We start from the raw sequence: 144,179 nt of genomic DNA, 5'->3' as shown, positions 1-144,179 counted from the left end.
TAAATGGCCAACAAAATAATTAGATACTATTCTGTACAAAGTATTTAACATAAAAGAAGCAATTCAGACAATTCATTTCTGGAGCAAGGTACCTTACTCAGCTGTATGTCTTGAAGCAAAGGTGGCTGATGGGAAAACCTACCAAAAGTAATAAAAAAAAACAGAAACAGTAATTTTAATTATTAAAAACATGTATTGAAAATTAAATAAATCAAACTACTGTATTTGTATTCGCTAGTACTAAGTCCTTCGTTATAACCTGCGCCTCTCTCCTTTCACTCTCGTCAGTGTTTGCATCTGAGGACATCAATGTGAGATGGCACACATCAGGTGATTGCTAAAACAGGCAAAAGGGAAGCATGTCGCCATCGGCTATTATTTTGTGTTCCATGCTGGCAAGCTGAAGAAATGGAAGAATATGATTGGCTAGTACGTGCAAAGGAGGTCAAACGTACAGCGGTGACTGAGTGGAGAATTTGGATTGTGTATCTGCCTCAGCGTAAAATAAATGTGTTGCATATTACATGTAAATAAATAAACAAAAACGTATCTATTTTAAAATAGTCAGTGCCTCCTCGCCTCCTTGGTTGTTTTCCATTCTATTAGACAGTACAACACGCATAGAGACTTTACTACTATAAAGGAATTATGAAGTGTGTCTGATAACATTATACTTAATGTTACAGAACAATAAGCCTGACTTCTATTATATGTAAACTTATGGAAACTATAATAAGATCTAAAATGGAAAATTACCTATATGGTAACAACATCCTGGGAGACAGTCAGCATGGTTTTAGGAAAGGGAGATCGTGTCTAACTAACCTGCTTGACTTTTTTGAGGATGCAACATTGACAATGGATAATTGCAAAGCATACGACATGGTTTATTTAGATTTCCAGAAAGCTTTTGACAAGTCCTGCATAAAAGATTAATCCTCAAACTGAACGCAGTAGGGATTCAAGGAAATGCATGCACATGGTTTAGGGAGTGGTTAACATGTAGAAAACAGAAAGTACTGATTAGAGGAGAAACCTCAAAATGGAGCGAGGTAACCAGTGGTGTACCACAGGGATCAGTATTAGGTTCTCTGCTATTCCTAATCTACTGTAACGCATCAGGGAGGGGGTTAGTATCCTCCCTGAAGAAAACATGTGCGTATGCACATTTTGTTTAATTGTTTTATTATTTTGGCAATTTGTTTAGTGTTTAATTATCACCCGCACCTGATTTATATTGTAAATTAATGTCAGGTGCAGGGTATTTGAGACGTGCAGCTTGTCTGCACAGTGCTGCTGAGTAGAAGGAAGCAAAAGAGAGGTGCTCTGCTTCCGAGCAGTCAAAGGGTTGAATTAAACTGTGGTTTCCAGTATTTTTATGACAGGTAAACGGCTTAGCCGTCCTGCGAGCTAGTCAGGGACCTGCATGAAATGTTTAGTTAGTGCTCAAAACGGAGCTAGGTGTTTTGTTTCGTTTTGTTCATTTATTTTTGTGTGTATTAAAATTAGCGCGTAAGCGCTTGAAAATCCATTTCTTGTGTCCTGGGTCCTGCTTTTAAAGGGGCAACGAACGACCGTGAGTGCGGGCCGGTTACATATGGGGCAGAGAGTGTGGGCGCCCCTACGACCCAAAAAGAAATGGAAAGCATTGAGGAGTTGATCGCAAGGATCAACCGGAACACCGCTGCTCAGTTAGAGCAGACTGAGAGATGGGAGAGAGAGTTCAGGTTGACTCCTCTGGAAAGCAAGGAGCGGGAGCCAACAGAATTGGAGCTGCTGCTCCAAAAATGGGAGCAGGCAGAGGCGTTGTCGGCAGTGCCGGCGAGAGAAGCCCCGGAATCGCCTGCACCAGAGGAGCTGCTGCAGGAGGAAGAGACCGTCCCGGAGCCAGAGGAGGTGAGCACCGCACCTCCACCACAGCTCCAGCCCACAACCCCGGAAGAGGATCCGGCGCTAGTCAGTGCGGTCCCTTGCCCCTTGCTCCTGGACACCCTGCCGGTCTTCCTAGACCTCCCTGCGCTTGGCCTGGAGCCCAGGAGTCTGCACCATCGGCCACAGCTCTGCCCCTGGTTCCCTACTCCGCTCTCCCCAAGCACCCAGACGTCACTGGGCTGCTGCCAGACGTCGCTGGTGCTCCCCCTGTTCGCTGCTAAGCTCCCCCTGGGTGATCGGACATCGCTGCGCCGGTCCCCAGGTGAAGACCTCTGCCCGCTGCTGCAGCCGCCTGTTCCCTGGCCGTCGCTTCGGTCGCCCCTGTCATCCCGGTGGGGTCCCATGTCGCCTGTTCAAGGTCCCTTCTTGGAAGCGCCGGAGGAACCGACCCACCCTCAAGCCCGCCCGTGCAAGAGGGCGAAAATTGACATTTGTGGACTCGAGGGTGGGTGGTTGTGTTTAGGGGAGGGGGTGGCCTTGGAATGGCCGATCAGTGTTGCACACTTGAGGGGGAGGATGTGTAACACATCAGGGAGGGGGTTAGTATCCTCCCTGAAGAAAACATTTGCGTATGCACATTTTGTTTAATTGTTTTATTATTTTGGTAATTTGTTTAGTGTTTAATTATCACCCGCACCTGATTTATATTGTAAATTAATGTCAGGTGCAGGGTATTTGAGACGTGCAGCTTGTCTGCACAGTGCTGCTGAGTAGAAGGAAGCAGAAGAGAAGTGCTCTGCTTCCGAGCAGTCAAAGGGTTGAATTAAACTGTGGTTTCCAGTATTTTTATGACAGGTAAACGGCTTAGCCGTCCTGCGAGCTAATCAGGGACCTGCATGAAATGTTTAGTTAGTGCTCAAAACGGAGCTAGGTGTTTTGTTTCGTTTTGTTCATTTATTTTTGTGTGTTAAAATTAGCGCGTAAGCGCTTGAAAATCCATTTCTTGTGTCCTGGGTCCTGCTTTTAAAGGGGCAACGAACGACCGTGAGTGCCGGCCGGTTACACTACATTAATGATTTAGATTCTGGTATAGTAAGCAAACTTGTTAAATTTGCAGACGACACAAAAATAGGAGGAGTGGCAAACACTATCATATGGGAGATACTGAAATTGAAAAAGGGAACTATGAAAAAGACCTAGGAGTTTATGTTGACTCAGAAATGTCTTCATCTAGACAATGTGGGGAAGCTATAAAAAAGGCCAACAAGATGCTCGGATATATTGTGAGAAGTGTTTTAAATCAAGGGAAATAATGTTAAAACTTTACAATGCATTAGTAAGACCTCACCTAGAATATTGTATTCAGTTCTGGTCACCTCGTTACAAAAAGGATATTGCTGCTCTAGAAAGAGTGCAAAGAAGAGCAACCAGAATTATCCCGGGTTTAAAAGGCATGTCGTATGCAGACAGGCTAAAAGAATTGAATCTATTCAGTCTTGAACAAAGAAGACTACGCGGCGGTCTGATTCAAACATTCAAAATCCTAAAAGGTATACACAACGTCGACCCAGGGGACTTTTTTGACCAGAAAAAAGAAACAAGGACCAGGGGTCACAAATGGAGATTAGATAAAGGGGCATTCAGAACAGAAAATAGGAGGCACTTTTTTACACAGAGAATTGTGAGGGCCTGGAACCAACTCCCCAGTAATATTGTTGAAGCTGAAACCCTGGGATCCTTCAAGAAGCTGCTTGTTGAGATTCTGGGATCAATAAGCTACTAACAACCAAACAAGCAAGATGAGCTGAATGACCTCCTTTAGTTTGTAAACTTTCTTATGTTCTTCTTATATTGTACAGGATTATTGTGGTGGTTTGTATATAAGACAACCTGCTGGAATATCTTTGCAAACTCAAATTTGGGACACAATACGTTGCAACAGAACTGTATTGACGGTGGCTCGGGGTTGGTGTCACGGAATCCCAAAAGAACCTGTATAGAGAGTGGAAAAATGGGAGTTTTAACTTTTGTACACATTGTTAACAGTGTTACTTGGTTTATTGTCACCTGGTCTGCTCTCTACCAGTTTGGTGTGTTAAAGCATGTGACATATGCAGCAACTTTGATGTGGCTCGTGTTAAAAGTAATATCAAGTTCCACATTAAAGAAAGATTCTAGGAATAATAAAACTTGTTCTTATGTCCAAACATGTGTTTTAAACTAGGGCAGTTTGGTTTTTATTTTATTTTCAAGGGGACTTAAAAAGAATTTCAATAAATATATATTGACACAGATTTAAACAGTTAGTAAAACTAAGTACTTAATAAAAGATTGTATGGACTGCTGTCAATTTTGCTTATGAAGCTTTGTACATGATACGCCAGAACAGAGCTCTTTGAAAAGCTCTTTATATTTCAGAGTTCAGATAACTGCCACCTCATCAGTTTATCTCAAAGCCAATAAGCTTAAGACCTTGACCCCACTAGGAGGATCTTGTTTGTCAAAGGAAAAGGGTTTCTGATGGGTGTCGACTACCTTTAACTTGACCTGCTAATGTCAGGTATGTGTTTCACAATAATTATTAAAACCATATTGATATGATTAACATTTCAAGTCACTGTGCATCTCTAAAATTAGAATAATTCTGTAAACCACTGGAGCACTTTTTAATAACCACACTACAGAAGTTTTAAGCCCATCAGTTTCCTCCCACATCTTGCTAGGATTAAAAGTGGAGTTAACGGTGAGCTGACCTTGTTGACCTTTAAATACATACCATGCTTTTGCTCTGTTCACACTTTCTATTACTTGTTAGTCTTGGGGGAGGATTCTGGCTGATTCGTTTGTTCTTTCTTTTATTCAGGGCGTGTTAATATCTTCTCTATAAATAGCTTAAGTACTGCACATACAATGGCAAGTGTGTGTAGCAGTATTCTTAGTTTTAATGCATTAATATTTTAAAAATGTATCCCAGCTCAAATTAAGTGCAAATACAATTATGCCATTTATATCACTTTAAGTCCAGGGTTGTTCAGCTACATAATTTAGTACCATAACAATTGCACATTTCCATTCAGGGCTGCTGGGCAATCTAGACAAAGACTTACTAAAAAAGTGACATATGCTTAAGCAGGATTTCTAATTATTTCCATTACAGATCCATTACAGATCAGAATTTTGTCACTGAAAGATCTCTGAAATCGTTAAACAGTACAGTTGAAAATATATTGGACTTGAGTGCATGGAGTCATGGATGTAACTATTTAGTGTGAATATAAACGGTTGGGATTTATTAAATATCTGAAGCAGTAACGCTGCTATCCCAATATTTAAAGAACATTGTGTTATTCACTAGTTTACACATGAAACACATCCTAATGTAAAACTTGAAATGTAAGTAACTTTAGTTCATTTTTCAATTAATTACACATTTCGTTTAATTTTTTTTATCGTTTCACAGGTGATGTATTATATCATGTTATATACATGTATCTTATTTTATCACTTTTTTCCCCCTTTCAAACAACTTTATTCTGCAGCGGGTCGAGTGTTTTCAGGTCAAATATTCCATTAAGGAAGGTTGCTGAGGTTGCCTCCTTTGTAATGTTATACGTTGTTTGGAGGTATTATGGTTCTGCAAATAAAAGAAACAATTTTTTAAGCGCAATGATTGTTATTTAAGTTTTGGTCAGCAGGCCGGTGTAGAGTGTTTTTGGTATAGGGCAGTGAGCTAACGAATGTGGGTTTGTAATCGTTCATGTTTTTTCTGAAAGCAGAGATATGTATTTTATTTAGTTTTTTGTATGTGACAAAATCAAGCAGTTTCATTTAAGCGTAGTATATTGTGATATGATTTGCTTTATATTAATGCAGCAGGTAAACGTTCTATGGGCCTATTCATGCATTTACTGCTGTTTTTCTGCGTTGCATGAACTCGAGTACTGTATATTAAACTAGTGCAGCAGGGAATTAATTATGGTGTGTTGAGAGGGTCGATAGAGGGCAATTAACACAAAAAAAAATGAATTCATGTAGAAAAAAACAAAAATGAGCGCGTTAATCGAGAACTGCGATTAAATGGCAGCCCTAAACAGAACATTAACAGAATATAAACAACCAATCACAGAACACTCACACACACAGACAAACAGAACACGCAGTCCAATAGCCACACCCCCCGCCACAGTTCTAACTGAGAGCTCTCAGGTATCAGTCTCACGCGCAGCAAAACAACACAGACGCTCACCGGTAAAATATCTTGTCTTTAACCCAGGATTTGCATATCACAGGAGAGTAGAAGCGAGAAAACTCTGTATCCCTTATATGAGAAGTGGATAAACGCTGTATTGCCCAAATTAAAAGCGGGTAAACGCTGTTTATCTGTGTATACCCTTGACTACACCACTGGTCGGCATTAAACTAAGTAATGTGAGAAAATACTGAATATATTTTACTATTTTTGGTGAGTTTTGTCCAGTTCGGCTTGGATTTTGGAGTCTGACCAAATTTCTTTCAGCTTCAGTTTCTCGCACTGCCAATGTAGTTTAGGGTTACCAGATGTCCAGAGTGAAAACCTGGGACTTCAATTCACTGGCACTGTAGCACATCTGAAGCTGTTCAAATAACAGTGTATAATAGCACAAAAATAGTTTACAAATTACAAATCTAGTCAAAGCATGTTAAATGTACAAAAAGCCACATTAAAAAAAAATAGATCAGCTATTACCATTTAAACATGTGATATACACATAATCAGAATGATTAAACACATAACGCATAGGATTGTTTATTTTATTTTTGAAAGGCAGCGTGCAGTCCAAAGGCAGTTAAAACCACCGTTTGTTAGCTCTTAGGCGAAAATGGATAGTTCAGACAGGACACCACTGGACAGAGAGCCCGAATCAGAACACACACCTCCCTTTATACTCCCACCCTGGGCACCTTGGTATCACACACATTTGCATGCTGTGAGTCCAATCACTGACACACTCACTGACGGACCGAGCACGCTACGAAGGGCTGGTGGGAGAGCAGGAGCGAGAAGCACACTAAGAAAGAGAGAGAGGAAACACAAGGGTGGTGGCCAGGCGCGCTCGCTCATACCACATGCACACACACACACAGAGACACAACACAGGACTGCGAATCATCAATAAAACACAGTGTAACACAACTGTTTACAGTGAATACTTCCCCAGTTCATGACACAGCCCGTTTTGGTGTCGATCCATGGTATTGTGGCTGCCCCACCGCTACAGTACAACAGCAAAACCGGGACGATTGAACAATTTTACTGTTTACGGGCCCAGCTTAACTCTTCATCTTAAATGAGGTCTCGGAGTACAGACAACAACAACAAACAAAAAAATCCCCAGTTTTGCAAATTGTATGACTATTCCGTTTTTCAACTAGCGTACAGGGAGGCGGCTCTCCCACCAGCGAGCAGCAGCCAAATGGAAATAAAAAAAATAATGGAAATATCTATTTTGTGTGTAATTTGTAAACTTCATTTGAAATGTACATTTATTTAGAATACTTCACATATGAAATTCTGATTTACGATTATCTGGCGTGTGGGTAAAAATCAGAAAGCACAAATAAAAAAAAAAAAAAAAAATTATCATTTAACCTCATTCTGGGGGATATTTTGTCACAGCTTACTATATACAACTCTTTTAATGTGCATTTTGCTATCTTTTTTTGGTTAAAAAGAAAAAAATGCTTATGTTGGCTTGGTTGGACGTTTATATGTATTTTAGTATGTATTATTGTTATTTATTTATTAGCAGACACCCTTATCCAGGGCAACTTACAATTGTTACAAGATATCACATTATTTTTACATACAATTACATTATTTTTTACACATTATTTGTACATACAATTACCCATTTATACATTTGTGTTTGTAGTTGTTTTTTACAGTTTTTTACTGGAGCAATTAATCACTGATTTCAGCAATACAACAAATGTTCCGTAAGGTTACAAATGGTTGAAACAAGTAAATAAATCTCATTCATAACCACAAGTATAAAAAAGACAAACATATTTTCCTAACTACAAATTTTGAATTATCTAGGTAGTAGATACTATGCCATCTGGTGTATTGGGTCTCTGAAATTATTAAACACAGTGGATTGTGTCAAAATGTAAGAGTCATGACAGGAGCCAGGGAAATTTGCACATACATTCCAGATGTTATATGATACATCACAAATCACCTGCATGTTTAGTGAATGGAACCCCTTCCTGCTCACATATGTATATGCATGGTGCTGCAGGGATTTGAGTGCAACGTGTGCAATTGATGGCTCCCATTACTCCAGCAATGTCATAAAACTCCCTTTAAATATTTTGCAGCTGCTCCTGATGAAGTGGGATATTGATATAATCATTAACTCTCTTTATCATGTCACCTGTGACCCTTTGAAATGACCCAGAGACATCGAAGAACAATGCTGCCGACACCTTCATAAGCGGGGATACGGCACGGCCACTTTTCATAGGCAATTCCTCCCACAGAAGTCGACAAAATGCCCTATACAGAAGCAATCAAGTTTTTAGATCGTCATCTTATAAATTTACGAAATTAACCCCCGTTCCTGTACACCTGCAGCCGGGGTCTGTCAATCTCAGGCTCGCACTCAAGCTCTAAAATTAAATTTGCTGCTCTGCTGCCACTCCCAGCAAAGCCATACTGTAGTTTGTTTATTTATTTATTTTTAACACCAAAGAACTTAAATACTGTTAACTTTCGTTAATTAAAACCCTATTTTCCAAGTGCAACACACCTTTTAAATTCCCACACAGACAAAAGAAAATCACAAGAAACACAGCTTTTTAAGATATCAACATTATTTAGTAAATCAACATAATTTCGGAAATCACATTAGCACGAAATAGGCATAAAGACCGCTTGTTCCTGCCCACTAGCTCGTGTGCAGCAGACACCGGGGCCCTGAATATCAAAAGTGCTTTCCAATAGTCTGAAACCCGCTGTCTCTGTCTGTTTTAACCCGACTCTTATCCGGAAAGTTGTTTCCATCATGAAATGAAACCCTTTTCTGCTGTTTTCCGACAGATGGAATGGGTGCAATTAATGGGTGTATTTAAATGAGAAACCTATATGTTAACGATACACATTTTTACATCATTTGAGAATTTCAATCAATGGACATGTGGGATTGAAAGGTAGTAAAGGAGGAGAAAAACAAAACAGGCATGTGTTTCAGGAGATAGAGAAATAAGAGAAGATACATTTAATAGAACACAATAATAAAACAAGTAAATCAAGACAAAGAGTAAAAAAGTAAAGTTAGAGAGATCCTGTTTTAATGTAGTCTAATTTTGTATTATTTATGTCTTAGCAGACGCCGTTATCCAGGGCGACTTACAGTTGTTCAAAATATCAAATTACAGATAAGAGCAGTTATAAAATACAATAGTCAGTAGTAATTAAGTGCAAAATCAAATAAGAGAAAATACAGTAAATAATTTTGTTTGAGATTGATTTTGACTAAGGCCCTGTCCACACTACATAACCGATCTCAAGAACCGTACTCGAAACTGCTCTAATTAATCCAGCTCAAAGCGTCCACACTGAAGTACCGTTTCATGTTTAGTCAGGCTTAATGCATCCACACACCATTAGAATAGTTCAGTTACAATTCCCAGCAGCGCAACGAACCGTGGAAATTAATAAGATAGTATCCCACCATGCACTGTATTTTATTTTCAAATAATGTGTTATGCCCCATATTAACAGAGGTCCATATTGCATAAATGAAATATAACAAGTATTGCGGAAAAAGTAAATCCAAACACAACACACACACAAGTATGGCGTGAAGTTTTTAATCAGGTGAATCCCTTTAAACAAATTGAGCTGATTCTGTTTTATAATTAAACTCAGAAAAAGCTGTTAATTACAAAACAATATGTGTTTTTACCTTCATATCTTGCCTGAGCCTAATTCTGGTCCTCTTAATTTTATTTCAGACAGAGCTGACAAATTATGAAATTTGTTCATCCCCGATCCTTCTTTTAACTCGCATTTCATTTTTGCAGTCGCCTAATTTAACGTTGTGTTTTTGTTATTTTCCCCACTAGTTTAACAGAGATGTCCTGACAGATTTTTTGAAGCATAAAAATGAATACCTAGTGCGGAGTGTACACTGATAGCAAGTCCTTTAGGCGCCTGCTCTGAGTATTTCGCCAAACATACCACAAAGCATTTGGGGATATTGGAGGATACACAAAAAAATGTAGTTTGGTATTACAGCATCCACACTTCTGATAAACCGCACTACCTGATGCGATCTAATTAGAACCGGACTCGAGACTACCTCCTGAGGTGGTCTCGAGTCCGGTTCTCGAGTACGGTATTAAATGCTGCGTAGTGTGGACGCAAACCGTATTTACCACTTTTAAGCCAGCTTAAATGCAACTAATACAGTTTAAAGGCATAGTGTGGACAGGGCCTAAAAGCAGTTAAAAGAGTAAATTCCATTAAGAGCAAGTAGTAAGTACAATAAATGGATGAGAACGCATGCTGTATGTAAATTATAGTTTCAGTTATGGAGGATATTTTATGCCAACCCCCCCCCCAAAAAAAATACATAAATAAATATATAAATAAATAAATAAATGTTGAAATAAATAAATATATTCATATTTATTTATTTATTTATTTCTATATTTATGTATGTATGTATGTATGTATGTATGTATGTATGTATGCATGTATTTATTTTTCATTTTGGCATAGCAGCTACATTATCCCTTTCATCCTCTAAAATCGCAGCAATCTCTAGCAGCACATTGGGCTCCATCGCCAAAGACTATAGTCAGGTCCTTTTTTAGACGGAGCCTGTTTGAAATAGGTTCCCATCTGCATTAGGACTTTTTGAAACAGGCGGAACCACCTTAGACGGAAAATACTCAATCTGACCACATCAACCCTTTTGATTTTTGCACGGGGATTATGTTAATTAGGTACCCACTTAATTTGCATAACATTCCTCATACTGTCGGAATTGGGGTTTTGCGACTGTTCTTATCCTTCCTGGCCGAGTGTTCTCTTGGATAGGTTAGAAGACAATCACTGTATTTTCCTCATGGCATAACAGATATGTAAAACTGGCATGCTTTTAGACTCATGCTCTTTTAAAGTAAATACAGTATTTATTGCATCCAATTGTATTCTCTTACTGTCTGGAATATTTCACCCGCAAATGCGAAAGGAGTAATTTGAGTCATGTTTCAGGATTTGCGACTTAATTATCTCGATTTATCATGAAGAAAAATATGCACATATATGCCCTTTACATTATATAGTAGGCTACGTCATACAACAGTTCATAGCTCCTGAAGACTAACTCGCAAGAGAAAGCTATTTTACCCCATGACAGTCTTCATGATAAGGAGTACATTGAGTCATGTGTGTCTCAGTGATTTCCAAATTATTATTGGGACTAACACATTGATGATCGAGCCCGATCCTGCTTTTATTCTCAGAAAGCAGGTGCAACAGCAACGCAAAAGAAGAGAAAATCAAATGAGGCTACCACAATCTCTTTCACAAGTTAGTATTAAGCACTAACTTGTGCTCCTGAGATACTATCTGGTGCACATGACTTACTGCGCACAAAATACCAACCTTATTTCTTTAAATTCACACCAAATTTCCAAGCATAAATATCGGAATTTTCTTCCTATGCATTGGGATGCGGGATATTTGCTAGGCATGTATGGACAACAGAAAGAATACAACGAGTTATGATCTGCAATAAATACACCCAATGTTTAATTTTAAAATTATGGTTGTGTTATTATATACTGTATATCTGTGAATTGAAGAAAAAGGACTGTATTTGCCCCGTAGAAGAAAATCTTTTGATTTATTTTTTAAATTGTATTAAGTTACCGTGATGCATTGTTTGTATATGGTAAATACAGTAGACTTGAGTTCTGGGGGGAGAACGTACATAATTGAAAGTCACAGATGTTTCTTTTTAGCTATTAAACAAATTAGTTTCGCTTTTGTTGAATAGGAGTTATTGTTTACATTGACATATAAGAAGAGTTTTCAGACTAATGTGTGAATGTATAAAATAACACCTTTCTTTAAAAGTTCCGATATACAAGATTTCAATGCTTCGCTCCATTTTGACGGCAAAATGTAATCTTAATTGGCACTGAAGTAGAGACACACAAGTGACACAAATGACAGGCTTGTTGATTTAAACACTTCCTCTGTGTTTTGGGAAGGGGAAATGTCTTCACACAAGGGGTGGCCAATATGACGTCATCCGGCACGCACTACAGTTCAGGGACTATGCGCGCGCATATACTGGGCCAAAGCTGGCTCAGGTCTGTGCTCATGTAAACGGGTGGCTCAAATGATAAGGTCTGTTGTAAGTGTAAACACATTACGTGTGACCAAGGGGCCCGTGAGAATTGAGTGGATTTTTGCAAGGAGCCAGCTCATGCCACAACTGGCTCCTGATTGGACTCTGGAATCCTTGCTCGCTCTGAACCCATCTTGTATATAGGTTGTAAATATTATAAATAAAGATGTTTGTGGTTTGGACTATAAATTCTCTGGTCTTTTCATTTTCTGGAACCTGTACCACCAGCCTCAAATTAGAGGTCGCACTAGCCTTTAAAAATGTGTGTTTTTTTAAAGCATGTTTTCAACCATACTACCTGCATAATACGATGTTAACATGCAAAACTGTACACAGTGTAAATAATAGTAGTAGAAATAGATGTAAAGACAAGCTTACTATGAAAGTTTTCCTTTAAAAAATGTTGCTGTTTAAATGTTCATAAGGTGGGGGCCCGCATACCACTCCTTCCCCAAGGGCCGATGAAGGCTCTTGGAAGCCCTGGTCAGAGCCAATGGGGGCATACCTGGGGATGCTGCACAGAGCTCAAAAAGCAGCTGCGTGCCAGCTCGGGGCGATTGCAATGCCATTAACACACTGACGGGCGCTGGTGTTTGTTGACATCAAGGAGGGGATTGTCCACACTGCAGGAGCTACTATCACGGAATCCTTTAACTGCAATGTGCCTGTGAAGGCGATTGCCCAGCCAGAGACCGTCGAAACGACCTGGAGTCGCTGGGAGGCCAGGACTTTGGAAGTAAAAGAACAGAAGTAGGTCAGCTTAGGGGATGTGTTAATTAAACCTGCACACCTGAGCGGCGTATCAACACCAATGCTCTGTGTCTGTGTCAGTAACTCCAGTGACTACCCACACACGTAACACATCCCCTGTTACAGTTAAACTATCAGAAATTGTGTATTTTGGTCATTGTTGTATTAATTAGTGGCAAATGCTCACTAAATGCTTGTATTTAACATGTGTTTTTGAATGATCTTATATTAAGTGTCGGGTGCCAATACTTTTGTCTGCGAGAGTAAATATGTCTGTGGTAGGCAACTTGAACTGAAGAGCAGCTCCTGTACTCATAGCCGCCTTACGTTAACGCACAATATTCATTATTGCAAAAAGAACCACTCAGAATAGTAGAAAATATCAATAAAAAAAAGAAAAACTTACCTTGATAGAATTGGTTGGAAAAGCTTCCCTACAGTTGTAAATGTTCTCCTTATTTTAAATGGGGGCAAAAATACAGGTAGATATCTAAAGAAATCAGTCATGTGAAAATAATGAGTATATGTGTCAACCACCGCTCTCTTTGACTTTCACCCATTAACGTTTTTCAGGCCAGATGGCAATAAAACTCACCAACAAACATGCTGTTGTTCTCGTTTTGTCTGTATTTGAAAAGTATAGTAATGTCATAAGGAAAATTGGCCAGACCTTAGATAGCCTCAAGTTTTATATATTTTGTCTGTTAAAACAGTTGTTTCCCATAGCGGAAGTTGTGGATTTGCCTAGCTGAAGCTTGGCTTAAGCTAAACAAGTCTCCTATACAGCCTTATACAGCATGAAATAATTTACCTGAATTAAATAACCTTTGTATATCAAGCTTTAATTTGTGCCTTGGCTTCATGTTTGTTTACCAACCACATATACAAAACTGCAGTACCTGTCTGTTGCTACAGGAATATACGTTAGTGGCCCAAAGCAATTATTTCATGCAATTTTGCATCTATTTCTGTAAATATGGAATCTACTTACCTTTCCTTACAGTACAACTTAAAAACATCTGGTGCTGTTCCATTAATAAATGCAGAACATTTGTAACTTGTTTTACCCCATTAATACCCCTTGCTTACCAAATATCTTGGTATCTACGTCTTCTTAAAATACATATGCAAAGGTTTTAATGAGCAAGTCGTCAAGCGGTAATGATTGCAGAAAGACTGTGGGTTTTATTCAACCATACCCCTGCAGACTAAATATACTGATTTCTTCATATAAATATCAAAGATTGATTTGTGGATAATTAAGTTCTTCCTTTAACTATCAACAAATGGGTTGATGCAATGGTGATTGCCAAGACTAGTAATGGGTTTCATTTAGGATACCACTTTTTCAGCAGATTGCTCATTAAAATTGTTTGAATTTATTTGAATATGGCAGAAACCCACGTCCAGGGTAAAATGAAAAAACAAATAGTGTAGTGCAATTCTATAAAGGGGAGTTCACTAGAAATGTTTGTTTACTGAAAACATGTGGCTATGCCTTTTTAATTGGTCAAAAATTCATCAAAACACTACAACCATAAACCTATATTTTATGAAGAATATGTGAAATACTTAGTTTATAGTTAAAGGGAGCCCTCTGGTGGAATATTGTAACCATGAACCTTATACATCCCAATACACTTCAATGTATTTTACTTAATTACCATTTAAAAAAAATTGTACCATTTGTAACATTTGTACCATGAAGGAATTCTACTGTTAATGCTAAGCCCAAAAAATAATGTTAAATCTCTTATAATCATGCTGATAAGCCTGTAGGAAAGGGTTCTGGTTATAGCAGGAGTAGAATTATTTCAAAGAAATGTTGGAATTCCCTAAACCCTTTTTAACATTAATTATTTGATTTCATATCACTTGAAATACAGATTCAAGAGTTTGCATTAAATATGTGTCTTTCTTTTTCAATTTTTTTTGTAAATGTCACAACAAATGAAACCACTGTACAATTCAAGGATACCAACCATAAGCTCTTAACATAGTTAGGATTCCTGAATAAAATGTTTCAGATACCTGTATTCCTAGCGGAACATGTTAGAGATGACAATTAGGCAGGAGACGACTGATAGGCAAATGTAGCACAAATGCATGAAAGCTGTCAAGACTGTTCTTATAATGAGATTGATACAGCTAGACAGGGGGAGGCAGGTAAGCATGCAAAGCACTTGCCGTTTCCAATTGAAATTCCTTGAAGTTAAGCACTTAAAACATCTCCTCCTTTATTTAACTGATATGGTCACTGACACTATTTTCTGATTGGCTAACAGAGCATTATAGTAGAAATAACTTCAACAATTGGACTAAAGAGGTGAAGTAGAAAAGCCATTTTAGGGCCATTTTCCTATTACTCACCAAATTGGTTCAAAAGTATAGGTTCTCTATTCCTGCGTCACGTCTTGTTGCTTACAAATTCACATCAATCCATGAAGACAGGACTGTGTTATTTATCTTGTACGGTATTGGGAAATGCAACAATGTGCCAAAGCATTACATTAAATTAAATATTGATTGCTAGAAACTTTGGCAACCACAAGGAAGCTCTGGCATGCTTACTTAAAGGGTGGGACTTGTATTCTAGTGCATGTGATTTATACTATAATCTACATTCTACGCTGTGGTGTAGAGTACAACCTACAATGAGATTTATGTTGTAGGGTCTATTATCATGGTGAACAACTCAGCAGACTTTTTGGAAATTAAAAAAGGGAATGTTATGACATTAGACGAAACATTACTACTATGCTAAACCTGATGTCATAGCAAATCATCCACTACAAAGCATATATCCATTAGATGGGGCGCTGTTTAAGAGGTTTTTTTTTTTTTGTTTTTTTTAATATATTTGTCCTCCAAAGATAACTAATAGTGAATTATAAACATATTTACTGGGGAAACTTTGGGGGATGTGTTATTTATTAATGAAACCCACATATACTCTGGTACTTATTATTCAACACTCTCTAAAATGGAAATTAGGCCTTGGGATTTTGGTCCAGTGCAAAGGAGGCATTTCTTTTTTTTCTATTTTCAATAAATTGGTTTTGGCAAATTGGCCCAGCGCCTTTTTTTAATTATTTACTGGTATAGGCACTGCACCATTGAATGAAATGGGTCTGACTTGCATTACAACTTGTGCCATTTTAACAATTCCTGTATTGTTGATTCCGCGCTTAGTTTAACAAACTGTTGCTTGTATTTCAGCTTTAAAATTACTGTTGATGTAATCTCTAACTGAAACCGTGTCTTAAATCCAGCTTCTACAGCAGACCACCGAGATTTACTTGTGTGGTTTTGACTGTGTAAATAATTAAAAAAAAAAAAAAAACTACAATAACTCCCTTAGGCTATTATCCCCAGGAGCTCTGAGAGTCAACTGGCTGCAACTGCCCCACCCAGGGGGATTGAAGCTTAACAAGGTTGGACTGGTCATTAATTGAATTACCTCTTTGGAATGCCAGCTGTATTGTAGCTCAGCAATGTTGATGGCTTGCTCAGTGTTTGGGGGCACTGCAGTATATGCTGTCTTTCCAAAAGAAAAAGAGCAAGTGTGCTGGCATATGTGTTAAAATAAATCTAGTTAATGTTAAAGTTCTGCAGCATGGCAGATGTAATTCTAAAATCCAAGGAAGTGAGATTTTGCATGTCAGTGAATTATTCCTGTATATGTATTTTCAAGTGTATCTGGCTATAGGTGCATTTGGTATTAGCTGTCAGTCATACTGTTTTACAATGTGTGCATCTAGGGTTCACAGTAGGATAAATGAACACCTCTATCGAGCGACGCACTCTTTCGTTCAGATAAACAACAGTGCTGTCAGACCGTCACTTCTTTTAAATCACTGACTTCACACAAATAAAGGTTGCACAAACAACTGCAGCATGCTTGTTTTTTTTTTTTATCCTAGCAAAGTGCAGGCTTGTTTCATATCCATACAGTAACTAACCCAATTTACTGTAATGGGTCTTTTCATTTAAGGTTTATTAGACCCATCAAATTGAAGGGGTGCAAACTGTGGATCACTTTCTTTGAATGTCTTTGTCCTCTTTCCTCTGGGAAAATATATTTCACATTTCAAAGGCATTGAAACAAAATGGCACAAGTGCTAAGGTAAAGAAAACAATGCAGCATACTGCAGTGCACAAAACAATATTGACCCTCAGCAATGTTCTCCAGTTTTCTCAAAGTTTTCTGTAAGATTAAACATATGCTTAATAACAGTTTGATTGTTGCCCACAAATAGAGAGATATTTTAAGACATTGTGACACTTAGCTAAACACACAAAGCACTTTTTTAAGTTATGTGCTTTGTTTGAGGTTTTCTGCTGCATAGTTCCCCCCCAGTCTATTGGTTTTCCTATTAAGGTCTTCAGACCTGTTCTTCATTATGACAAAGTTGATCCAAAATTCTAAGGGATGAAACCCCTAGGTCAGAATTATCCTGTAGCTATTTGTCTATTAGTCTCTGTGTGGGCATTTGAAATTAAAGATTTGACTCCTTAATGGATTGTATACCAGAAATAACACCCAACACAATCATAGGTAAGGCTCATAGAGCGTTTCTTTAATATTTCTCCACTTGTTACCTAAAATGTGTTTTATTTCTATTCTTTCATTTTCTATTTTTTGATGACCACAATAAAAGAATATTAGCTGCATTTTTAAGCAGGTAAACAGTCTGGCAAAACACATTCTATGAATATGTAGTTTTGAGTTTCACTGACAGCCACTGCCAGACAGATTGCTCAGGGAATTTGTAAATCACCCTATAATGGGTACTCTCAAGCCAATGTGCCTTCAGGGAGCTTTTTGCTATCCATTGTGTGTTTGTGACTCCTGTAATAAATTGAAAAAAAAAAAACCAGTTGATACGTTTTAAATTCCCAGCATACGATAATCTTACAGAAAACCACACCATTTTAAAGTTAAAGAACGCATGAGATTACATTTGGTAAAAGTTCATTTTTTCTTATCTAGTGTTGTGTAATAAAGACATTAATGTGGAAAGAATCATAATAAAAGTGTGGTACATAGCATATAATATGTTCTCTGATTGAAAAGAAAAAAGAAAACAGGACAAATATCAAAGTGCATGTCATTCCACTGTCTCCCATTTCAACAGTACTGAACAAACTTTTCTTTCTTTAGTGTCATGGAATCTGCACAAGGCACAATTGTTAAGGTCCAGGAGACTCCTGAATCCAAATTTTTAACAATATTCCTGTGATAAGTATGTTCCCTTGAGTCTGGAGCAAATAACATGCATGCTCATCCTTACCAGTCTCTATCTCATGACCTGCTGGTTGGTTGACAAATAAATAAATACATGGTAAACCATTAACTCACATGTAACATGATTTCTGTATGAGCTACTCCAAAATGTAGATGTAGTAATATCATAGAGATGAAATGTATATGATTTGTATTTATTTTTTTGGAAACAGGGAGAGGCAAAGGCAATGAATGAGTGAAACTTTCAAACTCAAAGCAGGGAAGATTATTAAATATCAATATGAAATAAAAAATATATATGCTTTGATTTTGTTTTGTTTTTTATTCTAGTAAACTGTAGGTCATTGATAGTAATATTTGGCAGTATAACTGGCTCTTCTGCAAGATCTTTTTTTTTTTACATTGGAAATTGCAAAGGGCAAAATGAAATCAATGAAGGTATTGTAGCGTGCACAGGGGTAGGGGTCAGGGCTGGTAGGTGACACAATCGAATATGAAGACATAAGCCTGATAGCCGGCTCTTTTGTACAGCGGTATCAGTGCTGGAGGTCCCGGGTTGGCGTCCCACCTCCACCTGTGAGAAACCCCTGCCTGCGGGAACCGAGGTTCAGTATCAGCCAATTTGGGCATGTTTTTGGAGATTTTTTTTTTTCAAGCAAAATCACAAGGCAAATAATGTTCCCATTTTTTTATTTAAGGAGATGGCTAGTGGAATAACATAGCAAGAACCCCCACAATAACCAACCACTGTCTAAACTTGTGACCCTAAAGCTATAGAAACAAAACTAGTCTAACCGATATCTTGGAGGTATGTAAGGTACTACTGGGGCAGCAGTGTGGAGTCGTAGTTAGAGCTCTGGGCTCTTGACCGCAGCATAGCAGATGGGGGACACTGCTGTTGTATCCTTGAGCAAGGTACTTTACCTAGATTGCTCCAGTAAAAACCCAACTGCATAAATGGGTAATTGCATGTAAAAAAATAATATGATATCTGTATAATGTGATATCTTGTAACAATTGTAAGTCGCCCTGGATAAGGGTGTCTGCTAAGAAATAAATAATAATAATACTAAGAAATTAGACATAGCCACAGGTACTCTGGATGTATTAACCATGAACACTGCAGAAATCTAAAGTAGTATAGTATTCTGCTGCTTGAAACAAATCTTACAAGAACTTACATGATAGGCATCACTTTGCTGCAAAGGTCTTCATATAAATTCTTCCATTTAAATACTTCAGCTTGGAGTTCTTCCAACAGACTGGCATCCACAGAAGGGATTCTGCAAAAAACAAGGGAAAATCCAAGCTGTTTAAGTAAATGGAACATCAACCAGGAATACTGACACCTTTTTTCTCTTCTCTTCACTGTAAAGCCACTGATTTCATAATCATCCCACACAGACCATTTAAAGAGTAAATAGCTTCAAAGCTCTTTTCAAAATGAGATCTGTCCTCTAAATCACTACAGGAAGAGCTCTGGCTTTTCTGTTCTGTACCACATCATGGATCGTTATTGCTGTGTTACCTTTGACAATGTAGGCAATAATGCTTACACTATCAGTGCACTAGAGCATACATTTTGAAAAGAGCTTTGAAAAACAGTTTAAAGTTATAAGTGTAAAAAGTTGTCAGGGTGTTAACAATGAAAAGAAAAATTACAAGAAAGTTATTTAAATAGTTGTAGCAACACGTGGGGACGTGTAACGCAATATGTTTCGGAACCTTGCTACTTACTCTTTAATAAAGCTATGGCCAAACGTTTTGTATCACTTAGAATTTTAGGATTGAGAAATCATTAAAAATATATATTTAACATCATGTAATCAAAGAAACTACAAAATGAAATTGCAGAAGTCTACTGGAAGCCATAATAGTAGTACAGTATTTCATGTTAGATTTCGAAATGTCACATTTTTCGAGTTTTGTCAGTTTTTCATTAAGTATATGGACAACTGCAAAGTGGTATGTAATTCAATATCTTAACATAACATTATTCAGCAGGTTTCATTCAACTTTATTCTATAGGGTGATGCAAAACATTTGGCCATAGCTGTAGGAATAGGTACTGTTCAGGGTAACAGTACCTGCTGTCCAATTTCCTTTCAACAGTTCCTACATAGGGAGGACAAACTTATCCCGTTCCTTTTGTGGCCAAACAACATAATCATTTTCAAGATAATGGGCAGTCATACCAACCCACACTAAAAGTACAATTAAATGTCAAATCCCTGTAAGGGTCCACCCCCAGAGTTCTGGAGGCAACCCCACCCCACATACACACACTCACCAGTATTTTTCTATTTTGCTTAAAACATTTTAACTGTTAGAGATGAACATTAAATCCAGTTACTGTACATGTTCGGTTTGCAACAATATTCGTAGACCGATGTGGGAGGCCTACTTAATAAAAACCACCTACAGTTCAATGTATTTTAATTAATTTAAAAACCCTCGTTATACACATAAACATGCTGTATGTGGTTTCTGATAAACATTTGCTGACGGTAAAAACGGAAGGAAAGATCCAAACCAAACAAAACCAGCTGTGCTATAAAATAGACTGTATCAATACACTCACTTACTAAGGTCCTAGCTGTAGCTCGAAAACATTTTTTATTGAAAAAAAAAACCCATTCACTTCTGTACAAACAGCTAATTACGTAAGTATGTACACATTACCTTGAAATATAAACTCTGCACATACTGTAATTTGTTTGTTTATTTATTCCACAAGAGATATTCTATGTAAGTTAGCAATCTTTAGACCTGGTACCTTTGATGTGTTCTGGGTTTCTTTTGATGATGAAAGTGTCATAAGGGTGGCACAGCAGACTGACCAAAACTCTAATACATTACCTGCCACAGTGTTTGCTGACCTTGCCGCTTGAAGCAATACTATATGTTTGATGCTGTTGTGCTTCCTGTCTGGAATGTGTCAATTCATCCTCCATTGTCATAATCTTTCTAAGTAAGGCTTTCTTGTCTTCTGTCATGCATGTTTTACATCTAAAAGAGCAGTGGAAAATTGATATTAGGGTGTGGTAACAAACTAGGGGAGAGGGGGACAAATTCTGGAAGCTGGGAAAGGGGTAGGAATGCGATGATAATAGTAGTCCTTTATACAGATCAGCATCTATACCTAAGTAGTAATAGTATGAATGGTCTATGACCCCAACAGGCTAGACAGGTTGCAAAAGCCAGTGGTATTCAGAGTGAAGGAACTCACTTCTAATACTTCGTAGCCTTTTAAAAAAACTAAACAGCTGGCATAAAAGGACAATGCAGTCAATCCCGCAGAAGTAAAAAAATAGGGAAATTAGTTAGGCAGTTCAAAATGTCATTAAATACCTACATTTCTTTAGCGAGTATTTTTTTTACCCTAACAAATACCTAAACCAACCCTTCTGAGAATACTAAATCAGGAGTAAATTAACCCATTGGAAATATTAGAACTGCTTTTGGCCTATATAAAATACAGCTCAGCTAAAAGTATTAAGCTCTCCTTACATGTCATGCTCCACAAACATTCCTATACCTTTGTATACAGCAAATCCAGTTCTGCTGCTGCTGACAGAACCACTCAAATTGAGAAGCAGTTTCTCGGAGCTTCTTCAGCTTCCCTGATTCTCTTTCCTTTGCTCGCTGATAGCATGTTCGTGAAGCCTTTGGCTTTCCTGGAGCTCATGTGTTTTTCTGTGAATGAGATTTTAGAAACTATCCTTTATTATGTACAGGAGTGTTATTGGATTTCATAACTCTCACACCCCACCACACTTCATTTACAAATGCTTTATTTTTCAAACATAACTAAACAGAAAAAAACCAGACAAAATGTTGATCAGCGTAACTTTTTTTAAAAAAGTGCAGGGTCTAATTTTCAGCTTTGACCGAATAACCCCACACAATGTGAAGTACTTGTTGATGTTTCTTTCTAAAAGGTGAGGCACCTTTAAACTTTTTTTAAGAAGAATCTCTCTTCTTTCATATTAGACATCAATGTCCAGATAAGTCCAGATAAAGGCATTTAACTAATGGGAAAATAAAACCTTCTTGTTGGTAAGAATATTAGCCTTAGGATGTACATGTATGCAAAATCTATCACAATAAGGGGCTCCCGAGTGGCTGCATGGTGAGTCCGCAATGTGAAAAAAAGCGGTCAGCTGACGGCACACGCTTCGGAGGACAGCGTGTGTTCATCTTCGCCCTCCCGAGTCAGCGCAGGGGTGGTAGCGGTGAGCTGAGCCTAAAAATAATTGGCCATTCCAAATTGGGGAGTAAATAATACAAAAGATAATTGGCAATGACTAAATTAAAATAGATAAATAAATAAAAAAATCTATCACAATAAATGGGTTTCATATTCATATTTCCCAAACTGTACCTCTCTAGTTCTGCCTGCAGATAATTTACATGCTTGGTCTTGACTTTATTCTCTTGTTGAAGTTTCTCTACCAGGTTTTTCAGATGGGATTCAGTCCCCTGCAGCTGCTCAAGGTCAAGGAAAATATTCTCCAGATCCTGTCCCAACACGCTGTTATTCTGAGCACTGTCTTCTACCAGCATCTTCACTTGCTGCTGCAGAATGTCAACCAGCTCCTGGTTGAGTAAACATGTTTAAAGCAAAATTAACAAAGCAACTGGATTACGTTGGTAAAACTACCATACAGATAATTTATGAAATGTAATTCCAATATGTGCAGTGGGTGTATGTTAGGGTCATACTTGTTTAATGTGTCAAAACATTCTTTTTTATATATATAATTTAAAGATTTGTGAATAAGGCCAAAAAGCATATACCATTTTAAACATTTTAAACATTTTATGGGGAAAAAAAGCCAAAAACAATATGGTCAGAGGTATACTGAACTTTCTTTACAATTGTGGAAGAGCAAACCAGAAAAACTGAAACTGCAAGACCCATTTGGTTAGCTCATGTGGCTGGCTTTTGTTTTATGTCAGCAGGAATATTGAAATTGAATCAAACCATATTACGTGGTTGTGGTTACCAACAGAAGGCATCACACATGTTAGAAATGATTACCAGAGAAGGTAGGTATTAGTAATAGAACGCTCATAGTCTACTCCGTGGTTTTATTGATCTGCAGTAAATGTTTTTCTATAAAGTCACCTAAGGTAGCCAGGAGATTGTATAGCCATCTTGGGTATAAGTGTTGGGAGTAGATACAGGATGAAAATGATTTTGATAAATCACATTTACTTGCCTGCTCCAAGTTAAAGATGATAATAACGTATTTTCAGGTATGGTGACTATGGTGAAACACAAAGGAGACCTACTGTACTGGTGAGAATGAAACAAACCCTTTTATGCTGAACTTCATTGGTAAGCTGCTCAAGTGTTCCTCGTAGCTCACGGTTAACTTTCTCTTGCAGATAAAGCTGATGAGACAGCACATTCAGGTCATTTCTTAGACCCCTTTCTCTTTCTCTGGCCTCAAAGCATTCTCTATCCAATTTTTCTGGAAAACAGCAACCAAAATATTGACAAATGGGTAGCCAAAACATTAAACAGATGTTGAAAATATTTTACATTTTCCTCATACAACCTAAGAGCTTCTAGGACCACCTACACTACAAAGGGTGGTTTCCCTCACCTTAAAAGAGGGGTTTATTAAAACCAAGTTACAACCCTGGGGGTGTTCTGATATGTTTTATTTAATTAAATAACCACAATTACAATACACTTCAAACAGGACATTTCTTACGTTTGCTTAAGACATGTGATACAACCAAATGGCTTCCAACAGCATTCTGTCCACACAAATCATGTTTAAAAAGTAACAAGTCATTATTTTTAGAGTGAAACTTTTATCCTGGTTGATAAATAAAACACAAAACAGGACAGTTGGTATTTATACTATTACTGTAACACAAAAACTACAGCTATCTTTGGAGCTATACTTACTTTATGTACTTATTAATATAATCAATTATTTTATCAGGAGCATTGCCGTATTTTACCAGGGGTCAAGGAAAATATATATTTGATAAATAAAAAAAATTATATATATATATATATATATATATATATATATATATATATATATATATATATATATATATATATATATATATATATATATAAACTCCAAAGTAAATAATTTACTTCCTGATTCAAATATTCTACTTGAAATGTAATATTGAGCTTTATTTTTGGCCATAAAGTAGAATAAAACCTGCTGAATAATGTTACGTTAACATATTGAATAAAATACTGCTTTGTAGTTTTCCATATACAGTACTTAATGAAGAACTGACAAAATATATATATATAAATATATATGTTATTCCTACTTCTGGCTACTCAGCATATGGTATCAATATAAGTGGAACCTCATCCATAAAATTGTGTAAAAAAAACCTAAGCATCTTCCCGAAATCTGTCTTGAAACTTTTCTATGTAGTCCATGAAACCACTGATGTCTATTAAAATTAGGTTACATACCTTTCTCCCACACAAGAAGATTACATTTTCCAGTTAAGAGTTTCATTTATTCAGAGTCTTCTTGAGGCGTCAGAAACGTCTTCATTGCTTCTTCATTCATTAACCTGAGTAGTTCCTGAGCGTGTTGGTATTGCTGCGGAAACAGATAGAATTTCATCTTTTCAATAACCAGGTTGAACGGTATTTATAAATTGCTGCCTAAAAACTAAGTTCCACACCCTTGACCCTTCATAAAGAGGCGTTTTGCTGTCTGATAACAGCTGTCAACTTTCCAAAATATTTATTGCCTGTGACCAGTGGTATGCAAACTAAAACTATTTAAACCATCAACTAAACTGTAAAACATTCAATTGTAACACATGCTGAAGAAAATGTTCAATTCCTTTGAAGTTTATTTTATTATTTCTTAAAGCCTTCAACTAAAACTGTAAAGGTATTGTAAATGCATGGTGTACAAATCATGTCATCTTTGTTGTTCTGGTTTAAAATACTCATTTGTCTCTCATTATTTTCAGTTATTCTGCATTTTTTCTTTAGTTTCCTTTATTTTGTTTACTTTTTCTTTTAAGGCTATAAATAGTAATAAACATTTTTAAATAAAGATATGATGTTGTAATCATGCATTCCTTGTGGTACCCTATAAAAACTCTTCAGCTTTATTATTGTTATTATTTATTATTGGGGTGAACTGTACATGTTTTTTAATCAAAGAAATGGCCCAGGATATGTGTATTCCTGTTTATTTGAAGTTTGCATTTAAATTTGAAAGCATTTTATACGACAATTTGTGTGTCAATACATGCATTATAAACGATGCACAAACACTGCTAAATGGATTCCAATGAAGTCCAAGCAAGCAATCCAGGTCATGTAACCAGGCAGACCTGGTTGTTGTTGAACCAGATCTCCATCACATTGTGGCTGGTATTAGCTGGAAGCAACACATTTTACACGCAAGGTACAGCATGGGCAGATCCAAGGGGGGGGGGGGGGGGGGGGGGGTCCGGACCCCCTCCCTTTCTTTAAAAATGTCAAAATATTGTTCCAAACAACCAACCCTGGGAATACATTTTATTAATGGCACTGATGTCCTCATGGTGGCTTAAAAAAGTTCCAAACAGCAAATAGAGCCAACACTGCATAGCACTGCATAAAAATAATTAATGGTCTGATCAGCACTGTCAAGTTGTTTGATTCTCAGTTTTGGTTGAGTTTTTCATTTATTTTTAAATAGCAGTTAATTAAAGACTGTAGTACACATTTTTAAACTTTTAAAAAGGTGCCCCATTGCTAACAGCGTGTTCTATATTAGAAAATAAGACATATGCCATTTAGGACTGCTCATACCGTCAATTGATTGTGGTATGCCCAGGAGTGCTGTGACAAGCCCCAGGAGTCATGCCCCTGACAGAAATAATTATTACTTAAGAATGTACGAACATTGCGGTTCGGGTTTGAATTGAAAACTTTATATAGTACTCTTGTGTTATACTGGCAATTACAGGAAAGGGGAACAAACTAGCTGTCAGTAATGTCATGCTCATAATGGATTCATTCCTGTAATTGAGGTCATCATTAAATTGGTTTACTTGCATCTGAATGCAATAGGACATTAAACCCCTATTTAGCAGGTGTTCTAAGAACTGGTTAATGTGTGATGATTATCAGTTAATTTAATGCTGTAATTCTAAGCAAATTCCATGCCCCAATTCTGAATACTAAACTCATTTTAGGTTTCAGAAAACTGTATTTTGAAGGAATAATGCAGGTCTGCAAGTCAACCAGTAGAGGGTGATGTTTACCTAATTTAATGACAGTTCCCCTAATGCCAAGGTTAACTGAGTTTATTGTAAATGGAGATCATACAGACAGCTAATAAACTGGTTCCCCATTCAAAACTGATTATTTCAATGTGGAGTGTACAATAACAAAAAAAAACATTTCAATAAATGACTAATGCAATACTAATACTGATAATTACAACACAAAGTATACTTCTTATCTGATAATAATAAGTAACAGGAAGGAAAAGTAAAGAATGTTGTGCTACTAACCTGTGTTCATACTTCTCTAACAGATTCCCAGTTATTGAGCCTGTGTAACATTTCTTTTGTATAAGTTACAGACGAGGTGTTCTCTTACGTTACTGAATCAGCATCTCTGTTATTTACTGGCCTTTCAGTTGCTCCAATCCTGTCACTACTTTTTTGTTAGCAGTTTTTTTTCCTTTTTGGCTCAACAACTATATCTCTGAAAATGTTTCATCAGCTCCACATCCTCTGCACAGCCCTCTCAATTCTTCAGCACAGAACCATCTCTTTCATTCCCCTGCTTTTAATCAGCTTAGCCTGGTATCCCTAAATCAATTATCTTCAATTGGCATTCTCACACGCTCTACTGACTCTAGCTGTACAAGGACTTGTAAGAATGCCAGGAATGACTGATGGTTTAACTGAAATGGGGCTATCTGTTTATGCCATCAGGCAATCTGACCTTGATAAAGTTGTGTAACCATGACAGTGTCATGTGGTCAGTCCTCAAAGTGAGTTCCCTGCCAGCAGTTGTGTTTTAACATTAGCGTAGGTTTCCTATTGTGTGGCTCGTCTCGCAAAGGCATTTACAAATTCATTTTCATGTTATTCATGTAACAGTACAGCCCTAAAAAAACGTGTTGCTTCTTCTGTGTCAGAATGAACTGTAACTTACGGTAGGGGGAAGTAAAGGACTGTTGCTAAGATTGGCCTTTGCATGAGATGACCTACTGACCCACTCCAGCTAAAATCCACCTCCTCTTCTGAAAGACAGGGGCCAGACAGAAGTGGCAAAATCAACCACAGACCGTTGGTTATAAGAAACAAGAACCAGTAAGCATCTTACTTCAGTGGGGTTTCAATTTTCTCCTGCCTCCTATCTGTCCGACTCCACCACAATCTTTTTGTCCTTGCCCTAGGCCTCAGAAGTTTTTTTTCACTCGCTTTACAATGCATTCTGGTACTCTTGAAGTAGTTCTCAATACCTTAAAGAAAATAGACAGATATGCACAGGGATGCGACCTAAATAACTGAACTGCCCCAAACGCCCCTATGATCTTGGAGCCTTATTGATCCATTAACCTCCATGTGCTGAACTTCATCCTGTTGCATCTCACCTATGGATTAAAACATTCATAAATCAACTGTTTCTGTTTACCATTTAGACTGTTCATGTATTCTCTATTGCAGCACACTTTTATTTTCGGTGTCCTTTTAAATAAAAAAAATGTATTTTATGAACATAATAACCAAGCTGAGTTTGACACCGGTGTCTTCACAAATTTCATATGTAGAGTAGACTACTTTTGTCACCTTGTCAAATCGCTTACACGGTTAGAAAATGCCATTGCTCTAGGCTAAAGGAAGGTAAAGTATTCCCAGAGAGTATCCAGGGAGTACCACGTGCAAAAATGGAAAGTGGAACATTTGCTGTAAAATTGTCATGGGAAGAAAATTATAGTGAAACTGAAAAAAATAGTGCTTAAAGGATGCTGCTTTCCTAATTTATTTCAGTTTCCCTTGGAGAAAGTGTTTAATTGGCTGCCGGAAGCCAATCTTATTTCTATAAATGCAGCACTGACCTCAAATATAATGCAGCAAGGTTAGGTGATTTATTTAATATTTTACACACATGCGTTTTTACCTGTACTGATAGTATTGCATAACCTCTAAACTACTATTAACAAATATTTGTCACTTCACATTTTATTATACTTTAAACTCAATGAACAATATGTTAAACTCAGATGCTTACAGGATACCTTTGAGGCTCACTGTACTTCATTCTATGAAGTATAGAAATATTCAGGTACTGTGAAGCCTGTTCTGTTTTAGTTCAATTATATAGGTTTGTCAGGTCTGTCAACAGGATTTTAATTGTCTTAATCAACCTAAATAAATTACCATTTCCAAGAGCTGATTGTGTTCATTTAAAATAAATACTTGCCTAATTTTATTTAATTATTTTCATAACTATTAAACACTCAATAATGCTAAATGTAGAAATGAGAATGTCAAAACTATGCCATTGAACTTTTTTTATCGTTTATTTTAGTAGCTCTACACTAGTTTAATTTAGGTCGCCTTTCCTTACATAATCCACTGTTCAGATGTATACCAGATATCATCAAGCTGCTTATTTTCAGCTTCAATCCTGTCCTGTTAAAATTACAGACCCTTCATGTCATATGTCTACATTATATAAGGCAAATGTATTTTAACTGCACCATGCTAAATCGAATTTAGTCCAACCTGCATAAAAGGGAACCAGTCTATGGAGACTGCCTCAATTTCCTGACACAACTATTCCGTAAAGAAATTCAGGTAATTGTGAATGAATATAATATAATTGGTTTTACAAATAACCCAGCACAGAGTTTGTTTGTAAAACATAGACATACAGACAGGCAGTCATCAACGAACACAATCATTTTTATTCTTTAAATTTGCAAAACTATCTAGCATTCGTAGTAAAGGCTACATAACACTGTATAACTATGTGAATAATCATTCATAATCACTTTTAAAACCGAAATTTTAACGGATGTGTCATAAAATGTGTAACTATAATGATGCAATAATGATATTTAGTATAGTTCGATAAGCAAAAGTGTTAATGTCTATGAATCTCAGAACTGCAGTTTGAAATTCTTAATTCTCAATAATAGTATTGGTTTGTACAAAATATTATGTCCTTGTGTTAGGAATACGTACATGCATGTTTTTATAGTGATTCTGAAGGTTAATGCACAGTCATGCAGTGTTATGTAGCCTTCACTATGAATGTTGTACGGGACAAAAGATTCGAACTTGAAAATCATACCATGAAGTCGTTTTTAGACCTTGACGGCATCATGACTAAACAATCGTGCAGCTGTGCCTTTTTTTTTACAATGACTACATCTCATAAAACTACTGTACCGAATTCTAGGAAAGTCCCATCTTTAATAGAGAGATCACATGAATAGAAGGAGCACCTCTGCAGTGGTTGTGACCTCTCCAATGAATCTATAGTACAGGGGTAGCGTATTAAGTCATGCTTACACAAATTGTATAATTTTCATAATTACAGGCTCATATAGTGTTTTGTCAATATTGTCATTTATTTATTATTTTTAGCATTACACTTGAACATTTCGTATTACCTCATGTGACCTTAATCAAAAAATAATTAACAGGATGACAGAAAATGTTGTTGTAAGGAACGGTGGTAGCGTTTCAATTGTCTACCTTTTTAATGCACTTTATTATTCGTACGGACGCTACGTGGAGTACTAATGTTATTTGAAACACCCCACCATCCCCCACCTACGTGTACCTTCGGCGGCACCCGCATCTGCTCGTCGGCTTGTGTTGGAGGCGGATCAAGTGTAACATCCTCTCCCGGCAGTTCTGTGATTGATGGTCTGATATGTGAAGAGTTATGTTTCAACAGAAGGTGTCACCCGACACAGAGGACAGTACGAAAGTACACTGTGCAAGTCAGAGGTATGTGTGTGTGTGTATGCAGTCAGTATAGGTTTAGCCTGCTGTATTATATTCATTTTAACTCCAATGACTGTGGGCAAAAGCGTTGTAGCTTCATAAATATTTAGCTGATGTTAGTCATGTTATTATTGACACTTTACCGTACAGTTCTATATTTTGGGCGGATAATACCGTTAAGTTTAACTTATTATGTTGTGGCGTTTGTGACTTAATAAAGTATTTCAACTGCATTGCTGCCAAACTAAAATGTGAATGATTACTGTAGGCTATTTAAGTAGAAACACCTGTGTTACGATCATTGTATGTTTTATATACAGGGCACTATTATTTGTTTCGCTTGCTTTTTAATTGCGTTTATTATTATTATTATTTCGTAGTATTAAGAGTAAATGATGCTGTTCATGAAGTCTTGAGCACTAGTCTTCGAAGAAGCTTGTGAGAAATGGTTCCAGCGCCTCGTCCCCCTTCGTTTATTCCACCAGGACAGCACGATCATTCTAATGGGAAAGGACACATTTACAAACCTCTAACTAATAACAATAAATTGGATATATTCCAGGCTGCTAAATCGGGGTAAGTAACTTCATGCTGTTGTAGGCTTATTCTTACAATTTGACTTTACCTCAGTATATATGTACTTGCTGTTGACCCTTTGTAAGCATATTTTAAATCCTGTAATTACAATACCACACATATAAAATGCTATCTTTCTTTATGCAGCTTTTAAATGTTAAGTAATATTACTGTATAAAGTGAGAACGTGTAATAAGAATAATGTAAGAGTGTGTATATAATGATATGCACAGTTTAAGTAGGTATTGTATATAAATACGTTTATTTTTTGTTTACATTTACATTTAGTGTCCAAATATATGTTAAACTTCCTTGACACATTCCTTAATTTTCCACACAGTCTATTGGTATGCATACTGTACTTTAAAATATAAACACAGCAACTTAAGTCCCATGTCTATGTGGTTTCTGCAAGTTTTAACTTGGTCTTCCGCTTTGATGTGGAAAGAGAAAGCACTGTAAAGACAACAGCTGCTTTTCTGAGCTGAGAAAGCACTGTAAAGACAACAGCTGCTTTTCTGAGCTGACAGAATGCAATCTCAAATAGTATCAGTAATATACAGCACATGAATGGGTTGGAGGTTTTATTTTTTTATCTCATTACAGTATAATATATATTTTAATTTTCTTTTTTACTTAGAAATGTAAAAGAAGCTAAAAGAATAATTGAGTCAGGAGGCGTTGGAGTCTTGGGTAGGCTTGATGTCAGAGGGCACACCCCTGTGCACTGGGCAGCTCTGACAGGATCTGCAGAACTTATCCACTATTTTATAGACTGCAGGGGAGCTGTGAATCTCCACAGTGAAGATGAACTGTCACAGAGACCCATCCACTGGGCAGCAGTGAATGGGCACATTGCTGTCATTGACTTGTTGTTTGAGGCGGGGGTTTCACTAGATGTAGCAGACCAGAGAGGATGCACTCCTTTGATTCTGGCTGCGCAATATGGACACACATCACTTTGCTGTTACCTAATGGGAAAAGGAGCCAAGCCAAACGTTTGTGACAGTGAAGGAGATAATGCTTTGCACTGGGCAGCATTTAAAGGTAAACAAAAAGCTACTGTGTTTTGTAATTCCAGCATTAGTGTTAGTGGCTTAAATGGTTATCACACAATTACAGTTAAACTTTAGCATTGCTCCTGTACTGCAGTGAAATGATCTGTCTTGAGGAAACTCTAGTGCTTACAATAGTATTTAGCATTATGCAGTTAATATCTACCATGATACAGTCAAAAGAATGTATACTGGTATTTACTGGTATTTGTCCTAGAATACGCCTCAAGCTTTTAGTACAGGCATTTATAGTGTACTGTATAGTACACAGCACTATAATATTTGAAAATAACACAGAAGAGAAGCAAAGTTATTAACAATAAACTTCACTTTTCGTGTGTGTTGTTAGGCTAAACTAATAAAAAGAGGACTATGAAAAAAATATTTCAACCCAATTTATCTTTATTAATAGACTACAAGATTCAGCCTAAGGGCCCAACTTGTAACTTGGATAAAGCTTTTTAGGAAAAACTTAGTTCATGCATTAAACAGAAAGAACATGTAGAATGTATTGTTTTCATTAAATTAACACATCATGTATAAAGCCTGACAACAACTACATTAACTGTTTATTTTATTATTATTTCGATTTTCATCAAATGCATCTTTGCAGCCAACAGTAATTGAATAAGTAGAAATATCTTAACATTCCAGGAATGTGTACATTTAAAATGTCTGCAAGAGACAGAAGAAAGTGTTGGGGACATAGCTGAAGCCTGGGGCCACTGCATTTTAAAAGAGAGGACATTTGGACATAACTTTAAATAACAAATCAATAGGGATTCTGTTTGCAGGAAATATCTGTGCATTTAGATTATAATATCATTTTCCATTAGGGTGTTACTCCAGTCTTTGTTGCGAATGTACTACAGTATACATCTGACACCTGACTTGTAACCCATTATCCTTCAGTAGAGATCTGATGATTATCAGAGATTGACTGGTGCTTGGGTGTAATATTCAAACATATTGTAAAAATGGGTGCATAGTAGGTTTTGTTTCTGTGAAGCTCATTTATAAATCCATTTACAGATTGACCTTGTACATTTGAACACAGTTCGGGTGCAGGGAAGCTTACATCGTGCAAAGCAGAAAAGGTATCTAAGAAATTAATAGATGTATGTCTTCAGGTCAGAACAGAGGCACGTGCAACATATAGGCTATAGCTAATTGTAGAACGTCTAAAATATCCACTTCCAGCGCCTTGTGGAGTCTATGCCACGTTGTTTAACAGTGTGAACATGAGAACTCAATATTAGGTGCAACATTAAACATACCCGCTTTTGGAAAATGTGAGAAATTTCAACAGAAATATATATATTTTTTGTTTGGAAAATAATGCGTCCATTAATGTTCCTCTGTCTATACAAACTGTTTATGGGGAATTTGTTCTGCAAGTGTTCCAAGGTCAAAGTTTGAGTGTGTGTACAAATACAGGATTCTCCTTGCTCCACGTGCTCAGTGTGGGCCAGTATGTACAGTTGCAATATCCTAATACAAAATACTTTGCAGCAAACCCTAGACACCATGGTTAAATTTGTACCCAACAGGACATACAGTACCAACTGGCATTGGGCCACTAAACTATTAGATTTGGGGTCTGAACATCAATGCTTGATAACATATGTTAAATATCTCTTCCATATAAATCAATAACGAATTAAATTAAGCTTTGCATCAATGTACTTATTTGTGGCTTAACTAAGGAAAACAAGCCCTAATTTAATAAATATTTGTAATACATATGCCTACCCAGGTCATAGCAGAAAATAGGTATTAATGATGTGCACATTATCTGAAATCACAGTCAAAGTACAGCTAGGTTAAAATAAAGTTATCATTTTAAATTTAAAACAGCATGAATTTATTTTTTAAAAAAACATAAAATATGTTTGTATATTAGAGTTTGTATACCATATATATTTTTTGTTTTCCTGTTTTACCCAAACAGGGCACTTTGAATTAACTCGTCTGCTGGTCTACTCAGGTTTCAACCCACAACTGGCAGACAGCGCTGGTCAGGTAAGCTCGTTTTTCAAGAGACAGCATTGTGTTTCCTCAGATAAATCACGTTAATATCAGGGTCAGCTAAATATTATGATTGCATTGCCCTCTATGGTAAAATTCAGATATATGCTTATCAGGGTCTACTATATACTGGGCATAATTCTCAGAAGGTCTTTATGCCAACAGCAGTTGTAATATTTCAAATTGGTTCATTTACTCCTGATTTGGTATTCTCAGGAGGTTTTTATAGAGATATTCATGAGATAAAAAGAATACTTAGTTTATCACTAAACAATTTTAATTACACTATGTAACACAATTTTTGTTCCTGGGTAGTAATGTTATTTCCTAATTGCTTATGCCTCAAAAGTATAGAAAATGGCTATTATTCCCCACAAACTTTGCTTTTGTGACCAGACAGTGATATTTTGAAATTTACCTATTTCCAATGAGAAAACAGGCAAATTTGTGTCTTTTCGTTCACATAAAGTCAGAAAAAAAACAACATGTGAATCCAAATTAACATGTATTTATACTAAAGTAATACAAAAATGACTACAAAAGATTTAGAAGTGAGTAGTTTTTCGAGATTTACGATTATACTGTAAATCACTTTCACGAATCAGCCCCCAAATGTAGTCTTCCATCATGTTCTCGTTATACTGTCCTTGGTAGCGGCGTTCAAAGTCCAGTATATCCTGGTGGAAGCGCTCGCCTTGCTCCTCCGAGTACGCTCCCATGTTCTCCTTGAATTTATCAAGATGAGCATCAAGGATATGGACTTTGAGGGACGTCCTACAGCCCATTGTGCCATAGTTCTTCACCAGAGTCTCAACCAGCTCCACATAGTTTTCGGCCTTGTGATTGCCCAGGAAGCCCCGAACCACTGCGACAAAGCTGTTCCAAGCCGCTTTCTCCTTACTAGTGAGCTTCTTGGGGAATTCATTGCAGTCCAGGATCTTCTTTATCTGTGGTCCAACGAAGACACCGGCTTTGACCTTTGCCTCAGACAGCTTAGGGAAGAAGTCTTGAAGGTACTTGAAGGCTGCCGACTCCTTATCTAGAGCTCTGACAAATTGTTTCATAAGGCCCAATTTGATGTGCAGTGGTGGCATCAGCACCTTCTGGGGGTCCACCAGTGGCTCCCACTTGACGTTGTTCCTCCCCACAGAGAACTCGGTCCGCTGTGGCCAGTCCCGCCTGTGGTAGTGCGCCTTGGTGTCCCTGCTGTCCCAAAGGCAAAGATAGCAGGGAAATTTGGTAAAACCGCCTAGGAGACCCATCAGGAATGCCACCATTTTGAAGTCTCCTATGACCTCCCAGCCGTACTCATCATACTTCAAGGCGTTCAGCAAGGTTTTGACGCTGTTGTAATCCTCTTTGAGGTGCACCGAGTGAGCCAGGGGAAGAGATGGGTACTTGTTACCATTATGGAGCAGCACGGCTTTGAGGCTCCTGGATGAGCTGTCAATGAAGAGGCGCCACTCATTCTGGTTACAGGCGATTCCGATTGCCTCGAACAGACTGGTCACATTGTGGCAGAAGCAGAGCCCATCTTGACGGGTGAAGAAGCTGGAAAAAGGTTGGTGACGCTTCCTCTGATCTGCGACTTGCACACTTTCATCCAACAAGTTCCACTGCTTCTCTCTCCGGAGGAGTGGGTACGGGGAGCTCATGGCAGTGTGGTACCGGGGCGATGGATGAAGGAAGGTCCGGATACGTGACAGCAAGTGCATTCTTGCCAGTCCGACGTTTGGAAGGGTCCACCATGCAGAAGTAGCAGTTGCTTGAGTGGTCAGTGGGTTCCCACCAAATTCTTGGGATAGCGAACTTCATGGCTCTCTTTTCACCTCTGTACCATCCTACAAAAATACATTTATTTCACCCAGCACTGAATCTATCTGGAATGTTCTGGAAAATAGGTAAATTCCAAAATATCACTGTCCTGGTCACAAAAGCAAAGTTTGTGGGGAATAATAGCCATTTTCTATACTTTTGAGGCATAAGCAATTAGGAAATAACACTTACTACCCAGGAACCAAAAAAAAAAAAAAATTGTTACACTGTGTTATTTTATTAACATTTTGAACTGCCCAATGAGTAGACCAAATGCATCAGATGAAGGGCTTATTGGCATAATTATCCAGCTGTTCTCGGAAGTCCAATGTTATAGTTTACAGCCTACTTAAAAAATCTTTGGTTAAATAACGCAAGGAAAAGGCATATTTAAAAAAAACAAATGCCTGTTCTGTATAAATGTGTCTAAGAAGCCACGTTGTTTATAGATTTGCCAGATGTACTTACATCCCAGTTTGTCTAGAAAGGTGTATATTTTGGATTTCAATGGGATTGACAGCATTATCCTTTTATGCCAGGTTTTTTTTGTTTTTTAAGAGGCTACAAGGTATTAGGAAGTGAGTTGCTTCACTTTAAAATCCACTGTTTTGCAATATTTCAAACGCGTTGGGGGACATTGGTGTAGTGAAGAAATTAAGCTGACAAATGGTTTTTGATTCAAAAACACTTTATGTACAAGAAAGGTATACCTCCAATACAATCATATAAGCATGAGATTTAAACTGACTTTAGACAAGGCCTCAGTACAGCTCAGTGCATATGTTTGTAGTAGAAAGCACGGATATCCATGGAGTCAATTCGAAAGAGATGAAAAGACTGACAAAACTTTACAATGTTTGGCATTTATACCTTTGTAAACACTTGTTGACTCCACTCCCATTTGTCTTACTTCTGTCCAATGATAGGGGTTTCCACTCTATCATTGCACATTCCCGCTGCGGGGGAGAAGGGGGGGTTGAATACCACATTGTACCTAGCAGGGTGCATCCATCTTGTCTTTCAGTCCCCCTCCCCCATCTCACACTATCTCTGCTAATATCCTGCCTTTTGGCGTTTAGCTCCGACATTTATCTTTGACTTCCAGTCGTGTTAGGCTATGTCAAACTGCATGTAGCTGGTTTTGCCGACTGGAAATGAAAGAACTCGAAACTTACACAATACAGCATATTAAAACAAGAAACAAAACACATGCACACACAATTTAAACATAATGATTAAAAACAACCTAACTATAAAAGAAAAACACACACATAATGTATTCATAACATAATTAATACCTCATGCAGAAAGCCATCACTACATTGGCAATTCATATTTGGGTGCAGATGCTGATCTTTATGAAGAAGGAACTAATATTATCATTGGCACTAATAACCAGAGATTATTTGTCATAATTACAGTAATTACTGTAATCCGTTTTTAATTTACTTTTTTTTTTTGTATTTAAAAATTGCAAATCCAAACACAAAGTATATATTATAGCCTGTATTTTGTAAAAATTAAAAATGTTATATCCCCTGTAATATTTTTATACATTTTCACATAGCGATTAACCAAAGTATGTAATTAGTGCTGCCTGAATCCATAGGCCTATGTGTTTTTGTTATTGATAAGCTGAGTCGTCTTTTGTACACTGGTACCCATGTCAAGCTCTGACATTTTCCGCTTACAGCTTTGAACTTGGACAAGCAAAGACATGTCAGGCATTTAAGTATGAGAATTCATCAGGAAAAAGGATAAGTAGACACTCCCTCCATTTAAGTATGCAAATAGCAATACTAGAATCACTCAAGTAAATCTCATAATTATTAACGGGATCCGTTGTTTACCTGAAAAGTTTAGATATTCGTTCTGTCAATATCCATTTCTTACAAAAAATCCAATTCACTGTTTTCTGAGAATCTTGCCCATTATATTTTAAATAATTCAAAAGGAAAATGTCGATTTATACAGCATGTTTGCAATCCTAATTTCTATCCCTTTTTATCTACAATTGAACTTTTACTATAAATAATATTTCTGTCTACTTTTTATAAACTAGTAAAATTATCCTCTATCTAACAACCAGCACTTTAAATGAATGAACAGTTACAAGTCTGTCTAGTTGGCTCAGCTGAGAGTCGGAAATGACAAGGGAACAGTATCTATGCTAAATAAAGAACAAGTTGTATTTTTGTCCTTGGTCTCTTCTTACAGCAGTGTTGGCAGTAGTTTTGCCTGCGTCAGCTGACTCCGATTACTGGCCGCCTCAAGGACTTCTTTGTGACCATATATTCCTCTAGACAGTTCAGTAGTGATTTGCATGGCTTTGTTTGCATATGCTTAGTGACCATTTATTAATTTTTTTTCTATCACAATGAGAGTTCCTGTTTGAATAAATCGTATACAACATCTTACACAGACTTTGACATAGATTTAGAAACAAATGGTCCTATTTAAAAAGCTTTAACTCATGAGTTTGCATCCGCACTCTGGAAATCCCAGTGAGTTTTACATACATCTATAGAATCGCTTATCCAGTTGTGATAAAACTTGCTTTGGATGAGTTAACTATTACAATGTGAGTGTCAGAGTCAGGGGATGTATCATACAGTAAATGGTAATATACAGATTGCTGTTGTTTTATATTTAAGAAGCCTATAACAGCTCAACTTGTGTATCACACTTTCAATAACAAAACATTATTTAAAAACTTAAATTTAGCAATTTTTCAAGATGGCTAATGACCAAGTAAGTGTCATGTAACTTAAGTTGTGACGATCATAGTTATAGATCTGCAGTTTAAGTTCTTCCTCTACAGTACATCAAATGTGGCCGTTTGCAGTTCATGTTTAGATGAGCCATAAAACTGCGGACAGTTATTTCAAAGGCACAGTGTAAATTACTCAAAAAGATAAAAATAGGTGCTATAAAAAACAAACAAAAAAAAAACATATCAGCTGCATTATATAATTGAAGGCCTTTTATTTAGAGTATAACACTTTGAAACTGAACCCACTTTTTGCATATTTCGTAAAATCTGCTTGAAACGTTTTTCCATTAGTATCAATGTAGTTAGAAGCAGATGGAAAAACAAAAGGCAGTTCGGGGGAAGAAAGTTCTCCCTGCTGTCCATATTATTTCCAAACAACACCTACAGTATAGAGAGGATTATCAACATGTGCTGATCGCAGTGTGCAGCACAGAAATCTTATAATCTCCACAGGGAATGCATATCCCCAGCGATAGGGATATAGTTGAGCCTGTGGTTTGTACGTATGCCACATTGTAATATCTACATAGAGAACCCTTTCACCATTTGTGGTGTAACCTAGTAATTCTAGATGTAAGGATGTGCTTATCCTTCTTACTTTGCGTACATACAAACGTATGTTACGTTTACATTTTTATAGATAGTAAATCTAGAGAACCTCTTTGTGAAGAAACATGGTAGAACAATCTTTAGCACAAGTCATTAAGAAAAAGGTGGTGTCTATCAGTCTTTACATTCATGCACTTACATGTAATTTATTTTGACCTAATAAAGTTATAGCTGAATTCAGTTTGACGGATTTCCATGTAGGTCATTTTGTTATATGCACAATAGATACATAAGTAATTGTGCGATTCCATCATTGAGAACTGAAACATTCTTACTTTCCACAGACTCCTCTGCATCTGGCCGTTCTTAGCGGGGACCTCCTCACTGTCCAGCTGTTATGTGAACAGGTGAGAGAAGCTTTCAGAATGCACTACAAGGAACAAGGCAAAAGCAAAATCGCTTCAAACACAACTCAGCCAAGCGTCTTGGTTTTGGGTAACGTTTACAACATGAAAATATTGTTTATGAAAGGATAAGTAGAGAATCGGTGAAATAGTCCATTCAAAATACCATGACAAAAAAAACTGAATTGCTTTGCAATTGTAGTGCTATGAATCTATACATGAACTTCAGTGAGACCGTAACTAACAACCTGAAGTACAATTTACTTGGGTACATATACACGAATATATACATTTTTTAGAACACCAGCTAAGCAGATCAGATGATTCGAATAAGTAACAAGGAAAATTCAATTGGCAGACTACAGCGATGGCCAAACGTTTTGCATTACCTACAATGTTAGGATTGAGGGCTTTGTATTTGCTCTAGAGCCCCTTTGTGGGGACATTGTAGCTAGAAAACCAAGGTAGTGTTAATCATTTGAAACTGTGTTTTTCTTTTACTCTGACATGCACTGTTTCAAACTGTGCAACTAAAAAGATAACTTTAAAGCAGCCGTCCTACATATTGGTTCTTTCATAACACAACCTCATACTCGCGTAACAGAACGGACAGGTTCAAATGCATTCATATACATGTGTACTACACTTTTTATTTCTCATCTAATTTTTGTTTAAAAGTGATAATTGTGTTACAAGATGCTAGAACATGGATATTAAATACACATAAAGCTAATGATTAACTATTTGATTTACCACATAAATTAGGCCTTGCCTGGTATGAATTCGCAGTAAGTTCACTGTTGATCAAAACTTTAATCCTTCAATTTAGTCTATGTCCTACACTTGAAACTTACTTGACTACTTGCAGGCACATAAATATGTGATTTCCATTTAATACAACATTGATAAAATAGAGATTAAAAAATAAATTAAAGTGAAAGTGATGATGTAATTTTATTGTTCCATAACAGGACGGACAGGGAGCCTTTAATTATTGAAACAACTGTTTAATTTCAAAATATAAATTCTTTCCAGTCAGTCTTACAACAAATTAATAAACAACCACCCGATCTGATTGGAATCAGTTGATTGAATGGGAGGTTTTCAAGGAAAATCATCCCATAGCAATGGGCCAGTAGGTACCTAGTAGCCTCCCAAGAGGTACAGTAGGTTGGGATGAAACGCTTTAATGGACGTTGGATGTAGTAGCCGCTAGAGGGAGCTAAAAAGCGGTGTTGAAATAATAGTAAAAATGACTTTAATAGTAACACAGTTAGGTTTAGTTGTTGAGATTAGGTTTAGGGGTATAGATTAGGTTAGTTGTAGACATTAGGTTTAGGGGTAGGGGTAGATTTAGGGGTTAGTAGGCTAGTAGGTACCTACTGGCCCATTAATATGGGATGATTTTGATTGATAACGTGCCATTTAATCGACTGATTTGAATCAGATCGGCTGAAACAACAGACAAGTCTTTAATATATAGTAAATGACAGACAATAAGTCTTGAATACATACTAATAAGGAAATAGTTTTTTTTTGTTAGTTATACTGTTCAGTTGACCTTAAAGGCATAAAAGATGAAGTACAAAATCAATAACAAATTTAATAACATTGTGACACTTTTCTTTTTGGAGAATCTCATAGATAAACAAATAACTGCTAAATAACTTAATAATAAGATAAAGAAGCAGTCAAAACAGTGTAGTAATTTTTCACTTCATTTCAACTAGCAGTTCCAGTCATTGTCAAAGACAGGGATACCCAAAAAATGTTAACTGGGTATGCAATAAGACTGCAGATACCCAAATAACATTTTTGGGTATCCCTGTACTTAGCAATAACTGGAGCTGTCAATTGAAATGAAGACAGAAGGTTACACTGCGCTGGTGAGCCTCAATCAGGATGAAACTGGTTTGTAGTTACTGAATGTTTTGGCTGCTTGTATATCTATGAGCTTCTCCAAAAAGATATTATTTTTTATAAATATTTGGATTAACAGGTATCCTACTTTAAAAAGCTGAAATCGAATACTGATTTGCAACACTAGGGTGGGCAAACAGGTTTATAGATCCAAACACACAAAATCAAAACATGTAATGATCAATCATGTTGTAATTTAAACATTTTAAAATAAATGTAGAAAAAAGTTTATGCACTGAAGTAGAGATGTTTTTTTTTTTCTTTTAAAGTCGCCTTGGATTCTCGTATTACGCTGTACTGTTTTGAATTTAATATCGTATTTGGGAAAAAAAAATACTCAATCGTTTTGTTTAGGGGTTGGTTAGTAGTCCCCCGTGAAAAGCGCGGGAAATGTTTCCAAATTCTGCGGCAAGGGTCCATGGTTTCTGCAATAGAAATTCTTGAATTCTGCGGTAGCCTTTTAAAAGTTAAAATCAACCTGGTTCTTTGTTAATTTCTTTTTTTTTATCCGGCTGTTTTCAAAGTTTATTACAGAATAGCAAATGAATACACAAAAACATTTATTGAAACTTTAATAACTTTTATTAATTCCAAAAACAAAATTGTGAGGCCACTGTCAGCAGGTAGAAAAGTGAAATAAATTATCAAATAAAAACTGGCGTTTTTCAGTTTTAAACCTTTACTGCTATGAGGAAAACAATACTTTGAAAGTGAGCAACTGCAGCTAGAAACTATAAAATTGACCTGAAATAAAAATAAATAAATACATAAAAATGTTCTCCAATTTCTCAGGACTGTGGTCAGGTATTTAAAGTCCTGCTTTCCCATTGAAGTAGAGGAAACAGGGCTCTGATAGTTTCTACAGAAACAACATGCATGGTCTGCAAAACAGTTAACCGCCTTCCTCATACAACAGTTTCAGGTATTCCCCAGCACGATCAGCGGCTGTTTTATTTCCTAAGTGGCTTTTGCCTCCAGGCATATGTTTGCTCTTAACAAATGTATCCATGTTAGCTGAGGCCTTGGATAAAGGCGTCTGCTAAATAAACAAATAATAATAATAATAATAATAATTTTAATAGCCACAGCATGTCAGTGTCTAAAACGAGTGGTTTTGCTTTTCCGAGCTGGTTGAGCAAGATAAACGAAGCAGAGGTATTCAAAAATCTCACTGCGCCACCTTGTGGAATGTTTAAAAAACTTGAATTTGTTCTTATGAATGCTAGTTAGGCTTGCTGCCGTGGAAAATCAATAATTCTGCAACCCAGAGTGTATTCCGCGAAATCGCACCGCACCAAAATCGATGGTGTCATCAATGTATGTTAATATTGATGACACTGGGTATCAAACACGTCCCTAAGAATAACAACTTGTTTCAGACTAAAAAAGACACACTTGTAGCTGTGTTTATGCAGTTCTCAGTTCATTTACTTAGTTTAACTACATTTCATTCACCAGAATGGAAATAGTAACAGACACAAATGTCACATTTTGAATTTATTTTTCACAAATACCACACAAATTATTATTATTAAAAAGAAAGATCTAAAAACCTAGTTTCACGTAACTTGGATGGATCTTAACAATTCTGTCACTGTTACATGATTCATTACCAAGTGTCTGTCCTCTTGACACTTTTCGAATAATTTTGAAACAAAAATAGGGGCCTCAGGTCAATAAATAAACAATCTAATAAAAACCTCCATTTCTTATTACTTAGCTCAAACACTTGCGATTATGAAAATGTAAATTGTTAAAGCAAAATTAGAATGCAGAATATATATTACCGAGAATTATTAGGCATTTCCTCTTCCTCACATAACTGGACTATCTCACGTAACTAGCAGACGGACTGAAAACGTTCACAAATTACCGGCACTTCTCCTCAGCATACACCTTAAAGATCATCTTGAAAGCCCGCCTTGAAAATGAGAGATTGTACACATCGCGTCACAGTGGAAATTTCCGTTGAGAGCTATATGAGCTGCAAGAGAAATTGACGTAACACCTGAGAGCTCGGACGGACAGAGGTATCTAATCCACATTATCTCATAGATCTCAGTTTTAACTAATAAAAACCACCCTTTTTCTACATGAATGTAAACAATATAGAATTTATAAACTATGTGTGCTATTTTTGAAACTGGTATTCTTATTCTAACAAGAGACTTTTGTTTTCACGTAACATGTTGGGACAGACAGTTACGTGAAAACATACGACACCTTCTCATGTTGATTTATCACATTGTGCTTCCTCTATTAACATAAATAAAGATTTACACAGATTCTCCACTTCTGTTTCTCAGAACATGTTAGCAATTAGTTGTGTACATTTGTCCTGATTTTACGTAATCATTGTTTACTTTTATGAAAACTCTCGATGTTCAATTTCTGGTCTGCTGAAAGTGCAGATTTATGCCCAAGACGTCCACGCAGAAAAGCAAAATTGCCTCTGTTATCTAAATAAGGAATAATCTTCAATATTTTACGAAAAATAACTTTCTTATCATTTTTCTATTCAGATAAAATATCCCTGCCTTCCATTACTCTAAAAAGGGCTCTAAGCAAATACAGAGCCTGAGACAAAAAAAAAAAAAAACCTATATGAACATAATTAAAATCTTTTACTTAACATCATATAATCAAAGCAACTACAAAATGATATTGTAAAAGTCTTCCGGAAGCCGTAATAGTAGAACAGTTATCTAAATTAGGTATAATGTTCAATATTTTACAAATTTCACATTCTTCTATTGTTGTCACTTTATTCAGCAGGTTTCATTAGACTTGAAATGAGTTAATTCTATAGGGTGATGCTAAACTTTTGGCCATAGCTGTACTTTTCAACTTCTAAGTACCATTTATTATGAACATGTGTAAAATGCTGTCACAGTGAGGGCTGCAGGGGTGATGTCAGACCAGGAAATGAAACCAAAACACAAGTGGTACAAGGCAAAAGTGCACGGCTGTGCTCGTCTTTAATTAAATTACAAATAAACAGTTTGAAACAAAACGCAAAATAAATGGGCACATTGGCCAAAACAAAATAACACAAACAATTACAATACTTCTTGACAAACGAGTACCTTGTTTGCTGGCTAGTAGCATTCGCTCTTACTCTTCTTAATTCTTTCCTCAACTCTCTTCCCAGACCAAGGATTTCTCCTCGCTTTTATAGTTTGTGGCTGGAGCCAACTTAACCAATCATTAACAATTACATAATTAAGGCTCATAATTTAACCTCCTCCCTGCCGATCCAAACTAAACAATAGTAAATAGCGGACGGCTTTCGTCCGCCCGCATATAAACAAACATAATACAATTATAATAATACAATGAAAATAAATCATACATAAATAATAAAAGGGGCAGGCACTTTGCACTAATGCTGTCTGATTTACGATGATATTTATGAAACGTGTAACTGTCAACGGAATTTGATCATTTGCCATAATAACGCTATGTAACACAATTTTTGTTCCTGGGTAGTAAGTGTTATTTCCTAATTGCTTATGCCTCAAAAGTATAGAAAATGGCTATTATTCCCCCCAAACTTTGCTTTTGTGACCAGGACAGTGATATTTTGAAATTTACCTATTCCCAATGAGAAAACGGGCGAATTTGTGTCTTTTCATTCCCATAAAGTCAGAAAAAAACAACATATGAATCCAAATTAACATGTATTTATACTAAAGTAATACAAAAATGACTACAAAAGATTTAGAAGCGAGTAGTTTTTCGAGATTTACGATTATACTGTAAATCACTTTCACGAATCAACCCCCAAATGTAGTTTCCCATCATGTTCTCGTTATACTGTCCTTGGTAGCGGCGTTCAAAGTCCAGTATATCCTGGTGGAAGCGCTCGCCTTGCTCCTCCGAGTAAGCTCCCATGTTCTCCTTGAATTTATCAAGATGAGCATCAAGGATATGGACTTTGAGGGACATCCTACAGCCCATTGTGCCGTAGTTCTTCACCAGAGTCTCAACCAGCTCCACATAGTTTTCGGCCTTGTGATTGCCCAGGAAGCCCCGAACCACTGCGACAAAGCTGTTCCAAGCCGCTTTCTCCTTACTAGTGAGCTTCTTGGGGAATTCACTGCACTCCAGGATCTTCTTTATCTGTGGTCCGATGAAGACACCGGCTTTGACCTTTGCCTCAGACAGCTTAGGGAAGAAGTCTTGAAGGTACTTGAAGGCTGCCGACTCCTTTTCTAGAGCTCTGACAAATTGTTTCATAAGGCCCAATTTGATTTGCAGTGGTGGCATCAGCACCTTCCGGGGGTCCACCAGTGGCTCCCACTTGACGTTGTTCCTCCCCACAGATAACTCAGTCCGCTTGGAAGGGTCCACCATGCAGAAGTAGCAGTTGCTTGAGTGGTCAGTGGGTTCCCGCCAAATTCTTGGGATAGCGAACTTCATGGCTCTCTTTTCCCCTCTGTACCATCCTACAAAAATACATTCATTTCACCCATGACTAATGTGTAAGAGATTCTCGCAACATTTTTCATATATGATATATTTTTTCAATAACATTGAAAATTGTAAAACATTTTAAAATTAAAAACTTTTACAATTTTAAAAATTAACAAATTTTATAATATAAAATTCCGAACAACAATTGTCCATCTTACCTTCCAGAGTTTTTTTGCAGTGCTCGCCGGTGAAATGAGGTGCCCAGGGTTTGTCTTGATCCCCGACAGTCATGCCGAAATATGCCTTGTAGGCCTCACACATCTTAGCAGATGCTTCCACGGAGTACTTTTTCGCTCTTGTCTTGATAAATTGGCCGCAGACATAGCAAAATGCGTCTGCCGGATGCTTGCAGCCTCTTGATGCCATCTCAGAAAAATGCAGATATGTATCCACTTAGGCAGCTGGAACTAAACTGAACTGGTGGGCTTAAGGCCCCTGTATTTATACTACTATTTATATTACTGGAAAGTTCTAGAAAGTTCTAGAAGTTACTCCAAGTTTACTCAGCACTGAATCTATCTGGAATGTTCTGGAAAATAGGTAAATTTCAAAATATCACTGTCCTGGTCACAAAAGCAAAGTTTGTGGGGAATAATAGCCATTTTCTATACTTTTGAGGCATGCAATTAGGAAATAACACAAACTGCAGATTCCTGCACGTACAGTACTGTGCAAAAGTATTAGGCATGTGTGAAAAAATGCTGTAAAGTAAAAATGCTTTCAAAAATAGACATGTTAATAGATTATATTTATCAATTAACAAAATGCAATATTTGGTTTGACCACCCTTTGCCTTCATAACAGCATCAATTCTTCTAGGTACACTTGCACACAGTTTTTGAAGGAACTCGGCAGGTAGGTTGGCCCAAACATCTTGGAGAACTAACCACAGTTCTTCTGTGGATTTAGGCAACCTCAGTTGCTTCTCTCTCTTCATGTAATCCCAGACAGACTCGATGATGTTGAGATCAGGGCTCTGTGGGGGCCATACCATCACTTCCAGGACTCCTTGTTCTTCTTTACGCTGAAGATAGTTCTTAATGACTTTCGCTGTATGTTTGGGGTCGTTGTCATGCTGCAGAATAAATTTGGGGCCAATCAGATGCCTCCCTGATGGTATTGCATGATGGACAAGTATCTGCCTGTACTTCTCAGCATTGAGAAGACCATTAATTCTGACCAAATCCCCAACTCCATTTGCAGAAATGCAGCCCCAAACTTGCAAGGAACCTCCACCATGCTTCAGCCCTCTCCAGCCCTTCGGCGAACAAACTGCCTTCTGCTACAGCCAAATATTTCAAATTTTGACTCATCAGTCCAGAGCACCTGCTGCCATTTTTCTGCACCCCAGTTCCTGTGTTTTCGTGCATAGTTGAGTCGCTTGGCCTTGTTTCCATGTCAGAGGTATGGCTTTTTGGCCGCAAGTCTTCCATGAGGCCACTTCTGACCAGACTTCTCCGGACAGTAGATGGGTTTACCAGGGTCCCACTGTTTTCTGCCAATTCTGAGCTGATGGCACTGCCGGACATCTTCCGATTGCGAAGGGAAGTAAGCATGATGTGTCTTTCATCTGCTGCAGTAAGTTTCCTTGGCCGACCACTGCGTCTACGGTCCTCAACGTTGCCCGTTTCTTTGTGCTTCTTCAAAAGAGCTTGGACAGCACATCTGGAAACCCCTGTCTGCCTTGAAATTTCTGCCTGGGACAGACCTTGCTGATGCAGTATAACTACCTTGTGTCTTGTTGCTGTGCTCAGTCTTGCCATGGTGTATGACTTTTGACAGTAAACTGTCTTCAGCAACCTCACCTTGTTAGCTGAGTCTGGCTGTTCCTCACCCAGTTTTATTCCTCCTACACAGCTGTTTCTTTCTCAGTTAATGATTGTGTTTCAACCTACATATTGAATTGATGATCATTAGCACCTGTTTGGTATAATTGTTTAATCATACACCTGACTATATGCCTACAAAATCCCTGACTTTGTGCAAGTGTACCTAGAAGAATTGATGCTGTTTTGAAGGCAAAGGGTGGTCACACCAAATATGGATTTGATTTAGATTTTTCTTCTGTTCACTCACTTTGCATTTAGTTAATTGATAAATATAATCTATTAACATGTCTATTTTTGAAAGCATTCTTACTTTACAGCATTTTTTAACACCTGCATAAAACTTTTGCACAGTACTGTATATATATATATATATATATATATATATATATATATATATATATATATATATATATATATATATATATACATTTATATATATATATATATATATTGTGAGATAGCGGGTTATGAGAGACAGCAGGGAGGGGGTTAAAACCTCCCTACGTGAGAAGGCACCTTTTGTTAATTGTTTTATTATTAATGATCATCCGAACCTGGGCGTTATTGGGGAATTAGACCCAGGTGCGGGCAGTTTAAAAGGAGAGCAGGCAGGCTGCTGAGGAGAAGGAGGCAGACGAGGTGCTCTGCTTCCCAGCAGTCAGAGAGAGAGAGAGAGAGAGAGAGAGAGAGAGAGAGAGAGAGAGAGAGAGAGAGAGAGAGAGAGAGAGAGAGAGAAAGCTAAAAAGTAAGTGCGGTACCAAACTGTTGTTTTGTGAGGACGGGGAAATAGCTTAGCTGTCCCGTGTTAGTCAGGGTGTTCCTGGAAGTTGAGTTAGTGCTCCAAGAGGAGCTAGGTGTTTATTTTGTGTGTATTGTTTATTTTGTGTTTATTAAAATATAGTCATCAGCGCTGAAAACGCCATTTCTGAGTCCTGGGTCGTATTCTTAAAGGGGCAACGAACCCAAGTGGGTGAAGTTCGTTTACAATATATATATATATATATATATATATATATATATATATATATATATATATATATATACTGTATATATACTGTATATATATTTAATACAACATGTGTTGTTTTAAAGATCAAAACGTTTTATATCCATTCTCTATGTACAGGTCTCAGTAGTTTAATTTAATGCACATGCTATGGTACCATAGGAGGTTTAAAAAAAAAGCAGCATGGTATGCATTCAAGGTAGTCAGTTGTTTTTGTCAATCAATATCTTAACTTTAAGTTGCCTTTTTTGTGAATAATATTAGCCTTTTCTTGGAGCAATTTAATAAAAGTGGCTTTATATTAGTGTGTTTGATCATTACAACATGGTGAACTAAATTACTTTGATATAAACTGACATGTATCAAGGAGGTAGATTGCAAGAGCACAAGACCACTGTGTGCTGATTATACTTCAGCTGGGAATCTCAGTGAGGATTTGCACATTGGAGCTGAGCAAGCGCATTCATACTGTATGATTTTTGTTTTGAGTGTATTTGAAGTTTAAAAAATAGCTACTGTCTTCAGTTATGTGCCTGCTTGACTTGTTTCTTATAGTTGTATCTCTAAAAGTAGATCAGGTTCTTATATGAGAGGCCATGTAGCTATCTCACAGAAGATTATTTGGCTACTACTCTCCCAAATAATGTATCTGACCTCTGATGCTCTTTTTTAATGGATTGGCATAATTTAATAAAATCTCATTTAAAAAAAAAGTTTTGGAATCATGTTACAAGACATGGAGATGTTTTTGTTTTGAGTTACAGTTACTGATGAGCAGGGATCCTCGGAATCCGTTTGCTGCGGAATAACGTGGAAAAACATGGATTTTCTATGCTGTCTGAGAATTTTTTGTTTTATACTTGGGGCGGGGCAACAAACATGCAAGGCTTTTTTTGTTTGTTTGATCACCAAATCAATGCACTTATCATGCATAATCATCAACACAGGCAATTTTGGTTTAAATATACATAAACATGCTTGTTGAATAAAACTGCTTTGGTGTACAGAGGTCAAGGTTGAACGAGGCGCACGGTCACATTCGTGTTGGTAAGTGGCTTGCGGTTCACTTCAGTAAGTTTCTAGACGTGCGTTGCTGTTACTGAACAAGCTATTTAAAGATGCTGAAAACGATCAAAATCACCCCTAAAGATCAGGTCAATGAGTTAGGCAATAGCCATCCAGATGACAAATACTATTTTTTTTTTTTATTATTATTAGTACACAGAAGTATTTGTAATGTTTAAAGTAAAATATCTGTTTATATTATATTATATATTATATTATTGATTTATGGCACTGGTGAGCTTGTAACTGCCTCAGAATTTGAAAGTTTACCAATAAATTCTTCCTGTGTTAACTGTTACTCAGTAGTACTGTTTGTGTATCTTATAATGTGACAGGAGGGGACTCAATTTTAGCCTTTTATTTTAATTGCGGAATAAGATTTTGTTTATTTTTTTTATCTTTTTTTTGTGGAAAACTAGGATCCCTGCTGATGAGTCATAATTTGAAACATGTGACTACAGGTTGGTTTACCGTGTTCATTTGTTTCCTGTCTCATCCTCGGATACTTATATCTGTTGGAAGTCTGCGACCTCAAAATAAAATCAATGAATACTAAAGTCATTGTTGAGTGCCATTAATAAGTAATGAGATTCCCATTAATCTCAGTTAATTATGGGCACACTGTGTATTTATGACAATAATGTAATGTATTTAAAGATGCTTAGCTAGCCTTATCAATATATTCCTCCATTTCTAAGTATTTTTTTTATGTTACAGGATAGTGTTGAATTAGAAGTCAAAGACAGAAATGGGAACACTCCACTGAAGTTGTCCAGAGGTCGAAAGTATGAAGATGTATCTTTGTATTTAGAAAATTCTATTGCCCAATCAAGACGACTTAGTACAAAGTTTGACTGCAGGTAAGTATCATGCTGGTACCAGTTGCAGTTTGTAATAACTTGATGGTTATTTACAGTATTTAAGATTATGCCAATGTACTACATTTTATTTGTAATAAATGATGTACAAGATAAAGGAGTGATATCAATCTTTTTACCTGTCATTATCATAAGTACCGTTATCAACCCCCGTGATCAGGACAGGCTTTCACCCACTGAACCTAAGCATTGGATGTTACCAAGCTACTGAAGCGAGGCCCAGACTGGGAGGTCTCTGACTGAACTCGCCAGATTCCTGACCAGTAGGGGTCACTACAGCACAATGAGATGAACTATACCCAGACAGTTAGCTGTCTAACACCATGGGAGGGTAAAAGTCAGTGCAACTCTCCCTGTTGACCCTCAGCAATTAGGAGCAAACAGGATTCAAACCATGCTTGCCTGATTCACACTGCTACTCAACCTAAATTTAAGCAATGATGTCAATGAGCTCATACAGTATGTATCCCAATAGATATATGTAATTGAACAAAATAAGTTGACAGCAATACAGCATTAGCATGTTTTAATAGTGTTCCTAAACCACTTCACATTGCAGTCAGTCACAACCACTGACATATAATATACAAGTTGCCTATCTAGTTTATTAAAAATAAGGTTTTGAAGTTGAACCCTTTTCTTAAAGACAAAGCACAAAGCTTTTTAATAGCATGCTTTTTTACTGAGAGAAAAAAAATAACAATTAAAATTCTAAAACTAATTAGAAACAGCTTGATACTACCCACTTTAGTAGGCGTGTTTTTCATTTCTGATTTGGAGTAAAAAGGATCTAGCCCTAAATATGGACCAACTCTACAATAACTACCTTAGTTGTAGAGAGACTCTTTTATCATGGCTTTCAATGGTATCTAACACTTATTTTGTGATCTCTTGCATGATTACTAGTATATCCTGTTGTGTAATTTTAAAGCTATGACAAATCTGTGTAGTATAGTCAGTGACATTTCTCCTCCACTCTCTGGCCTCTCAGCCGCCCGTCCCAGTTCAATTCCAAGGACAAGGCTTAGACTGGCGGAATATTCCGCACATGTGCAGTCAGCAAGTCAAATGAATTTGTGCTCTTCTCAAATTGGTCTCCCCTCCTATTCCTAGCAGGGAACATTAAACAAAATTATGTAAAATAGTAATCGTTTTATGTAATGCCTTTCAGGGTAATGTCTTTTTTTTTCCAGAGATTAGATTTTGCTGTGAAGGACATTGCTGACAAATAGATAGACTGGAAAGGTTCCCATTCATATTAAAAGACAGAGCTCTGTAAATAGACAGCCAGTGACTTCCTGCCAAAATCGTCATGGCTGTGGAAGGTAAAGTCAGAAGTTAATGACTGATAAATATAAACATGTACTTCCACTAAACGAGTGTCAGATTCATTACATTATCTAAAATGACTTCAATGAGAAAAGAGCTTCATTTCAAGAGAGATTGCATGTGTATTTGCTGGGAATATTTTTGTTTTGCCCTTAAACCAGGTTAACTTCTGTATTTTGGAGAAAAAAAATGTAATCCTCTTTACCCTAAGTATAAAATATGTAATCTTCTTTGCTTATTTCTCTGACCTATGGTTATTTTGTATTTTTTTTTGTTTGTTTTTTTACATTCAATATGCCTGCTCAAACTCTTTCATCTAGCACATTTTCACAGTGAAATAAAATTGCTTTAACAGTATTAATCTAGAAAGAAACCACTCAGAACAATAGGTTGACTACTCCAGCAAGAAAATTTGCCCTTATGATTACATTAAAATATGCTTATGATGTATTTTTAATTTTTAGAAAATGTCATTCAACACTGTCAAAGCACAGCTTTATAGTAAATTCTGTGAGCTAATACCTGCAATAGCTTTTACTGCAGGCGTTTCTGGCCACGTAACACAACACTTAAAATCTAAGGACTGTTGCTTAAAGGTATGTTTTTGTTTGTTTTTCTAGTGCTCTGGCATTTGGCCCGCCTGGGAAGTCAAAAGGTCAAATCCTTTTCTTTTATATCTGTTTATTAGTGTGGGGGTATCCTACTTATTTTTTTAAGGTAAGTTTTACTCACTTTGCCACTTTTTATTGTCATTACAACAAAGCAGGATAAAGAATTAAACAATAACAACAAGAACTAGACCAGTGCTTTACACTGTACACGTACCTGTCAATGGTGAGGTTTGCATGTTATGTATTTTATAACAAAAATGTGTTTTTTTTTCTTTTTCATTTGTGATATTTGAGAGAAAGATCTTTTAAAAGATTGTTGTTTGAACATTTCAGATATATTTTCTGATTGCTGAAATTGGACGGGGATCCCTATTATAACGACGAATGACCTTGTCATGTGTATACTGGAGCAGCCGTGCTTTTCTCTTTTAAAAATATTTGCCAATACATATTAATCTAATTCACTGTGATTTGAAGGTTTGGCAGTTGCAGCACTCTAGACTGAAGAGACCATAAGCCAGTATCATTCTGTAATTCAGTGCTATCGTTTTACGAGTGTTCTTTTTACAAAATCCATTACTTTCACCCTAATGAGTGAAATTACCTTCTATTCCATTGCGCAGATTGTTTCTGTCTCCTTTAACAAGCTATGGGAGTCTCATATGGCCTTCCTCCTCGGCAATGCATTGATGTGGTTTCTCTTCTTAAAAGCTTCCCTGATGGATCCAGGTTTTCTTCCCAGAGACAGCAAGGAATATGATCGGGCCATTAGACAGGTACAGAACCTAGCTCTTACCCCTCTGGGGAGCACATACACAGAAACAACATTCAACACAGATTCTTACAATTTCTTTGAAAAGCTCCAGACAGTGCAGTGTCATAGCACTATGTGCCAAGAGTGAAAGGTGACTGTGGTTGAGACTGCAGTGTTTAGTATGAAACAGGCTGCATCTGTCTCTCTGCAGGTGTCACTTCTCATCAGCGTTTGTAGAGATGTAATTGGAATACTGAAAAACAGCTGCAGTTGCAGGTTTTGCACTCCAGGTCTATTCCACGCAGGGTTGGTCTAAAGTTGTGTACTCTTAAAGTACAAGGAGTTTATTTTGAGCTGAAATATTAATTAAAATGCTTATGATCATGTTAACAAAGCAACAGAGGTAACTGTCTTTGCTGCATTCGGGTAGTCAGCAATGTAGGCTACTCACAAAAGCTAAACTGTAACGATTCACAATACTTAATCCAATTAAAGTGATAAAAATAACCATGTAGGTAAAATAAGAGCGATGAACCCCGTAGTAGGTTGCTCTTTTTGTGAGTAACTTAAATTGCTAAGTAACACAGTTACCAAACTTTTAACTCGAAGAATTTTGTCAATAACATGCAAAATTGTTATACAAAAGTAATAATGTAAGCCTGGTTGTATTTAATTAAGCATTTCTTATGGAAAATGGCCATTATTCTGTACACACTTACAGCTCTTACCAAAAATCATTCTGGTGAGATGACTGCTTTTCAAATGTAGGTCACCAGAAGCAATTTATGGGACCTGATTTTTTGTACAAATCAGAATAGAATTACAGCATAGATACAGCATTTTGTGTTTCAGCTGTACTGTACATGATCGAAAAATAAAGCTATGACTCACTGTGTGACCCTGAGCAAGTCACTTAACCTTCTTGTGCTCCGTCTTTCGGATGACACGTTGTTGTAAGTGACTCTGCAGCTGATGCATAGTTCACACACCCTAGTCTCTGTAAGTCGCTGTGGATAAAGGTGTCTGCTAAATACATTTCTCCTTTTTAATTGGTCAAATTACACTTAAGAGTTCTGAAGTAACCTTCTTTGTCTGTTCATGCTGTCTTTGTCTGTTCAATTAATTGTCCTGTAATTCTGCTTTTTTTCTTAAAGGCAGTCTACTTTGATGAATGGAAACAGGGAAAAAACTCCTTACAAAGACTTTGCCATACGTGCCATCTAGTAAAACCCCTTCGAACCAAACACTGCCGCGTCACAAACCGCTGTGTGGAACATTTCGATCACTACTGCCCATATATCTATAATGATGTGGGCTACAGAAACAGGTGAGATTTCTAAAGGCATGGATCATTAATATCAATGCATTATTATATACAGTAGAACAACCTTGAGTTCACTCAGCTAATATTCAGTATTTGAATTTTAAGGCAGCACAACAACTGCACAAGTCACATAAGTATAAAAGTGATTAAAGTCCTTACTGCTACTAGAATAAAACGATCCAGCCTCTTAACCATGTGTGGAAGAGAAGAATTCTTTTGTTTTTTTGAAAAACTTTTTTGTTTGTTTTTATTCATTCTTTTAGGAGTTACTTTTTAGGATTCCTGGGTACCATGAGCTTCAATTGTTTGTTAGGAGTGTATATTTGCTTGGACTGGTTTCATGTGATGGGAAGCAGCATTTTTGTTGGAATTGGCTTCATCTTTATGGCTGTAATCGGGGTTATTTCTGGAATAATGACTTGCACCTGTGTAAGTACAAAACTATTACATTTTTACATTCTGATAGTCATTACAGTAGTCTCTGCGTATAGGAGCACCTCATAAGAGAACACTTCGGTTTAGGGAACAACCGTGTGGTGAAATTGAATTTTCCCATTGTAAATGCTCTGCCTAAAGGAACAGGAACTTCACTTAAAAGAACACCTTTTTGGCACCGCTAGAGATTTGTTGCTAACCGATTCAAAATTGATACAGTACTGTTTTGTAACCTGATAACTCATCATCATCAAACTCAAATTTAAATGATTAATTCAGTGTTTTCAAGTTTTCGCGAGAGTAATCTAGAGCTGCTGCTGCATTTTTTAACGTGTGTAGGGCGGTGCTGTGTAAATAACCATTGTGTTAAAATTAATTATCATATTCATAATTAATGCAAGAGCCACTGCTGCACTTTTACCTTATGTAGGGGTGTTTTGTTCATTTATTTTGTCAGTTAATTTATTAACGTATCCTTGCCTATTGCTTTTCTCTTACATATTTTCTTAATTTCATATGTTGTATCATGACATAAGTAATAAATACATTTGTATTCATTGATTCATATCATGATTGGCCTTGGCATGTTGCGTCCGGTGGTCAACTCTGTCTTAGAGAGCACTTCGGCTAAGAGAACACTTGGCCTGCTTCCCAAGCAGTATTCTCTTAGAAAGAGACTACTGTAGCTTTATTTTTAAATGTAAAAATGAGGAGATATAATTTAGCAGTTCAATTCAATTAAACATTGTGGTGTACTTTAAAATGGTCTCAGTAGGTAACTTAAATTATGACTGAGCATTTTAATACCGTGGAGGTGAATGACTTCAACAAAAATAGTCTCCCACATAAGTACGTGTTGTATTGATGTTGCATATTCTCCCCTGGGTGGCTGGGTATTGATTGGGTAAAAGAAAAAAAAAACACTCTCAGTACTGTCTGTTGTATTGCTTATGATGAACAAATTAATTGGATATTTATTCACTCATATTTTACCAGCTTTATATGGCAGCAAAGAATGCAACAACCAACGAACGCCTAAAGCAGCAGAAGTACGGCTATCTCAAGGATGAAGCAGAACAGGTCAGCAATCTGTTTGACAGAGGGATCCTGTTGAACCTGATGGAGTTTTTCAATCTCATCAGACCTCTACAAGATGATGAACTGAAAACACTGGATGAATTAAGTATAATATAAAAAAAGACAATCACTTCAGTATTACTCAGATTAGCATATGGTGGCTGACCGCACAATTGCACTTGTGTGCATGATCACTGAATTCAGGGTTTGCATGTGAAATTTGACCATGTGACATGTTCTGATGAATAAGTGAGAGGTTGTTCACTCAAGCCTGTATGACAGAGATCCACATTGTTTGATTGCTCTTATACTAGCACAGCAGGGATAGATACATGTATTTTATTTAAGGGCTTCCTGGAATATGGTGGACGATTTTTAAGTTTTCAGAGTAAGGGTTTATAGTCCATTCCTCTACAAATTATGAGTCCAGAATTCTTATAGAATAGGCCTTGTTTTATTAGATACTTTCCTACACAATCCTCATTAAATTACATTACTCCCAGATTGTCATGTACTGCAACAAGTTATATAAGTGTACAGTCTAAAATCTGACAACCCCCGCCCCCCAAAACATACATCTAATCTTAGTATCTGGGCTAATAACTAATGTAAGTACTGCATAACCATGGCTAAATTCCTTTGCATGCGCAGAGCAACTGCCATGGAGACTTGGGATTAAACCTGAATGAAAATGTCTGGGAGTAGATGTCTAATGTACAGAAGCAGTAAATGTATGGGTAGTTGTTGAATGTTGGTATCTTGAATTGAGTCAAATTTGAAACAAAAAATAAAAGATTATCCGCTGGATTGGTCAGAAATTGTAAATTACCAGTAAAACTTGTAAGAAATGACATTGATGAATTGCCATAAATAAAGTGTTCACATTATGGAAGGCAAACAAATAAGATCAAGGACTGGACTCTTAACTTATTTACAACTCACTAAAGCACAAAAACGGTGCTGACGTTTGCTCTGAAGCCAGGATCCCCTTTGTTCTTACCAATGAGGAACACATACACATTGCAATTCTATCACTAATAACAGTGCAGTTTATGAGAAATGAATAACTGCTTTACACAATGTATTCCTGTAGTTTCAGCTGTTGACATAGACTTAGAAGTTTAAATACGGTCCAGTATGTTATTATACTATGCATGCAATGTAAGGTTATAATATGATTGTAAATGTTTGGGTTATGGCTGGGGTTGACAGCAAACAACACCTTTCAGATATAAAGATACAGCTTTAGTGCATTTATTATATTAATAATTTGATTTCTGCTTGAATCTAATGTACAACTCTATCTGGTGGCCACATATTATAAGTATATTTAAAGGGAACTTAAAACCAATGACAAAGAGAAAAAAAACTGTTTATTTTAGTACTAAGAAACATTTGTTAGGTAGAAATGACTAAAACTGTTGGGATTAGTCATGTGATCATCCTGACTGGTAACCAAGGAAGCAAGCACAACCTCTGCCACCTGTTGAAGCACATAGCATAACAGCAACATGCTAAGTTCATTTTTGTGTAAACAAAATGTAAAAAAAAAAAAATTGTTTTTTTTACGTGTTGTGCCAGAGTAGAATGCAGTTTGGGGATAATTTGAAGAGGCTGTGTGGTCCAGTGGTTAAAGAAACGGGCTTGTAACCAGGATGGTCCCCGGTTCAAATCCCACCTCAACCACTGACTCATTGTGTGACCCTGAGCAAGTCACTTAACCTCCTTGTGCTTTGTCTTTCAGGTGAGACATAATTGTAAGTGACTTTGCAGCTGATGCATAGTTCACACGCCCTAGTCTCTGTAAGTCGCCTTGGATAAAGGCATCTGCTAAATAAACAAATAATAATAATAACAAATTATATTTAAAAACATAAGAAAACTGTATGTAATTTATAAATGACATCATGCAACTTCAGTGAATATCATGAACACAGTCGCTGAGTCTTTTGCCAAAATTCTACACATTGTGATCGTCTCTTTTGTAGGTGGATGTCAAAAGTTTTATTTTGTTTTTTTTTATGGCAGGCAGATTAGCAGTACTACAGCAGTCCCTGAAAATAGCAATGACAGTGATGCTAGTGACGGTAGTTCAGATGAGGAAAGAGTAGAAAATTCCAATATTCTTTCTGAAGAGCAAAATAATGGCAGTGAAGAGAGCCTAGCTGAAAATGATGAAGTCACTACCATCATCATCCTATGTGACCAATGACAAGCCTCTTTGGAGACATACTGTCCGCACTCATTACCCAGCTCCCCTTTGGAAATCTAAACTTATTTTGCGTTGGAATTATTCTTTTCATAAAATTATTAACCGCAGTTGTCATGTATAAATTACATTCATCCCCCAAAAAAGGTCAAAGGTCAAATATGTAATATTTAGGTATAAAATGAATCCTTGGTACAGTAAAGTCAAGATCCCAATCTATTATTTATTTATTTATTTTTTTGTCAGCTAAACATAATTCTTGCAATAGAGGGTTAAACTTGGATCAAGTAGCCCGGGGCAGACTTAATGCTGTTCATGGGGGTGTTCCAATTCAATGCCCTCAGGCCTGTTTCGGTTGTTTAAATGTCACGTCATAATACAGATATTAACATGTAAATGTGTTTCTGTCCTAAACACATAGATTGACCTATGCATTCGGTAAAAAGGGCATTTAAAAGTATTAATCCTTAAAACAAATACTAGATATATTTTGCAAACTTTTTTCAATGTATAATAAAGTTTAACTAAGAACCAACAAAAAAATGGGTTGAGAATTATTTCTGCATGTTAGGTATGTATATGAGTTATCACAGAGACACTGATCTTATAAAACTTCTCCAAGAAATTGTGTTTTTTGTCTATAACTTATACTTGTATTAACACTACACTTTTAATTGTAGTGAATGTAAAGCCATCATTCTTTCCTGACAAAAATAAATGTTGAACCTGAATGGATCAAATACTAAGAAAACAGTCTTTTCAAACTGTGAGCATTTGTAATGCTTTTTTTTTTTTGTAATACAAATGGGGATCCAAATCTGGGAATTACCTGAGTGACAATACTGTACAGTGAATTCCAAGAGGAAATCTGGAAATCTGTAGATATGGATGGTTAGAAAATGGTTTAAAATCAGTACTAATTGTTCCATGCTACACCCAGGTGAGGTCTCGTGCATCTCGCCAGTCTATTCCAATACTTATTGGCTGTTGGTCCCTCAGTCAAGCAATCACTAGCACCCTTTAATTTACCTTTGTTTTTGTACTGTTTTAGGTGTACCTTAGGCCTAGGGAAAAAACATGTTTTAGGATTAGATCAGTGGATAGGAGAACTGGATTTGGTGCTGATCCATTGCTGACATGTAGGACAGTGACAGTAAAATAGCTTGCAGCAGATCAGCATCAGGTAAGAGCTTAAGGACAACCAATATAATGAAGGGAATAAGCCTGGTTGTTTTGAATTGTAGACCTGTTCTCTGTGTCTTCATTATAGCACCACCCTGGGACATTATAGAATAATATCTATATTTGTTTATAGACTTTTGTAAAGTCTTGCATCATGAAAATTAGTACAACAACCTGAAGTTTCCTCTTGAGGTATTTTTTCATGCAGGTTTTTTACAGACTTTTTAAATTTCTTCTGTAGTATTTTTTGAGTGACCAATTATTATTTATATTTATTTTCCCCCAATTTGAAATGTCCAATTATGTTTTTTTCTCCTCACCGCAGCAAGTCCCCACACAGTACGGACGTTCTGAGGGTGTATAAGCGTCCTCTGATCTCACAAGCTTAAAGCCAGAATCGGTTTTATGCCGAGCAACCCTGAGCAGACCGGCTACCGATCCGAAAACACAGAGATCAGACCTGCTTCTTATCCACTCTGAATATGCTCTGTGTCTGGCCAGTAGGGTTCGCTGTTGCGCGATGAGGAGAATAAGTTATATTATATTATATTATATTATATTAAACTTTAGTCCTTCAGTAGATACTAAGGCTTACAATATCATTTTCCACCCAGGGCTAAAGTTCTGTGAACTGAAAAAGCATCAAAGTGTAAAAGAAATACTTTTTCTGTCCAAAGACATTTTTAAGTGCTTTTCCGCCACATTTGAACATTCATCCTGGGAAGCTCCCAAAGGTCAAGAAGTGTTCTCTCAGCTGAACCTAATAAAGCAAATTAGTGCCTTAAAGCGTTTACCAAATGTGACGGTGAAAGAAACCAGGGGAGCCCTTGATCATGTGACTCTGTTAAAAGGCAAATCCTTCATCGTGAAACACATTTAATAAGGCCCCCAGCTACATTCCAGCAACTTTAAAATACAATATACAGTTGAACCTCGTAACTGCGGGTCAAAAGTACATTACAGAAAGAGTAGACCTGCAGCTTGTTAAGTTAAAGTTGAGTGTCACCAGGAGAAGAGTTCCCTTAGGACTGCTGCACTTCTGATTATCTGTTGAAGAGTGGTATCTAAAAGCATAAGAATAAATTATCTGGGAGAGAGATACTTGCTCATTTTACAGTGCCAGCCTTACATTTATGATGTTATTATTTGTTTATTTGTGTTATCATTGTGCTACATTAATATGTATTACCAAAAATAAAGAGTTGGAAACATGAGACAGTGTTTATGAGATATTCTATGCAGCACACACAATATTCCTTGACTTGTACAAAGGCACCAATGCTAAATTTCCTTGCTAAGGGTAACTCGCTAATGTTTAATGTTTTTTTAAAGCTTCACCTTTCATAAGCTTTAGTAAGATGAGAGACATATTGTCAGATGGAAATCAATATAATGTGGAATACTCAACTGTGTAAATGGGTTATACTGTGTTAAATGTAAGCTTCTGAATTAAGTAAACAAGGGGCAGATTTTGAAAGCTAAATTCCAAGGAACAACTGTAACAAAAACTGAACATGAAACCCCATTAAACAATGTTTCTTTGTGACTTTATGGGTATTCACATTTGCAACAACTGGAGAAGTTATCTTGCCTGGTTTTAAAGATAATTCCCCACAGTCAAATGTAGATTGTAGTGCCCCCCAGTACCATTTCACTTTGTAATTCACTTTAAGAAAACAACATCAAGCATTTGCACGGAATTCTGGTATTGAAATGCTCAGTTTATATTTTCTTGTATAGGCAATGTCAGGTGATGTTAACACCAAAGCAACACTGCAACTTACTCATGATTAAAACATCAAGCATTATGCTATACAGCCAGTGTGAAAGCCTCCGTATGCTATACTGGACGCTGTTGCTTTGACGCTTTGGAACCTTTAGTTTGCTAGTTGCTAGTTAAGAATTTTCAAGCAAAACAAAGCTATGTAAGATAAATTGGCAATCTCACTATCTCAGTCACCATAGGTATATTTGTTCTGTTTCTAGCTTTTTCATCCTGTTCAAGTCATCTGTTGTTCAACTACAGGCCTAGAATTTTGATAGTTTAGAAAAAGCACAACATATGTAATTCGCTTTAAAGTAGTCCTTGGACATGGTTGTCTTTTGTGGCAGCTTCAGCTTCCAATCACCCCAAGCAAAGGACCCTTCATGTCAGAACAATGAAGCTCTGTCCCGAGCAATAAAGCTCTCTTTATAAATCAGTTGGAGCAAGGATTCAACCAGTGATAAAACATCTACCTACCTAACAACAGAACACAGGTATGATATTAAAGAGTAAAAAAAAAAAATGAAAATAAATAATTTAAAATATAATACAAGCAATTATTGTTTTTCTATAATTTCATAGAATTAATTAACTCTGTTTCTTTTACAAAATATGTTTTATACCATTCTGTTTGCACTTATGAAGCTGAAGTATACACTGCAGGCCTGTCCCATTAAACAATACAAATACTGTATGTCGAAGTTTCTCAAACAGCTTAGCAAGGCTGGTTTTCATTTATAACAGTGAAGTAAGACTAAACATTGAAAATATTTGACGCTGTTTTAATAAATAAAGCACCTAATAAAACAACTTCTATGTAGAGACTACCTAATTGAAAATATTTTAGCTGTGAAAATTGTATAGCCTCTCTATTGATCCTTTTTGGAATACTTTACAGATGGAACTGTAAGGCCTGTAGCTTCAACATCAGTATCTGAAGACATCATTTTCTCCTGTTTCATGTTTCATTTGAGCAATCCTAACTTACATATTGTAATTGCCACGTCAGAAGCATACTCCACCCATAACCCCAGATATTTATATTCCATAACTACTCCCAGAGAAGAACCATCAATACAAAGTGTATTTCCAAATTTGCCAGAAAGTTGGTTTAATGTGGGCTTGCTGCAGAAAACAAAAGTTTTGTGGTCGACTTTTTTCCATAATATTGCAGTTCATTAGTTTTGCTTATATTATATTGGAGACGTGGACAAGTATTACCAAGCCAAGGTGCACACATGCTATTATTTGACTAAAGTGGTTTAGATTTAGTTTGTGACGAACAGCGCAATACCCATTTCCCAATACCCATTTTTCATCACTTTTGCTGGTCACATGTGAGCTGGCATCGATCAGCCACAAGATGGTGCTCTTTTTAAACTCACTGAACATATTAAATTCTGTATTTGTACTTGAAATGCAGACATGTCATTCATTGTCAACTGTCCATATTTGTGATAAATAAATGTAATGACCACACTAGTTAAGATTTTCATTTTTTTTATTATTATTCCCCAGATTTTAAACACATTTATACAAGTGAAGCATTAAATTACATCCCTTTCTTATTACACACAAGTATTAAATCGTTTATATAATAAGTGTGACTTTTTTAATTAATTCACTAATAAACAGTACATTAAAGGTTTAAGTGTCATTAAGAATTAGACACGCCTGAACCAAACAGGCTTTAGGACGCAGAAGAATTATGTGTGTAGGAGGGACAAAGGGCCCCCACCTGCAGGGTATACCAAAAGTTTTTGCCCAGGACCGGTACTCAGGATTTTTTGCATTTGGTCGCACAGCGGCTTGGATATGTTAAGAATTTACCACTGCTTTCAGTGGCTCAAAGAAACAGAAGGGGACGAAAGCTTTGTTTTCTTCGTGATTGACGTGTGAACTAGAAGAGAAAAAAACTGCTGCCACCATAAAGAGTAAAGGGAATTTGGATTATTGTCCTGTAAATAAGAATCTTCAAGGTATAATCATTTAGGACTTGCTTAAAAAGACACTTCACTATTCCTAGTAACGGAGATATTCTACTCGTCTGCTTCAAATGTTATAAGAATTGATGCAAGAAGTGATACGGATCCTCTAACTGTTACCATTCGTCTTACAGTTTAAGTGAAATGGAGTGGAAGACACATGGAATTCATTTCCATATGTATTCTTTAAGGAAATGTGATACTGAGATGAATAATGTTTAATGTTGGAATACATGGGAGAATCTCCAGACCTGTATCCAAGAATTTAGAGGATTTCGATTCAGTCCGGAGTGTGCTTCTGTATAGGTCAGTAAAATCTGGTGCTCTAATCCAACATGTATTAATTTCTAACTGGTAGTAGGATATGTTTTAATGCCAGTGTGCCAGTGTGTATTAATGTACATTCGTTTTTGTTATATGGACAAGAACATGACCTTAGTGTAGGTATCTCTCTCTCTCTCTCTCTCTCTCTCTCTCTCTCTCTCTCTCTCTCTCTCTCTCTCTCTCTCTCTCTCTCTCTCTCTCTCTCTCTCTCTCTCTCTCTATATATATATATATATATATATATATATATAGGGAGAGAAAAATTATATATATAATTTTCTCCTAAAAGTCGTAGGATTTTGAATTTATTAAGCGCGTGCAAATTAAAAACTAAGTCGATCCAGATAACTAACAGTGCTGTTCTTTGTTTTATTAAAACATTGTTTTCTTGACAGCCAAACGTCATTTAGACTATAAAAACGAAAAAGAGATGTGCAGCGTTCTAACTGAAATGTAAAAAATACGAATGTTATTATACAATACTGAATTAATGTAACTAATTTATAAATGGCTAGATATAACTAAATGTTAGTTTTTAACTATTATAATTATTGGAGCATTTAACAAGGGCTTCGCTCTTCTAATTAATGGTAAACGGTAGCAAACCAATTATATAACTAGAATATACACTGTGTAATGCTTGCTCTCAACTTAAACCTGAAGTGCAACAGTTGCACCATTTTAGTTTTTAAATTAAGAAAACCCTATTAAACAACGTTAGCTATAAATAACGCAAATGTTTCAGTAGTTAAACATACCAAGACCAGCCTTTTTTGAAAACCCTCTGTTATGGTAAAGTATCAAAACTGTGTTTGTTTATGGAAAATATGGAAAATATAGAAAATGGGAAAACTAATCAGACAAGGGGTATCTAAATAAATACTGATGCCTCTTTATACAATCTGAATTGTTTTAAGACGACAATTATTAATCAAGTACATTTACACAATATGTCTACACTTTAAATTATTTTACCGGTATACATTTTTTTTTTTAACCAGAAAACGCGTAAACATATATCGTTATTGCGGTACCTATTACACTGGGGGGGAAAAAACACATACAAAAAAAAAACATTATCATTTCCGACCTTTCTAACCCAGACATGTATGCGATTGCTTACAGGTGTGTTTTGTTGCACAAGCTAATAGTACTGTTGTATCATACATAATTTAAAGCTCTTAGACTTCCTATCAGTGCATACAGCGCCTAAAAGCTTCCAGGTGTCCATGACAACGAGGTGAACATCCAATCAGAATGAGGAACTGGTCGTCACATGATGCAAAGAACCCGGATGTGGATAACATGGCGAAACAGTCCTGTTGCTGTAAGAAATTATAAAGAAAGTAAAGTAAACTGATGGTTAAATGCAAATGGAAATATGACTTCCAAAAAACAAGAACTCGATGAATCTTTTGAGTCTCCCTACACTGATAGACACCGAGAGCAGGAGAAAGACGGAGAGGGCAACTGTGGGAGTGAGAATGGATCTAGTGCAGCATCGTCTTACACAGACTCCGATTACTCAGAGTAAGAAACCACCACATTGCTTGTACTTGTAAAGATCAGTTAACAGTTAATAACGTGTGTGTTAAAATAAGCTAGAATGCAATACACATTGATAGTGTGCGTTAGCCCTAATACAATAAGTATTTGAAGTGCAAGTAAATATTGTGATGTCATGCGTGTCTTACCAGATTTGCTAAGCTTGGTAATTAATTGTGTACAAACTCGTTCCACAAATAAAACAGTGTTGATCAGGAAAGATAAAGGGCTCCCTATGCTAAACCTTTAAACGTTCATAATAGATTATTTTGATTGCACTTAGACTGAGCTTTAGTGGAAGTGAAAGACATAATCCTTTCGGGCTAGTATTTTTTTCTTAAGTCATTACAGCTGTGGGACCTTCTGCTGCGTGACTTTACTAGTAGTGTATTACAGTATTAGAATGAGCTGATACCATACATAGAGTGCACTGACAGACAACAAGTACTGAATTTTGACTTTAACCTTCACTGAAATTTTAGAGATGACAAACATTTTAAAATGGAAGTATTATACAACATTGAGCGATTGTACAATACTGTAAACTACATCATTTCATAGTCATGTATTAATTTGTTCTCAAGGTTGGGAATACTGCTTTACAAGTGAAAATTAACAGTAGCCATCCATCCAGTTTTTTTGTATGTGTAATGAACTAAACTGCTAAATTACAATATACATTATAGTATTAATATATTATAACCATTGCATTGCAGCATTAATTAATGCATTGGTGATCTTATGATTTAGGTAGCTTAATTATTTGTTCAATTTAATTTAATGCCTGAACCTGTCAAAACTGATATGAGGTGGAACAGAATGTCGAGCCCTGAAGTTAAAACTTTCACTTTTGATTTCACAAAATTAGAAGTAAATAAAAATACACCAAAATGATACCAAAAATAGATTAAATGTTAAAAGTAGATATTTGCAACTACTGTATTTGGGTACATGCAGGTCTGGGCTGTCTTAGTCAAGCTACTTTTGAGATGTTCCAAATATATTAAGTATACTGGTTCACTGTACTTACTGTGCTGTTGTTGCCTTTACACACACTACTTCCAGAGCAATTAATGCATAATTGAAACTACCGTACATGTCTCTGGGGTCAAATAAGTTAATAGAATACTAACTAGTCTACTTCACTGCTATTTTGTGACCTAGATTTAATAGATTATTCATAGGCCTACTGAAATCTTTCCTCAGCCTATAAGGCACTGAACTTTATTGTTCCAATTTGGAAAGTTAAACTTAATAAATAATTTAATGTAGTTTTACATCTTCAGCAAATTTATGGATGTGGTTTTACAAACTTTACCATAGAATTAGTGTGGTTTAAAAGAAGGGAAGGGAAAAAGTTTGCCTGCATTCTTGGTTTTAATTCTGGCACAGCAAGGACATTTTTAAAAGAAGGCATATACTAAATTATCTCTGCCCCATCCCTGATGCTTCACATACAGTCGCAGACAAAAGTGTTTGGTCAGTTTTTAAAAAATGAGAAAAACCACAAAGAAAGTTATTTCTATAATTTAATTGTTCTATTGAAAGATAGAAATTAAAGTAGAGATTGAAAATAAAAAATAATATGCAAAAACTAATTTCATACTTTGACAAAAGAATCTGGGCACCCTTACATTAGTATTTTGTGTGCCCACCCTTGCCCACAAAAGCTTGCAGTCTCTTTTTTTTGTATTTTTAAACCAGTTACTGGCATCTTTCTAGAGATATTTTTGCCAATTCGTCAACACATACAGCTTTGAGTTCTTCAATCGACTTTGGTTTCCTTTTGCAACAGCAGCCTTCAAGTCAATCCACAACATTTCAACAGGATTCAAGTCTGGGGCTGAGATGGCCAATCCATAACTGTAATCTTCCTTTTTTTTCAGAAATTCCTTTGTATATTTTGCAGAATGCTTAGGGTCATTATGTGTGGTCCAGTGGTTAGAGAAAAGGGCTTGTAACCAGGAGATCCCCGGTTCAAATCCCACCTCAGCCACTGACTCATTGTGTGACCCCGAGCAAGTCACTTAACCTCCTTGTGCTCCGTCTTTCGGGTGAGATGTAATTGTAAGTGACTCTGCAGCTGATGCATAGTTCACACACCCTAGTCTCTGTAAGTCACCTTGGATAAAGGTGTCTGCTAAATAAACAAATAATAATAATTATCCTGCTCGAATAAAAACTTCTGTCCTATAAGCCTTCTATCACTGGGTAACAAATGAGAGTGCAAAATGTATTGCTATCTTGCAGCATTCATTGATCCTTCTACAATACGAAGGTCACCAGTGCCTGAGAGAGAAAAATAAGCCCATACTAACACACCTCCACCATGTTTAACACTGGGCATGGTGAACTGTTCTTTAAATTTCTTCTCCTCTCTTCCTCCAAACATATTGTTGCTTTCTTGGTGAAAAGTTATATTTTGGATTCGTCTGACCATAACATTTGGTTGAACTCATCATGCTTCTTCATGTATTCAATGGAAAACTCTAATCGCTTTCTTTTGTGTATTGTTTGCATCTTGGTTTTTGCCCATGGACATTCATCTTGTTATGAATTGTTCGCTTGTGAATTTCTTGACCATCTATCAATTCTTGTGTCAAATCTTTTGCAGTAATCCGAGGATTTTGTCGGGCTGCTCGAACGATCTTCTTCCAGATTTTGCAGAAATCTTTCTTGCACCTGGAGCTAGTTGCAGTAGTTCCTGTTCTCCCGTGTTTCTCAATGGTAGCCTACACAGTGCTTTTCAGTAAACCAAGTCTTTTTGCTATTTTTCTGATAGTTTCTCAAAATGGCAGTGATTCATTGTATCACTGCCATTTTGAGATTGTTGCTGTACTCTTTAGTTTTAACCATTTTTGTTGCTTTTTTGAAACACAAATTTCAAATTTATTTTTCTGCACTTGATGATTATGTATTTATTTATCCTATAATTATCATCAGGTGTTGGTTTTCAATCATGATAATTGTCAATAATTAGCAACAAATGGGTTTCATACAAAATATGTTGATTGCCCAAATACTTTTGATAAGTATGAAATTCGTTTTTGTATGTCATTTTATGCATGTTTGTAATAAATTGTTGTTTTGTTATAAAGCCGAATCTCTACTTTAATGTATATCTTTCAGTAGAACAATTAGAAATCTATTTCTTTGTGGTTTTTCTCCTTTTTTAACTGCCCAGACCCTTTTGTCTGAGACTATGTTTTGTACCATCTTGATTCTGGTGTGTGTGTCAAATATATTTTTGTTGACACGGCAATAAAGACAGAATCAAAAAGGCTATACGTGGTATTTAGTAAGTGAATTTGATTATTAAACCTATGATATTTATTTATTATTTTTCTTTTAGTTGCACTTTTTTAAAGATGTGTTCCTCAATTTACCTATTATGCTTGAAATATGGAAATTGCAATGTCCTTTCTGGTACAAAGCCTACAGTGTGGCGTGTAAAAAGTACCATTGAAAAACGGGATTGAAATAAGACTCCTATTGCATAGTAGTTCCATCCTTTCCAGGTTTTCATTTGAGCTTGATTAGCCACACTGTGCAGCTCAGGTGTGTCTTATTAAACTCATAGTAAAACCAGGAATTGATCAAACTGCTACAGTATGCCATAGGAGCCTTATTTCCATCCCTGGTAAAAGCATAGCAAAGTGTAATAAAGCATAGTGAATGCATGGGTAAGCATACTAAAGTATATTTAAAAATATTGCAAACCATGGTAAATTATAATATATCCATGGGAAAAGCTTGGGAAATTTGCAGATTTACAATGGTAAACTTTTATAAGGGTATATGTAAATAAAATTGACTTTTAGTTGTTAACAATAGATATTATTATGCATTTAATAACAGTAGTTATTAAATGCATTTAAAAGATGTACACATAGTGGCTTTACAGTATGTCATAAAATTGTTAACTGGAAAAAGTACTTTTATGTTTTGATTGCTTGTTTACGTCTAACCAGGTTTAGTGGTTTCTGTGTATCATCAAAATAATTTCAATTTTCTTTTTGAGATCTATGTTTTACGGACCCTAGTGATCTTGTTTCCCTGTTTATATTCTGTAAATACTGTAGGTGCTCATACAAAGCATACCTGTACTACTAAATAAGGTGATGCCATACAGTCATAACCAAGGTCTGCATTGCAACAGGCCCTCACAATGCTGCTTTGAGAGCCAAATTCTCAACATTAATAGAAATCAACAGGGCAGATGTTGGGTTATTCTGTATTCTCAGATCCCATCCTTATGAAGGTTTTTTGCTTCTTTTCTGTAATGCAGTGACATTGAGCCTGAGTGGCTGGATGATGTGCAGAAGAATGGAGAGCTGTTCTATCTGGAGCTGAGCGAAGGGGAAGAGGAGGCCACTCTCACCCAGACCCCTACCACACAGATACCTGGAGCCAACCATGTACGCTTCAGCGACAAGGAAGCAGAGATCATCACAGACAGCAAGAAACACAAGGAGGGAGGAAAGTATGAGCCCAGACTGAAAAGGCTAGCTAAGATCCTGAAAAAGAAAAAGCTTTCCCAACGGCGGTCAGACAATAAAGGGAATTCCAACTCCTACAATGCTGGCCAGTCGTCGCGACCAGCCTCGATACTGAAAAACCAGCCCAATCAGAAATCCGGTATTCTAGTTCAGCAGCAGTTTAAGGACGTTTGTGTTTATGTTAACCCCAAAAGGTTAGGTAATAGCACGCTTGCAAAAGGATACAAGCTGCTTGAGGCTTTACTGGGGATCATTCATCAACCTTCCTGGACCAGAATGGTTGTGAGTAAAGTTGAAGAGCCTTGTAATGAAGAAAGACTTACCGTTCATGGATTGGTCCCAGGCAGCCCTGCAATCAAATGTGGGCAGATTTTAATAGGTAAGTAAAACATGTTTTACTTGGATATATGGATTGCAGTAGATTTGGGTTAAGCGTCTAGCATAGAGTGTCATCAACAATACAAAAACTGTGACTACACAATTGAAATGACTTCATATCAGACCCTTTTTTTATACTTGGCATGGAACTTTCTAATTCGTCTGCTTAATTGAAACAAATCAGACCAAAAACCCTGGCACATACAAACATTCAGACGTGTTCTGTAAAGAGAATGCTGTTCGAAATTAAAACATAATAAAGGAGCTCTGTTTTCAGCAGGGTTTTTTTTAGGATACGCTATGCCACATTTCCATCTGCGCAATTAAACCAGTGTGTAAAACTCAAACTCCTCTTGTTCCAATATCAAACTGGGGCTGCCGCTGGCTCCTACAGTCTACAGTCCAATGTGCAACCGGAGATTACACATAAGTCAGAGATCGCCTTTATGTATTACGTTTTCTATAGGCTAATTGCTATTTATAAATTAATTCACCAGCACAAATATTTCCAGTACAGCCCTCATGATCCAAAAGCACCTCTCATGTTCTTTGTATTGGACATCTTCCACGATTAGTGCCAGCCCACAATCCTACTCTAACAAAGGCTTTTGGAGTCCAAATTGGATTGGATTTGATCTTGATCTTGATCTGCTGCAGATGTAAATTAATTAGCCTGGTTTCAAAAAGTTTGTTATTTCAGCACGTTGTTAGTGCAGTTCAGTTATTTTAATATTCTACTTGTAAATATGTATTTGTTAGAATACATTAGAAAAAAGCACCTTTGATGCTAGAAATGGTTGGTTGTGCATCTCTTTTGTAACGGATGGTAATTTTGTTATTTTAATTTCTAGCATCAAAGGTGCAGTACCTTATTATTCTATTAATCATATCATTATTAATGATCATTTTAAACTGAATAGCAGTACTTTATAACAGACTAGTTAATTGCTCTAGCTTCTTTTGGAGAGCGGTGAAACTTTTTTCAATTTTTTTCCCCAGAATGACAGCATTATAAAAGTATAATGTTTTTTTTAACTTTGGTCATTCTTTGGTTGAATGTCTATTTAGAAATGGATTATTTTTTCTCTGTTGTGCAGTACTGTGTTTGTGGGTGTGAGAGTTATAATGGTGGTGGTTTGTTTTTAAATGAAGCAGCCGACCAGGGAGCGTCATGACGTAGGAGCATATATATTACAAGAATATATTTTTTGCACATACTGTTCCTACATATGTACTGCAGTGACTATTATAGGATATATTTCTTTTCAGTATAGCGTTATGTTTCCATGACAACATATAAAATAAGCTGAAATCCATTCATTTGAAGCTGTCTTGGGAGCTTTTATTTTACACTTTTAAAAATAAACCTAAATACAAAATAACAAAGTTGTGATATCAGTACATTTTAGAAACTACTTTTACACACTTCTTTGTTCTTTATTGAATTGTCACATTTTATATTTAATACTTGCCTTGTTCCCCCTTTGTTGTTACAGGAGATTTTCTTGTTGCAGTAAATGATGTTGATGTAACATCTGAGAACATCGAGAGGGTCCTGTCATGCATCCCTGGTCCTACACAGGTATGACATCTTTGAAGCACTGTTACTTCACGCATCACACATACACTGTATAGGACATCATTGGCTGTACTTGTGTTTTCCACTCTGTAAATTGTATCATTTTAATAAGCTTCATGAAGTCATCGAGAAAGACTTCATAAGACTCTTAATATGGTATAAATTGCATTAATAATATTTTTTTTTTTAAATAACCACATAAATTTTAAATACATTGGCAAAGATACATTTAATTGAATATTGTTAAACCCTGGCAGATTTGTTACACAGTTACAGCTAAATATAAACTATGGAAATATAGTAAGTTCAATAAACGGTTTACAGAAAGTACCCACACTGCGGTGACTTGGGAGGGGCGAAGATGATGGACAATGTCTTCCGAAGCACGTGCCGTTCAGCCGCCCGCAGCCACCTCGGAGCTACAGCGTCGGAGGACAACGCAGCTCTGGGCAGCTTACAGGGAAGCCCGCAGGCGCCCGGCCAGACTACAGGGGTCGCTGTTGCGCAGTGAGCCAAGGATACCCTGGCCGACCTAAGCCCTCCTAAGCTCGGCCAATTGTGTGCCGCCTCCTGGGAGCTACCGTCTATCGTCCGCTATGGAATAGCCTGGAATCGAACCGGCGACGTCCAGGCTAAAGGGCGCATCCTGCACTCCACACGGAGCGCCTTTATCGGATGCGCCACTCGGGAGCCCCCTAACGTAATACATTTTAAAGTAAACAGGTAGTCTTATTCAGTAAAATTGAATTTTTGAATGTACCCATTTTAGAGACTTATTTTTGATATCCCTTAATGTTTTAGCTTGAATGTTCTTGCTCTTAGCCGGGGAAATGTAATTTTCTCTTATTCCCTAGTGAAATATTTGGAAGAGGGAATTATCCTAAAGGTTTCCTCTGATTATGGTCTCTGAACTTTGTTTATAGGGTGGGGTATGGGTCACCGAGTTGTACTCCTGAGAGTATTTGATCTGTCATCTTTGGGAAGCTGACTATTATCTATAATTCTGTTATCATATGTGCTGCTTGTTCCACAATGTAACTGCTCCTATCCTGCATTTTTTGCTCCCATCAAAGTACTCCATCCAGCAACTATAATTCTAAACTAATAGTTTTGATGCTGTCCGTCTTAAGAGTTATGTGTTTTGAAGGTTCTGGTCTTTTCTGCTGTTTAATTAAGCGATTACTGTAGGAATGATTGAGTTGACTTGTGATTCCCATTGGTGCTAGAACAGTAAAATCTCTGACTGAGGTGGTAAAATGATATTGGTTTCAGTTACAGTGTACAGTATGGTGATTTTTGAATTTCAAGAAAGACAGAGACCAGTAAAGTAAAAATGAAAACAACCTGTATTTGAATATAATACAGATTTGTTTTTTGACTGTTTTATTTATTGTTAATTATTAACTTGATTTTAATACAGACAGGCCCTGTGAAAGTAGAAATTATGTATTTGCATACCAGCAAATAAGTGCCAATTTGAACAATAAAGTGACTTAAAAGGAAATCTAAACAACACAGCAGAGTGGTTAAAAAATGTTCAGTGAGAAAAGCACAGGACAGAATCAGTTATAGTTCAAACTGACAGCACACTTGGTGACAGAAAACAGAATTCAAACATATATAATTAGTAATATTACAAAGCTCCTGGGAAGAAATTATTTTTTGTTTTTCTTGACACATTTGTCAGAATATTAGCTTCAATCCAAATGAGAGGATAGGATTCAGACCATAACAAATACGAAAATAAATAACTAAACTCCTTTAGGGTCTGTATTTCTATTTATGGAAAAAGCGTGGTGCTGTATTACTTTGACCTCTCATTTGAATATGACAGCAAATTATAGTTAACCTGTGCCTTGCTTGTGGTGTACCTTTGAAAAGGATACCTTTGATAGTATAGGCACATTACAAATGAAACCATAGTGATACCAATATTAGGTTGTTTTCCAAATCTTAACATGAAAAGTTCAGTCCAAGTAATGGTTTTAAAGTTCAGTCCAATCAGATTGAGAAGCAAATGACAGTGGTTTAATGTGACTAAGGTAAAAGCAAACAAACCTTGACTGCCTGTGGTCCATTTTAATAAAGCATGTACAAATGCCATAAAGGTGCTCATATTATTTTGCTTATATTGTCATTAAAGCCAATGTGTTTTTTTTTTTTTTTTTTTTTGTTTTTTTTAAATAAAGTCCACTACTCATTAATTAGTTGTGTCAACCAATATGTAAATGCTAAGTGCTGTGAACATTGTTAGGAGGTGAGCTCTAAAGCTACAAAAGTAGTTTGAACTGGATACATAAGAGCTGGCAACGAGGAGCCTGAATTCCACACAGTTACTAACGCATATTACATCCGCTTGCAATGCTTCTCATAGAATTTGTGTTAAAATAATGAACGCTCAGTTTCAATATACTTTATGATCCATATCAAGGAATTACCATACAGCAAGCAATAAAAATTACTTTATGCAGCCTGTGAGCCATTTCACAAAAATTACTTCTTGCAGGTTTACAAAGCAACCTCTTAAAATGGCTTATGTGAAGATAATTTGAGGAAATGGTTGTGAACAATGCAGATAATTCAGGTTGGATTGAGTGTGTTAAATGTCTAGCAAATGCATTTAAAGTAGAGGTTGACCTGTTCAGAATAATAACTATTGGAATACTGGTCAGTTCAGTATAGTGTTTTACTGCATTTGCTTTAAAATATTAGGAACGCATTTTAAAACATGTGTCTGGATTCAACTAAAGGCTATTTAAAGTTTTCTTGCTGATCATTACCTAGAGTAGTTTGATGAAGACATTAACCGAAACATTTGTCCACCTGACTCTAGTTTCTTACCTAGGTGATGAGTTTCTTAGAAGTTTTATCTAGGTGATTGTTACCTTTGACCTCACATATATCTTGGGTATTATAAAGAGGGGGACTAATGCCGAACCGCAGTAGAGTTTAGACTAAAAAGTAATCTGTAATCTGAGAGGATGCGTTGTCTTGCTGTTGTAGCAGAATTTAAAAACCAAAAGGCAACAATTCAGTTCAAATACACTGTTAAAAAGTTAATAATTCATAGCCATATAGGATAATAACAGTACTTGATAAACCTGTGTCCATGGAAAGAATGTGGTCTAGTCAATTGATTTAAATGTTGGCTGATCCAAATACCACCGTGCTTTAAATCACTAAATTGGACCTTCTCTGATATTTAATAATGTACTGTACTAAAATGTACTGAAGAGACTTACATGCAATGTTGGATGCTTGATTTTCGAAACTTACAGTTTAATGATCTCAGTGGTCATATTTAAATCCCACTGCTTAGATCTTGTGTAGCCTTTTTTTTCAAAGTATCTTGAATATTCTTATTTTTTCGTTGACTGTGTAGATGAGACATTTGCATTGCCTTATATCAGTATTACTTTTGACAACACAGTATTTTTTTTAGTTAAAAAAACAAACAAAAAATACTATTATGAACCCTGCTGTCAGTATGACGTGATTGCTTAGCCCTCTTATTATCTCCTATTCTGGGATTTACAAAACCAGTCATTAATGTAGCTTCCCTGGTTAGATATGACCACACTTAAGTATCCTGTAATCAAGGCTGAATGACTCAGTCAGAGCTGCAATCTCTGTTATAAAACCTTTAATACACCCACCCCTCGTTATATCGGCCCTCGCTATACTGCGGATTCGGATATATCGCGGTCCTGGAGTTGGCTCCCCATTTTTACAGTCTAACTGCGCATGCCATATTATACATAAACAATTTCACTTAGAATTACTGTTTTGTTTTATTTCGTACTGCACATCACAAACAAAAATATAAAAAACAATTAAAAACAAAGCATTAATATCATACTGTTATCATATACACATGCATTGCACAATAACACAAAGCAAATTAAATATCTACTTGCTGAAGCGTGTTTTTTTAAGAAATGCACCAGCAAAAGTCACAGGGCAGTGATGTCAGCTCCCTAGCAAAAAGCCTGCTATGTTGGGAATGGATTCTTTCAATGCAGCTGGTTTGGGCATTTGAGAAAGGAGAGGAAGATTCATGAAATTAATTGGAGACATAAGTTGATGACTTGATGAATCTGCAGTACAAATTAAAACTGTGTGCTGAAAAATGAGAAAAAGCAGGTTGCGTAGAGGATTTATATTGGACCCTGACATCCCCCGATTGAGGGAGTGGTTGTATTTGTTATTAACCTATTTGTTTTTCTATGTGTCTCTCGCTATATCGCGGCCCTCAATATATAGTGGATTTGTATTGGACCCCGACACCTGCAATATATCGAGTGGGTGGTGTATATACCATTATTGTTAAAAAGATGGCTAGTTCATGCTGGAGCAAGGACACAATAACTTCATTGTCCGCTTGTCCAGTGCAGGCCATGTGTGTATGACGCTTGAGATCAACAGAGTGTTCTTTAAAATTGTGGGATTAAAAAAAAGTTATTTTCAAGCTGATGTATCCGCTGTACTGACAATTTAGATTTTCCAAACCTAGTGATTACAACATTTAAGGAAATTGCTGACTTTTCCTTGGCAAGAACTGTACTATACTGCATATCTTTTTCTAACTGTTCCTTTTTGCCACTGATTTGAGATGGCTTGATTTACAATATGCAGAGAACTGCAATTAGCGTCCTGCTGTTTGTCCTACCATACCTTCATTTCCACTGTTCATAACAATGTATAATGCACACTGAGTATTTAGAGTTTGAAATGCCGACTTGACTCCTTACAGTACAAATGCTTGTGGAACGTTGCCAGATTGTCATTGTTTTGAACTGAATCTTTAGGTTTTTCAAATATTGAACCGCATCTGTTGTTCGGTGTCATAAGAGTATTCTGAATACATCAAGTACAAGTTTTGGGTTAATGTTTTTACTGCTATATATCTGTTACTTGCAGAATGAAACAGTACTTCAGGAAAGAGAGAAAAGACACATGCAGCTGAGCTTTTGCTGATTTGTAAATATAACATGCCATCAAACAGCAGTACTTTCTTCATGAAGCACAAAAAGCTATTGTTTGTTTTTCTGTGTCGCTAATTAAAACCACAAAGTGAAGGGTTGAAGTTAAAGTAAGTACAAGTTAATTGAGTGCTGTATGTATGGAAAAAATGCTTCTTGTACCAGGGATACACACAAAATCCTGGTTGCTTAGAGCAAGTGATGCAACTGACTTAACGTAGATTTACAACTTAATACCCTTAAATATTTCTACTCTTTGACAGTCTGCATTGCTTTTGTATGTGTTCAGTTCCTATTTTATTAAATTATATTGTATGTTTGTACAGACAGATAATTTAATATAGCAGTATCATTCCTACATTCAATTATCTGGGTCACTATGTGAACTATAATTTGTTCCATTCATTACAATTCTTGCTAGTAACAAGCTTTCATCAGGACAGTAACCTATATTTAACAATAGGGGCTCTATTCTGATGAAATGAGTGCAATCGCAAACGCAGTGGTTAAAGTCAATCGAGTCTGCCCAGCAGGGAGTGGCTTCTCCAAAAGTGTGATTCTGATGCTATCCAATCAAGGCCAGCCCTCAATCCATTTTAGAGACAGAATGCGCTTGCGTCACCGCAATGCTCCGATTTTGAATGTAGAAATGGCAATCATGTCTGGCAGTAGCACAGAGCAAGAGAAAACCGTGCAAGTCAGAACAGCAAGTGGTAGGTCACTCGCCGAATACGTAAACCATGCTTCACAACACAGGAGATTGCTATATTAATAGAAGAGGGAGAGGCACATAGGGCAATCATTTATTATTAATGATAATTATACAAGGTACATTATTTCATGGCATTGACATTACTACATGTTAAGTGTAAAATACTTACAACCCTCCCTGATCTGTCTACCAGGAGCAGCAGCTGATTCATTTTCTAGCAGGACAGGAAGTGCCGCATCACGTTCCCTCTGTGCTTGTAATGTAGTAGAGTTTCAATATAACCAGGGCTTATCTCATGGAATATTTCCCAGAGCCCAACCGAGTATTTAAGATACCGTTAGGTCCTAACATTTATTCACGAAATATATCAAATAAAATGTTTTAGTAATTTAAAATAATCTAGTTATCTGCAGTATGTGTTAATCCTGATCATGCTGTTTGTTCAGTTACTTGTTCACAGTGTGTGTTCATAAAGTCAAAGCCTCTTTCTCCTGGCTTAAGAAGAGATGCAACGTTTCTGTGTTGTTACTGTGATATGCTTAAATAAAGTTGCTTTCAGACCTACACATACAGGTACAGAAGTGGCTCTCCTGTTAAGTTGCTCTCCATGTACTGTATGTAAATATTTTCACTTATAATAATTGCCATGAAAATAAATGTAGTACTCCATTGTATCTCTTTTTACAAGAATCACATCCGTCCCAGATGATTTGATTCTTATAAGCGGTTGATTCTTAAAAGTGGACCAATATGATTACTGTGGTGAAGTGCTGCAGAATCAATATGTTAGTTTGAGAATGAAAGATTTGTTCCCAGCAGTGTAATGGGTTGACCACTAGATGTTATGAGTTCCCATATGTATGCACAGGGACCACACAAAGTATTGTTTAGTTAGTGCCAACTGAAAGCTAGGTTTATTTATTTTATTTGTTTGTTTTAATAGCGGTTGTTTCCCCACCGCACTGTAAGAAAAATAAAACCAACACCGGTTTTAAACTGTAAATCAAGACTCCAGCCTGATCATTTACACTGCCCTCGGCCACGTCACATTACAATTAGCAAAAGCGCCTCCGTGCATCAGCAGTTTAAATACAGTATACAAATGTCAATGGTGCTCAATCACTGAGGACAATACATCAAAACAAATCCTCGTGGGTAAGCAACTTGTGATATGATCACGATTACTACAGTATACTTGAGAAGCGATCGTCTCGTGAGGGTGCCTAGTTGAACTGCCGTGCGGTGTTATGTGTAATGGCTTTTGAATTAAAATTACATTACAATACAATAGTTTACTGTCAGGACTACCACTGCATTTAAGCAACTGTGGCTTACTTATTTTCTATTGCAATGCAAATCTCACAGTTTTTCATTAAGCGGAGATGCAAAGCTCTGCAATCCCCCCGCCCCCTCCTCCTCCTCCTCAATGCGCCGCAATCCGGCTCCCTCTACATGCATATCACACAATAACACAGTATGTATTCAATGAATGTGTATTCACTTTATTGAAACAAATTTTCACTAACAAAGAACATAAAAAAACATACCTGTACAATGCAGTGGTGCAGGCAGTGTTTCCTGCATCATTGCAGTATCTACGCTGCGTACGTGCCTAATCACACGAGATGTGATCAAATTCAAAAACAGCTTTATTGGCTGTACACGTCATTGCACTGGATCAAGTACCGTATTACATGTAGTCAGTTTGCCCTGAGATGATTCTTATAAGCGGATTGTTTTACACTGGTTAGTATAGGAATGATTTGGTCCCAGTGGTTTTGATCACTATATGCAGTTGATTCTTATATCAGTGATTCTTATAAATGGAGTGCACTGTATATGTTTATTATTAATTCATGAATAATATTGTTAGTTTCTTAGGTTTTGTCATCTAAGCTTCTTTTTTATTTTATTTTTTACTTTTCTTTCTTTGATTTCCTCTTTCTATGTCAGTCCAAGCGCATGCAGTTGCTACTTAGGACTATTTACTTTTTTTTTTTTTTTTTTTTTTTTCAAAAATTTAGTCGTTGCCAATTAGTTTTTTTTTATTATTTTCTCCCCAATTTGAAATGCCCAATTATTTTATTATGCTCAGCTCACCGCTACCACCCCTGCGCTGACTCGGGAGGGGCGAAGATGAACACACGCTGTCCTCCAAAGCATGTGCCGTCAGCCGCCCGCTTCTTTACACACTGCGAACTCACCGTGCAGCCGCCTCAGAGCTACAGCGTCGGAGGACAACGCAGCTCTGGGCAGCTTACAGGCAAGCCCGCAGGCGCCCGGCCAGACTACAGGGGTCGCTGGTGCGCGGTGAGCCAAGGACACCCCGGCCGACCTAACCCTCCCTCCCCCCGGGCGACGCTCGGCCAATTGAGCGCCGCCCCCTGGAAGCTCCCATCCACGGTCGGCTGTGGAATGGCCTGGACTCGAACTCGCGACGTCCAGGCTATAGAGCGCATCCTGCACTCTAGCGAGTGCTTTTACTGGATGCGCCACTCAGGAGCCCAGGACTATATACTTTTCATAGTGTGTTCAATTGTTAAAGTTCCTGATTGCCCCACTAAATAAACCTGGTTTCAGCGGGTCTTAACACAGTGCTCAGTTGTCTATTTGGGACCCCATTGCGCTGTCATCAGAATCGCTTTGGCAAATATGTTAATGATACCACGCCCCGAAATTTATGCCGACCCGTGGCGATGGGGCAGGTGCTCAATAACGACACAAGACATGTCTTCAGAATACCATTTCAGAGCAGTTTTTTTTTTTTTTTTTTTACGTCTTCGCTCCATTTATGCGCCGCAGAATCGGGGGCAAACGCTATTCACGCTTGCACTCGCATTTGCGCTGTGATCAGAATACAGCCCTACATGTACTAAAATATACACCATGATCAGACTGGAGCTCAGGATAGTTTTAAAACTGTGCAGAATTCACTGAAAGGTTGCACGATGAAGCTAAAAAAGTGGACTTTTGTTTTTGCTAGTAATGAGTTCCTATGGGCCAGTATTGAACTTTATTCAAACGTATTTTATTGCTATATGACTTTACTGAAAAAAAAATTCTCCACAGTCAATTAAATATTATTAATTAGAACTTCAAATATTACTTTTCTTTTACAGGTAAAGCTCACATTAGAAACCTCCTCGTTCAATGCTGAAGGAAAAGGCTCCACATCACGTAACCTCAATAAGCAGCCACAGCCTGTGAGTAATCTGGTGAAACTTCTGTGGGGCGAAGATGCAGTGGAGCTTCAAATGGCAATTGGAAACATTCCTCATATAATTATGTATTTGTCCCTAAAACTGGACTCGGAACCTTTAAAAGAAGAGGTAGGTGACACTGAATTTCCAGTCTTTATAGTTCCCAGTGTGATTATGTATGTCACAGCACAATTAACTTTAGATGTTTCTTATAAGTGATTAATCTGTCCATCAGAGTATGTAGCTGAGCAGATGGGGTACGTTTTAGGGTGACTTAATGGACCCATTGGCCACACGGCTACATCATGTATCATTTTAAAGCTAGCTTTCTCCAGATGAAGATTATCCCTGTTGTACTGTGCCACTGTGGTACAGTTTTTGTAAAATTTGGTTTAAGCAATAAAACTATGCATGGAAAACATGAAAATTGTGGAAATTACACAAGCTCTAAATTTTACCCTTGGTCATCCTATTCTCACCAGAATTGGTATGGTGGGTTGTTGAAACATGACAATTTTAATTTGATACAATTGAATCAATCATGTACAGGCCTTAATCACTCATTTTTCACCCCACAAAATAAGTAATTTTGACTATAAAATGTGCAGTATGTGGCAATTGTTAGTCTTGTATTGAACTGTTGAACAACATGCTTGATTCAGTGTATAAAACTAAATGCACGTCTTCCTGATCATATGAAAGACAAGCTGGGCATGCCAGAGTCTCCTGTTAACAGCAGTGTGCCCTTTAATGTTTTATGTCATTTTTCCATTCCGCCAACATTCCGCCCTTCCAGAAGTACGTTCCACTGTACTTAATGCTGTATATTTCAACAACACAAACATATTAAAAGAAATGGATGAACAACAAAAATAATCTACGAAGTTAAAGCTTTCTAATCTTGTATTTTATATTCCCATTTTATGCTTTTTACAGAAACGAATTTAATAGTGATATTAAATTATATTTTATTATATTATACTTATTCGTAAACCACACAAATAGTATAAACTAAGCTTGAATATAGCAGTGAACTATTTTAACTGGCTATGAAAAGACATAGGGCCTCTTAATATCACCACATCTATAATTATTAAGCTCTGATATATAGTGACACATTTAAAAAGATTGAATCCCCATATACTGTAAAACATGGATTCTGAGTTTTACTAAGAGAAGAGAAGTTCTAAGAGAAGGGAACTAAATTCTAGATGAAACAAGTTGTTTTGATCACAAGCACCCACACAGGTTGTATAAATAAAGACAAATCTTTGCACTGGTTTTCTTATGCAGCCTTCCTGGTTTCTACAGTACTGCAATATCATTGTGTGTGCAACAAGGACATATAAGGGCACAATATGCTAAATACTTTGCAGCCAGAACATTCAAATAGCTGCATAGGAAAACACACATTTCACATATTTCACTTGCATTTGCAACCGGATTATGTGGTACACTTACAGTATGATTGATCTTAAATTCCAAGCATCAAGTCAATTTCTAACATTTAGTTGTGCAGGGCCATTATACAGATGCCATTCCCAGCACTAGGAAAGGACCCAGGCTTGAAAAGTTCTTTTGTCCTCTTATTTTGAGTACCAATTCCTTTTTTTTTTTTTCTCTAAATGAATTGTGCTTTGTCAAAGGTTTTCTCAATGGTAAAGCTCTGCTGTAATTAAATCTCAAAGGACTGCAGGACTTTTTTTGTTTCTGATTCAAAATCCTGGGTAGTGAGAGCTGGCAAGGGGGGCAAAAGCAAATCTTAAGATCCCCCCCCCCCCCCCCCCCCTCCACCCATCCCAGCAAAAGGACAGCTCTGTTGTTTCCGTCCAGTTTAGAATTTGCTTCACCCGTACAATCGGACGTGACATGCTAACGCTTGCTTTAGAAAACTCCTACTTGGTTCTGCTGGTCTAGAGTGTAACTTGAACAGATGCAAGGGAATACTGGGGGACTTTTGAATTGTTTAGTATCCTGTTTCCATGGGGTTATACTCTCTAAGTCTCAAAGAGTTCTGTAAAAGTCTCAGAAGAGAGTTTTCACTCACTTTCATTAAAGTCTGTTTCGTTCTTAAGTAGCCAGACTGAGAGGGTTAGACAATAAATCCCCTGTTTTGTGGACAGGGCTCACAGAGTCGGATAAACACAGGGTTGCCTGCCAGTTCAATTATCAGTTGGCTATTAAATGCCTTTCATCATAAAGAAGGAAAATAATGTATTTGCATGACTTGCATTGCTGGAATGTTATTAGGCACTAATGCTGGTTTGTCCAGATTGGAGCTTTATGTGGAGGAATATTTTAAAAAAACTGTTCTTAAGCATGTGTATATTAGTTGCTGGAATACATAATCTAGTTTTATGTAATTGTTTAAGTAATAAAGTTCTACTTCAATTTCTACTGTACATTTTGCATTGTGTAATAATGAGCCCATTATGCATCTTCCCAATGAGAATGTTCTTCTTAAAAAAAACTATTATTATTATTTATTTCTTAGCAGACGCCCTTATCCAGGGCGACTTACAATTGTTACAAGATATCACATTATTTTTACATACAATTACATTATTTTTTACACATTATTTTTACATACAATTACCCATTTATACATTTGGGTTTTTACTGGAGCAATCTAGGTAAAGTACCTTGCTCAAGGGTACAGCACCCCCCACCAGGGATTGAACCCACAACCCTCCGGTCAAGAGTCCAGAGCCCTAACCTTTTTTTAAAAAAATTATAAGCCTACACCAGTTAATGTAAAAATATATAGTTTTAAAAACATGGATCAGAGACAGAGGCTCAGAAATCACATGTTGGGAGCTGTAGACTTTACTAGGCAAATGTCCTGAGTAAATACTATACTTAAAATTACAATTTTGGTTTGTTGATTTGAATTATTTTAGTTCATAGTTCTCCCAAAATAATATGTTTCTACAGTGTTTGTGAAAATCTGGAAGCACTTTTTGGCTCTGAATCCAAAGTCATGCAGCTTAAAACCAGTTTTGTTGAATTTTAAATGCTTGAGTGGCATCAGCCATTGGTGTGTCTCAAGGTCATGCAAGTGTACTAGTGTGTCTAAATGATCATGAAAGAAACAGTGAACCAATTCAGAAACTCTCACCAATTCACACAACCTAAAACTATCATAAAAATAATAACCAAATGATTACATTGTAACATAAAAAATGTAATCAAGGCCATATTTTAAACAAACTGAATTAGACTCATTGAGCAGGTTCATGAAATGAGGGATTTACTAATTTACTATGCAATCTCTCCAGTGCTTTGAAACAGATGTGATACTGACATAAGTCTAACAAACAGTTTTGGGGTGCAGACTCCTTAGCCTTACCGAGTTTAACTGATTTTGTTCGAAGATACACATGCATAAACAAACCCTACTCTTCACAAACAAACATTCTGTTTTCATATGAGAAACAGATTTACCATGTAAGCCCTGTTTTTTATCTGCAGTTTCTGTTTGTTTTGCCTTTGTTTTAAAAAAGAAAAAAAAGGCCACTTAGTAATATTTTGTTTTGTTTTTTTAAGATGGCTATGTACTGTACATCACTGGTAACACAAAAGTACTGAGAGCCAAAAGATGTTGGGTTTCGAATGCAAGCACTGCTACTGATTAAATATTGAATTAGGATGTCCTGCATTAGGACAGCTAGCTGTCCTCCTTGACATTGTTCTTCTCCCACAAACAGAATTTCTGTCGATTTCGTAGGGCTTTGAAGCTGCCACTTGGAATGCTGCACCATGGTTAAAACACAATCCCAGCCTGTGTGGTCTTGGTCAAGTTACCTGACCTTTTCATCGTTTCAGTGCTCTAGCTGTAAAACTGTGCTGATGTACTATCCCATGGGAAAATGCCATGCTGCATTTCAATTAGTAATTACTATTCTGAATAAATCAAGTACAAGGTTGTAACATTTTGGGTTAATTTTTGTACTGCTACAGTGCCTATAGAAAGTCTACACCCTCATTCAAAATTTTCCTGGAATAGCCTGGAATTAAAATGCATTAAAATAGTTTTTTTTTCATTTATCTACACATCCTACCCCACAACTTCCAAGTGAAAAAAATATTCTAGAAATTTGTAGAAAATGTATTAAATAAAAACTGAAATAGCTTGGTTGGATAAGTGTCCACCCCCCCTTGTAATAGCAATCCTAAATTAGCTCAGGTGTAACCAATCGCCTTCAAAATCACACACCAAGTTAAGTGGCCTCCACCTGTGTTAAATTGTAGTAATTCACATGATTTCAGGATAAATTCAGCAGTTCCTGTAGGTTCCCTCTGCTGGGTAGTGCATTTCAAAGCAAAGACTCAACCATGAGCACCAAGGTGCTTTCAAAATAACTCCGGGACAAAGTTGTTGAAAGGCACAGATCAGGGGATGGGTATAAAAAAATATCAAAGGCCTTGAATATCCCTTGGAGCACGGTCAAGACGATTATTAAGAAGTGGAAGGTGTTGGGCACCACCAAGACCCTGCCTAGATCAGGCTGTCCCTCCAAACTGGATGACCAAGCAAGAAGGAGACTGATCAGAGAGGCTACCAAGAGGCCAATGGCAACTTTGCAAGAGCTACAGGCTTTTATGGCCAAGACTGGTCAAAGTGTGCATGTGACAACAATATCCCAAGCACCCCACAAATCTGGCCTGTATGGTAGGGTGGCAAGAAGGAAGCCATTACTCAAGAAAGCCCACCTTGAATCCCGTTTGAAGTATGCAAAAAAACACTCGGGAGATTCTGTAGCCATGTGGCAAAAAGTTTTATGGTCTGACGAAATTAAAATGAAACTTTTTGGCCTAAATGCAAAGCATTATGTTTGGCGCAAACCCAACACAGCGCATCACCCAAAGAACACCATCCCTACTGTGAAGCATGGTGGTGGCAGCATCGTGTTATGGGGATGTTTCTCACCGGCAGGGACTGGGTCACTTGTCAGGATAGAAGGGAAAATGAATGGAGCAAAGTACAGAGAAGTCCTTGAAGAAAACCTGCTGCCCTCTGCAAGAAAGCTGAAACTGGGACGAAAGTTCACCTTTCAGCATGACAACAACCCAAAGCACACAGCTAAAGCTACACTGGAGTGGCTAAGGAACAAAAAGGTAAATGTCCTTGAGTGGCCCAGTCAGAGCCCCGACCTAAATCCAATCGAAAATTTGTGGCATGACTTGCTGTCCATCAACACTCCCCAAGGAACTTGACAGAGTTTGAACAGTTTTGTTAAAGAAGAATGTTCAAATATTGCCAGATCTAGGTGTGCAAAGTTGGTAGAGACCTATCCAAACAGACTCACAGCAGTAATTGCTGCCAAAGGTGCTTCCACCAAGTATTAACTCAGGGGGGTGGAGACGTATGATCTTTCAGTTTTGTATTTTTAATATATCATTTTTTTTCTCAATAAAAACTTTTTTCCCCTTAACAGTGTGGAGTATGGTGTGTAGAGACACTGACACAACAAAATGTGAAAAAAGTTCAAGGGGGTGTAGACTTTCTATAGGCACTGTATATATCTGTTACTTGCAGAATGAAACAGCATTTTATGCTTTTATTGTAGCAAGAAATTCTGTACCAGTATCCAGTATCAGAAGCATCCCGCAAACTAAAAGGAGTGAGGGGCATATTTCTGACGCTTTGTGACATGCTGGGGAACGTTACTGGAGGGCAAGTCCTCAGGTAGAAAACAGCCTCTTTATTAGGGTTTCTGTCATAATGATGTGGCTAAAATGCAGAGTGATAGTATAAGCTGTGATTTAATTCAATTCATTTTAGTGCTGGTTACAAAAAGACAGATGTCCTGAATTTGCTTAGTTATTTTTTCATGTATATCTGCACCTGTAAACATTTTTGCCAGGTTATATAAACCTCTTTAAGCAAAATGTGTAGTAACTGTGACCTTTTTGGTTGCCAGACTATAGAGACCAAACTCTTTAGATAACAGCCTTATATTTGGGTCAGAGCTGTATTTCATAATTCTTTCTCAAATTTGCCTATTATAACAAAACCAATTATGAAACTAAACTAATGTAATTACAATGTGTATGTTGTATTTCTGCTTTTTATAGTTCAACAATGCTGCTCAATGAGTATCTTGTCCATGTGGGTTACTGGAAAGAAGGTGATAATCTACTTGTTGTTGGTCTCCCTTCAGAAAAGTAAGTTTCCTTTGTATGATTGAGAAAGGGATTTTATTTATATACCCTTATAATAGCACTTTGTAAGTAAGTTAACTACTGTACTAGTTACACTTCTTAAATCATTCAATTCAAAACTGTTTTGAGCATTTTAAAATGTACTGTAATTATGTATACTGTGAGATTTCCCCCTCAATTTCAGTGGATAACAATAAGGGCTGTTATGTTTATCATTAGTTTACATTTTTTAAGTTTTTAGACACACAAAAAAACCCCTTTAAATAAATATGTAAACAACGAACAAAAGGAAGTTACATGATATTTTTTATATATATATGTACATACTAAGAACATAGCAGCATTGTTGTATTTGTTTTACTTTTAGTTGCCATTTTATTCCTGATGGGTGAGATAGTTAATCAATGCATTCTTTTTGGTGTTCAAGGGTTCCTCTTTTACAACTAAGAAACGTGATTGGGGGTACTGTCCGGACTCTGAAAGTTATGTATGGCTCTTTAGACAAGTACGTTTTCTTTTTCTAGTTTTCCTTAAAACTGATATCGGATAAAATCAGTGTTAAAAGTTACTAAGAAAAAAATAGCATGGTTATATCATTTTTAGCATGACAAATTGATAATACTGTACATTCATCATAAAATGGTTTGTTATTGTTGTTTATATATGGCAATATTTTATATAATAACTGTATGCTTTTAGTGGCACTCAGTTGCGTTTGAAGTAAAGTGTGGCCATGACTGACCAAATAACTCTGTGCTGCTTTGTCTCTTTTTTTCCATTTAGTGCCTTCTGTCAAGTAGACAATGTTCCTAGACTGGACCATTTCTTCAGCTTGTTCTTCCAGCAGTTGATCCAGCCTGCTAAATTGAACTGTAGTGCTAATCCCAGCTCTCAGTTTTATGGCATTTCCAGTGCCTTATTTTTAGATTATTTACCTGCAGTGCGCTTTCTTACTTTACCACAAGAAATAAAGGTAACTGGAAATATAATCTACAACCTAGTTGTTGTTATTATTTTTCTGTTTGTATTTTGAGTCCTCGTTTTACAATTTGGCCCCTTATTCACTGATTCTGTGAACATAACTGCTTTAAAACTTTTTTTCATAGACACATAGCATCCTGTTGACCTTGCAGATTGTATTTGGGTATTGTCCCATAAAAAAACAGTTTTATACAGATGTGTAGCCTATAGATTAATGTAGTCCAAGATGCTAAGGAACCCTCTGTATGTGTAGGCACTGGTTAATTTGTACGTGGCAGACTGGTATTCAAACTCATCCTGATATATTTTACACTGCTAATAGCGATGGCTATATGCAATTTCATTTATTTTTCTTGTTGTATGCTGCCATCTACTGTTACATTGTTACAGCTGTATTGATATACAAATGATATGCAAGCTGAAACGTATTGTAACTGTTATGCTAAATGTTTTCAGCCAAATAGCAGAGGATACGTGACATCCAGCTGTGAGTAGGAATTCATACAGTTTCTGCCCTAACCATAAACTGCAGGGCACTAGTTACTACTGCTTCCACTTTAATTAAAATCTGCGTTTTGGACTTCAATACAAATCAGGAATGTACAGTTTTAAAAGTAGTTACTGTCATATATTTGACATTGCTAAAGTTGTCGTAAGTAAACTTAATTTACTTTTTTAAAGAAATTCTGCAGTTTCAGTAATTACATTTTATAAATGCACGCAAAAAAAATTAACAAACCTTTTATAATTGAGAAATGAATTCTGTTTTCTCCACATTCTCACTGATAAGCATTTTAATTGCATTATGTTTAATCTATAATATTAGCAGCATTTGCAGTTACAGTATTTAAAGATATTCCTATTTTATTTAAATGCATGCCAATGTAGTTAACAATGTAGATGAATAAAATCGATTTGAAAGGCTCACACATTTAGCTGTTTTCCTGTGAATGTTTTTTTTTTTTCTTTTTTTTTTTTTTTAATTTTTTTATCAGAAGAGACTTTATTATGTTAAATGTAAAAGTGAAACAATGAAGATACAGATTTCCATAGAAACAAAATTGTAATGAAAGACCTAAAGATTTTTCTAATAACTCAGCTGGAATGCAATCCTTGGCAGCCTTAAACAAGATTAACATTCCTGGCCTCAAAAAATGAAGTTGTTAATGGAAAAGTAAATATTGTAATGCCAACTGAATATCTGTTGAAGTTATAACAGTATTCTGTCATGTATATTTTAGAGACAACTAGTCAAACTTTTTGTCTGCCAGAATGGCTACACTGGGATTAAAACACACACACACACACAAAAACAGGAACTTTCTTTTGCATTTTAGGTGGAGATTGACACAGTTCTGTCTGATCTTGAAGCTGCTGATTTTGGAGAAATGGTAAAAAATACTTTTTTCAGTTACATGCTTTTGATTTCCAATATGTGGAGCATCTATGCAAGGCTGTGTGGTCCAGTGGTTAAAGAAAAGGGCTTGTAACCAAGTGGTCCCCGGTTCAAATCCCACCTCAGCCACTGACTCATTGTGTGACCCTGAGCAAGTCACTTAACCTCCTTGTGCTCCGTCTTTCGAGTGAGACGTAATTGTAAGCGACTCTACAGCTGATGCATAGTTCACACACCCTAGTCTCTGTAAGTCGCCTTGGATAAAGGCGTCTGCTAAATAAACAAATAATAATATTTTACCAGCCCAAGAATATGTCCAGCAAACTGATTCTGTTTATTTGACATGAAATAAATACCTTTACAGTCGTTACAGTAAGTAAATAAATAAATAAATACTGACTAACGTAAATAATATTAGTCAGTAGTTTTAATATCTTCAATAATGTCTCTTCTGTGCCGAGTACTACTGAATTGGCAACTAACACATTTTTTTGTATTAAACTGTACAGAAACATGTAGCTAAGGCAAAATTACTTGTGTAGTAACAAGTTCAAACTTTTTGAAAGTTTTGGCTAATTATTATTGGACTTAAACAGCAAAGGTCTTGAAGTTATCAAATGTTACACACTTGTAAACTAATAAAAAAGAAAGAGATAGGTCCTTAGATGTTCACATCTGAATTATTAAAGGCATCATTTCAGAAAAATAAAGAAACAGTCAAGCTTCTTCTGTAGTATCGATCCTGTGTCTAAGTGTTGGTCTTATGTTACTTAAACAGGTTAATGGCAGGAATTTAACGTTGTTGTTATTCTCTTTTCAGTCTGAGGATTACTATGGCATGAGGCGGTTGTACACGATACTGGGCACGTGTCTGTTTTACAAGGTGAGGTTGCCATGACCTAAAATAGCCATTAGAATGGTAACTGAAAGCCACCAACAAACTATGGATTATGCAAACTGGTATTGTGCAAGGACTGTGATTGTTCTACAACTTTTAAAAGTGTAAAGGATATACAATACACTTGTTTTAAACCTGATATCTTCACAAACATGTTTATGCATATAGATAATGAATTCCTACTATTTTGTTTGTGCTTCAGGGTTACTTAATAGGAAATCACTTACCAAAGGAGAACCTCCTTGACATTGCACTTTACTGTCAGCACTACTGCCTCTTGCCACTGGCAGCAGAGCAGAGGATTGGCCAGCTAGTTATATGGCGAGAGGTATTTCCACAGCGACAGTGTCACCCTAGCGAAGAACCGGTTCTTGAAGGTTTCCTGGAACCCGAAGCAAGATATTTTCTGCTGGTTGTTGGATTGGTAAATGTGAATCTTTTTAATACTGTATTATAGGGAAAATAAATTTCTTTGAGGTGTACTGATTGGTTTTTAATCATGTTCAGGAAAGATTTTTCATCCTCTCTCTTTTCACAATTTATAGTGTATCTTTTGGCACAATTTATTGCAAGTATCAGAATCTGGGGATATAAGGAGGTGACTGTCCGTCTGTCTTTGCGTATGACTATATGTCACGGTTGCGAGTCGGGGTCACATATTTCACACTTCTGTTTTAATTTGACACTATATAGAGAACCCCTGATGCAATTATGTAAACTTAGAGCAGAATGCACAGGTATTTTGTACACATACAATCTATGAATACTGTATAAAGATGTAAAGAGATATTCTCAAATACCACTTATGTTTTTATGTGCTGTTATCTCTCTCTCTACAGAGGCATTTTATGTTGTGTGTTTTGCTAGAAGCTGGAGGTTGTGCATCAAAAGCCATTGGAAACCCTGGGCCAGACTCTATTTATGTCGACCAGGTTAAAGCTACACTACTTCAGCTGGAGGGCCTAGACACCAGCATAGAGGATAGACTCGCTGCTCCTCCCACACCGTGTTTGTCAGGTGCTGACTGGTTCATTCCTTCAGCACGCGAGAGGCTGGAAAGCATCACCAACTCCCCTGTCTTCAGTAAACTGCATAGCTCCTTGAAGGCCACGTCTCCAACGAGTAAAAGGGTGCTGTTTGGAGAGTCCACACTTAAGAACCGTAGGGCCAGTCCTCAGAGAAGCCTCAGTGTTTCAGACAGCGGTAGTGAAGGCCATGGAGACAACCACTCCTTCAGTGCCAGTATCAGCCCGCACGCCACTCCTGACTCTATTAGGAAATTTGGCCGCAGGGAATCCCAGGGCTCTGGTGCATCTGATGGAAGTGGAGGAAGTGGAAACATATTTAAGGTATGGGCAGAGACCAGCTTCATTGGACAGTTTAATATGACCATTTTTTAAATCCATTCTTTGTTACATTTTGTTCCACCCAGTTACCAGTATGTATTTTCAATGTAGTTAAGTTTTAACTTCTCGACAAAATTATTGATACACTGTAACAGCCCCATAGCCAGCGACACGGTGGGTACAGTAGATTACAGAAATGTGTAAATGCAGTAGACAAGCTCTCCCTTGAGCAGACAGATCTAACTCTTCAGTCCTTTTGATTATGTACATCATTATTTTCTTTTTACAGTATATGTTTTACATGTTTATTTATAATGTTGGAATATAATGTCTTCTATTCTGAAGCCAATATTTTAATCCATATATTTTATATTGTTTTTAAATTTACTGATGCAAATCCTTGTAATTGTTTCAGTCAGACAAGCACAAATGCAGCAGAAAAAATACACTGCCAAAATGAATAGAACACTATTTTGTTTTATTTTAACAGAGCAAAAAGAAGAAGCATCCTAATCCCTTTTACTTAGGAACCTTGAAAAAGAGTCTTTCAGAAAGAGAGACTGAGGAAATGTATAACACCATGAAGTAAGTGGGGGGTTTTCAGTTCAGAAGGGAAATGTGTTGGAACAACCTGAAAGAACAAACAAGAACAAGCGTGTTCTTGCAACCTACCCTCCCTCCTGCGAAAGCTGTCTGAACATCAGTTTATACATTTTGTAATATAGCAAAATAATATTTTATATCTCCAGAACTTTTTTCTCATTATGTATTGGGCCAAATTAGATTGTTCTTCCTTATCATGGACTCCACTCTACAAGAATCTTTCTGTCTGTCCATCTGCCCCCCCCCTCCGCCCCCCCCCCCCCCCTATTGTAAAGATTTTAAGATACATAATAATAAGAAAAGGGGGGCATTTAAGTTCACTGTTATCATTATGTAGTGGACTATCCAGTATTGTGGTGAGGAAAATAATATGCCTGAAGGAAGCGAATTATATTATCTATTGGAATGTAAGAGGGTCCACTTGAGAGGGATTGAACAACAGATGTTCGGACAAGCAGATAGAGTAGTTGTACTTAAATATTTTTAATGAGTGGTATACATTCTCATAAAAGGGGAATTGCAAACGCATTAAGGGATCATTTGAAAACGATGTGCTGTACTACTAGAATTTTGTTTTTGCTATATTGCAGACTTACATCTGGCTCTGAGAATACACTGTTTCACTATGTTTCAATGGAAACAGTTCAGGGAATATTTATAACACCAACACACAGGGAAGTGGCACAGCTCAGTGGCTCCATCCACCCACAGCTAATAAAGAACTTCCATCGCTGCTGTCTTTCCATCAGATCCGTGTTTCAACAGACCCTCCTTGGAAAGGTGATTTTATATTTGTTATATACTTGTTATCGGGGAAGGATTACAATCAGTGACATGATAGAGAAATAATACCATAATTTAATATAAAAGAAAAACACAAGCATGATGAGGAGAGAAAAATAGGTATAACGGTCTGGTTTTTTCTCACTGGAAGTGATACAGAACACCCTGTATTGTTTACATCAACACGTTTTGTTACTTTTGCTGTGTCCCTTCTGGTCCACATTCCAGCGTTATATTTTTAAACATATTGCTGACTCTTTTAAAAAAATTTTTAATCACACATCATAGGCTTGCTATTTAAATGTCGAATTCTAAAAAAAAAAAATAAGTTTGACTGAAATAAATGTATATGTGATAAACGTCGGTAAAACCGCTCGCTATTTTTATTACCAAAAATAATCATTTAGAAATCATCTCTAGTTTGTGTAGTTTTTATACTTGCTGTCTGTCCCGTCTCCATTCTGCTCTGAATGGCTAGCGGTCCCTTATTAGCGGGTTAAGGTGTAGGTAAGATTTTGCTATAGGTATACGGTGACAGTTACTAGTTTGATTTGAAAATGGGGCGCAAGAGGAAAACACTTGATGAGTATTGTGCACAATACCCTGAGTGACGGCTGAAGTCTCCGTGGCAGGACAAAGCTGGCCCGTCTGCCTTGCCTTCCAGTGACTCTGAGTCCAGTTGTGCTGAAGCAGGAGAGGGGCAGACCTCAGACTCCGAATAATAAGTTAGTTCTTTTTTTTTTTTTTTAAAGCATAAAGGTCGATTTCACCAATTCTCTGCTTGAATTGAAAAATAAAGATTGAAAAAAAAGGTAAATTCTTTCTAAAATAAACACTGATATTAATCGTCGATTTGGCAAAAAAATAAAAATCAAATAGTAGCAAGCCTAGACATAAATCAATTAGGGAATATATTTGTCAACATTAATTTGGGAGCATTCGCCAGGAGAAAAATAATTTCTCTGGATTTGGTTTGGTTTTCTCATGGGGATGCAGAGCTTTTTCTATAACTGAGTTATAGCAGCATTATATCATTTTTTAACTATAGGTAATTTAAAGATTATAAATGCAGTAATGTAACCCACCTACAGTTATTGTGTAGTTATGTGTACTTCTGGGTTTTTAGGAAAAGAAAAATATAGATGGCTTTCAGAATTCATCTCCAATAACTAATTCATCTGGGTTTGGGAATGTTAAGGAGCATGGGGTCCTGTTCCAGTGCAGACCTGAAAACTGGACCGACCAAAAGAAACCACCTCCCACAATGACCTACTGGGTGGTTGGGTAAGTTTTTTTTTTTAATAAATCATTGAAAAGAGTAAGATACTTGGGGTAGTAATTCTCCAGTTTATCTGATGGAGCGAAATTTGTCAGTTTTCAGGAAACTCTTCCTTACGTAATTATGCATGTTTGAGACTTCTCAGCTGCACATTGATAAAGCTACTATCTTCAATGCTGTTTTATAGCACTTGTCTACCACAAAGCAGTGTTATATAATAGTGAGAAAAACACCAACCAAAGGTCTTGAGTTTAAGCCCAGTCACAGTTCAACTGAATCTGGTTTCCCCTGTGTGACTTTGCTTACTGTAACTTTCTCTGTGTTGCAGGAGGCTGTTTCTAGATCCAGTCCCTCAAGAGTTTTATGTGTGCTTTCATGACTCAGTAGCAGAAATTCCAGTGGAGCTGGCATTCAAACTTTCATTCGGTCTGGCTGTGTAAAGAAAACATGTCTTGTGAACTGAAGCACCCTTACTTTAACGCTTCATCTTTTTTGTTAATTTTGGAAATTGTAACGTAAGATGTATCTATGTCATGAGGACCTACGAGGACAGATTTATATATTCTATTTAATTATACAGTATACTATGATGTTGTGTATATATTTATGTATAAAAATAATTTCTAAAAAGAGAGTGCTTTAGCAACGTTTTTGTGTATCATGTACCGTGTATACTTTTGCAGAATTGTATCTGCTGGAAAAATTGTAAGAAACTATCAAGTACACCAGGTGAGCCTTCCAAGACAAGATCTCACTGACAGGGATGTCATAAGACAAGTCAGTAAAGCAAGCAATACATTTTTAAGAGCATGCTTAAAACTAGCCACAATATTCTGTTTTTCTTTTTTCAATATATATATAATCTAAGAGCAGCCTCTTATAATCTACAATTGGTGTTTCTGAGGTTCTGGTTGTATCTACAGAATAAAAGTGAAAAAGATCATATATTTTAAGTGCAGTTTACAGGGTAGTGCATGACACCCAATCGCTGATTCGCCAATTAAATATAGTTAGGGCTTTTGTTTTTCATTTTTCATTAATTTAATTTTTTGAATAGCTAGTTTCGCGTTTCATGTAAATCGATTTTTTTCAGGGCTTTTGCTTTTTATATACTTACTTTCCAAAATTCTTTGGGCATTTTTTTTTTTTTTTCTGTCACAATATGTCTGGTTACAGGCACATCCTTCTGGGTTTTTTGTGTCTAGACATTTTCTTTTGTTTTAAATTCTCCCTATAACTGTAATATATCTTTAAATCCCACGAACAAGCCTTCAAATTGTAATCTCTTTTTAAATCACCAATAGAAATGTAGGAATTTGCTGCCACTCAGTAGTTGGAGTGGGTTTAAATTACTCGAAACAAATCAATGATAGATACAAGTCAGGAAAGCGGGACATTTTTTTTTTTAATGGGAAAGGGGTGAAGTCAACGTGAACTGAGTAAACATTATCAGTGTTTTTCTGGTATTTATTGGCTATACACCGATTTATTTTTATTTTTTTTCTATCTGGGTTGTTTTTATCAGTTTTTATCGGTTAAAACCAAAAACCATAATCCCTAAATATACTCCAAGTGAAAGATCTTAATATTTTTCAACTTTCAACAAAAAAAAAAATTGTGTTTTAGTGCTAATCTTAGTATATAATCTTTGTAAGATTATTAAAGTTTTTGGGAGGCAACCATCTAAAATGTTGTTACTTTTTTGTGAGTATATATTTTTGTATTATCAATATTATTCTGTGTCTTGCAAAAAAAAAGTCTGTAAAAATGTGACTTGGAAAATAGGGGGATATGTAGGTTTTGATATCCGTTGAAGACGTTGAGAAGGTTTTAGTTACGGATGGGATGTGTATGTTACTAAAACCCATATGGCTGTTTTCAGTCTCCGGTTAGCAATAATATTGGACTGTCTTACCCAAAGTAACATTAGACAGTCCAAGATTGTGCCTGTCAAGGTCTGTGAAACCAGATTTACTAAGCTTTTCTTCTAAAGGGAATGGTAAAAAATGTAAAAACAACTTTGCCACACACAGCATGTTAAATAACTGTCTGCACTTGTTTATTTCTTGTTTTTGGCCATAAATAGTTTTGTATTACTTTTAGAAAAAAATAAGCTTTTTTGTGCAAGATCAGGATGTATTTTAAACCCCAAATTCCCCATTAACTCATTCAAGTGCATCTTAATGGTCAAAATATAGGGACAGGCCCGGCAGCAGTGCGCTACAGGGGCACCAAGTTGTTTTGTAAAAGGTCACCCAAGTCAAATAACTCGCATTAACCACTATTACATGTTACACTTCTATATGACCACAAATAAATAATACTACTGTGTGATACTATGACACACCTCCACAGCACTAATTACTCTTAAGTGCCTGTGGCAATGTGCCCCGTCCTTGTGTGCATTTCTGTGTTATATGTTACGTGTTGTGTGTAAATGTTGGTGTATAGAGATGGCTGCACGGGATATAAATGGGTGTGTGCAGCACGAGTTATTTAGAATGTATAATTGTATTTAGGCACGGGATTGCACATCACTTCACGTGCATTTAAAGTATTTAATATGTGAGCACGAGGTTGCACGTAATTAATTCACGTGCTGGGATTCAAGTGAATACAGCACAACAGTATATATAGATGCACGTTTGACTCACTCGGGGTTGGGTGTTCGGTGAGTGGAGAACGGGATTGGAGACGGAGGTAAAGTTAAAGTTAAAAAGAAAGATAAAATATCTGCTCACCGTGTTTGTCTGTCTAGTCCGTTTTTGTTTGTCTTTTTGTTTTGGCGACGTGTGCCGTGTCCTGTGTTTTTGTGTTATTTTAAAACCTTTTACTTTGTTAATAAACGCTGAGTGCTACCATTTGCACTCAGCTTCTCATCATCACCGTCTGTCTGTGTGTTTCTCTCTCTGGTCTGAGTTCCTCCCTGCAGCCAGCCTGTCGCAGTGCCACACTACACGGAAGACTATATTTTGTATTAGAAACCTTTACTTCTGAGCTGCAACTTAAAATGAATACAATGAATACAATGCGTAGGCCCAAAGGGAGTGCAATAAACAAATATCGACACACACCAAACTATTACTTTTAACTGACTGGACAATCTTGCATATATAAATTTATATGAACTCATAAGTCACAGTACCTTTGACACAATGTTTTTTTTTTCTTTCTATTTGTTACCAAATCTGCTGCAAAATTACCAGTTGCATGTACTTACATAAATAAATGACACAAAACAATTTGCACTGCAATATGACTCCGTCCATGATGTGCAGATTAGAAAACATTACATCCTATGAGAAATGGGGACGCTACAAAGGGGGTTGAATGGGGGTATATTACTGGTACTAATTGGTAAAAATAAATAACTTAGGAATTTCCAGAAATAACGCATGTTATAGTTTGATTTTTGTGTTTAACTTTACTTTCATAGATTTGTCTCCTCTCAATGTGGAATCTGCACTTATAACATGCTATCCAGATTATATTTTCCCTATATATTCCCTGTATAGGGAAAATATAATCTGGATAGCATGTTATAAACCAAACAGTACTCTGGCACAAATGTTAAGCTTGTGTGTTTTACTAACCTTTTTGGTTTAATTGTAAGAATTTAAGTTAAAAATAAACATGGAACTTTGACCAAACATGACATGCTTATAAATATACAATTATTTATTTTGGTTGCTTTCTTACAGTGATTCTGAAGTACATTTTTTTAATGACAAGTTTATTATTACATAATTGAATATCTCACTAAAAATAAATATTAAATGTCCTTTTGGAACACCAGTTGGGAGGTTAAAGGAACAAATCCTGCAGCAATAGGTAGGTATCAAGTATGTGTTTTCTGAAGAAAAAAAAAAGTTATGTCTCTCTCTCTCTTGTGAAACATTACAAGTACTGCAGCTTGTTTACTTTGCAAAATAATATACAGCTGGAAGCACAGTGGGTGTCCATTACAATAAACTTGTTTTTAAGCCAAAACTTTGTATGAGAAGATTCTTTTTGTAACATTCAAGACTGCAGAGGGGAATTCCAGTCTTTGAACAAGAGTATTTCTTCACATTTAGGCATCCAGAAACCCCACAAGGCACAGCTGTGGGTAAAGAGCATGGTTTTGCCACAGTAGGTGTAGCAACGTCATAGGGGTAAGATATGGTAGTTCCTTTAAAGGAATCAATATATCTAACCATAGGACACTGGGACTGTTTGGACTTTCTCTCCCTCATTGTTTTTATTTTAGCTTTGTTGGTTTTGGTTAGTCTCTCAATGGTTTGATTTTTGTTCTCTTCTGCTTTCTTTGCTGCCTGCAGGCGCCGTTTCCGAGCCCTTTCTTCCCTCTTCTGCATCATCTCCTCTGTCATTTCCTTCTCCTTGTAACCCATTGGCAGCTCCAAGAGAGGCTGGCTCTGCTGCTTGTGCAAAAGGGCTTTCTATGAAATTAAAGTCAGATTTAGTATCTAAAACTAGTAAATCATACATTTACTACAATGTTTTAGCTGAGACAATTGTCACCTATGAAAAAAAAAGTAATGAGCTAAGCTAATAGTCTGTACACTAAATGGTACTATTGTTAACCTCATACACCCCTTACTTGTCTTGCAGTGAGCAGAGACTCGTCAATCTCCTTCTTCAACTCTCCGTTATCATCTAGCTCCCCTTTTTCCAAAGCATCCAGCCACTTCTCCTCCTCATCTTCTGGGACTCCCAGGAGACTCTCAGAGTCCACATCAGGCAAGGGGTCAAGATTGCTGTCTTCATCTAAAATGGCAAACAACTCTGTGGTCAACCAAGAATCATAACTACATTTTTATTTTATTTAAAAAAAAAAAACACAAAAACTAGGATATATTGTAATATAATTATGAAGGTGTTTTGTTTGTATCCCACTGGAAAACAAAAACATATGAACATCTTTACCAAGCCAGGCCCTATACTGCTCAATGGGGACCCCTTCTGTAGGTTCGTCTTCATCATCCACTATCATTAATGGGGATGGAGACTGGTTCACCTCAGGAACCACTGTGAATGTTGGAACACTGTTAAAAAAAGCACAAATAAATATGTTAACTTAAACTGACGTTTATACACAGTTTAGCCAAAACAGAGAATGCAACTGAAATTGGAAAATCTCTGACGATGCAATGCATACAAATGTATATGGTCATGTGACATGTCATGTAATTAATAACTGTAAGCTGTGTTAGAATTATTTGCAACAATCATGGGGAAAACTGAAGGACCGATTCACAGAGATTGCAAAGCAGTCATAAAGGATTGCATCTGGAGATGTGTGTAACATATTGCAACAAAGACTACAGTGGCCAAAATAGAAGAATCCTTCACCTTCAACACTGCACTTACACAAACAAAAACAAAAACATGTCAGGTGCTACTTGGTCATTCCCAATATTAGGTCAGTATGTGTAAAATGCCACATAATGTTACAGCGAAAACCATTCATAACACTCCTGGTTATCTGAACTAGCAATTCATATGTCTACTATATAATATGATTATCAAATAAATGTATTCCTTGTCCTTAGTTTCTATATTTGCAATGAGGTAACTGGTCCCTCAGCACATTACAGTTTTTATGTATAAAGTTCCCAGGCACTTCACATTTGTATTTCTCCAATTTGTGTACGTGTCAGTCATGGGAAATTGGTGATAATGGTCCTGTTTAGCTGTCATTTACTACCAGAGCTATAGCAGAGTCAGGAACACCCTGGGAAGCAGGCTGTAGGAGTCAGCTCTGTATGGAGATGACAAACCATTGCAGTAAGATACAGGAACTGTAGTGTGCTACTGTTACACACGTTTAACAAGCCAGACACGAATTAAGACCGTAGCTTAGTTTTAGCCTAACAATTACACCAACTTTACCTTTTAGTTCCTAGGGTCTGCCCCCCCAGTTTGATCTTTAGCTTTAGCTGAGGTTTAACAACTCCAGAATCTGACTCCAGTGCCTCTGAAGGGAAGCTGTGTCCACCTTCTTCTTGGTGGTGTTTTTTTTTATGCTTCTTGTGCTTTTTATGCTTCTTCTTGTGTGCACTGTGTCCAGCGGATTCATCCCCATCTCCTTAATAAAACGAAACACAATTTAGTCATATTTAGTTAATTTTATAATCATGATATGTATGTGGAAGCAACGGCTCTCATATTTGTATCACTGGTCTTTTTCAAGCTTTGGAGCAAGACTTTTTTTTATTATTTATTTATTTTACAAAACGTGCTTGCCTCTGGTCTTGCACTGTATTTAAAGGCAATATATAATATGTGTTTGTAAAGACATAAAATATGACCGAAATGTGAAAAAACTCTGTCACGCAAGCCCGGTTGCAAGTTGTGAGCCAATGAAGAAAACTTGGCAATCCCACGTAACTGCAGTCAGGCAGGCAACCGATATTTTTTAATGTTAATACAATCTAAAAAATAAGTTAACACAAATAAAACTAAACGTAATTGTGGAGTCTGAATTGCAAATTGTTTTTTGTTTGTTTGGTTTTTCTTTTGCAATAATTGTTATCTGCTCCGTATTCGTTAACGACCAGATGTTTATTGCAATTTTTAAACGTTACGTTATCAATGGCCGCCCGGTTACATTGTGATAATGTGGTGCTCGTATTGAAATAAAACGTTTTATATCAATTTATTTCCATTATATATATATATATATATATATATATATATATATATATATATATATATATATATATATCAAACTTGCATTGTATTATTGCCCATCGGATCTGGTGCACATCTGACTCCAGTAATGTGCTTCCATCTCTCGGTTATAGAACCTACTCGAAAACCCTGGCTTAAGTGCGGCCTTCGATTCAGGGTTCTTCCGAATAAACATTCAGGCAACAAAAATACACACTTACCCGAAAGAAACTTGTCGTGGATCATGTCTTTCTTTTTCCCCATTGACAACAAGTATGTACTTGTAAATTCCACGTGATGACAGACTCTCAATACTACATGCCCAGTTCCAGAGAGTTACTTTCTGGTGACTCTAGAAAGCAGGAACATTCTGTTGTGGAAGAGTGAGTAAACCAAAGGTGGCGCTGCAAAACAACAAATCAACAATGTCGTTTTTATTATTTTATTTTATCCACAGACCACAGGGTGTTTTTAAAAACAAAAAACAAAAAACATAAAAAAAAAAAAAAGGCAGATAATGTATTTTAATTGACGAATCAAAAGTTATATGTTATATTATAGTTCATAATACCTACGACTACAAAAAACATTTTTGCTTTCTGTGTGTTTTTGGTCTGAATATTTGTGTATGTATACAGATGAACTTTTCTCTGCAAGAACAAAGTCTAAAATTATAAAATAATTATAAAAAGCATAACATCAGACATTAGTTAGTAAAATAATCAAATAAAAGCCCGTGTGTAACAACCATTAATGTAATAACTAACCGAAACTAACTAAAATCTGAATCTATTCAGTCTTGAACAAAGAAGACCTGATTCAAGCATTCAAAATTCTGAAGAAAGGTATTGACAATGTCGACCCAGGGCCTTTTTCGACCTGAAAAGGGAAACAAGGTCCAGGGGTCACAAATGAAGATTAGATAAAGGGGCATTCACAGAAAATTGGAGGCACTTTTTTACACAGAGAATTGTGAGGGTCTGGAACCAACTCCCCTGTATTATTGTTGAGGCTGACACTCTGGGATCCTTCAAGAAGCTGCTTGATGAGATTCTGGGATCAATAAACTACTAACAACCAAACAAGCAAGATGGGCTGAATGGCCTCCTCTCGTTTGTAAACTTTCTTATGTTCTTATGGTAATGTAATAATACTCTATAATGTAATAATTGTGTGCCTATAATGTAATAATCACCGGTTAAATGTAATAACAACAAATAATATAATAAAAATGTCTGCCCTATAATTTAATCATTTTTTATGCATAATGTAATAACTCGGCTTGTCTGATAATGTAATAACTGCCATGCCACCATTGCAAACCTGCCCCGATGAGTCATCTTATCTCCAAGCATTTGTCCATGTAAATCTGATGATTTGAAACTACAAAAAGATACAAATCCTCTGATGGTGGGGGGAAAAAAATGAGTTTTCGAATGGAGCTCTTTATATATATTTTAGAGATCTCGGTTAACGCAGGTAGGCGCATCACACAGACGGAGGGCGGACGCGAAGCTGGGACCTCTCGCACTAAAGCGTAGCGCCGATACCGCTGTACAAAGGAGCCGGCTCCTTTGCAAGGAGCGTATATCGGGCTTATGCCTTCGTGTGTGATTATGTCACCTACCAGCCCTGCTGCTGCCTTCCCCCGTGCATGCCACACTCCCCCGCCAGCCTCTAATCCGCCCGGACTTGCTCACCAGGCTACAGTCAGACGGGTGAGTGCCGGGGTACCTGCATCCACTTCTGACACCAATGTAGCGATCTCGGTTAATAGACTAGTCGGGTTTTCAGAAAAGACAACTTTAAGAGGCGTTTCTTGTTGAAAGTTGGTAAAACGTGCTTGTTACCAAGCTTTATTTTAACCCTTTCACCCTCAAAATTGCAAATCAAAATGGCCACCAACATTTTCATCATACATGTTATGTATTACAATCGCATATTGTATATCTAACATACTTAGATATACAATATTATAACAGAAAAACTCATTCGTGTCCCTCTTACTGCATATGGAACATCAGAGCATCACTTGTCTCCTCTGCACATTTCACCTTTTCCAGGCAGAGGTCATTGTCACCAAGGTGTGACAGAAGCTGATGGTGTTCCTTAAATACCTTCAGTGCTGTCTTCTTGCTGTGACCAGCAGTGTAAGATGTTGTATCACAACCAGTCAGTGCATGAAATGGAAGCAGAGTTTCGAGAACTGCGGGTGTAAACAGTAATTTTTCACAAATGTCATGAATAGGAACATATTTAGGTTTGTTTGATGTGCCAGCTTTCATCCAAAGCTGTGTACATGTCATGTTGTTAAAGTGAGCCAGCAAAAGAATCAGCACATCAGTGTCCCGGGCTGCAACAACAACACTGTCTCTATCACTGTGTAAAATAATTCTTGTCTCTGCTTCTTCCTGATGAGCGCTTAGCTGATTGGTGTCAACCATTTCAGCTGAGGACCATACTTCAGCTTCATTTTCAAAGCCACCAGCTAGAATTAGGATTTTGTCATGTGGTGCTTGTTCGATGAGCTGCTCAGATAAAAATTTCGCAAGGTCCTCCTTATTTTCAGGCAGTGCAATGAAATCCATCCATTTACTTGGAAGAGGCACAACTCTATCTTCTACCACTGTCCTTATGGGTCTTGAACCTCTTGATCACTTTTTCCTTGTTCCACACTTAATCGATACTTTGTAATATCTATCAAAGACCACATCAATTCTGTTGAAGTCTGTGCCCATCCTAAGAATGGCTTGTATGAATATTTTGGCTAGGTCTCCAAATTTCTTAGCTCCTGGTGGCTTTCCTATGGCTTGCACCAAAGACTGTGCATCCATCACAAGACAGCTTATACCAGCAGGAGTCACTGATGGTGGACAGTGAACATCAGAGGTCAATGCATCTGCCAATACTTCTTTCATCCCAGTCTGCAGAGGCAAAGGCAGAGGCACAGGCATTAACTTGTGCTTCATGATGTGTTGCAAATTAACAGTCCTGCCAGCTTCATATGCTGTAATAAGTCATTGGAGAATGTTTCTATCTGCCTTGATGATTGTGGACTTTCCTTTGACCTCATTCCCTACTTCATAAAGTTTGGAGAATGTTAGAGCTTTTTTCTGGCAGTGGATCTGTGAATGCGTGCATTGCAGTGCGTAGTGAAAGGGTGATGCAGGTGCTCCAGACAAGGACAAACACAAAGTTCACGGTTCAAGTTCTTTATTTTTCTTGACCAAGGTTTAAATAATAAAGCTGGCTCTACCCAGCAATGGGTATTGCCAGCACCAAAACAAGGGGTTGCAGTCCCGAAATAATAATTACAAAACCACAGACACAACACAAACACAGACACATCTCCGGACAGTGCGTGCTCTTAGTGCAGGTGCGGTGCTGGAAACAGTGATGCTGGTTAAGTGCAAGTGCGGTGAAGTCCGGGTGAATCGCTGGCCCTAGGCAGCAGCTCCCAGATCCGTGCTGAATCAGTCTGACGAAGACAAAACAAAAGACTTAACTCAGGTTCCAATCAGTCCTCATTTCCTCCCATCAACCACAACAAAGGAACCGATTACGGCGCCACGTCCCCCTAAAGTACCGTCAGCCCCGCCCCCTCCGATAGTTAGTTCAATCACGTGTCCTCCAATTCATGAATGAAACTTCACTCACCATACTAGGGTGATGACTCCTGGTACCATGACACCGTCCCTTTCCTGAATGGCCAGCTTCCAACTGCCCCTGGAATGAACTGCCCAACCATTCAGTACGGGGCACGCAATTCCTGCTGTAAAGTGCCGTCTCAGGTCGAGAGGGAGATTGTTGATTCAGATTCATTCGCTCTTTGTCACAGGATCATAAAAGTTCATGTGACCAGACTCCCCCTCTTTTGTCACAAGCCTCTTCTCAACAAAGCTTTCCAGCTGCTTCTGGCCTAATGTTTTTGCATTCAGCAGAGCATCTTGGATGGCTTCAGTAGCCAGATATTTAGTCACAATACTTTGCAATGAAAAAGGGGGGTCTCCACCCCAGAGAAAACTTTAAATCTTTGAAAGGTTCTTACGAGTGAATTCTCATCATCATTATCACATTGTCTCCTTGCCTTTCCTGACTCATTATGGACAAGTTGATCATCCAAGCCAACATGAAACGTTTTTCTGGTGTCTGCTGCAATATGGGCTCTTTGGTTGTAAGATAAGGCCCATCTGCTAAGAGCTGAGCATGTCCTTGTGATGCCTACAATTCTACCTCCTTTTCTTTCCAATGCTATTAAGCAACATGGATTTGAAGGTGACAAGATTTATCTCCCAATTGCCTTCTCGCTGGGATCGGGTAAACATGAGCAATAAGGCCACCATTTCCACCTATTTCCAGCAAAACTGAAAGTTCACACTGCCTTCAGCTTTGCAGATCACAAATGCAGAGATCTGATTTTGAAATCTCTGTGAAATAAAAAGAGCCACAATCTCATCATAAGAATCTGACTGATCAACTTGGACAATATTGTCTCTGAGCTCTTGGTCATGTTTAGCTATGTGCTCCATTAAATATGGAAGAAGGATGTGCCACAATATTTGAATAGAAAGCTTGTGGGCTTGCATAGCTCTGGCATATGACTTGCCATTCATAGCTTGTTCTGTTGAGTTTAGTCCTAACACTCCACTCTCAATTCAGGCATCTGCCAGACCTGAAGCCTGCATGTGCTGACCAATTACTTTTTGAAAGTTAATTGAGATATGGAGGCCTCCTAGTCGTGGAATAAGCCATTGTCTGTATTCTAGAATGGCCCACTTAAGTTCCATCAGCTTACAATAGAGAACTTCATCAACAGTTAGAACAATGTACGGTTGACCAAGAACTGTTGACACATATTTACATCTTTTTACAACAGTATTGAGGGTATCTAGCTCATGAGCAGGAGCTTGAATGATTGGCATGTATCCTATTGTTGTAATTTCTGGTATATTTGGTTGAAATGTGTCCATCCACCTCTTGGGTTGTCATTTTCCTGTTTAATGATAAAGGACATATGTGGCAGTGTGCCGCGCCCATTTGTGTGTTTTGTGTTATGTGTTGCGTGTGGTGTGTTAATGTTGGTGTATAGGTTTTGGTGTACAGGATATAAATGGGTCTGTGTAGCACAAGTGATTTAAAATATATAGTTGTATTTAGGCACAGGGATGCATAATCACTTCACGTGCAGATAAAGTATGTGAGCACGGGATTGCACAAATTAGTTCACGTGGTGGGATTCAAGTGAATAATTAATTGGTAATTGAATCCCGGCACAACAGTATATATAGATGCACGTTTAGTCACTTGGGGTTGTGTGTTCGATGAATGGAGAATGGGTGTGGAGAGAGAAGGAGAAAATAAAACGTAAGAGAAAATAACAAATGCTACTCGTGCGAGAGGACTCGCACGATACTTGTTTAGTGTTTGTCCACTGTCTGTTTGGTTTGTCTATTTATTTTGGCCGTAAGTGTCGTGTTCTGTTTTGTTCAAGCTTTTATTTTGTGTGTGTTATTAAACGCACTGAGCGCCACAGTAGCGGTCCACTGCCTGTCTGTGTGTTTCTTTCTGGCCTGACATCACCCTACAGCCAGCATGTTCACACCATATCAACAACTTTTGCCTGCACTGTAGTGTTGCTGTTTCCCTCATACCATTATGTGCAAACAGGATCTATAAATACTGCTTTGGTTTTAATGTCTCCTATGTAGGATGGTATGATGGTGTCCATTGCATCAGGAACATTAAGTGTTCTGTTCTTTGACGGCTGTAGATCATTCAAGGTAAGATCAGATGCTGGTCCTCGTTGCCAAGCAGCAACTTGGGTTGCATGGAATGCGTTTTTTGTCCATCCAGAGAAGCGTCATTGATGTCAATATTGTCTGCTGTATAGCAAACAAACTTACCAGGGACCAGGTTTGGGGGAATAACAGAACCACTTTCAGCATCCATACTTTGAAGGGTTTTCTCTGCTAGAGCTGTGCCCACCATGAGAATTCATAATTAATGCAGTGGCCAGCTTTATAAAACAGTTCAACAAGTTGTTTTGATCTTCTTGCTTGATAGAGTGTACACCCAAACCCAATATGCTTTGGGGTCCATTTCTTTCCACCATTTATACCATATACAAGGTCTTGGGCTACACTTAGAACCTTGCTCTTTAGTGATTCTTGCTTTTCATCATTTAGCAAGTGGAGAAACATGTACAGGCTGTCAGGAATGCAGGCAGCTGCATCATCTTCACTCACATTGAAACCTTTGTGACTAGGGTGTGCTAAAACATCTCCCCATATTTTTAGTGCAACATGTACCATTGAAAGAAAGATGTCCTTGTGAGGATGGTAAATGGGGATCGACATCTCATTATCCTGTGATGAATCTGTCAAATGTGAGATAGGTACATAGTTATACTCAGAACTAAGAGTGTTTGTCTTTCTCCAGGAGACTGATCAGGCAAGGACATGAACTGAAATAAATGCCCAACTTGAGTTTGGAGGAGTTTTTTTAATGATTGACGACTGATATATGATGCAAGGATTTCAATGCCAGCTTCCTCTGCCAAATTACAGTAACAATTCCAAACTTCAGATAGCTCCAAAATATTGCCCTGGTTGGCTGCATGTTGAAGCTCATTGTGTAGCCATAGCATTGCTATGTCAGAAACGTTTTGGCCTTGTTTCTTTTTCACCACAGACCTCATGGAGTTGATGTAACATGTGAGATGATATTTGCCCTCAGAAGCTATAAAGATTAGATCAAACATCTGCGTACAAGGGGGGTGGGCCGTTGTGTTGGTCCACTTGGGAAAACTGTGAGCCCTCACTATGGGAGTTACTCCCAGTCAAGTCAGGATCTCTGCTTTCAGTTTGTCATAATCCTGGGCTTCTACCAGTTCCAGGTCCTGGTAGGCTTTCTGGGCACCTCCTGCCAGAAAGGGGGCAATTAGACCCGCCCACTTTTCCTTTGGCCATTGTTCCCATTCATCAGGTACACTTCCACATCATCTTGTGCAGTCATTTTCTGCAAAAAATAACTTGCATGGATTGCTTGGCCCTGTGTTGGTTGTGTTACATATATAATTAAATATATAATTTGTAGCCTACACTGACAAACATTCCCCAAAAGACAATCCCATTCTAAATGAATTACTCGTATATTTTTTGTTTAGCTGGCGAGATTTGTAAAATAAATATCTTTTAAATTATTGTACAGGTACATCGGTAACGCATTATTATAAATGTTTACGAGTTCTGAGGGTTGCAGTCATTTAATGTTATTATTGTAGTCTGCAAGTGTTAACTTAACACCCTAAGGCTTGACACATAATTAGACCTTTTTGGTTTAAATTAGGCAATTCAAATTACTTGCTGTAGTGGAGAAGAGAATAAAATGCAATACTATTTTTTAAAATATAATATTGTATACATACAATTGTAGCTTACCTGAAATGGGAAGATGGCAGTCTGAAAGAAAGTGCTCCTGAGCACGAGGTAATGTTTGATTGCTTCATCAGTGCAATACACCGCACGTGTGAAGAATTTTGGCAAAATGTCCTACTGCACCCAACTCAAAAACAATACTAACTGCAGATTATGTTTACAAAACTATTTAAATAACTTGGGAAATGATAACCCAAAATATGCATGTAAAATAAATATCTGCTGTATTGTATTCTACAGTACTATGATCACAGTGAAGGGCTAATATTTTAGATATCTAGATCTGTTTAGAACACTAAATGAACCCCAAGGGTCACAATGGTATACTGTAACAATAAATGAAAGACTAGAGACACAGAAGTAATACATCTGATTGCCTAACTCTCTTCTTAAGGGTTTAGGGTTTCTAATTTGCACAGACAACAACAGCTGGATTCATAGGCTAAGGTATCTTAACATGTAACAATAGAGCTGGGCTGAACAGCACACATTTCAGTGATTCATATTTTTCATGACTCCACCTTGTATTCACTCTGCAGGTTCTAAACTGGTGTTACAACATATTTACAAAACAGGATTTGTGTTCTAGTTGACTTTTAATTTCTAAGTCAAAGTACATTCATATGTAATATATAAAAGCTGTTTTGTGCCTCCTTAGTGATTAGTTTTTATCTGCGATTGGTTGCCTTGTGTTACAAATGTATTTATTTATTTATTTAAACAAACCACAGTCCTGCTCTGGGTCTCAAGGGGCACTATCCCACCCTGACACCACCACAGGAAATAGACCCAGAGACAGAAAGCTGCCATTTTAAAGCACTGTTGCACACTTATTGAACAAAATAACGCCATCCCTGCCAACCTTACATTCCCAAACACATTATTTACAGCAGCGTGTGCCGTGCCACAATCACAATCTCAGTCTCTTTTTATTATCCCTACATATGTCTTCTTAGTCACCAATAAATCTGCAGATTTCATTTAACTTGCTCAGTAGGTGCATTTAGACAACATACTTTTGTTTTTCTTTAAAAGCTTGCTCAAGACTACGATTTCCTTATAATTGAGGATGATCCCTACTATTATGTATGTGCCCTATTTAAAAGGAATTTGTGACTAGTATTTAATAAATGTTATATCACTGTATAGTTTTCAAATAATATTTATTTAGGTTAGGCCATTATTCTTTTGTCTTTGAAACACTAACAACTACAGAAGTTATTACAGTATGTAAACTTGGAATTCTAGACAGGTGGGTTGTACCATCATGACAGAACACAGTTAATCTTTTTTTTTTTTCTTTCTAGCCTTGAGCGCTAAAATTTCTGCCAATGGATGTTTATGGTCGAGTTATAAGAACTGACTCATTTTCTAAAATCCTTTACCCTGGGTAAGTAGAAATATTATAAAAATAAACGGATGATCTGCATTTTAACAGGAACCAATTGCTGAGCTTAAGTACATTTGTCCAAATGTTAATTTGGTATGGGATTTCTCCAGTGGTGTAAAACAATCTGTGATGAAATATGAATAAATGGCACCATGTAAAAATGTGTTTTCCCTTATTGTGTTACCTTCCTTTTCAGAACTTGGTTTGGAAGAGTTGCTGTTGCATATGTCATTTTGTACTGACAACAAAATTGTATTTTCTGTTCATCTGACCTTGCTCTGATATCATATTGATGCTCAGTTAGCGCAAGGACCTGGCTTTGAATCAGGCCTGTGTACAAGTTCCAAAATTAAATATCTATATGAAGTGTCTGCAGATATCTGGAAAAGTATTCACATCTATGCACAATTTCAAAGGTACTGTCTGTAGCTACAAACCACTGCCAAGAGCGAGACAGATATCCAGAACCTGGCAGACTTCACAACACTTGCTTGTGCTTTCATTAGATCTCTGAAGCAAAATGAGGTAGCAAGGGGGAATCCATTTTTTGTAACACCAGCTAGTTTTTTACAGTACAGAGAGGATTCCACGTAATGTAAGAAGACTGCTCTTAAAGACGCCAACAACTGGAACATTCATTAACCTAAAATCTCAAACAAAAACTCATGTGTTGAAGTCATATGAATAGAACCTATTGGTTTATTTTTATATATTTTTTACTCTGAGATTGGGATTCGGGACAGGAACATCCTCCACTTACAGGCATCTACAATGCACACCAGCACCTTCACACAGGCAAGTGGGATAGAGGGCCTTATTGTTAAAATGTTAAGACTGTTTTCTTATGCTAAAACAGGCTTTGAAAAATAAGAATAAACAGTTGAGAGAGGTTTCAAAACTAGAAGGTACAACAGGGCCATAGCCAGCCATGAAAAATTACAGAGGCACTTATGTATAGTAAGTTACAGTGTCTATCGGAGGCAAACCCCCAAAACCCCTACCTAAAATTACCCTATAATATTCACAGCCTGGGTCCTCTAAACTATTGTTAGAATTGTTAAAATGTGCATAAACTGGGTCTGCTAAACTGCAGTTTACAAGCCGCTTCCACTAGCGGTTTAGAATTGGAATATTAATAAGATGGGTTTGCTAAACTGCGGGCTACCAAGGGAATGTATTATTCCTTAATATTAGGCTGATATATACTGTAACACATCAGGGAGGGGGTTAGTGTCCTCCCTGAAGAAAACATGTGCGTATGCACATTTTGGTTAATTGTTTTATTATTTTGCTAATTGTTTATTGTTTAATTATCACCCGCACCTGATAGATATTGTAAATTAATGTCAGGTGCAGGGTATTTAAGACGTGCAGCTTGGCTATGCGTTGCTGCTGGGTAGAAGGAGACAGAAGACGTGCTTTGTTTCCGAGCAGTCCTAATAGTAAGTGTTGTGTTAAACCAGTTTGTGTCTGTGCGTCAGGTAAACGGCTTAGCCGTCCTGCCAGTTGGTCAGGGAAATACCTGTGTAGTAAGCGCTCCAAGAGGAGCTAGGTGTTTATTGTGTGTTTTGTTTTATTTTTGTGTTTATTAAAATAATAGCGCGACAGCGCTGAAAACTCCATTCCTGTGTTCCTGGGTCGTAATTTTAAAGGGGCACGAACCCGAGTGAGTGGCGGTCGGTTACAATACTTATTTTTAATCAACATTATTACTATGCCTCACCTTGTAAAAAAATTGTTAATAATCCTTGGTTGTTTCAAAGCCATTCAAAAAATGTTTAACTAACAGCTATGGTGGTATGAACTGAGTCGTATGGTGTCGCTGTAGTCAGCAATGACAGTAAAAGATTTTGAAGTGCACAGTCTATTGATGTGGACTTTTAATGTATGCACACAACGAGGCATGAAATGCAATTTCTTTTGCAGCAAAGCAACGTGTAAAAGAGCCTAAATAAATAATTATTAGTATGATTTTAACCAAGGCCCATGCCTCAGGTGCCTCATAGCTGGCTATGTCCTTGATCAGGTAATTTATCAAAATGGGATTTAAAAAGCAGTCCTTTACAAAACATTCCTTAAAACAGTCATTCAGGTTTTGCGAATAAGGCCCATGTTCCCAAATAAGTAACACTATGAAATATTTGTGTAAAGCAGTAGTTTTCATTCTTCATTTTGAATAAGTGTGATTAAGTATAAAGGGGACCCTCTTCTTAGCTGTCTTCATGGACCCCATACAAATAATCAGTGCAGACACATATATGGAGGGTTCTCACAATAGTGGGCCATTGCCTATCAACCTTAACTTCAGGCTAAGAATAGAAACATCAAGGTGTGTGTTGTCCTAAAACAATTAGATGTATTTCTTGGTATACAAAAAACAAACTGAAATGACGCACATGTCCTCGACTGTCTTAATGATAAAAACAGAAGGATGAGCGCTGAATGGAGAAGTGGAGTGGCATTAAAGATAAAGTGATAGAACCTCTTTTGCCTTCTTGCTTAACTCTTTTTCATAGTGATGCAATAAAGAAGCAAGTCACAGATTCATGTCACTCTAAATCATATAATGTGTATATACACCAATTAAACAAACATGTTGGAGACATTTATCCCCTGCCACAACTGTAAATAGATGGCAAGGTTAATGGGGATTTTGAATTCACAGTCACTTTAACTTGAGTTTAGTTCATTAGAATTGTATAAGCTTGGACATATACAAGTGTAGCCCGGTTGTATTTTGAAGCACGTCTGGATTGTTAATACTGTCCCAGCTGATATAGACTTGTCTTTGCATTGTGTTTACTGTTTCCTCACTAAACTCGAGTTCTCCCCGTCACAAGCGAAAAAGACAAAGGTTGAAGTATATGAACTCCAGTTTATTCACAGAAACTGTAAGAAAAATACAGTGGTATCGGGTTTAGCCAGCTTCAGTAGCCAGTAATCTTCTCTTCTCAGTCATTCTCTAACTGAGGAGTGTACTATTATTATTATTATTTATTTCTTAGCAGACGCCCTTATCCAGGGCGATTTACAGTCGTAAACAAATACATTTCAAGAATCACAGTACAAGTAATAATACAATTAAGAGCAAGATATATACAATGGCTTTGGTTCTAGCAAGTACAAGTATGACAAAATACGATTCAATAATACAGCAGATAACAGTGTCAGTGATAGTTACATCAGGATATAATTAAATACAAAATACTACAGATTAAATAACACTTGACAGATTACAGTACTCTAAAGTACAGGATTAAATGCAGTAAAATAGGGGGCAGATAAGAGCAAGTAAAGCGCATTTAAGGAAGGGTGATAAGTGTCCCGGGGGAAAAACAGAGGAGTTCTACAGGTGCTTTCTGAAGAGGTGAGTCTTGAGGAGGCGCCGGAATGTGGTCAGGGACTGGGCAGTCCTGACATCTGTAGGAAGGTCATTCCACCACTGCGGGACGAGGGTGGAGAAGGAGCGGACTCTGGAGGCAGGGGAGCGTAAAGGAGGTAGAGCCAGTCTTCTAGTGCAGGCGGAGCGGAGAGGTCAAGTGGGGGTGTAGGGAGAGATGAGGGTCTGGAGGTAGCTGGGTGCAGTCTGGTCAAGGCATCTGTAGGCTAGTACAGTCACTAGAATACACATACATGTATTCTCTCTCTCTCTCTCATATATATATATATATATACTGTTTATATATACACTGAGTGTACAAAACATTAGGAACACCTGCTTTTTCCATGAAACAGACTGATGAGGTGAATCCAGGTGAAAGCTATGATTCCTTATTGATGTAACCTGTTAAATCCACTTCAATCAGTGTAGATGAAGGGGAGACATGTTAAAGAAGGATTTTTAAGCCTTGACACAATTGATACAAGGATTGTGTACTGTATGTGTGCCATTCAGAGGGTAAATAGGTAAGACAAAAGATTTAAGTGCCTTTGAACGGGGTATGGTAGTAGGTGCCAGGCATGCTGGTTTGAGTGTGTCAAGAACTGCAACGCTGCTGGGTTTTTCACGCTCAACAGTTTCCCGTGTGTATCAAAGATGGTCCACCACCCAAAGGACATCCAGCCAACGGCAGGCCAGTGGTCGAAAACGGCTCATTGATGAAAGAGGCCAAAGGAGACACGAATTGTGCAGAGCAACAGACGGGCTACAGTTAGTCAACTGACAGTCCAGTACAACATTGGTGCCGAAAGACCCATAAAAGAAAGCACAACTCGTCGTACCTTGACACGAATGAGGTATGGCAGCCGACGACCTAACAGAGTTCCACTTCTTTCAGCAAAACACAAGAAACTGCGGTTGCAGTGGGATAAGGAACGAAAACACTGGACACTGGAGGATTGGAAAAACATTGGCTGGTCTGATGAATCCTGGTTCCTGCTGTTTCACGCTGATGGGAGGACTAGGGTATGGAGAAAACCACATGAGTACATGCATCCATCATGCCGCATGTCAACATTGCAGGCTGGTGGTGGTGGTGTGATGGTGTGGGGTGTGTTTTCATGGCACACATTGGGCCCCTTGATAAAAGTGGAGCAATGTTTGAATGCCACAGGATATCTGAACATCATTGCCAATCAGGTGCATCCCTTCATGGCAGCAGTGTATCCATCTGCTGATAGATTTTTTCAGCAGGATAATGCCCCATGCCACAATGCTAGGGTTGTCCAGGAATGGTTCCACGAACATGACAGTGAATTCAGCTTACTGCAGTGGCCTGCACAGTCAGCAGATCTCAATCCAATTGAGCATCTGTGGGATGAGATGGAACGAGCTATTCGGAGTAGAGATCCACTACCAGCCAACTTGACACAACTGTGGGAAGCATTGGAGTCAACATGAGCCAGCATCCCTGTGGAACGCTTTCGACACCTTGTAGAGTCCATGCCCCGACGAATTGAGGCTGTTCTGAGGGCAAAAGGGGGTGCAACTCAATATCAGGAAGGTGTTCCTAATGTTTTGTACGCTCAGTGTATATTGCACTAAACGGGTTGCAGTCCCGAAATAATAATACACAGTTCCAAAGAATAAACACAGTAGAACACACACTAAGACACACACACGATCACAAGTCCAGAGTGAATGCTAAAGTGCTCATGGTGAAATACAATTTATTCGTGCACAGTTGTGCAGTGTTGTCCGGGTTTAGTGCTGCTTTTAGCGACAGCTCCGGTTCGTGTTAGCCGTCTAATAAGAACAAACAAGTAGATTTTAGACATGACAAAACAAACAAAACACTCACGGTAGCTCGTAGTACTCCTTTCTTGGTTCAGCTTAACCATAACAAAAAAGAACAGATCACCTAGCCACGTCTCCTTTTGTACCGTCAGTCATGCCCCCTTGGTTAGCAAGTGCAGCCGTTTCTCCTCCAATCCACGGTTGCCACATCACTTTCCCTCTGGAGTGATGACTTGGTGTACCGTAGCTCCACCCCCTTTCTAGATGCCGACTTCCATCTAACCCTAGGGATGAACTGTCTGACCGTCCAGTCCGGGGCACTCTGTTCCCTTTACACAGCAACCTCACAGGTCGGGCAGGAGATTTACGAGCAAGATTCATTCTTTCTCTGTCACACCATCCCAACCAGAAAGTCACAGGTACACATCTTATTGGACATATCCAACAGCATGGCATATGGTAAGGTGAAGGAGTGTTTGTACTCCTGCAGCATTGGATGGTTATAAATGTCTTCTGTAAAGCATAAAATTAAATTTAAAAAAATAGTAGGCAATAAGAATAACAAACAATATTCTGTATAAAATGTGTGATGTGCTTTTTGAGGACTTGAGGTGTACAAAAATTTGAAAGAAAGAGACTTGCAGCTGTGCTGCCATTTATGACAGTCAGTTGAAAATGGGGGAACAAACAGAAGATTTAAAAAAGTAAGTTTGAGTATAGGGGATCAGCAGATCATTCAGAATACCTTGTCACAGATGGAAATGAAAGTGAAACTCAACAAGATAACAATATAGTAGTGACAGAGTAACGATGGTGGAACTTCATCTTGCCTCTTTCATGTTTCCTGTGTTCTAACCTATTCAGAATCCTACAGTAAAAAGAAGCAGAATGGTTTATCTTATTTTCCTGATACCATGATGTTGCTGAAAGCACATGCCTGCAGCTGGCATGTTTCTGTGGATCAAGGTGAAAGGGATTCAGGACACAAACAAGCTGGTTATGAAGAAAGCATTAGAGAAGGAGATAAACAACCGAGTGATTCCCAAAGAGATGACATGCATACAGTGCGTGGGTGTGTGTGTGTAATACATAGCTAATACATACACACATACAGTATATAACACATACGTGCTAATACAAATATAGCACTTTTTTGTTGAAAGGTAAAATGTCTGTCTGTTCTTGCAAAAATAATTTGTTTGAGTGGATATACAAATCGGGATTTGCAAGTTTAAACACTTAATATTTACATTCTGAAGGTCAGACGAGAAGCTGCAGATCAGCTTGGACACTGTTCTATATACTCACTGTGGGATGTTGTGTTCCCAAGACATGCAAACTCTGGTTCTAAACAAACACTTCAAGATGACTGTCATACAATAGTATATTTTTCTCTGGACAAGAAAAATGAAAATGATCCTTCAGGTTTTCTTGAGCTTGAAAGTTTCAGGTTAGACTATTGCACGCAGGCAATAAAAATGTGCATTATAAATATCATATGGGAGATACTGACATTGAAGAAGGAATCTATAAAAAAGACCTCAGAGTTTATGTTGACTCAGAAATGTCTTCATCTAGACAATGTGGGGAAGCTATAAAAAAGGCCAACAAGATGCTCGGATATATTGTGAAATGTGTTGAATTTAAATCAAGGGAAGTAATGTTAAAACTTTACAATGCATTAGTAAGACCTCATCTAGAATATTGTGTTCAGTTCTGGTCATCTTGTTACAAAAAGGATATTGCTGCTCTAGAAAGAGTGCAAAAAACTATTGAATAAAAATTATTGGGCGCTAAGAATCACTTATTCAATTATTCTTTGTAAAATGTTAGCTTCTTTTTGTTGTATGAAATCTTTTCTTTTCATAAAACCCATAGCAAAACAGAAAAATTAAACATGCTCATCACTTTGAATTTCATATGATCACATCTTGGATGGTTTTTTAATTAGAAAATGTGTTTTACTATAATTGTGGACTTTCATACCTAAATGTTAATAAAAAGCAGTGTTCAAGTAATTGATCTAATCTCTAATTTATTGACATACCCTTTTTGTGAATTAAGACACATTACATGAAATTCACCGTATGTATAATGCTTTTCTTATGCTTTACTCCGATTTTGTTTTGAACCCATGAGCAGCAAGTCTATAACAAAACATCACAATTCACGTCACCGCTGTGATTCAACATTTGAAAAACTGAGATGAGTGAACATTGCCCTCCTTGGCTTGGCTTAGCTTTTAATCATGGAAGACAGGATGAAGCATTGTTGGATTTTAAGATACAGTCGATTGGCTTGTTTGTACTGTGTTTCAACATATCACTGAGTTTTAGCTGCAGGTTGTAACTTTGGAAACAGAGCTGTCGCCTCCAAATTCTTTTTCTTAATTTCTTAATTTATGTATTTATTAGAGTGATTAGGGTGTTCATTGCTTGTGGTATGAATGTTACTGAATGTTACCTGTACAGCTGATGAAGTAATGTTAACATACATCATTTTTATCTCTTCTCACTTCAGCCCTCAAACATCCATCATACCATCACTCCTCTGCTGAAACTGAATATCATTTATATTTGAATCCTCTTGCCATTTTCTCATGCCAGTATCCGCTGCCTGAACTAAATCTTCAGAAGCTGCTGCTGTAAAATTCCATAGGCCTTGGAGTATAATACAACCTCTTGTTAGCATCCAAAGCTCTTACAGATGTGTGTGTGTGTGTGTGTGTGTTTTTCATGGTCATTGTCATTGTGCAGAATGTATCTCCTATATTGTCTGCTTTCCAGTGGGAGAAATAGTTAATTGATATGAGTCTAATTATACAACAGTGCTTCACAATACATTATGGAGGCTGAGCAATACACAAAGGAGCCTGAATACAAAAATGCTTAAGAGGTGAATGGATGAAGTGGAAGTTGGAGACCACTGTACTAAACGTAGGACTGGAGGGTATAATATACTGTTGTCTAAGCTGATCAACTTTTGCACAAGATCAAATTTGATATAACTTTGCATGGAAATCTTTTACAGGGCATTATTCCACAAAAGGGGAAAGAGACCTATTTTTGCAAGGCACATACACCTGATTAGAAGAGGCAATTTTGAAAACTGTAATGAGCTTATCCTTCAAAGGGGGTATTATGTTACTATTAGTCTGATGTATTTATTTATTAATAGTTTGTTTTAGTACATTCTGCGCTGCTTGATAATGAGAAACGTTTATCAAGGTAATGCAGCTGTCAATATTGATAGTGCCTTACACTTATGGTTGTTTGTTGTTAAATTGTGTACACTAGCCCCCTCCCCCACATACACACACACACACACACACACACATATTTTTTGGGTGTCTCGTGAAAATGACTTAAACAGAGCTAATGCATCAAGCACACTGTACATTGTTTAGCATTGATACACTCTGATTAGGAAGCTGAGCATTTGTTTATTGTCTGGGGGTGGAGCTATGCGTACCTGTGTATGATGCACTGTAGGGCTGGTTGGCTGACTGCCTGCTTGTCTGGAGGGAGAGCAATATAAATCCATTCATACTGTCCCTGAGCTGCTGTAATTAATGTCACCCCTATGAACTTGGTGTATATAAAAACCATAGTGGTGCATAGCCTATTAAAAGAGCAGTGTCAGGAGGTTTATCTAGGCAATGAAATTAAAGTGTTTAAATGAATGACCTTGGCTAGTCTCACAGAAAAGAGCTCCTGCTACATAAAAACACGGGGAATCAAAACCTGCCTGAACAGAACTGCCCCTTGTAAGAGCTGAATGTAATTTCCAGTGTTGCCCTATTTTAGTTAGTAAATGTTAGTAATCTGTTCCGACAACAGTATGTTCTAAGACATTGTATCACATTGATTTAGCATTATGTAGTAAATAAATAAAGGAACTTGTTGTATTTGAAGGTGGGTGGGAACATCTGCCAACATGACCCCAAATTGTTTTTTTTATTATTACATCACACAAATTACACATTAAAGCTAGTCAACATTTTAATATTTTCTCACCATATTCCCTGTCTTTGACGAGTGTTTCAAGAATAGTTTTTCCAGAATTGTGTTTTTTAAGATTTTCTTGGTTTAGGAATGAATAAACTGCAAAGAACCTTGTCAACTACTGTAAAGAAAAACGCTTCAACAACAAAAAACAGAGGCGACATAAATAACAAATATACATGTTTTTGTTTTCATCATGGCCCCGATATACATTATTCTTTTTTTTTGCAGGTGGTGCTTGTACTCAATATTGAAAGGTGAGAGCCCTGTCCTTATGTGAGAGCTGCTTTCTCTCTCTCCTCTCCAGGGCAGATTGATCAGGTACTGTGGTTGGCTAGAGAATGCTGAAATTTACATATCTGCAACAAGGGTTATATACAATTCCAGACTTCAATATAACATCCATGCAAGAGCACCAAAGGTGCCAACAGTAAACTGATTAGTGGTGGTCAGAAACAGAATTCACGATTTAACCCTTTGATACACTGCATCCAGTATACTGGACAATCAATAATGTAGTCCAGATGGTGTTTTTGTATTTCAGTGCTGATAGTAAAATGTGTTTGAATTATTTTAATGCTAATCATCTTATGTATTTTTCTCATTTTTAAAATGTTATTCATTATTTTTAGAAAAAATAAAATGGCTGGGAGTATCTGGAAAGGATTTATTTTTGATCAGTTTTTTTTTCTGTTTTGGTTTTGCAGAATGGAAAACACAGTAGGGTTAAATAGCATTTCTCTGACTTTCCATTTGCTTTCCCGTGATGAATTTATTATTTTATCTCAGGCTTTCCAGCGACTGCATGCACTAATTAAGGAGTCAATGTAAGGTATCTTCAGTGAATGGACTGAACCATCCCTAATATTTTCAAAAAATAAATAATGTTGCATGCGGACTGGTCCATCAGTGTTCCAAGCCGTTACAATTTCCAGCACAATGTCACGAGGAACTACTTAGGAACAAAGGCAAATCACTGCATCTGTGCTAACCACGTATCACTGCGTCACCAAAATCAAAGAAAACACCTGTCAAAATACCTGCTGTCATGGAAGATACTGAAGACATCAAGGTGTCTTGTCATATCTTTCAGTTTATATTAATTTGCACTACGAACCAGTTTGCTATTTTAAACAAGACGCTATTTTGGTATTTTATTTGTAGTACATAGCAGTCATTTTCTGTAACTTCGGTCGGATCCAGTTGTCTGAGATATTCAGTTTTATTTTCATCCTTTTAGTTGGTATCAGCCGTCGTTTTGTGAAACTGACTGTTCATTAATTTTTAACTGGATATTTTAATATTTTTCGACAATATTTAAATTACTACACGCAATGTCTTAATCATCCGACTCTCGTCTTTCTTCACTTTCTCTTCTCCTTTACTACAGCGCACTCGTTCTATTCACAGGTACAAACATGACATGCTAGCAAAAAACACGAAATGAAATTAATACCACAAAACAAATAAATGCTTAAATGACTTTAAAAAAATACAATTTGACAATTTAATCTTCATCCCAACAAGCATTTTAAACTTTTTGCGCTGTTTGGTATACGCTAGCGCAGGGGTTCTCAACCGGGGGTCCGTGGCCCCTAGGGGGCCTTGAGAAGGTTTCAAGGGGTCCTCCAAAAATAAACCAGAGAATGTGTTATTTCCCTGCATGCTTATGACACGCTGAAATCTATTAGCTTCAGCATGTCATAATCATGCACAGAAATTAACGCTCAGTTCTCAGGTTTCGTAACACGTCCTGGGGTTACGTATGGTGTGATAGAGCTATTTCAGTGGGAGTATGACAGATTACAAAGCAGAGGAAAAATCGCTGGAAACACACACAATAAATACCACATTTTTAATTCGACCATCAGCATCAAAACAACAAAACCCATAGAATGGTGGTACAGAACTTCCTTTAACAAGTTCAACCATACGGGATGAAGAACAGCGAGGAGGTGGTGTTGTGAGTAAAAAGACATAAAGCCGTTATTAACCCTGCAAAATTAAAGAAATACCAAGACAGCTACTTGAATTTCGGTTTTATTTGTACTGGAAGTGGAGATATACAGTACCTCATCTGCAATGTGTAATTTGTGCACAGGTACTGTCCAATGAATGTTTGAAACCCTCCAAATTACAGACATTTAACTACCAAGCATGATATATATATATAAACAAGCAACATTCATTTCTTGAGGGAAAGGCTAAGGAACTGCTTGACATATTCAGTGAAATGAATAAGCTGAATACAACTATGAAAGGTGTGGGAGCACTCATTTTATTGCCCAGTGTGAAAAAATGTACACATTCAAAAGGAAACTACAACTCTGGAAAGTTTGTGTCTGTGGGGGGACTACTGATATGTTTAAGCTCTTACATTTTTTTTATTCAGGAACGAAAAATTGACTTTGACGTAATCAAACCACAGCTGGCAGCGCATCTGTCTGGTCTACTCAACAAATGTAATACTTACTTTCCTGAACTCATGACAGAACAAGCCGCTACACACCTGTGGGCTACAAACCCCATTAGTGAGAATATTGAAGCTAAAGTGCCACCCTCTGTCCCATCAAAGCTGTTAGAAGAGCTCACTGACATTTCATCAGACAGCTCCCTCAGAACCAAGTTCAGTGAAATGCTGCTGGAGACATTTTGGTGTGAGTGCTTCGATGAATACAGCCCTGCTTCTTCTGCAGCACTGAAAGTGTTGGTCGCATTCAGTACAACCTACTTATGCAAAACTGAATTTTCAGCCATGACATCGATGAAAACAAAGTACCGAGCCAGAATGAACATTGACCATGACGTGCGTGTGTGCTTGGTGAAGATACCTCCACGTCTTGACAGAATTGTTGCTCAGTACCAGCAACAAGTTTTACATTGAGTAAGTAAAACAAAAATAATTATATATATATATATATATATATATATATATATATATATATATATATATATCATGGATGGAAATAAGATTCCAATTGCATAGCAGTTTGATCCATTCTTGGTTTTAGTAGTATACGTTTAATAAGACAAACCTGAACTTGTTCACACTGGGGCTAATCAAGCTTGTTGTAAAACCTGGAACGGGTGAAACTGCTATGTTATTTCCATCCCTGATGTGTGTGTGTGTGTGTGTGTGTGTGTGTGTGTGTGTGTGTGTGTGTGTGTGTGTGTGTGTGTGTGTGTGTGATATACAATGCTGTGCAAAAGCCTTAGACATGTATGTTGCATTTTTCTACTCTGATGCATTATGAGCATCAACAATTTACTCAAAGCCTCCACTAGTGTTTTTTTTACTATTATAACAACCTTGACTTGCATAATGAAGGAAAAACATTGAGTGAAATAGCTCACATCACTTGATTTTCAAGGTGTGGTATTTGAAGCATAACTGGACTGGCAACATGTCTAAGACTTTTAGTCCGAAACATCTTGTACTTGTTTTGTAGTCCAAAATGTCCTGATATAATAGAATTTTTTAAATCAATTATTCACATTTTTGTGTACCTACATTACCTTTTTCTTTTTTATTTTGCACCTTTTGGTACAAAGCAGTTATCTCTGCAGGATCTGTAGGCGGAAGGTGTGCATCTGGCTCTTGATGCACACCAGGCTTTGCCCTCCCTCGTCCTGAAGGAGGCACAGAACTCCAACAGAGACCTAATGCTTTCCAGCCCAGAAAAATTCTGCCATCTTCCTTTGAACCCTGGCGATAAACTCAGGGGGCGGGCTCAAGGCAATCAGCCGATGCCAAAGCATCGACGCGATGAGTTGGTTGATCACCAGAGCCCTGCCCCTGAAGGAAAGCAATTTCAGCAGACCCAACCAGAACCTCAGTCTCGCAGCAACTTTATCTTCCAACTCCAGTAGAATAAACACTGGCAGCTCCGCATCCTCTCCAGACCAACCGGATCAGAGGCCACTAAGAGTATGTCGTCAGCATAAGGCGAGCAGAACATCCCCCTGATTCTTCTTCACAGGAGACAGAGGAAGGGCTCAATGCACAGCATGTATAACTGACTGGACAAAGGGCATCCTTGACACACTCCTCTCCTAAAAGTGAGGGGCACTGTCAAGGACCAGTTAACCTTCAAAAGGCACTCAGCAGAGGCATACAGCATTCGGAAGAGGACAACGAATCGTGGGCCGAATCCAAATGCTTGCAGGGTTCCAAAGAGGTAATCGTGATCCACCTGGTCAAATGCCTTCTCCTGATCAAGAGAGAAAGGCAACTGACCGACCAGTCCTCCTGCTATAATGCAGCAGGTCACAAACCAGGAAGATGTTATCAAATATGTGGTCTGGGTGGATCACGTCTGCCAGCACAGACTTGAGCCTCAGCGAAGCAGCTTTGGCTACAATTTTGTAGTCTGTGCACAGCAGCGAGACTGGGCACCAGTTCTTGAGGCAGCGAATATCCCCTTTTTTGGGCAGCTAAGTAATCACTGCCGCCTTTATTGAAAGGGGCATCTCTCCGGTCTTGTAGGATTCCGCCAGGACCTGTGCAAAGCAGGCCCCAGCAAGTTCCAAACATTTTGTAAAACTCCATGAACAGCCCAGCGATTTGTTGTAAGGCAATCAGACGGAGAGCATCAGAGAGCTCGGCCAGGGTCAGTTGGCCTTCGAACTCATCCCTGACGTCCTGCCTGACCGTGGAAAGCCCATCCCAAAGAACCCTGCACACATAGGAGTCGACGGGATTCAGAGAGAAGAGAGCAGAGTAGAAAGCTCTGGCCCTCTCATTCATGCTCTCCGGATCTGTCAGAAGGGAGACATCCTCTGCCAGAAGACAGGTTATGTTCTTCTGGTCTCCCTTCTTTTTCTCCAACGCATAGAAGTGGTGTGTGCCATGGTCCATCTCCCAAAGGAACTGGACCTGTGAGCGCACAAACGCCCCAGGTCCCACAAGGTGTTGTTCTTCTCCTCATACGCAGTCTGTATGAGTTGGTCCCCGAGTGCCAGGTGGCTCTCCAGCTCGAGCAGCTCCTTTTCCAGCTGCTAGATCTGTGATTCCCTCAGCCTGCTCGTGCCCCTTGTGTAATCCTGACAGAAGACCTTGATCTGCACTTTCCCCATGTCCCCTGGTGAAGGTGAAGGCAGAGGTGTCCAGATGTTGCCATTGCCAGATGTCGACCAGGGAGAGCTGATTTGTCAGCTCCCTCAGAGCTGTTGACGAGAGCGGGTAGGGTTTTCGCCCCACCCTGTCTGTGGCCTCCAGGGTGCAATTGAAGTCACCCCCGAGGACCACACACCCATCGACGCTGATGGTACTCATGTAGGTCAACATCCAGCGAAAGAACTGGAGTCTCTCTAGACCCGTGTACGGAGCGTACACGTTCAAGAAGTGAATGGTACTATCTGCATCCTGGATCCGATGGTGTAACAGACGGCCTGGCATAACATTGTTCACATCAGTAACCTTAGGACAAAAGGACTGGGAGAACAGCGTCACCACCCCACAAGATGTTTCAGTGAAGTGGCTGAAAGAAACTCTTCCCCTGCACTCCAGTAGTCAGTTGGCTTCGGCCTCTGGAGTGGTGTGTGTTTCCTGCAGGAAGCACACAAAGGAACCTCTCTTTTTCAGGTAGATTACCTGGGCCCTGCGGAAGTGGTCCTTACACCCATTGGTGTTTAGTGTACTGATATGATACATGGGCTTCTGTCAGGTTTTGTTGGTGACACTCACAGGAGACATAACCACTGGTTATGTAACTTTTGTAAGATCTTTTGGAAATCGATCCACTTTTTCTAGGGTCAGCTCTGCCTTCTTCCTGTGGCGGGTTGTGGCCTTCAGAAATTCTAAGAGTTCTGCTGCAGGGATGTCTGGAGAAGAGGTGGACAAACTCTCAGTCCTTCCTCTGCTCCAGGTCTCCATCGCCCTCCTCTCAATAGAAAAGCACAACACACTGTTATGTGAGCGTGTTGCGCTTTATTTTTAATTTCACAGATCCTCCCCCCATCCCACCTCCAGGGGATGTGACGGGAGAGACTGGTGGAGGGACCTTTTTGGGGACCGTCCGCACCCTTGATTTGGGAAGCGCAGACATGAGCTCATCATATGCTGCCAAACCAGATGATTCTGTCCCGAGTTTTGGCCCCTCTTCAGAGGACATAGGAACGGTCTCAGGCCCATCTTCAGTCCTTGTAGGGAGGAGCTTTACCTTCAGGGCACCATCTTGGGTTCTTGGGTTCTTCCCCTCCCTTTGGTTCATAAGTGGCGGTCACTGGAATGGGCACCACAATCTCTGCGGAGCCCATAACTGCCTCAGGGGATGGTTCTGTTTCCCCCTCCATGGCAGCACAAGGGTCAGGACCCCTGTCTCCGTTAGAGGGGGAAACCTGAGGCAGTTGTTGTTTTGGGGGCCCTTCCTGTGCCCCCTCAGTGACCTCCACTGTGGCCGGCCCCTCAGTGGTGGCTTCGGGACCGGTTATTTTGCCCTTTAGTGCAACAGGAAGAGGATCCACCCCAAGGGCACCACCTGCCCACCCAAGTTCTAACTGTTGCCCCTTGCTTGGCCCAACTGGTGGACTTGGGTGCCTTTTTTCTTTCGGGGAGGTTTCACCCTTTCAGCAGCTTTCTCCCCCTGCCCACTATCAGGTGGTGCAGAGGGTCTGTCTGCTTCAAGGGCTCCCTCTCCCTTTCTTCCTTCAGATTTAATTGTGAGGGGGCAGGTGTAATTTTACCCCTCTGTAGGTCTCTTTGAAGGCCCTGGGGGGAGGTGGACTCTGAGGCATGCGGTGCCTGCGCAGGTGGCTTTGCGCTCTGCTTTAGATTGGGACACCACTTTTTTTGGTGCCCCACGTCCTGCCTCGCCAGTTGGAGAGTGGATGGTGACCTGGTGGCGGAATGACAGCACGTGTCTGAGGGGCTGGTCCTTGCACCCTAGGGGGATGGGATGGATGGCAGTCTTCATCTCCCCTAGGGCCTGCAAGTGGGGCTTGAGCAGGGCAAAAAGGTGTAACGTTGGACAAGATGACTCTGCTCCCAGCCCCATAAGGGGTTCGATGCGGACGAACGTCCCTGCTATTGAGAGACCACTCTCAGTCACGCTGTTTGCGGTGGTCTCCGATTTACTGCCTTCCCATACATCTTGGAGGCCGCCACAATGGCAGATGGCCCCACCACCTTTACCATGGTCTTGACAAAGGCCTCAGTTGAGAGGGTATCTCTCAGGAGGCACCTGATCCCGTGCCTCTTGGTGATATTTTTAAAGGGGGCTGCATGCTCTGCAGCTACCTGTGCCTACCTTTTTGTAGGCTGTTGAGCTTATCCACTCATGATGTTTTTATTATTTATTTTTATTTATTTTGTATTTAGTTGTTTACTTTGTTTATTTATTTTAAATAAACAAACAAAAAGACAGAGACACACCCCTACACTGCAAAACTCACCAATGCAGCAGTACACACACAACACAACACAACTACAAAACCACCTACACTTCAATAGTTATCAGTGCAGGGGCACACACAAACACAAGACAAACACACATAAAAAAAAAAACAACAGTTTATTTATTTTTTTCCTTTTTCTCTCTCCCTTCCCTGCAATTCCCATTTAAAAGCAAAGCGCAGGACAAAGGGTAGAGAGAAAAATAAAATCTAAATAACTAAAAGGAAGAAAGAGGGACAGAACAAACAAAGAGACTGTGTGCTCTCAATCCCCAAACTAAAGCACACAACCTGTTTTGATTTCCTGCCCCTCCCTCACTCTGCACACAGCAGAAATGGGGGTTTAAAACAAATCGCATTTTTAAAACAAAAAACAGTTTTATGCCAAAAATAAAATATATAAAAACAAAAAACAAATACCTGACGATGTCAGTTGTCGCGCAAGGCCAAATTGCAACTCAGACACAGACATTTAAATATACCCTCCCATATTGTTATTGCTATGAAATAAATAATAATAATAATAATTAGGTTATTTGCATTTGGAAGGAGAATTTATCTGGCTAAAAGAAAACCACATGGAAGCACACGCAACATGAAAGTACTACCAAAATAGTGAGAAAAAGGTGAGACTTATTATTCTTTTTCCATTGAAATAGCCCCAATGAGTCCTCAACAATCATTGTATCTGTATCACTAGGGTGGTTATGTGGCTCCTTCAGGACAGTAAATTACTTGTGATGCAAGTAATAAAATTATTACTTGCATCACAATGTGTTCTTGTAATCCTAGAAAAGAGGTTAAGAGTACCTGAAGACTGAAACATCCCAAACTGTCCTGGTCAATCTGGAGCCAATGTATGCAACTGGGAAATCAATTACCAGTCATTCAATCAAACATAAATTCTAATTTCAAAATGGAATTGCCCCCATACCTCCATTTTCATGCTTTTAATTTACTTTCATTGCAGCTTGGATAACAACAAGGAAGGCTTTCTAATCAGTTACAGTATTTATCGTTCTTATATGGCCCTTAATTTTAAGGTACCTGTAAACTTTTACGATAAGCATTTATCTCTCAGTTTTAAAACTTAGCTATGGTTCACAACATAACAGAGTGTAATGATCACAGCATCGCATAATTGGAGGACAGCATTGCCACGTGTGAAAACTTTAACGATATAAAGCCAAAACAAAAATGCTCTAATTTGCTTCAAAATAAATGCAGACTGGTTAATAGACTAGCAAGCACTGGTAAAATCAGCTCAGTTTTATACAGTGCAGAACTAATTTATTTTAACATATTGTTTTGTTTATGGACTTTGTGATACCTACTCTATGGGTGTCTTCAGTAATAGTATCTACAATGTATTGACAATAACAATCAACCATTTTGCTACAGACTTTCTAACAAGTCTGGCACAAACAATTGTGGGTGTTAATTAAACCCTTGTAAAAAAAAAAAAAAAAAAGAACACAAAAATGTTTAACATAAAAAAGAACAGTCCTACTACAGTAACAGGCACCGTTTACACTGCTTCTGGGTTTCTGATCGCATGAAATCAATTTCAGATTTTTTAAATCCTTTGATGCAAATGTTCTGCCTATTTTGTTAACATTTTCAAGCAAATTGGCTTCATCACTGCCATTCTCATATACACTTTGACATCTGACACATTCTTTCCCTTGCCCAGTGCTTCTTTAACCTGTTCTGCATACCAGTCTGTCAACGGAGGGGTCGCTACAAGCACTGTATGAAACCATCTGATTGGTGTAAGTATTATTATAATAACAACAGTCTGCAGCTAATTCACATCTTGACATTCAACTCGCAAGTATTTCTGGGAAACTCAGAAGTATTTCTTGGCAGACTAATTCGGAAAAGCATGGAAATGCCAAATTTTTCACCAACTTGAGTTGTCCACCAGCTCAAGTTATGGGAGAATTCAGACCAATTCGTTGGCTGTCCATGGAAACGAGGTACTAGACTTTGATTGACCCTGCTTGACCTAGTTGTATTTAGGTTAATCTGGCACTGAGAACACAACACCATTCTGCCCCCATCTTTTGCACATGTCTAGAGAGATGCTTGTCCAAAAGTTTTGTTGACCAGCAGTCTGTGGAATTCATGACGCTATGAAACAAATGTTGCCATAGTTTCTCTACAATTGTTGAAGCATACAAAATTAGGCTGATTTTGTTTCCAAGTAGTTAAAAATGTGGTATCCAACTGAATTATGAACAATTTCTCATTTTTAACTATGAGTGTGCTGGAGCAAAATATTTAAATTGATGCCACTAGGTCAAGACTATTTGGTTATTTAATGGTTTATTTAATTGCGGTGCATGCTATAAAAGGTGATGAATTTCTTTAGGGCTATAATCGTATGACTTGAAATAGTCAGACACACTGATAGGGTGGCCCTGAAAATGAGTGGTGGAAAGTGCACACGTCAAATTTCGTAGCACTGTTTTCTGTGAAACAAACAAAAAAAAAGAAACACCTTATACAAAATATAGACACCCGTTCAGAGTCGGTACCAAAAAAATATATATTCTACTAAACCCGACACCAGAGCTGCGGTTGGCTGTTTTTGGAGCATGCTCAGTGGGATTATGACCTTCATTTTCTGCATTGAACAGAGATCCTGAGCGAGAAGTATAATAGAGGTGGATAAGAAGTACCTGTAATATGACTAGGTTCAGTTAGTTTATTTGTGTAACGTTTATATCATACGAACTCTGTATTCCACCCCAAGAAACATGGTATCTGGTCGAACGAGAAGCGAAGCTTTTTAATACCGTAAGTACTGAAACCATATAGCCATCTATGATTTCGCAGTTACGGCTAGGTTTCACAGCAGAACAGCATACCAAGAACTGGTGGTAGTCGGCATGGCTGCATCACTAAACTACGTGCGCAGAGATGGAAGGCAAACTGACATTAGGATTTAATACTATGTACTCTATGATAAACTGTTTACGATAAAATAATAAGCTAATTGTAGCAATGTACGTTAAAAAGGGTTATTATTATTATTATTGTTTTTTTTTTTTTTTTCTTGTTCCTAAACGGGTTGACACATTCTGGAATTGTTAGCCTTCTGCGCGTTAGAACGGGTCGGGGATACTACTCGAAACTAGAAGTTGTTTTGTTTTTTGCTTGTTTTGTTTATATTTATTTTAAAATAATAGCATTTTGTGCAGCAATATTAACGATCTCCTAATGTATTTATTTTAGGATCTTTTGGGATTCAAAAAAGATTATCGTGGATAAATTCTGGCTTTGCCACAGATTTGACATACTGACAGGAGTGGAATGATTGAGCATCTGATCAAATATATCAAGAAAAATGATTAGAGAAACCAGAACATTTCTTATTTTTTTCTTAATCACCGTAAGTCTCTCGGCTGTCCTGACATCTGTAGCTTCATCACCGGAGTTGAACCGTACGCTCGATGGCACCGGCATGGAGTCTGGATCGGTTCCTGTTGTTATTTCAAGGATCACTCAAATCATAGCCAGAGAAGGAAACAATGTCGTCATAGACTGTAACGTTACCGGGGACCCCTTGCCACATTTTCAGTGGTACAACTCGAACCGTAAATTGTTGCACATGGATGAAGACGGTAAGTCAATGAGGGGTTGTCTTTATAAATTATAATACGTAATACCCTCCCCCCCCCCCCCCCCCTTCACATTTTATAGGTAATATTTAATATTCTGAAAATCATAAATACAGAAGGTACATATAAAATCTTGTCAGTATTTATTTGTAAGCAGAAAACTACTGACTGCTGGATTTTTCAATTTGCATAACATTGGAGTTGGTTTCCCACAGGATTTGTATTACTATATGTGAATGTATGGTAAACGGGATCTGTTCAACAAATCAATGACTATAGGTAGGAATTTCTGATAGGAACGACGTACCTGCTGCCTTGTATTAAGGTAACTTGTACATCACTGGAGTAGAGTCATATACCTCTATCTAAAGAAGCAAATGTGATTAAACATGGTTGGGTCGTTCTTTAGGTTTTGAGAGTATCTGGCGATGGAAAGAGTCTGTCCATATGTATGTCATTCCAAGGAAGGTAGGAGAATTTCACAACAAAACGGTTTGCTGCTGGTGGTAGGTCAGCCAATTCCTCTTGGATTCTTATTTCCCAGATGACAAGATAGGATGGGCCTGGTAATTCTTTAGATGGGGGACCTCCAGAGAAATTCAGCAAGACAGGCTGACAATCTCTAGCCAGGCAAAATCTTGAACTAACCTTCACTTCCTTAACTTTTGTAAATTGAGGTTGGATTGAGGCATAATAACTAAATACTGAAAGGCTAAGGCAACACAAAGATCTTGTTGCAAGAACGTTACAAGGTCACTTTAACCTTGACCCTGTTATTAGTGTGTGTGTGTGTGTGTGTCTGTTTCTTTTGTGGTTCATTCAATAATCGGTTGTTTCTTGTAAGCATGTTAGTCATGCTTGAGAAATATGAATCTTTGAACCTTGAATAGTTTTACAAGCCAGTGATTTGTTTTTTTTCCATGTGGTATCAAGTGAGGCTCATGCAGCTGTCATTTGTGAAGCATGTGTCCCAGTTCTTGTTTCAACTGTGATTTACAGTTTCTCTGCTGCACAGGAAAAAAACAACTTTATTTTATCTGTAAAAATGTTCTTTACACACTTTCAGTTGGATAAGCAGCAAAAAACGTAGGTTGACAAGTTGATACTAATTTGCAAGTTAGACACTCATTGCACCCTCTAGTTTATAGCTATTTTGTGTTTCACCTTTTTATATATAACTGTTTTTGCCTTAGTCATCACTCAAGAGAAAGTTGGTGGCTCATAATTATTTTGCTATATTTAGCCGTGGATCATACTTTGTGTACACAGTTCATTTGGCTTTTTTTTCTAAAAGAGCTGCATTTATCTATTGAAATGTACATTAAACAAAAAAAGAGACTTGCCCTGACATTGACAGGACAGGTTTGTTTTTGATCAGTTGTGTAGAAAGTGCTGCATATATTTCTTTAAGAAATCAAAGCAAATACAAGCTTGTTTTTTTGTTTACAGTTGCTATTATTTAAATTGTGTGTTAGTGAAAATAAAAATAAAAAAACACTTTTTCGGGGCTTTTTAAGTTCTGGGTTTTCTTCTGTGTATCAAACAAACCTCAGATCTCTGTTGTTTAGGAAGCCTATATGTAATGTCAATTTCAGTCCTGCTGTGCTGGGAGTGTTTGTGAATGCATATCAGGACTAGAAGTTAACTTTTTAAGGCAGTATTGATTTGCTACCTGCCTGGAAAGTAGGTATGAAAATTCGGTAGCAGTTTATTTGACTAATAATTATATATAAATTAAAAAAATAAACACCTACCTACTGTTTTAAATAGACTGAATATCCCAAACTATCACATAGTAGGCATATATTTAAATCCGGAAGCATTTATTTAAACTCCCTTGTGCTGAATTAAGTAATGGAACTAATGCAACTCCTTGTCAAAATGTATTTTGTTTTATCCTTAAGTTCTACACGAATGCAACCTTATCTGTCATCTAAGCACTTGATATGCCATCAGTACGGTTAACCAGGTTATGTTTCATCGGTGCAGATTAAGTGGTACGAAGTTATCCTCTTGACTGAGATTTTGGTAACTAACAAATCACACACCTACAAAGGACAGCAATTTAAAAATAAATAAATAAATAAATAAATAAATAAATAAATAAATAAATAAATAAAATTAAAGTAACGTGTGCCACATTATCGTTGAATCCTGCATTGTATGACCTTATAAATTATAAGGTTACAATCACAACGGAGCTGTTTTGAAAATGAAAGCTAATTTCAGCATGGTATCGCTACATTTCAAAGATTCATGCTATGTTCTATACTAACTGGTTTGTTCATAAATATGTCAGCTTGCACTGTGCCTTTTTAAATGCTGTACAATTTTGAAGAAATTAACTAAGAAGTAATAACAGAATAAGGCATATCAACTAAAAATAAATAAAAAAATAAAACTGTGTTTGTTTTATTGAACAGTGACATTAATTAGCTACAGGTAGTGGACAAAAAAATGGAAACACCAATGTAAAGTCACTTAATAGGGCGTTGGGCCACTATGGTACCCTGCTCTGGAGTTCTCGGTGGACCGGTTTTGATGAAACTGGCTGCTCGTGCCCCAGGTTGGAATTTTCAGTCAGTTGATCTGCAGTTGCTCGCCTGTTTTGCCTTACACTTAGAATTAATGCACTGATATCACGATCCTGGAGTATGCGCTTCCGCCCACTGTTGCCCTTTGTTAATGATGTCTTTCCCTCGGAGTTCCATGCCGACATCACCTTAGACACCGTTGCTCGTGAAACATCAGCAAGTTGAGCTGTCTTGGTCACTGAAGCTCCTCCCAAATGCGCCCCAACAATCACCCCTCTTTCAAAGTCACTGAGGTCTCCTCTTGCAGCCATGCTAGCCATAATTATAGGCAACCAGGCCTGTCCAGCATTTTTATACATGACCCTAAGCATGCTGTTATTGCTTAATTAACACATGAGCCACACCTGTGTGGAACCCCTTGCTTTCAATATACTTGGTATCCACTACCTGTATGTGTGTAAGTTATAGTTTGTATATCATTGTTTGTTAAAGCAAACGTTTCACTAGTTAAACAGGAGAAGTACGCAAGGTAGTGATAATCTACTATAAAAAGAAAACATAGATAAATGAATGCACCTCAAGATTGTATTTCATCTGTTATTCGTACTGATAAAACAAGGAAGCTGTTACTTGGATCATGCTTTTTGTAGTCAAAATTCTGATAATGTAATAATTATCTGCCTATATTTATGTGTTCATTTTTACCATGGGTGAAACCAGGGTTAACATTATAACAAAACAAAAGCTGACATTCTCCATGACAGATTAAATTACCATTTTATATACACTTAATATTATTAAACTTAATATCCTGTTAGGTCATCGCCTGTTATATGTTAAAAACGTAATGTGTTTAACAGTTATGTAATTTTGCTTTTGGTCTACAAAATAAACTTCATACCATGAAATTTTATCCACGTTGTTCTGGTACTGTAGGTATTTGTATTCCACTGACTGACCAAACAATACGATTTGCAAATTGCATTGTGAGCAGGGTTGCCAGATTTCTGAAAGAAAAATAGTGACCTCATTCTTCAAAACAAACCCAAACAAGGCAAAAACAAGTGCAACCCATGTTAGGGTATGGGCATTTATACAAATTCCAACTGCGACTCTCAAAAAAACAAGCCCAATTCCGCTTGTTATAAGTGGACTTGGCAACTCTGAATGTGAGCCTCTCACGTATCTACATGGAGTGGTACAAACCTCAGTCCTCTACAAATCAGGAAGTTCTATTAGCAATGGTTTCCCGCTTTATGAAAGATACTAATAATGTATGTGTTTAAAAAAAAAAAAAAAAAATACTGGTAATTGTGCATGTGTTCACTCAGGTTCGGTCAAATAAACTGCAGCGTAACAGAAAAATGCTACTGCATAAAAAAAACAAGTAGCAAATTAAGAGTTTTGGGTTGCAAAATGCCACCAATTAAATATTAACTTCGAGCCTTGGCATCTTCTACACTGCTGCAGTATCACACACACCGGATTCAGTCCTTAGATGTGGTGATAATGTGATATATCCATCAGTGAGCTTTCTTCACTTGTAGTTGTTGGTGTTTTTGGTAGGGATGTAATAGGTTAAACGATAAATAAATTCATACCATTTTTACATAACAGTTAACGTATAATACAAATTGATAAACTGTGTCCAGCATTTTGTGTTTTAAAAGTAAATATCCAACAAAACATGTGCTCTTTACCCACTGCCTCTGAATTCTGCAACTCCTCTGCCTGTAACTTTTTTTTTATTATTTGGCAACACTTGATGTCGGGCTAGGCTTTATTAGTTGACTGAAAACATCTATCAAACTAATCTCAAGCTGTCGATTTCTGGTGTTCGTACGTGGAGCACAGCAGCTGGCGTCAAAATAGAAAAGGGAGGAGTTTAAAGATGGAGCGGTCAGAATTAAGTTATGTGTCGAATACATGCAAAATAAGAATAAGAAAAATTTTAGTTTAAGAAGCAGGTATGTTAATGTATTATTATTATTGTCACTTTTTACTCAATTGTACTCCCAATGAGCCCCTCACCCTACCTGCCTTTGTCTGAAAGTGCTTTTACTGAGTCCCCTGGGGCTATTGATGTGATCAGTGCAGATCCAGGGGGGAAAAACTGTTCTAGGTGGTTTTTAATTTTTATACATAAAATGGAACAAAACCTGAAAAAATAAGGCACAGCTTCATTAAGGTGGTTGTTTTTACATCACGTACCCCATTGGTGTTTGGCAAGTTGCTATTTAATTGGTCCACAAAAAAATACTGTGAATTAAACAGTTGTGGTACAGTTTACAGTGCAGAAAATTGCGAAAATAATGGAACAGAAGGAAGGTTCTGGCGAAAAATTAAGATACATATATATATTTATGAGGGTTGATCGCAGACATTGTTGGCAAAGCCTGTAGACCCACAGGCTCCTGGAGTAATCCATAAATTAGGCATGTACAGCTCACCTTCAAACCGTAAGCACCATCGCTGCCTTTATTATAAATGCTTTCCTGCTAAAAAATATAGTGACGTTACTCTTGCGTCTTATACAACAATAACTAAGTCTGCATTTTTTTATTGGTCCACATGCGTGCCCGCGTACCAGTTATGTGAACCCCTGATTATGGATCAAGAGGATAGAAGGCGTTGGAAAGCCATGTTCTCTGCAGAAAACATGTAGAGAGAATAAATACTCGTCGCAGTAACTACAGCCTGTCGTCTGCACTTTCTTTGTGATCTGATGAACATGGGGATCCAGCGAATTATAAAATACACCCCATCTTTAAGCAAGCATCTTTTGAAAAACAAGAAGTTGCCAGACATGTGATTCCCATAGAAGACAAGAGTGAAAAATCGAGGTCATTTTAATTAAACTTTTGTATTAAACTTACATGACATAAGCAATTAGTGTTTGTTTTTTATTAGCACTATATTTTCTTAATTTTATTTCCATGGTAACATAAAATGAAGCAGAAAATGTCAACTTTGTACAAACTTTGTATTAAATGCTTAGTATTGCAAATAGGCCCAAACCAGTGGATGATTGAAAGTATTTTGTGTGGCTTCTTCTGTAGGTTAAATGTTTATTATTATTATTATTATTATTATTATTATTATTATTATTATTATTATTATTATTATTATTATTATTAAAGTTCAAAAACTGGGGAAAGGAAGGTGCCACAAAAATATAAATTAACAAGAACAATTGAAAGTGTACATATTTCTTTTTTGACCTTTAACAATTAAAAGGGAGTGACTTTCTGATGTTTTCAAGTTGCATTTGAGATCCAAAGGAACAGGAACATTAAAAGAAAATACATGCTGTCCAACATTTATTTCAGCCCTTGTGCACAGGTAAGAAAAAATAGATTTCACTTGAAACTAAATACCGTATTTACTCGAATTTAAGTCACACTTTTGTGGCCAGAATAAAAGTTCAATTTTGGGGGGAGCGACTTGGATTCAAGGTTTTTGGGTACCAATTTACATTTGCACATGTCAGTTATTCTGGTGTGCTTGAACAAGACCAACTGTACACAGTACTGCACACTACAGATATTACTCTCGGTACAGTACCGGTATATTAAAATGACTGCACAGCAAACTTCATGAACATTTTTTAATGCAGCTTTTAAAAGAAAAGTAATTTTGTTTGCTGAAGAAAAGAGAAACTGTGGCATCTGTGATGTGTCAGAAGATGGAGATGCAATCGAAAGGCTATGCAATACTATAATATTACTAGTATAGTACTTGTTGAAATGATCAACGAGGGTCCGGCTTCAAAATGAACAATCATTTATTTATATATCTTTCTTTCTCTATCTGAAGGACCACAAGAAATGTACTGCTTAATGCTCTCTGATTCTCTAACTTACTCCCTGTTATTATGGTCTGTGCCTGGTTTAACTACGGGAACCCCACTAGTGTAAACGCCAAAGTCCTAACTCAAACCTAAAATGAACTACACATTTCTGTCTTGCACTAATTTTGCTTGCGAACGTGACAGAGTTAAACAAACGTGGACAATAAAGCAGACTGAAATAAAGTTCAAGGTAATGTACCCTTTCCCAGCTACCATAAACTGCAATGACTGTCGTTCAATATTGAAAGTACTGCACTGTACTCTGTACATATTTTCTTTTCTCTGATGCTTTAATGTACACTAATACAGTGTTCCCTGCTGGCACTCAGAAATTAAAGTAATTGAACTGTTAATGTTGGTGTTTTTTTCTTTGAGTTAAATGTGACATGCATTCAGGGTATTTTTTTTTGGTGTCCATATTTGGGGGTGCGACTTAAATTCGAGTAAACGTGGTATATATTTTACCTCAACTTTATTTGACTGGATACTTGCATCAAGTTTCACAGACCCTATTTTACCTTCCTGACTTGTCTAAAAAAATTAAATAATTAAAAACACTCACCTTGCTTGTGAAACCAGCAGTTAAAGTTCACTTATTATGCACACTGAATCTTAACTTCATTCAATTTGGGTTCCTGAGCAAAAGATCCAATGGATCCCAGATTCCTGCCACTTTTCAGCTTTTTTTATTTTTTTTTTACTTATCCTCACTTTCATCTCAGTAGTTTACAGTACATTGTTAATCTGTACCTCTGTTGTACTTTCATTAGTTACACTGCATCTTGCTTCATTCTCCCAGCATCTCCCCTTTCTCCACCTCACAGCTGGTCAGTCTCATTTTGAGGGTGCATCTTCATTAATCAAATTTGTGCCTGCCTTGTTTTATGCTATATTTATGCTACAGCAGCATCATTACTGCGACACTTAATGACTGTCAGTACATTCTTTTCTACAATGTTTTTTTTTTTCTGCCATAAAACATCTGCTGTAAATAAAATAATTTTTGTAGTGGGGGGGGGGGGAGATGACAGTGTCCTATTAAAAAAAAATAACAAATCTGCAATAATTTAATTGTGATGGAATGCAGAAAATAACTTAAAACAGATGTGGCAATGATTTTACAAAGTTAAGTGAAACAAGTCAGAGTTTTAGCTTTCAAACTCCTACATAAATTGAGGTATTTTGTGCATTTTCAAATGTTAACATATTAAACTGCAGGAATTTCACTTTGCACATCAGGCTTAACATCAGTACCAGTTTTCTGTTAGACACTAAACAGCTTTTGTTTAGAGTGCATCCTTGTTTATCTCATCAAACATGTTTTGCAAAGATGTATTTGCAAGTAACATTAATATCTCAAACCTATGTTGTATTCCAATTTTGATAAATGAAAAATGTTGGATTAACGGGGTCAAAGTGAACTAGTATTAATATACAGTAAAGCATTAAGTTGATGCCCCTGTGATTTCCCAGCACAGCACTGGGCTCTGCAGAACACTGCCTGCCGAGCTGAATTAAAGCATTCTGCAAAACACGTCCGTTGCAGGCAGAACTAACTTTGTTGCTGGTATTTAAGAAAATGTTCCTGTTTTTGAAGACGCTGCTCCCCTAGACGTTTAGATTGCGATGTTTTACTGTGTTCTATATTTAATATGTATCATTGTAAATAGCCCGAACATTCAATCTCAGCCTTGTTGTATAAGCCATTACGAAGAAACATTTTAAAGAATAATGTCTACATATAGGCATGTTAGTGATATGAGCGAGTTTCTGAAAATTTGCTCACAGTGATTTAATTTCCTGCAAAGGGTGAAAGTGCTATTGTAATGATATTTCTGTAAGTTTCAGTAGTTGGTCGTATACAAAAGTAGCTGACAGCAATTACATGGACGTTAAAATCGTGATATAATAATTGGATTGTAGGGAACTTGCAAATAAATGACCTACCTACTTGAAAAACCATACTGTTAGTTGGATGGGAAAATGTTTATTTGCATGTAAATCATTAAATTATGTGAAGATTGGAACTAAGTTTTAGGTTACCAATAATCAGTATAATAATTACAATTAATAGTAGAATATGCTGAACTGGAAAATGCTGCCAATCTTTCTGTTGGGTAGATTTTCTATGGAAGGTTCCCAGCCCAGAGAAATATTATTTGGCTGCAAGGCTATATTCGGTGCAATACTGGATTTTCAAACATGCCGGATGTACCCACATGAAACCATTTGGAAAACAATCTGACTATTCACTCCTGACTGGACCCCAAAAAATGTTTAAGCATTTCAAATAATTAAAAAACAGCTATTTTACATACACTAAATATCTGGTATAATGTTTAAAAATGTTTAGGCTTAGGCAATGATTATTTAAAACTGGACAATATTCTGTCCACAAAATAGAAAAGGCTTGGTATCAACACTGCAGGACATCTCTCAAAATGACACACTATCCTTTGACACAGCACAGTCCATCACAATACAATATAGCAAAGGAACTCTTTCAGTTCTTTCAAATAAGACAAGTCCTCAGAATGACCACAATATACAGTGCCTTGCATAAGTATTCACCCCCCTTGGACTTTTCCACATTTTGTAGTGTTACAACCTGGAATTAAAATGGATTTAATTAGGATTTTTTGTCACTGATCTACACAAAATAGTCCATAATGTCAAAGTGGGGAAAAAATCTACATATTTTTCAAAATTATTTACAAATAAAAAACTGAAAAGTCTTGATTGCATAAGTATTCACCCCCTTTGCTGTGATACCCCTAAATAAGCTCTGGTGCAACCAATTGCCTTCAGAAGTCACATAATTAGTTGAATGGAGTCCACCTGTGTGCAATTAAAGTGTCACATGATCTCAGATTAAATACACCTGTTTCTGGAAGACCCCAGAGTTTGTTAGAGAACATATCTAAACAAATAGCATCATGAAGACCAAGGAGCTATCAAAACAAGTCCGGGATAAAGTTCTGGAGAAGCACCAATCAGGGTTGGGTTAAAAAAAATATCCCAAACTTTGAACATCCCCCGGAGAACCGTTAAACCCATTATTAAAAAATGGAAAGAATATGGCACAACCATGACTCTGCCTAGAGAAGGCCGTCCACCAAAACTCAGTGACCAGGTAAGGAGGGCATTAGTCAGAGAAGCAACCAAGAGGCCAATGGTAACTCTGAAGGAGCTGGAGAGATCCACAGCTGAGATGGGAGAAACCGTCCATGGGACAACTATAAGTCGGACACTCCACAAAGCTGGGCTTTATGGAAGAGTGGCGAGAAGAAAGCCATTGCTGAAAAAAACCCATATCAAATCCCATATGGATTTTGCCAAAAGGCATGTGGGAGACACATGGTCTGATTCCCTGGTCTGATGAGACCAAAATTGAACTTTTTGGCCTTAGCGCAAAACACTATGTGTGGCGCAAAGCCAACACTGCTTATCACCCTGAGAACACCATCCCCACGGAGAAGCATGGTGGTGGCAGCATCATGTTATGGAGATGCTTTTCATCGGCAGGGACTGGGAAACTGGTCAGGATTGAGGGCAAGGTGGATGGAGCCAAATATAGGGAAATTCAAGAGGAAAACCTGTTTCAGTCTGCAAGACCTGGGACTGGGGCAGAGGTTCACCTTCCAGCAGGACAATGACCCTAAACACACAGCCAAAGTTACACTGGAGTGGTTTAAAAACAAGAACCTGAATGTCATAGAATGACCCAGTCAAAGCCCAGACCTCAATCCGATTGAGAATCTGTGGCAAGACTTGAAAATTGCTGTTCACCAACGGTCCCCATCCAACTTGACAGAGCTTGAGCAATTTTGCCAAGAAGAATGGGCAAAAGTTGCAGGATCCAGATGTGCAAAGCTGGTAGAGACTTACCCAAAAAGACTCACGGCTGTAATTGCTGCCAAAGGTGCTTCTACCATGTATTGACTCAGGGGGGTGAATACTTATGCAACCAACAAATGTCTTTTTTTTTGTTTAATTAACTTTTGTGTCACAATAAAAAATATATTTTGCACCTTCAAAGTGTTAAGTATGTTGTGTAAATCAAATGGTAAAAATCCCAATTAAATCCATTTTAATTCCAGGTTGTAACACTACAAAATGTGGAAAAGTCCAAGGGGGGTGAATACTTATGCAAGGCACTGTAGCCTACACACTAATAGGATACATCCAATCGAATAAATATGATTGCACATGATAAGCCGTAAAAAAGAAAAAAAAAAGACCATGAAACTGTTATAAGATACAGGGACTTTGTTAAATGGCAAAATCTAAAGAAGATTGGGGTAGCATGTAGTATGTACTCATTACAAATATAAATCAAATTTTCAAAGCATGGGTAGAATGTATTTTGAAGATATTTTCTAAAATGATAAAAGCTAGTTACATATTCCACAGGCAACCAAGAGAGATGGTGTGTATTTTGTAAACTTTTCACAAGACGACTTCCGGTTGAGTTTTGCCTATGGTAGTAAGTTGGAAAGGACAAGCCCAAGTTACAGCTTATGTTTAATGAGCTACATAATTGAAAAGGAATACACAATGAATCACAATGAATCGTTACACCCCAAAAATTCTATGACAACAAAATTATCCAGGTACATTTGTCATCTGTAGCCTGATAATAGGTGTAGATTATAACTTATTTTCTGTCCACTACAGTGCATACTGTATGCAAATGAACTGGATATTTTGTGCACTGTAGTTATTGCGGCCAGTCAGTTTCAGTGTTAAACATTTACACGAGCAATGCTGCAGTAGTTATTTGGGTTATTGAGCAGAACACCAAGCTCCCTCAGCCCCCATCGAATTAAATGCTGATGCACAGACTTGCTAATGAAAAGAGTCCGTAATGGATTTCAGTTTGACAAATTGCAGAGTTTGACAAAGTGCCCAGGAAAGATGCCCCTGTGAATTACAGGATATAAACTTGTAATACTCACTCTCTATTTTTTTTTCTTTGCAGGAAAATGGTTGATTTTAGACAGTGGAGTGCTGAATCTCACCAGTATCACATTCGACGACCGTGGCAAATACACTTGCATGGCTGCAAACATCCATGGCAGCGTGAACTACACAGTGACTCTGCGAGTGGTGTTCTCCAAAGGGGACATGGGAATCTACTACGTGGTGGTCTGCCTTGTAGCCTTCACCATTGTCATGATTCTCAACATCACCCGCCTGTGCATGATGAGCAGCCACCTGAAGAAGACCGAGAAAGCCATCAACGATTTCTTCCGAACTGAGGGTGCTGAGAAGCTCCAGAAGGCCTTTGAGATCGCAAAGCGGATTCCAATCATCACCTCAGCCAAGACCTTGGAGCTAGCCAAGGTGACGCAGTTCAAGACAATGGAGTTTGCCCGCTACATCGAGGAGCTGGCCAGGAGCATCCCGCTGCCACCTCTCATCATGAACTGCAGGACCTTCATGGAGGAGATTCTGGAGGTGGTGGGCATTGAAGACCAGCGTCACACCTTTGTCAAGCAGGCTCAGGAGGGAGAGGATGAAGGTGGCAGGGGTGGTGGGGCGGATGTTTACACCATCCCTAATGCTTTAAAACGCAGCGATTCTCCTGCTGGGGACTCGGATGATGGTTCATTGCATGAACACCCGCAGCACATCGCCATCAAGGTGTCGGTGCACCCGTTGTCTGCCAAGGACAGCATGTCTGAGAACTGCCTACAGATGGACACCACAGAAGATGAGACAGTACCAGGACCGGAGCCGGAACTGCCTACTGCTGAGTTAAAGCCATCTGAGACGGAAACAGAAACGGAAACAGAAATAAATAGCCACGTAATTTCCAAAAGCCATGTATAATATTTGAAATCGATAACAAATATCTATGCATTTACAAAAATGTAAGGCAAAAACAGATGGGGTTTTTCTAAAAGCCTGAGTATGCTTTCCCTGCCCTTTAGGCTTGTATGGTGAATGTTATATATAGAACTATTTTATTTCAAACAACAAAGCATGTAAGTGTATTTATTGTGTTATTTTCAACTGCCCAAAACTCACAATTTTAATTTTATGTTTTTGCTTCGTGTAGCTATTGCTTCATGCTTTCAGAATGAATGACATTTCTGTTTCCTTTCGTATTTAATTCATTTTTTAGAGAACAGCTATCCCGAACATGTGTAGGAAAGCTGCTAGAGAGGTTTTACTAGAGCTGTAGTCTAGAGATAAGTAACCTTTCCTTCAGGAACTTTCATCTACTCTCTCTTTCTCTCTCTTTTGCATTATGTCTGGTTGAAGATTCATTGTTTGTAGATAATGCCCTTGAAGCAGCACTGTGATAGTCAAATAAAGTTACGTTTATCAGTACTTGTGGTCTTTTTTTTTCCTTTGAATGGGGGGTTGATACATAAACCAATGCTGGTCGTGTAAACGTTTTGTGTACGTGTACATATATACAAAAACATTCCCTTGATAAACATATTAACAATAAGTTGTGTAATGTACACGGAAAAACTGAGCATTAAACTGAGCATTGAAGATCTTTTTCTACCAGTAGCTTGCTCTTTTATTGCATGTTGCTACCTTGCAATATCAAGTTGAATCGGATAAAGGGCAATGGCAGAAGTACAACTGTCAGCAGAATTACAAGCAAATGAATGTCTGGGAACAGGCATATAATTTGCAAGCCTGCCTAAACGTTTCAAAAACAATCCTGTTACAGGCCTTGACAGGTTACACCCACATGTGTAGTTGCTGCATTGTGAAAGATTCAGGCGTTTCCAACTCCAATAAATAAAACCAGTTTAGGTGGATGGTAAATATTCCCAAAGATGGTTGCACATTATCATTATTAGACAAGTATATTGCATTTAATTATAGGCTGAAATCGACACTCAAAGTGAAAGCATTGCAAACATTTGATATTTTTGATGTGCTTTGCAAATTAATGAGACTTTACTTAGGCCTAATCTCATTGATACTGTGCTTTGTGAAGTTCAGGGCTGCTGTGAGCTCTGTCTTTATTTATTTATTGAGATGAAAACGGCAATTTGAGTCTGAACATCATTGATAATGTATTACCAGGAGCCTTAAATAAATTCCTCTTGCACAGTATTACAAAGAGGCATAAAAGCCTCTTACACAGAAGATCAGTTGTTAAAAGGGTAAATCTGCTAGGGCATATGCACACATTCTGATTGGCTGTGTAGTTGGCAGTCAAACAGGATCTTTTTTTTTTTTTTTTTTGCTTTTTAGGGTCTAGCCTAAAAACGGGGACATTTTTATAGCTTGTAATTAGCATGCAGCAGTTGTGGTGACTTTCCAAATGCCTGTTTACTGTGTGGGGGAAGTTAAACGAAACAATAACAAGCGACTATTGCTCTTGAGAAAGTACAGAGAAGGGCAACCACGTTGAAATGAAATCTCTACAGTCCAGTAAAAAGACAGGCAAGGGCTGACTTAATTAAAGCTTTTTGAAACACTAATAGAATACTAAAGACCGTTTAAAAATACGTCTACTTTGTACAACAGCAGAGCCCTCTTTTATTCTATAAATTGATTAGTTGTTATATACGGTACTGCACTGAAATCTCCCAGGCATTTCCATAATGTTTCATTTTTTGCATACACATTATACCCACAAACTCTCCCATTTTAATACTAATGAAGATATATTTAGATGTTTAACACCAACATGCAAATGACACTTACAGTACTTTGCAAAAGTTTTAGGCAGGTGTAAAAAAATGCTGTAAAGTAAGAATGCTTTCAAAAATAGACATGTTAATAGTTTATATTTATCAATTAACAAAATGCAAAGTGAGTGAACAGAAGAAAAATCTACATCAAATCAATATTTGGTGTGACCACCCTTTGCCTTCAAAACAGCATCAATTCTTCTAGGTACACTTGCACACAGTTTTTGAAGGAACTCGGCAGGTAGGTTGGCCCAAACATCTTGGAGAACTAACCACAGTTCTTCTGTGGTTTTAGGCAGCCTCAGTTGCTTCTCTCTCTTCATGTAATCCCAGACAGACTCGGGGGGCCATACCATCACTTGGGGGCCATACCATCACTTCCAGGACTCCTTGTTCTTCTTTACGCTGAAGATAGTTCTTAATGACTTTCGCTGTATGTTTGGGATCGTTGTC

At 37.5% G+C, this 144,179-nt stretch overlaps 5 protein-coding genes across 9 annotated transcripts; 3 read left to right on the top strand and 2 right to left on the bottom strand.

Moving 5' to 3' along the window:
• Nucleotides 1–21,153: 21,153 nt before the first annotated feature.
• Nucleotides 21,154–24,875, bottom strand: LOC131740183 (centrosomal protein of 63 kDa). The gene is made up of 5 exons (XM_059035657.1): nucleotides 24,746–24,875; nucleotides 23,602–23,759; nucleotides 22,664–22,878; nucleotides 21,818–21,975; nucleotides 21,154–21,288 (listed from the first exon to the last, which is right to left on the bottom strand). Exons 1-4 carry the CDS (start codon nucleotides 24,789–24,791, stop codon nucleotides 21,894–21,896), a joined length of 501 nt encoding a protein of 166 aa, XP_058891640.1. The 5' UTR covers nucleotides 24,792–24,875; the 3' UTR covers nucleotides 21,154–21,288; nucleotides 21,818–21,893.
• A 4,844-nt stretch (nucleotides 24,876–29,719) lies between these two features.
• LOC117421014 (uncharacterized) lies at nucleotides 29,720–60,751 on the top strand. Of its 2 annotated transcripts, XM_034034855.3 has the most exons (11): nucleotides 29,720–30,264; nucleotides 30,642–30,837; nucleotides 31,478–31,884; nucleotides 33,844–33,914; nucleotides 39,402–39,464; nucleotides 50,475–50,617; nucleotides 52,585–52,681; nucleotides 53,199–53,351; nucleotides 54,484–54,656; nucleotides 54,917–55,082; nucleotides 56,085–60,751. In XM_034034855.3, exons 2-11 carry the CDS (start codon nucleotides 30,707–30,709, stop codon nucleotides 56,280–56,282), a joined length of 1,602 nt encoding a protein of 533 aa, XP_033890746.3. In that variant the 5' UTR covers nucleotides 29,720–30,264; nucleotides 30,642–30,706; the 3' UTR covers nucleotides 56,283–60,751. The 2 variants fall into 2 exon arrangements, with proteins under 2 accessions (XP_033890746.3, XP_058888258.1); XM_059032275.1 differs by lacking the exon at nucleotides 29,720–30,264 and having other exon boundaries at nucleotides 30,278–30,837.
• Nucleotides 60,752–63,309: 2,558 nt separating this feature from the next.
• On the top strand, nucleotides 63,310–96,858 carry intu (inturned planar cell polarity protein). 4 transcript variants are annotated; one of them, XM_034034209.3, is made up of 16 exons: nucleotides 63,310–63,612; nucleotides 69,464–70,053; nucleotides 71,549–71,634; nucleotides 80,445–80,654; nucleotides 86,096–86,214; nucleotides 86,604–86,693; nucleotides 87,118–87,195; nucleotides 87,474–87,663; nucleotides 89,009–89,062; nucleotides 89,888–89,950; nucleotides 90,168–90,389; nucleotides 90,805–91,314; nucleotides 91,802–91,896; nucleotides 92,505–92,694; nucleotides 93,824–93,981; nucleotides 94,305–96,858. In XM_034034209.3, the coding sequence occupies exons 1-16, from the start codon at nucleotides 63,521–63,523 to the stop codon at nucleotides 94,414–94,416; spliced, it is 2,859 nt and encodes a 952-aa protein (XP_033890100.3). In that variant the 5' UTR covers nucleotides 63,310–63,520; the 3' UTR covers nucleotides 94,417–96,858. The 4 variants fall into 4 exon arrangements, with proteins under 4 accessions (XP_033890100.3, XP_058888236.1, XP_033890101.3 ...); XM_059032253.1 differs by lacking the exon at nucleotides 63,310–63,612 and adding an exon at nucleotides 64,866–65,160 and having other exon boundaries at nucleotides 93,896–93,981; XM_034034208.3 differs by lacking the exon at nucleotides 63,310–63,612 and adding an exon at nucleotides 64,867–65,160.
• A 772-nt stretch (nucleotides 96,859–97,630) lies between these two features.
• LOC117421038 (INO80 complex subunit B) lies at nucleotides 97,631–136,635 on the bottom strand. The gene is made up of 6 exons (XM_034034906.3): nucleotides 136,619–136,635; nucleotides 100,870–101,052; nucleotides 99,869–100,064; nucleotides 98,903–99,021; nucleotides 98,577–98,743; nucleotides 97,631–98,415 (listed from the first exon to the last, which is right to left on the bottom strand). The coding sequence occupies exons 2-6, from the start codon at nucleotides 100,910–100,912 to the stop codon at nucleotides 97,939–97,941; spliced, it is 1,002 nt and encodes a 333-aa protein (XP_033890797.2). The 5' UTR covers nucleotides 100,913–101,052; nucleotides 136,619–136,635; the 3' UTR covers nucleotides 97,631–97,938.
• Nucleotides 128,650–142,395, top strand: LOC117420873 (microfibrillar-associated protein 3-like). Its single transcript, XM_034034588.3, has 3 exons — nucleotides 128,650–128,848; nucleotides 129,287–129,675; nucleotides 141,038–142,395. Exons 2-3 carry the CDS (start codon nucleotides 129,399–129,401, stop codon nucleotides 141,889–141,891), a joined length of 1,131 nt encoding a protein of 376 aa, XP_033890479.2. The 5' UTR covers nucleotides 128,650–128,848; nucleotides 129,287–129,398; the 3' UTR covers nucleotides 141,892–142,395.
• Nucleotides 142,396–144,179: the final 1,784 nt, after the last annotated feature.

This window comes from Acipenser ruthenus, chromosome 1 (assembly GCF_902713425.1).
Source record: "Acipenser ruthenus chromosome 1, fAciRut3.2 maternal haplotype, whole genome shotgun sequence".
Lineage (NCBI taxonomy): Eukaryota > Metazoa > Chordata > Actinopteri > Acipenseriformes > Acipenseridae > Acipenser > Acipenser ruthenus.
This window is presented reverse-complemented; position numbering and strand designations above follow the sequence as displayed.

Coding starts and splice junctions, on each gene's coding strand:
- intu (XM_034034208.3), top strand. CDS start 65,012: ATGACTTCCAAAAAACAAGAACTCGATGAATCTTTTGAGTCTCCCTAC. Junction 86,215..86,603: donor ACTGGAGGGCAAGTCCTCAG/GTAGAAAACAGC, acceptor TGCTTTTTATAG/TTCAACAATGCTGCTCAATG. Junction 90,390..90,804: donor TTCTGCTGGTTGTTGGATTG/GTAAATGTGAAT, acceptor CTCTCTCTACAG/AGGCATTTTATGTTGTGTGT.
- LOC117421038 (XM_034034906.3), bottom strand. CDS start 100,912: ATGGGGAAAAAGAAAGACATGATCCACGACAAGTTTCTTTCGG. Junction 99,022..99,868: donor CAGACCCTAGGAACTAAAAG/GTAAAGTTGGTG, acceptor TTTTTTTAACAG/TGTTCCAACATTCACAGTGG. Junction 98,744..98,902: donor GCAGTATAGGGCCTGGCTTG/GTAAAGATGTTC, acceptor TTGCCATTTTAG/ATGAAGACAGCAATCTTGAC.
- LOC117421014 (XM_034034855.3), top strand. CDS start 30,707: ATGGTTCCAGCGCCTCGTCCCCCTTCGTTTATTCCACCAGGACAGCAC. Junction 31,885..33,843: donor GCACTGGGCAGCATTTAAAG/GTAAACAAAAAG, acceptor TTACCCAAACAG/GGCACTTTGAATTAACTCGT. Junction 52,682..53,198: donor ATCCTACTTATTTTTTTAAG/GTAAGTTTTACT, acceptor TCCATTGCGCAG/ATTGTTTCTGTCTCCTTTAA.
- LOC117420873 (XM_034034588.3), top strand. CDS start 129,399: ATGATTAGAGAAACCAGAACATTTCTTATTTTTTTCTTAATCACCGTA. Junction 129,676..141,037: donor GTTGCACATGGATGAAGACG/GTAAGTCAATGA, acceptor TTTTCTTTGCAG/GAAAATGGTTGATTTTAGAC.
- LOC131740183 (XM_059035657.1), bottom strand. CDS start 24,791: ATGAAACTCTTAACTGGAAAATGTAATCTTCTTGTGTGGGAGAAAG. Junction 22,879..23,601: donor ATGAAGTTCAGCATAAAAGG/GTTTGTTTCATT, acceptor TTACTCAACCAG/GAGCTGGTTGACATTCTGCA. Junction 21,976..22,663: donor CTGCAGGCAGAACTAGAGAG/GTACAGTTTGGG, acceptor TCTCATTCACAG/AAAAACACATGAGCTCCAGG.